The 126,792-nt window shown below is 41.3% G+C and overlaps 3 protein-coding genes across 3 annotated transcripts; 2 read left to right on the top strand and 1 right to left on the bottom strand.

The window, feature by feature from the left end:
• Positions 1 to 12,655: 12,655 nt before the first annotated feature.
• Positions 12,656 to 27,211, top strand: INTS12 (integrator complex subunit 12). Its single transcript, XM_054383172.1, has 6 exons — positions 12,656 to 12,811; positions 14,820 to 14,969; positions 15,509 to 15,696; positions 18,051 to 18,210; positions 19,363 to 19,515; positions 26,630 to 27,211. Exons 1-6 carry the CDS (start codon positions 12,656 to 12,658, stop codon positions 27,209 to 27,211), a joined length of 1,389 nt encoding a protein of 462 aa, XP_054239147.1.
• Positions 27,212 to 33,649: 6,438 nt separating this feature from the next.
• On the bottom strand, positions 33,650 to 70,988 carry ARHGEF38 (Rho guanine nucleotide exchange factor 38). The gene is made up of 14 exons (XM_054383216.1): positions 70,793 to 70,988; positions 60,620 to 60,810; positions 57,444 to 57,567; positions 52,558 to 52,705; positions 49,626 to 49,643; positions 45,134 to 45,333; positions 43,933 to 44,066; positions 42,084 to 42,188; positions 40,984 to 41,106; positions 37,970 to 38,290; positions 36,237 to 36,377; positions 34,986 to 35,184; positions 34,571 to 34,830; positions 33,650 to 33,835 (listed from the first exon to the last, which is right to left on the bottom strand). Exons 1-14 carry the CDS (start codon positions 70,986 to 70,988, stop codon positions 33,650 to 33,652), a joined length of 2,346 nt encoding a protein of 781 aa, XP_054239191.1.
• Positions 70,989 to 82,337: 11,349 nt separating this feature from the next.
• PPA2 (inorganic pyrophosphatase 2) lies at positions 82,338 to 118,576 on the top strand. The gene is made up of 13 exons (XM_054382964.1): positions 82,338 to 82,403; positions 82,717 to 82,912; positions 85,470 to 85,534; positions 87,198 to 87,242; positions 95,167 to 95,220; positions 97,266 to 97,385; positions 99,606 to 99,692; positions 100,956 to 101,082; positions 107,880 to 108,007; positions 109,969 to 110,054; positions 111,501 to 111,570; positions 117,384 to 117,423; positions 118,413 to 118,576. Exons 1-13 carry the CDS (start codon positions 82,338 to 82,340, stop codon positions 118,439 to 118,441), a joined length of 1,113 nt encoding a protein of 370 aa, XP_054238939.1. The 3' UTR covers positions 118,442 to 118,576.
• The last annotated feature ends 8,216 nt before the right edge of the window (positions 118,577 to 126,792 follow it).

Genomic DNA, 126,792 nt, shown 5'->3' with positions numbered 1-126,792 from the left:
AACTATTCCATATCAGTCTAATATAAAACAATGATAAAATATTTTCTGCTTGATCACTCAGTAAAGTTGTTCATTAACTTGTAATTCACAACTCATACTGAAAAGTTGAGGACACTAGATGGCACTCTTAAAACAACCATTATAGAAGAAAGCTTTATTATAGCAAGAGAAAGAAATCAGAATGCTGTTAAGAAAGGTCAGAATGTTTTTTTAATATATGTTTTTTATAGATAGATAGATAGATATGAAACACAAGTGGAACAGCATCAGTCTTTCAAATAACTGTCTAGATTAATAACGTCTCTGTACAGCTACATGAGTATGATGTAACAACTTCAAAAGGAAAAAAGGTTTTATTTATCTACATTATTGGATTTTTTTTTTCATGTAGAGTTGTACATCAAATTTCCTATTTTACATAAATCTATCACTGGACCAAATAAATTGTCCAAAAAGAAGCAGAGGAAGAATAAAACCAAGTCTACTTGATATTACAAACATAGTAACGATTGTTATAGTATTTTTAAACCATTATGTGACTTTATCTCAGAACAACAGTGGCTCAACACAGTCATACTGTTGTTTTTCTGCAGTTAATACACCTGCCACACAAAGAACAGTACAATAAATAATGAAATACCTACTTTCCTAAAAGCTATTTTATTTGGATGAATCTTGACAGCATGTAAGTTGAAACAAATTCAATACCATAAGTATAAATCTGTGGAAAAAATTCTATACTAAAGATACCATTGAGATATTGAGTCAAGAACAGTTAGCTTCACCTGCTAAACCTATAGTTAATAGCATTTAAACTCATATCCTCAACTACAGCACTTCGTTCAATATTAAATAGTAGCCTCACATGCATTTGGTTGATTTTATTTGCCCTGGGCATACAGCCCTATCTTTGCCTGGCCACTTTGGACACACAGACACATTCACCTTACAAATCACTTCACCAGTGAGTTTTTTCTTCTGATTCACCTTACTGGAGATGAGTAGCTTTTTTGGTCATTATGATGTATGCAGCTGCTAAATATTTTGGTAATTCTAAAGCGCTTTCTTTTTCCAAAGTATATCATTCTGTAGTTTCCAACTGTTCTTACAAATTTTTCCAAATCCATCACTCAGGACTGCACAAATATAACATTAATCTTTTTAGCACACAGGAATTCTTCATAAGTACACTGGCCCTTGCACATTTTCATCCAGAGCTGCAGCTCTGAAGCACTGTTTCCCCACAGAAGACAGTATCATTAGACTAAAAATAAAAATTAAATACTTAAAAGACGCCTAAACAGAGGTACTTAATCAGGCTACTGATTAAATATCCTGCTCTGAAAACTGGTAGATGAAAGGGTGAACACTGACAATGTCAATTCTCCTCCAATTCATTGAACAAAATTACTTCTATCCAGCAGCAATGAGTAACAGCAGCTATCAGTCAGTCCTAGAGACAATAACGGACTGGAAATAACTACTTGTTGACATTATCCAGTTAATCCACCTGTCACCTTGAAATTTGTCTGGTCAAATTCAAGTCCTCTTACCTTCAGGTCTACAACTATCACATACGAAAGTCATCCAAACCAGGTAAACCAAGATGAGGACCTTGCTGAAGCAGAACAGGCAGATGTTATCCAGAGCTACCTACTGCATCCCCTTAAACAAGAGTCAGGAAGTGGGAACATGCATGTAGAACATTTAATTTAATCCATAGTATTTTAACTTCAAGTCACTTCTCTGAAGCATTTTAGGTAAGGTTCTGGATTTTGCATTGAAGTAAAGGCACATTCAGGAAAAGTCTGTTCTTCTAAATGTCTCGATGAGAGAGCCTCCAGGAGACAGCTGGTCTTGAGAGTGATTAATCAATTCTTCAAAACAAGTTTTTGCAAACATACACAATAATTTACTACTACTCATCTGAGACATGGTGAGCTATGCCAGAGAGATTGAATTATTGAATTTCTGAACCTAAATGAACTTCTACGAAGAGAGAAAGAACACACTGACAGTGACATTCACAATATACCTATACAACAGTGTATACAATCAAAAGTTTGCAGAACTGATTGAGAACAAATTATTCTGGGGAAGTGAAGATGGAAGGTCCAAGATTTCCCTCTCAGCCAGAGCAGTAAATTAATGTCATTCAGCATGTAGTTGCAGCAACTGCAGGTGACATAGAGCTCAGTAAATTATTTTGACAGTGGCTGAGACCTAGATATAGTCTGGGTATCACACACTGGATCAGCAGAGTGCCCTGTAGTTCCAGGACTTCTCCAGAGTCAGTTCAGACTCCAACTTGGTTCTTTCTTGGATTTTCCTTCCTCAGGTAAAGCCACCTTGGTAGTATTCAATGTAAGCTTAGACAGCCTATGAGATTTCAGTTACTCAGTTACTGCCCAGTGCAGCACAAGTCATTGCACTCAGTGGCCAGCAGGTCTCCAGTAACCCTCCACAGAACTGTACAATTCAGCTCCCAGAAGCACAAGGAACCAGTGACCAGGTCTACAGAGCTAAACATAATGCTTAGTACAACTTGAAGTTTAGCTGCTCAGAGATAGCTATATTAACCCCAAAAAATAAAACCAGAGTTTTCATCATTAGCAAGATTTTCAGGGCTATTAGTGAAGCTGCAATACCTGCTGCTGAATTTTCTGACATATTAAAAAAAAAAAAGTAATATCTACATTTTCTTCTGGCTGAATAGGCAGTTAGTTATTTTTAGTATGTATTCCAATAGCTAGATTCTCCCTTAGCTAGGTTTTATGCACATGCTGAAGTTGCATTTATCCCAAACAGCAAAAAATTTTAAATAGTGCTTATTCATAAAACATGCATTAGCTACTCAGTTTTTTGTGGTGTTTTTTGGTTTTGTTTTTTTTTTTAAAGTACTCATACAAAAATTTAGAGAGAGAGGGGATAGAAGAAGGGCTAAGCTAAGGCAGCTGTTTCAGTCAATTAGACTCTCCCCATATAGGGCCAAATAAGTGCAAGTACTTCTGGTACCTGATCTGAAGGTCTTTGCAATATACTGTCCTCTTATTTACCAATACAGTCCTAAACTCTTCTCTTACACTGTACTATTCTATTCCTACCAAAATCCCTTTCTCTTATCGAATTTGTAGCACTACAACACTGAAGTTGGTTTCTCATAAACATACTCCCTGTTCTGCTACTGAAATGGTCAATTTAGATTTGTTAGTAAACTTACTGCATGAAGTGGAAGAAATTCCATTATTAACTGGAGTCCATTTGGGACAATAAGTTTGTTGTTTCTGCTGCTGCCCTTCAAGGGGTGAAAAGATGAGCTTCACTCATTAGGAAAACAAAAGAAATGTTGAAGTTCCTCTTTTCATCTCCCAGAACTGTCAGGGTTGGAAGGGACCTGAAGGATCATCTAGTTCCAACCCCCCTGCCATGGGCAAGGACACTTTCCACTAGATCAGGTTGCCCAGAGTCACATCCAACCTAGTCTTAAAAAAGACCTGGGATGAGGCTTCCACTACCTCTTCTAGCTGTTTCTCCCCACCTTTGCTATGTCCAGTGTGGGTCCAGGGATATGTTTCCCTTACAGTTGCCCAAACACTTGCATCTAAATTCCAAGGAAGTGCAAACAAATACTAAATTATATTTAAACTAATAAACTAATGGCAGTCTTAAATATCAAACTAAGTATATTTGAGGCTTTTAACTATTGATTTAATGAAGGTTAAGATTCACTTGTTAATTTGCTTCAGGTTTATTCCCTCCTTGTCCAAACTCACCTTTAATTCTTCACTTTCTTTCACCCAATTGAATATACAAATTCAGATCCTGAAACAGGAACAGATAAGCTTATTAGCGACATTTCTGTTGGTGAACAACAGTTAGGCAACTAACAGTGCTCACGTTAAAAATCAGCTACCAAGTGAATACCCTTAAGAGGTGAGCAGTAGAAGACATTTTTCAGAATTCTAAGGGAATGAAGGCCACTATTTTGGTTTCCACTTGGAAGTTACTTTTTTGAAGCTAGATTGGCTATACATTGTTTCTAAGTTAATTCTTACAGATTCACACATTACATCAAGTTGGAAGGGATTCTCAAAAGTCATCTTGTCCAACCCCCCTGCGGTCAACAGGCTACCCAGAGCCATGTCGAGTCTCATCTTGAATGTCTCCAGGGACAGGGCCTCAACCACATCCCTATGCAACCTGTTCCAGTATTTTACCTCTCTCATTGTGAGTAACTTCTTCCGTATGTCCAACCTAAATCTCCTCTGCTCCAGTTTAAAACCATTGCCCTTTGTCCTATCACTACAAGCCCTTCTAACAGTCTTTCCCCAAGCCTTCCGGTGGGTCCCCTTCAGATATTGAAATACAGCTCTAAGGTGTCCCCAAAGCCTTCTCTTCTCCAGGCTGAACAGCTCCAATTCTTTCATCCTGTCTTCATATGAGAGGTGCTCCAGCTCTGTGATCATCTCCATGGCCATCCTTTGGACCCACTCCCCCCGGTCCCTGTCCTTCTTATTTTGGGCACCCCAGATCTGGACACAATACTCCAGGTGAGGTCTGACTAGAGCAGAGTAGAGGGGCAAAATCACCTCTCTCAACCTGCTGGCCACAGAGGTGGCAACATACAAGATTCTCAAGGAGCAAACTACTTTTCTTTCTGTCCTCCCTTAAAAGTGTCAAAAGCTTACAGGCTTTTTTGGCAAAAACATAGCAACTGCAATATTGTAAGAAAATTCCTCCTTGTCTCTAAGCAAAGATATTTATTTATTGTTTCCTGTATTTTTTGTTTCTAAGATAGTTGTTTTCCTGCACTATTTTGGCTCTGCAGAGTACATCTTCCTTGTGGATTTATGCACACTCTTTCCTTTGAAAGACTTAACAGCCTACCTGGTTGCCCATTCTCACTGAGGTATTTTCACATAACTACTACCCTTCCATTAGACATGATACATTTACAAATCCCCTGGCAGCTTACCAAGTCAAAGGGAGCCATAGATATATATAATAAAACAAAGCATAAGCACAGAACCAACAAAACCTACAAGACATTACACGACTAATATTTTTCCTAGTACATTTTTCTCCCCTCAAATCAGACTGTAAATTCTGGGGGAAGAGCTGGGGTTTTCATTCTGTACTGGCCTTATTTACAATAGCCACTGCTGAAAGAGGATTTGCAGTATAACTTAAATAATGCTGCCTACCTTTGGTATAAAAAAATCACTTTGGCTATTTAAAAATAATAAACATTACCTATACTTTTCACTAATTGAACTATTTGTTACTATTTTCTTTTCCCTTTCAACATACACTAAACAGTTAAATTAGTTTCACCAAAAAATGTTTCACAATTAGTTTCACAAAAAAAAAAAAACAAGTGTTTCCCAGAAAAAATTAAAAGATTAAAAATAAAGACATAAATACCCTCCTCCTTTTATTTCCTGGCAAAGGCCTCATGTATTTGTTGATTACTACATGGTAAAGCAGAACTTTTGTGAAACATACTAACGTTGGAGAAAGGTTTAACTCAAGTAATTTACAAACATAGTTTTCCTCCAGGAAATACTGAATTTGGTGCTGTGTCGGTGTGAGCTGAAATTCCCCCCCCACCAACAATAACCAGGCTAGCTCAGTCTGGGAGCAAATGAAAAGCTGTATTTACAAGCAGAGTCTAAAATCTACAGTGAAATGCAATGAATATGTACAAATATACAAAATTCACAACATTCACAAATATATACAATCAACAGAAAAAGCACAATCGATCTCCCTTTGCTTCCCCCCAAGGGGACCCTCCCAAAGGGGCCTCCCTCTCCCAGGAGCTTCCCCCCAGACCCCCCTGGACAGAGAAGCAGAGTTTGTTAAGCAGAAAGTTGTTAACTTAGCTGCCAAGGTCAGTGTGTTATCTTCAGCCAGAAGAGAAGAAGAAACAGCAGCCAGACAGCCCAGCAACTGCCCCCACTGCCGAACGCAGAATGTGCAGAGTGCCTACTTTGTTTTGGGTAATAGTTCTTAAACATTTCTATCTATCCAATGGAAGTGTTTAGAACAATCGTTATTTTGCTTTCTTACACCCAATAGTGACTTATTTACATTCTTTCACTTTCTCTGTTCTGAATTTTGCAAGGAAAAATTAAAAAGACAGCTTCAAACCATCACAGGTGCACACTAATATTTGTGCTTTAAGGCACAAATACTTGGAGGGTGGAGTTATATTTGTATCTGGATGATGAATTTGCTGAGAGAGTTTAGGGCTACCATGGCACCCCCAAAGGAATCCAAAGAGAAGCATACCAGCTTCTCATCAAGTTCTTTAAGCCAGAATACCAGGCGAGTGTATCAACGAAATAAGAGTTGTTTATGGTTCAAAAAAGTTAAGACACAGGCTATGAAGAACAGAAGCCAAGCTTCAGAAAGACAGCACAGTAAAGCTCAGTTACTGCAGAAACAAAGTACCACTGATTTAAATGCTTTTTAAGACCTACTCCGTAAGGCCTTCACTCCAAGCTTCTCTCAGCAGTATTTCAGCCCAGAAAAATCAAACCTAGTGGTGACCACTGAAACCTTTTTTCTTATCCAAAAATCTTAGCCATAAAACACCCAGTGTCAGATAAACGACACGAAAGCTGTAAATATCTTTCCTGGCGTCGACTATTACCGGTCCTCACCGACAAACACCTCAACAAGGAGTTTCCAGCCAAGCCTCCTTCACAAAACGAGAACTGTGGACAAAGTGAAGCAGAGGCGACCTTTCCGGCTGGCTGATCGGGCGGGAAAGGAGCAGAGAGCTGGGACTCCCCAGGAACGCACAGAGGGCGCCTCGCACACGGAAGACCTCTAGGGCTAGCTCCTGAGCCGCCGTACACCCACCGGTAACGGCCACAGAGACCCTGTGCCCCTCAGCAGGAGCCACCCCATCCCCTTCGGCAAGACCCATCTCCGCCAGCGCCAACTGCGGCTTACCCCACCCCTCCCGCAGCACTCGCCCAGCTCCACTCACTTCTGCTAGGCTGTTCGCGCCCCGACTCTGCCTCTTCCGGCGCCCGGTCCCGCTCTAATCCGCACACTTCGTCCCGCCCATAGCACGGAACTGCTGTCTCAGAGTGCTGGTTGCACAGGGGAACCGTCGCGGTGGCGGGCTTGGCTCTGAGTGGTGAGGGGAAGCTGCTCACATCCCTTCGCACACGTTATTTATCCTTCTCCTCTTCTCTGGTAAGAGAGTGGAGAGTGGCTTGGTAGGGTTAGAGCCGGGCCGTGGGAAGAAGCGTTTTGAGAGGAAGTAGAAGAGAGTCCCCAGATACGCACACGCTCGGCGGACTTTGTCCCCTGTCCCAGGGTAAGGCGAGAGTTGAGTCGCCTTACGGTGCGGCTAGGGCCCGAGCACGGCGGGGAGGCGGCCGCCTTGGCCCTGTGGGTGCTGGCGACCCTCTGGAGGCCTAGTGCCGTGGCTTTGAGGAAATCAGGACAGTAACGGGCGGGGGAGAGTCTGTAGAGCCGTTTTGAGCTCTGTCAGAGCGGAGTCTGTGGCGCTTCAGGGCGGTGTGTCCGGCGGGTCTCACCTTGGGGCACTGAGCCCAGCCTGCTCTCGGCCGGGCGGCGCTGGGGTTTCGTGTTCCAGCTGGGTGCAGGCGGACTCGGTTGTTAGCGCTGGAATGAAGCGAAGAGGTTCAGCTCCTTCTTGGCCAGAGAAGCTGGTGTCGGGCGCGGTTCCGTAACGAAGGGGCAGCTGGCCCGCGGGTGAGCACAGTAATTGGGAAGAAACAGACCGAGTAAGTAGGGGTGATGTCTGCGTGATACAGCACGTAGAACTTTAAACCACAGTATAGGATATAGGTGGTGGCGGTTTATTCTCTAGAATATTTTATTTTAAAATACTTTCAGATGGGAGGCCCTTACCATATTCTTAAAGGAAATGCCAGGGAGACATTGGCAGTAAGTATGTTGCAAAGAATCAGGTTGTGGCTTTCATGTGACTAATTTAGGAGTTCAGCTTTAACTGACGTTTGGTTCTTACGCTAAGAAATCGCCAAGAGGATGATATCCAGGGAATTTATAAACCTGGTAAAGTTTGGTATGCATTGAATTAGGGAAAGGCAATAATAATGGCAATATATTAAATTTACCAGTGACCTAAGCCAGTGAGCAGTGTCGTCTGTTTAAACACCATCTGCAGGTCCATTTTTGTAAGATATTGAAGCTTGGTGATGGTAGAGATTAACAAATCTCTATTGCATAGTTACAACTGTTGCATTTACTTGAATGAATGTTTTCATAAAACTGATTTTTGTGGCAGCACAACTATGCATGAGATCAAAAACGTTCTGTAGAAAGGTAAGGCAGATATAACAGGAACTTAAAACAGAGCTCCAGTGGAGCCCTCCAGTGGAGAGACAGATTGAAAAAGAGGAATGTAAAAATAATGCCCAGTAAAGTGGGGATGGTGTTAGGAAAGCCAAAGCTAAGCTAGAATTGAAGCTACCAAGTGATGTCAGTGTAATGAGGTACTGTTTATCAGGAAAAGGATTTGCAAGGAAAATGTGGTGGTGCTGCTGGGTGGGACAAGTGTTTTAAGGACAGTGGGCACAAATAAGGATGATATGGTCAATGTCTTGCTTGCCTCAGACATAGGTCTACTAGGCCTTTTGCTGCAAGGCAGGGTTCAAGGAGAGGAGGAACTAGAAGTTGTGGAAGTGGACTGGACCAAGGACAGTTCACCTGACAAGTCCATGGGCTCAGGGACTGCTGTGTGCTGAGAGCTGACAGTGTCTTCACAAAGCTATTCTTTGTCATCTTTGAAAGACTATGGGATTGGAGGAGATGCCTGCGTACTGGAGAAAGGCAAATCATACGTTTCATCATTGGTAAATAAGCAAAGTCTGTCACTGATACTAGATTAGTCAGGAAGAGAGAAAATCCCAGGGAAGAGAAGAATCTGGGGGAAGGAAGGTGAATTGATTTTATGGCAGTAAATTAATTATCGGTGAACACAGTGCAGTGCATTGGAAGGAATTTTGTGCTACTCATTTGTGTTACTGGGTTTTAAGTTACCTACTAGAGATGTTGAAGGCAGCTGAGAAGGATGTTTTGAGTGAAACTCCTTTTAAACATCAGTGCCAATGAAAAAGTATTGCTGAGTTGAGAAAGAATGGTTTGATAATAGCATTGCAATATAAATAACCTTCAGTTGTACACCTGTCTCAGAAAATAATAGAAACGGGTTCAGAAGCAGCTGAAAACATTACTAAATCTGAAAATGTAATGTAAGTAGATTCATGTAACTGAAGGTGATGATGTGTAGGTGTGCAAAATAATAGGTGGCAAATAAATGAAAGGCAAGGGGCTCTTATACCCTGGAAATCTAATAAGTCTATTAAATTGAAAGACCACTTTCTGTGTAGTGCTCAATTTAGATTGTATGTCTTTGGCTGAAGACAATAGTTTGCTAATGAAATGAGAGATTCAAAGAATTCTTGGATGTTTTAAGAATACCAACTTGCTAATTAACTTTCCTCCCTCCCCACAGAATTAAACCACTTAAAATAGTCTATGTTAGGAGGTTATTCCATGATTGTTGGACTGGATGACTTTTGAAGATCCTTTCCAACCCAACGTATTCTCTCGATCATATGATTGTCCCTTGTATGATTTTTAATACTATCTCAGATACTTCAGAAAACTCAGAGTTTTGTTACCTTGGTCTTGTCTGTCTGTCGTCAGACAGTTGTTAGTAGTGAAGGTGTCAAACAGAGACCTAAACTGAGGAAGGCACTTTTAGGGTGAGGCTAATGGGTTAATGATTATTTGCAAGAAGGTGCTCTTTAGTTCCTGCCCCTGCTCCACAAATCATCTGCTTGTTCCCTTCAGTTACTGCTTTGTGCAAAACCAGTTCTGCTCTGTGTTCGAGACTATAACACAGCCTTCTAATCTTACAGCTGTGTTAGCAAACTGCTATGCAAAAGATGGTATTAGAGTCTCGTTTCCTATTTCTTTTTCCTAAACAACTTCTGAATTATTTTCTGTACAAAGATTCAGCTTCAACAAGCAAGTCAAGGAGTGCTCTTGTGCAGGAAAACCTATGACATCATCGTTAAAATGCCGCTGTTCTTGCTCTAAGGCTGTCAAGTTGTTACATGGTGAATTCATCACTAGAGGAGGAGTTTATGAATGAAACTATGAATTAATGTAGTTGCAGCTTGGGTTTATAAGTATCAAGCCACTGTTCTGATCTATAAACATCTGAAAAAGGCCACTAGCCACTACCAAAAGCAATAATTTGCCTTTTGGATCAGGCCAGTTGCTGGTAGTAGCCTGTTTGCCAGTTGCCAGTAAGGAGAGCATGCTTATCAATTTACTTTTTTCAGTTGATGCTGGATTTTATGACAGCTATTGATGTGTTTATCTTTCCATTAAATGAAGTTACCTTTTTTAATTGACAGATTTAAAACATTTGAAAATATATGCCTAAACTGAGCATACTTCATCTGTTTAATAAGCCTAGCTCCCTGCTTTCTCATGTGGTTTACTGTGATATGTTAGCTATACCTGCAGTAGCCTATGATGTTATGATTTACTAATGACAATAGATAAAGAATTGGTGCAGTTTCATATGCTAATAAAGGAATAAATGAAGAAATTTGGACTTCAACAGTTCCTTTACAATAGAGATCTTTAAAAAGCTAGAGTTAGAAATAAATCTGGGAAGTGTTACCTTCACAAAGACAAAACTGCAGCTGATGTGCTTACACATGCTCTCTAAATACTACAGGCATCCTGAACTGGCTGCTAATGACTGTTGAGGCTACCTGTTCATTATATACACAAGTTTGTATACCTAGAATAAGCCTCAGAAAAGAACTTAAAAGATTATCTTTAACAGGGAATTATTCCAAATTTCCAAAGTTAGTGTTTTAGTTCCAGTGCTTTCATTCAACAGAGTTTAGCGGAGTACTAATTTAAGATTGTATGATGGCACTGAAACTTGGAAGACACATTCACAGAAAAAAAGAAATAGGAGAATTAGCCTGCCCACAGACCTCAGGAGCAGCCTGAAAATGCATGAGGTAGATGCATAAAAAAGAGGGCATGTGGTTTCCGCATGCATTGAATTCACTTTCTGTAAACATCAGACAGAGACTGAATTGTCTGGAGGGGGCTTGCGCTGCAGTCTCTGTGTGATCAGTCAAAAAGCAGAGTAACTGGTGTGTAGTACTTACTTGCAGAAGTTCTGTGGCCACCAGAAAATTACTTGACAAGTAGCAAAGATTAAGGAAGAGAGAGAAGAGGCTCTTGAAGAGAATTGTTAACTCTCTGCTGGGTCCATTGATAAAATCCCTATGAAGTCTGCTGTGTGTCAAACTCCTTGATGATCTCAGTCAAGTCATTCTCTGGTGTCTTGTGAAAGCTCAGCATGAGATAAAGGTTCCTGGAGACTTCTAGGCAAGTTTTGAGGAAGCAGGCTGCCACTGCTGGTGTTTTGGCCAGAGAGGTAAAAGTTCACTGCCTTGACTATCAAAAGGGGATTCATCAGACAAAACCTTGGAAGCTCCAGCTGAAAAAGACATCTAGGCAGTGCGTTTGAGCAGAACTGATGAAAACCTTTTCAAGAGTGTCTTCTAGATTACTGTATGGAAAAAAAAGTATCCCAATGTGTTTAAAATGAGACTTGACAAGATCATTAACAGTAGCACTTCTCACAGACTTTTGGAAAAGAGCAGGAAGCTTTCCTTCTCATGTTTTTTTCTTAAATTGTAAATTACTGATCAAGTTATAGAGCTATCTGTCTTTGCAGGGAAAATTTTTGATGTAAATACTGTTAGAGCTTTTGTTAAAGAAATCAACAGAAGCCTCCAGAATGTAGGAATGTATTGCTATTAAGTAAACATAATTTTTTAATTTTTTATTCATTCTAATTTTTTCCTCACTTTATTCCATTTACATTGAATCTATGCACCTTGGAACTCTGGCTAGTCATTGCTTGACGCAAAAACCAAGGCTGTGACCAGGGGACTTGGATAAACCACAGTCTGAGTTATAAATTTTCTTACTGTCTCAGCTAATTTTAAAAATGGACAATAAATTTTATATATATATATATGTATGAAATAATGTTATTTGTTTATATCTCTTACATTGCATGTTGTGATAAGCTGTTCTTTTCAGAAGTTTCAAAAATTAATTTTTCTACAAGTAAGATTTTTTTTGTTGTTGTTGCTATTCTTAAATGAGCAATTAAACAGAAATTGCTGTGTGTGCAAATGATGTTAAGGACAAGGGCTGTGATTGCTTTCCTTGAAGTTTACAGTTACTTAGATTTTCAATGTATGGAATGTCAAGAATATGGAACATTTGTTTCATTCATGTATGATGAGTAGTTTCTGAATATCAGTTTGTGAAAGAACAAATTTTATACCATTTCAGGTGTTAAGCCAAATTTAAGTTCTGTAGCTCCAGGTTTCACAATCAGCCATCTTCTAATGGTGATAATGAATTCGTGTATCATCATTGCTGGGATTTAATACAATTTAATACAATTTCCTTTTACACAGAAGAATATTCTGTGCAGTAATTAGCCACATGCTCTTTGACGTATGCTCAATACCAATAAAGTTGTCATCAGTATTTTTTTTCCTTCTCCCCTTCCTCCAAAGAGTACACTATGGCTGCTACAGTGAATTTGGAACTTGACCCCATTTTTCTGAAAGCCTTGGGCTTCTTGCATTCGAAGAGTAAGGACTCAGCTGAAAAACTGAAAGCACTTCTGGATGAGTCTTTGGCCAGAGGAACTGACTCGAGCTACCGTCCATCTCAGAAGGTATTGATATTAGAGAGCATCAGTCCTTGATATGCCTTTTTGAAGCTCCTGCTATTCCTACTTTGTCTTTTATAGCTGAAAAGTAAAAAAGAGAATCAGAAATTGAGGGAAAAGTAATTAATAGAATGATCATATTCAATATTGCCCTTTTATGCAACATAATCTGTACAACAATTGAAGTTAGTGGGGTAAAAAAAAAAAAAAAATCTCTTTACCTTGTTGGTATACCAAGACCTGTAAAAGAGATACTCAACACTGTATTGCAAGTGTTTGGCTTTGTAATGGTACTTCCTGTATTCACTTTTACACTGGTTTTGGCATTTTTGTTTGTAAGGTGTCATACATGCTGTCTAAGGTGAGCCCAACATTATGTATTTCTCTAATTAGTCAGGTAAAAGATCTTTGAAACGCAGGTTATTTTTGCCACAGATAAAGTAAATATTGAACAAAAGAAGCTATTTATTGACAAAACTGGATCTCTTTTCTTGCAATTCTGTTGATGAAGTCATATGAGAATGAAAAGCACCAAATGTTTCAGTAGTTTGCAGGTTGAAACCATTGCCACCCAATGGACAACCTGGATTTTTCATCTGCTGAAAATCACTATACAGCTACTAGAGAGATTATTTGAATCTGAGATTAGCATATGGAAATGACTAACTGGGGACATCCTCATATTGCTGCATATTGCCATATGGATAATGAGGTAGTGTTCTCCTCTAGGATACATAGAAGTTGGTCCAGTATGTTCTGTTGATGATCTGTGTGACGGTACATTAGTAATACTGCATTTCTACATGCATATGGTTCTGAGTAACTAAAAGGCACTACTACAGCTGCAGCCTATGTCATGCTTGTACTGTGTGGTCTAACTCCTTTCTATTCAAATGGTTAACTCCCTGAAACATACACTGCAGTTCCCTCTAAGACAAGTCTCAAAAGTCTCAGGTGTACTCTCTGTCAAACCTCAAAGAAGTGTTAGTTTGTGGTTTAAAGAGGAAGCAAGGAGCTGAAGAGTAGTGCAGAGAGGCTTGGGAAGCTGGACAAGTAACAGCTTGATCAGTAGTCAACTGCCCTTGGGTGAGACTGAGGCTTAGGCCAGAGGAAGAAACTTTTTGTTCTCCTCTTTCCGGTGTGTCTCCAGTATCAGCTGGACTGCAAAGCTCAGAAATGGAAAGAAATAGAAGAATTCCTTTCCTTGCATTCTCAGGCTGCAGGATTAATTTGTGGTTGACCATGAAATCCAAGAACAGAGCAAGGAACATAGGATTACCAGAGTCAGGCAGATGAGGAAATCAGTTTCTGAGTGGATGCAATAGAAAATCAGCAAGCTTGTGGGGAGAGGGAGAAGCTCAGGGCTCAGGGTTGTCTGAGTTATACAGCATAGAATGACTCCCTTAGCAAACTGGGATGCATATTGGGGTGATTAATCACTCATTTACAGACTCACTTGCTTATTTTCTGTTGCTGACACGAATAGATCGTTAACAAGAACTATTGATTTCTGTTGATCTAAATGTATTAATTTGCTAGGTGAATATGGACTGAGTTTAAGTCACCATGTTCTTCTCCATGAGAGAATGAATTATTGATGTTTGGTGACCTCAGATGTCAACTTATGTTTTCAGCTTGCATTGAATTTTTTTCTCTTCTGAGAACCATCTGAAAATTTGTCCTCATTATCTCTTTGAATTTTAAAAGCAGAAAAGTTTTCTTGTTTTAATTAATGTTTCAAAGAGGATCTGACTTTGGAAAAGGAGCACCTTTTCCTCGGGTAGGTGAGTGATAAGGGGAGGTGTTGATAATTGACTGCAGTTTGTACACACTAACTTGAAAATGTGAAAATAAATTCTTTTAACAAAAAACGTGTGTGTATATAGATAGATGATCAATGTTGTATGACATGTTATTTGCCTATTAGTTGTATAACTAATTGCAAACTAGGAGGTAACTGAAGTTAGTAAATCAAGTGGGGATTGTCTTAAATTTTTGTTTCTTTTTTTTTTAGGAAGTAGAGCAACCAAAAGTATCTGTTACCAAACCAATTTCCAGTAAGCAAGAGCCTAAAGCTTCCTCAAGTTTGCCTTCTGGCAACAACAATGGCAAGCCCACTGCATCAGAAAAGGTGAAAAAGGAAACAGAAAAGAGGTCTGATAAAGTAAGTCTTTTTTGTTCTCTAATGAAATAACTGGGTTAAAAAATTTGATGATGTTCTTGGGTCTAGCCTCTGTAAGTCAACTCATCAGATGGTGCATAGCCTGTGAGCTGCGTTATCCGATCCTGTTGCCATTTAAGCAATCCAAGAAAAATCTTGTTGTAATTATTCTGTGACTGTTTTCCCTGCTCATTGCAGGGGAGTTGGACTAGATGACCTTTAAAGGTTACTTTCAGCCCAACCCATTATTTGAGTGTTTTAAATATCCTCATAGTAAGAAGTTACTCAAATGTGATAAGCTGAAATGTGTGATTTCCAAAGCTTTTTCAAGGATTTTGAGATGAAGCACAAAAAGTGGACTTGAACTTCTAGTTCATAAATATTTCAAAGAAAATCTGTATCTAAGGAAAAAATGTTGTGTGTATGCAAAGTGCACCTTCTAATGCTGCTAACCTAATTGTTCCAGCCATTTTCTCATTTTAATAATATCCATTAGCTTTCTGCATTTTCACATTCTCTGTGTCTGTGTGTGTGTGTAATAGATGAAAGGGGATACTGCTGAAGGAGCTGATACAACAAAGAAGCCCAGAGTAGAGAAGCAAGAGGCTCGATCCTCTCCTATTACAGTTCAGACAAGCAAGGATCTATCCATGCCTGATTTATCCAGCTTTGAGGAAACCAGTGCTGATGACTTTGCTATGGAAATGGGATTAGCCTGCGTTGTTTGCAGGTAAGTCAACATTGCTTTGTTGCAATTGTGTGGTCACCTTTCTTTTTGTGTCTTTTATTGAGTTAATGCTTCCCATAGTTTTTATTCTGGAAATCACTTAAGCACATACCCCAGGTTAATAATACATTTAAGCATCCTTCATGCATATGAATAGTTTCTTGAAAATGGAACCTGTAATGAGAAAACCAACTTTTCTTCTTCAGGAAAGGGCAGCAGAATAATAATGAAAGTAGATATGTTGCAAAACTTAAGACAAATACTGGTTTTTAATTGTCAGAAAACAAGTTAAAATATTAATGGCTAATGTTAAGTATTTCTTTAAAAATCAATTCTCTTCTGAAAACATTTTTAAGTGGCATTATCATGACTTCTGCATGTGTTGCTCTTCATAATCATTTGACATTGGGGTAGCTATCTTGAGCCAAAACAATAATATGCCAGTATATATAAAGTGTCAAAGCACTGGCTACTCTGTAAAGTAACTCAAATATGAATAGTGTTTACAAAATTACATCTTCTAATACCTCAAATCAATTATTCAGTCAATTGTGAATGAAAACTTTATATCCACTTGCAGAGTAGAAGGGATTTATAGCCAAAGGGTTTATGTTCTTACTGAAACTAATAAGAACCCAGCTGTGGATTCACAAACTGAGTATTAACTATTCCTCTTTTATAGATGCAAAACCTAAACCAGAGAGGTTAAATGTTTCTCTTAAGATTTGCCAAGTGTCAAATGTGTTTTGTAGTGATTAGGAATATTGAGCATTGATGCCTGTGGTGTTTTTTTCGTTGTTCCTTTTTAGTAAATTACGCATAAATAGAGTATTAAAATAACTTCATCCTCTCCAGTAGCTGCAGGTCGTACAAAACCAAGACTCGCCAGTTACATGTCTTTCAGTTATGGAGAAGAAACACTACATGCAGTTTACAGATGATAATGATGCAGTTTACAGATGATAATGAACTCTTTCTCTCAAAACAAAAAAAAATTAAAAACCTAGTTTTGAAAGAACAACCTGGTTTGTTTTTTTTTTTTTTGAGTACTTTGAAATTTGTTTTCTGAAGGCAAAAAATCACCAGGTTTGTTTTTCAGTTATATCATTTTAAAGTAACTGTTTTAACTTGTTTCTAAGCTTGAAGAGTTCATGTTTTTTTAATCAGTCTGGGATTGTTCTTTGTAATTTTGAAATAGGGTGAATCCTCTCCTTTGAGACATGGAATTGAGACATCACTGCATTGTTCTGACCCAGTTTATTTAGGAATAACAAACAAACAAAGCAGCTTTTTAAAAATCTTGCATCTGAAATAATGGGCCCTGGAATTTTAGAAAGATTTCTCCCTCTAATTTTAAATATCCAATTTAAAAGAAAAATATTCTTAGAAAATGTTCTGGTATCTTTATGGACAATACCTTCAGACCTCATTTTCCTGTTACATAAAGAAATACTACCTTTCCCCATCCATCTACAAATAGAGTTTCCATGGTTACATGGGTACCTGCTTCCTGGGGATATGAGCAAAAGCAGCTTAGCAATTAAATAGCCTGATTTGTCATCTGAAAGAAGAAATCATTAGGAAAATGGTATTTGGATAATTCAGACATCCTCCCAGTCATGTGTATATCACTAATTTGTCATTTATACAGTATGATTACTTTCACCAGAGGCCCACACATTAAGTCCTCATCACCAGCTTACATGTTTGCTTCAAGGCAGGACTGCACAGTTAATCCTTCCTATTCCATCTTTCAATGATTCTGGTATTATCTCAAATTCCAAGTGTCTGTTTGTGTAGTAGGGACCAAAACGACAGCTAGTAAAACATCTCTGAAGTAGTATGCAGCTTGGATGATGATGCTTTTAAATCTTGTAGCAGGAATCACTCTTTTGTCATTCAGAAGTTATTTGTTCTTGAACTGTATTGCTCTGCAGTTTACAGCAAAATTATCCAAATGTAGCCTAGGTATGCTAACATAATGGTGAAGTCCTAATTGATGCACACGGAGGTACCCATAACATGAAATGCCCAGGTGAAGCAAATCAGGTAACACTTGCTTTTCTAATATTAAAGTCAAAGAGGGAAATCAAGTGTCATATACACATGCTTAATAGCATAGAAGTTGTTGGGTTTTTTTTAAATAAATTGCCTTGAGAGAAAAAAATATGAACTCTCTGTTGGGGAGAGCATATACAGAAAGAAAAGGAATGGATTTCATGTGCTACAGGTAGGAAATATATGTGAAAGCGAAAAATATTTCTAGTTTTTATCTCAAGTCTTGCAAAATTTGCAACAATTGGATAATCCTTTCAATGCCTTCTCCCATAATCTGTTCTTAACGATTTGCTCTGCAGGCAAATGACAGTTATTTCTGGGAATCAGCTAGTGGAGTGTCAGGAGTGCCATAATCTCTACCACCAGGATTGCCATAAACCTCAGGTGACAGACAAGGAAGTGAATGATCCTCGGCTTGTGTGGTATTGTGCCCGCTGTACCAGGCAGATGAAGAGAATGGTAGGAGTCGGGTTTTTTGTCTTGTATGAGCACTGTTTGAATACAGCAGGCTATTGCTAATGCATGAGAGTATTTTGTGGGTTGCAGAAATCTCTGGAAGCATGTTGGAGAACTATTTTTCTCTGCTGTGCTTCCCTTGCTGCTGCATTCATTTATTGTTTTTTTCTAATGCAGCATGTCAAATAATATTCTAAAATGTGCTTCTTAAACAAAGCTTTTCAAAAAGCAGAAGCTGAGTGAAGAGGAGTTAAATAGGATTATATTCCTTCCTGGTAAGCATCAGTCACTTTTTTGTTTCAGGTGATACCCAGTTTTTCATACCAATAGCCCTACAGTTTTAGTTTTCTTCTCATGAATGGAGATTGGACATGAATGGAAAACTCCTGTAATAAGACAAGACTGCAAATTTCAGTTCAGATCTTAAGTGCCAAGTGTTCTCAGGCTTGACAATAAGCAGAGGGTAGCACATTCCAGGAAAAAAAAGATCTCTTTATTTTGATCAATCTGCACGTTAATTTCTTGACTAAACAGACTAATCATTCCTGATCCCACTCATCTTATTAAGAGAAACAAACATCAGAATAAGCAAGCATCTCAGGGTGCATTAAACATTAACCATTACTATTCAGAACTCTAGTTCAAAGCCTTTTATACAGCAGAAAATGTGTGATGTTTTTGAACTGTTCTGTACCTTAGCATGTTGTTATCTGTTGAAATGGCTCTGCTAAGATACAAGAAAAGAAGGCAATGTAAGATCCTGTAGCACAAATTCTACCATTTTACCTGCCACTTCCTAGCAGACTCTTGCAGCCTGCAGCCCAGTACTGCTAGATTGTGTCCCTGTCTACCTCAAGTTCACCTCTCCTTGCCATATTTCTGATGAGGCCTGGTGCCTTCCTGTTCCCCAAGTGGCAACACTTCTGCTCTTTCCAAGCTGACATAGCAAATCCTATTCAGCATGTGTTTTGGCTGGACCTTCTCCCCAGTACCATACTCAGCACTATCTCCACATCCCCCATAGGCAGCATTCCGCTTGGAATGATAAAGGCTACATTTGCAAACTGTTTGCTCAGGCTTTTTTTAATGGTCAGAATGATCAATGATATGTGACTCATAACTAATTTTGGGTTTTTTTCCCTTCCACATCTACAGGCTCAGAAAACACAAAAACCACCTCAAAAAACAGCTCCTGCAGTGGTTTCAGTTGTACCAGCTGTGAAGGATCCATTGGTCAAGAAGCCAGAAATTAAGTTAAAACCTGAGACCCCACCAACTTTTCTAGCATTCAAGAGAACAGAAGTCAAGGTAATGCAGCTCAAGGTTTTTCCAGAGGAAGAGTTTACATTTTCCTTCATAGATTTCCATTTTTCATTTAGAGCAATCTTCTCCCAAAAGAGCCACAAATGGAATAGGCTCCTCTGCTATGTATACTGAGGGCTGCCACAGCTTAGTGGTTTTTGCAGTAACCACTAAAAGGTTAGCAGAGGGGTTGGGGGAATTGATTCCACTGTAAGTCCTTAAACCATCCAATTCTTGACCATTGTTTTTATGTTGCAAGGGAGAGAACAGAATGTACTTTACAGATGTTTTTCAGTTATATTCTGAAATTCTCATAAATGTCCACTTGCAGGCTGTAAAGCCAGTTGCATCGTGGGCAGCATCAAAAGAAGCATGGCCAGCGGGTCAAGGGAGGTGGTCTTTCTCTGCTCTCATGAGACCCCCACCTGAAACTCTGTTCAGCTCAGGGGCCCTCAATATAAGAAGGACATGGACCTTCTTGAACAGGTCCACAGGAGAACCATGAAGATGATCAGGGGGCTGGAGCACCTGTCTTATAGAGACAGACTGAGAGAGATGGGATTATTTTGCCTGCAGAAGAGAAGGCTCCAGGAAGACCTTACAGTGACCTATAAGGAAAGACCTATAGGAAAGATGGGAGGGAGGGACTGTGTCAGGGAGTAGAGTGACAGGGTGTGGGGTAACAGTTTTAAACTGAAAGAGAGTAGATTTAGATTAGTTATTATTAAGAAATTCTTTACTGTGACAGTGATGGCACGCTGGAACAGGTTGCCCAGAGAAGTTGTGGATGCCCTCACTCTGGAAGGCATCAGGCCAAGTTGGATGGGGCTTTGAGCAACCTGATCTAGTGGAAGGTGTCCCTGCCCATGACAAGGGGATTGGAATTAGATAGTTACCATTCTGTAATTCTAGGAATTGTATAAAAGATAGGACTTGTGCACTGTGGTTAGGTAACATGCATATTTTGATAGAAGGCTTTTCCTTGTGGTGATAGTGGACTTGGCTGTGCTGGGTTAATAGTTGCACTCCATGATCTTGAGCATCTTTTGCAGCCTAGACAGTTCTGCGTAGCTCTGATTATATAGTAGGGAAACTTCAGCTGACTTCATGAGATCTAGTTTATGGTGCTGCTGCTTATACACATTGCTTCGTGTTTCTGTTTCTCAAAGGTATTTATAAATATTGCCACAAGTAGGAAGGATGGCCAAGGAATCCGGCCCAGCCAACATGGATTTAGGAAGGGCAGGTCCTGCCTCACCAACCTGATCTCCTTCTATGATCAGGTGACCAGCCTGGTGGACGTAGGAAAGGCTGTGGATGTAGTCTACCTGGACTTCAGCAAGGCCTTTGACACTGTCCCCCACAGCAAACTCCTGGCCAAGCTGTCAGCCCATGGCTTGGACAGCAGCACCCTGTGCTGGGTTAGGAACTGGCTGGAGGGCCGAGCCCAGAGAGTGGTGGTGAATGGTGCCACATCCAGCTGGCAGCCTGTCACTAGTGGTGTCCCCCAGGGATCAGTGCTGGGCCCCATCCTGTTCAATATCTTTATTGATGATCTGGATGAGGGGTGTGCTGGTTTGAGGCCAGCCAGAACATCTCTTGCCCCGAAAGGGACAAAGAATGACACACGCAAACGGATTGGAGAGTGATGGGAAAAGTTAAAATGGAAAAACGAATTGGTGAAGCTACAGAAAACTACAAACTACAAAGCATAGTGGAAAAGAACATCCTAAAGCATACAGAATCCCCTCACAGGATTCCCAAAAGCTTCCCAGTCCTCCCTTCCTCCCACCTGAGGGTCTACCCAACCCCTCAGGGCTCTTCCTTCCCCCCCCTCCTACTGCTAGGCAAGTCTCAGGCTGGCCAGGTCTGAGACTGCCTCCCCCTCCATTCTCCTCCTGGCATTAGGCCTAGACAGGCCTAAGAGGCCTTGAGGATACTCCCCCGGTATACATGCCCTCAGTAGAGCATGAGACTCTTAATCTCAGGGTCGTGGGTTCGTGCCCCACGTTGGGCGCCAAAAATAAAAAGTGTGTCGGTGTGAGCTGAAATTCCCCCCCCACCGACAATAACCAGGCTAGCTCAGTCTGGAAGCAAATGAAAAGCTGTATATACAAGCAAGCAAATGAAATGCAATGAATATGTACAAATATACAAAATTCACAACATTCACAAATATATACAATCAACAGAAAAGCACAACCGATCTCCCTTTGCTTCCCCCCAAGGGGACCCTCCCAAAGGGGGCCTCCCTCTCCCAGGAGCTTCCCCCCCAGACCCCCCTGGACAGAGAAGCAGAGTTTAGTTAGAGCAGAAAGTTGTTAACTTAGCTGCCAAGGTCAGTGTGTTATCTTCAGCCAGAAGAGAAGAAGAAACAGCAACCAGACAGCCCAGCAACTGCCCCCACTGCAGAACGCAGAATGTGCAGAGTGCCTACTTTGTTTTGGGTAATAGTTCTTAAACATTTCTATCTATCCAATGGAAGTGTTTAGAACAATCGTTATTTTGCTTTCTTACACCCAATAGTGACTTATTTACATTCTTTCACTTTCTCTGTTCTGAACTTTGCAAGGGAAAATTAAAAAGACAATTTCAAACCATCACAAGGGGATTGAGTCCATCATCAGTAAATTTGCAGATGACACCAAGCTGGGAGCAGGTGTTGATCTGTTAGAAGGTAGAAGGGCTCTGCAGAGGGACCTTGACAGGCTGGACAGATGGGCAGAGTCCAGCAGGATGGCATTCAACAAATCCAAGTGCCAGGTGCTGCACTTTGGCCACAACAACCCCATGCAGAGCTACAGGCTGGGGTCAGAGTGGCTGGAGAGCAGCCAGGTGGAAAGGGACCTGGGGGTACTGGTTGACAGCAGCCTGAACATGAGCCAGCAGTGTGCCCAGGTGGCCAAGAGAGCCAATGGCATCCTGGCCTGCATCAGGCATAGTGTGGCCAGCAGGAGCAGGGAGGTCATTGTACCCCTGTACACAGCACTGGTTAGGCCACACCTTGAGTACTGTGTCCAGTTCTGGTCCCCTCAGTTTAGGAAAGATGTTGAATTGCTGGAGCATGTCCAGAGAAGGGCAACGAGGCTGGGGAGAGGCCTTGAGCACAAGCCCTATGAGGAGAGGCTGAGGGAGCTGGGACTGTTTAGCCTGGAGAAGAGGAGGCTCAGGGGAGACCTCATTGCTGTCTACAACTACCTGAAGGGAGGTTGTAGCCAGGAGGGGTTTGGTCTCTTCTCCCAGGCAACCAGCACCAGAACAAGAGGACACAGTCTCAAGCTGTGCCAGAGGAGGTTTAGGCTGGAGGTGAGGAGAAAGTTCTTCCCAGAGAGAGTGGTTGGCCATTGGAATGGGCTGCCCAGGGAGGTGGTGGAGTCACCATCCCTGGAGGTGTTCAAGAGGGGATTGGACGTGGCACTTGGTGCCATGGTTTAGATAGTCATGAGGTTTAGGGTGACAGGTTGGACTCGATGATCTTTAAGGTCTCTTCCAGCCTTCTTGATTCTATGATTCTGTGATTCTATGAAAGGTGGTAAACCAGAAGCAGTATAGTAAATAACATAGTAGGCTAACAAAAGATGACCCTTATCTTGGAAAACACATCTTAAGTCAGAATCAAAGCAATTATCTGCGTGCTCAAAGTTAGGTTTGCCATTGCTCTGCCTGGATGCAAACCATCATGAATAATAATGATGGCTATTGCTCAAGCTGTTACACGTAAGGAATAGCTTTTTTCACCTCAGCAGTTATTTGTGTGCCTAAACAGGTTGTAACAGTGAGGTTCAATTTCATCAATCGTCTGTACTGTTTAGAAACTGCTCAGGTATATTATGGAAAAGGTATTACTTGAATAGAGACTTAATTTCTGTTCTGCCTCTTCCTTTGGGTATAGATCTGGTTTAATGATCTGGTGTGTGTATTAAACCCATCTGCAAACAGGATAGTATAGGATTAAGGTGTGGGAACTACAGCTAATGTATATAGCAGGAAGGGAGAACTTGGTTTGCAGGAGGTTTGTCTCTTGCAGTACTCAAATAGGAAGACTACAGGAAAGCAGAACAGTGACCTTTTTTCTTCTTCTTTTTCTCTTTTTTCTTCTTTTTCTCTTTTTTCTTCTTTTTCTCTTTTTTTTTCTTTTTCTCCCTTTTTCCTTCTTCTCTCTCTCCCTTTTTCCTTCTTCTCTCTCTCCCTTTTTCCTTCTTCTCTCTCTCCCTTTTTCCTTCTTCTCTCTCTCCCTTTTCCTTCTTCTTCTCTCCCTTTTCCTTCTTCTCTCTCTCCCTTTTCCTTCTTCTCTCTCCCTTTTCTTCTCTCTCTCCCTTTTCCTTCTTCTCTCTCTCCCTTTTCCCTTCTTCTTCTCTCCCTTTTCCTTCTTCTCTCTCTCCCTTTTCCTTCTTCTCTCTCCCTTTTCCTTCTTCTCTCTCTCCCTTTTCCTTCTTCTCTCTCTCCCTTTTCCTTCTTCTCTCTCTCCCTTTTCCCTTCTTCTCTCTCTCCTTTTCCCTTCTTCTCTCTCTCCTTTTCCCTTCTTCTCTCTCTCCTTTTCCTTCTTCTCTCTCTCCCTTTTCCCTTCTTCTCTCTCTCCCTTTTCCCTTCTTCTCTCTCTCCCTTTTCCCTTCTTCTCTCTCTCCCTTTTCCCTTCTTCTCTCTCTCCCTTTTTCCTTCTTCTCTCTCTCCCTTTTCCCTTCTTCTCTCTCTCCCTTTTCCCTTCTTCTCTCTCTCCCTTTTCCCTTCTTCTCTCTCTCCCTTTTCCTTCTTCTCTCTCTCCCTTTCCCTTCTTCTCTCTCTCCCTTTTCCTTCTTCTCTCTCTCCCTTTTCCCTTCTTCTCTCTCTCCCTTTTCCTTCTTCTCTCTCTCCCTTTCCCTTCTTCTCTCTCTCCTTTTCCCTTCTTCTCTCTCTCCCTTTTCCCTTCTTCTCTCTCTCCTTTCCCTTCTTCTCTCCTCCCTTTTCCTTCTTCTCTCCTCCCTTTTCCCTTCTTCTCTCCTCCCTTTTCCCTTCTTCTCTCCTCCTTTTCCCTTCTTCTCTCCTCCCTTTTCCCTTCTTCTCTCCTCCCTTTCCCTTCTTCTCTCCTCCCTTTCCCTTCTTCTCTCCCTCCCTTTTCCCTTCTTCTCTCCCTCCCTTTTCCTTCTTCTCTCCCTCCCTTTTCCCTTCTTCTCTCCTCCCTTTTCCTTCTCTCTCCCTCCCTTTTCCCTTCTTCTCTCCTCCTTTTCCTTCTTCTCTCTCCTTTCCCTTCTTCTCTCCTCCCTTTCCTTCTTCTCTCCTCCCTTTCCCTTCTTCTCTCCCTCCTTTTCCCTTCTTCTCTCCCTCCCTTTCCCTTCTTCTCTCCCTCCTTTCCCTTCTTCTCTCCCTCCCTTTCCTTCTTCTCTCCCTCCCTTTCCCTTCTTCTCTCCTCCCTTTCCCTTCTTCTCTCTCCTTTCCCTTCTTCTCTCCCTCCCTTTCCCTTCTTCTCTCTCCTTTCCCTTCTTCTCTCTCCCTTTCCTTCTCTCCCTCCCTTTCCCTTCTTCTCTCCCTCCTTTCCCTTCTTCTCTCCTCCTTTCCCCTTCTTCTCTCCCTCCCTTTCCCCTTCTTCTCTCCTCCCTTTCCCCTTCTTCTCTCCCTCCCTTTCCCTTCTTCTCTCCCTCCCTTTCCCCTTCTTCTCTCCCTCCCTTTCCCTTCTTCTCTCCCTCCCTTTCCCCTTCTTCTCTCCCTCCCTTTCCCCTTCTTCTCTCCCTCCCTTTCCCCTTCTTCTCTCCCTCCCTTTCCCCTTCTTCTCTCCCTCCCTTTCCCTTCTTCTCTCCCTTTCCCTTCTTCTCTCCTCCCTTTCCCTTCTTCTCTCCTCCCTTTCCCCTTCTTCCTCCCTCCTTTCCCTTCTTCTCTCCCTCCCTTTCCCCTTCTTCCTCCCTCCCTTTCCCTTCTTCTCTCCCTCCCTTTCCCCTTCTTCGCTCCCTCCCTTTCCCTTCTTCGCTCCCTCCCTTTCCCCTTCTTCTCTCCCTCCCTTTCCCCTTCTTCCTCCCTCCTTTCCCCTTCTTCTCTCCCTCCCTTTCCCCTTCTTCGCTCCCTCCCTTTCCCTTCTTCGCTCCCTCCCTTTCCCTTCTTCGCTCCCTCCCTTTCCCTTCTTCGCTCCCTCCCTTTCCCCTTCTTCGCTCCCTCCCTTTCCCCTTCTTCGCTCCCTCCCTTTCCCCTTCTTCGCTCCCTCCCTTTCCCCTTCTTCGCTCCCTCCCTTTCCCTTCTTCGCTCCCTCCCTTTCTCCTTCTTCTCTCCCTCCCTTTCCCCTTCTTCGCTCCCTCCCTTTCCCTTCTTCGCTCCCTCCCTTTCCCTTCTTCGCTCCCTCCCTTTCCCTTCTTCTCTCCCTCCCTTTCCCCTTCTTCTCTCCCTCCCTTTCTCCTTCTTCTCTCCCTCCCTTTCTCCTTCTTCTCTCCCTCCCTTTCTCCTTCTTCTCTCCCTCCCTTTCTCCTTCTTCTCTCCCTCCCTTTCCCTTCTTCTCTCCCTCCCTTTCCCCTTCTTCGCTCCCTCCCTTTCCCTTCTTCGCTCCCTCCCTTTCCCCTTCTTCGCTCCCTCCCTTTCTCCTTCTTCGCTCCCTCCCTTTCTCTTTTTAAATTCATATCTATGAACCAAGAGGTTCATAGCTAACCAAGCTAAGAACCAGGAGGAAGGAAGGAAGGAAGGAAAAAGTTTAGACACTGCTACTTTGACCAAAAGACTGCAATGAAATATTTACTTGTTCAGTGTCTGATGTCTGAGTGTCTGTCCTTGTGTTTAAAAAGTAGCATCAGTTAACTACAGTAAACAAAAGTGGTGCCTTGCCCCCCTTTTATTATGCTTCACAAATTTGAGCTATTTGTAGTTACTTCAATTAACCATCTTTCAGAGTTCACAATGCCATGTGGTAGCCTGCTATCTGTTCAGAAAAAATGGAAGAAAAGGTAATACTGTTTTTCTGTGGCCAGGAAACTAAGAGTTAGCTGTACCTCGTGTCCTTTCTTGTTAACATTTTCTTGTTCATACTTTTAGCTGTAGTGACTAGTGATAAAATACTGTCCACTGGGTGTTGCTGGAGAAAGCCCAGAACCCGGGGTTCAGTCTATTCCTGCTTTGCCGTGTTACACAAACAGATACTACTATAATAAGAATGCTTTATTTATTTTAGACTTCAGCAGCAATTTCGGGGAACTCAGCCAGTACAAGTGTTTCCTCTTCAGCAACCAGTGGCCTTACAGGATGGGCTGCTTTTGCAGCCAAAACCTCTTCTGCCAATCCATCGACTGCCAAACTGGGATCAGCAGCACAGAACGCCAGTGGGAAACCTGCAGCTTCTTCAAATAACCAGAAACCTGTGGGTTTGTCAGGGCTGGCAACTTCCAAAACAGGACTAGGATCTAAAATAGCTTCTGCCAACAACAGCACAAACCCTGTTCAGCTGAAGCCTCCTCCGCCTCTGACTCTGGGGAAGACTACTCTCAGCCGTTCAGTGAGCAGTGACAACGTCAGCAAAGTTGGGCTTCCTAGTCCCAGCAGCGCTGCCCCAAGCACCAGCAGCCAGGTGAGCAGTGGGAATGGCAACAGTGGGACTGCAGGTAGCACTGGGGGCAGCGCAAGCAAAACCACGTCAGATGCTGGTAATCAGTCAGCCTCCTTAAAAGGTCCAACTTCTCAGGAATCTCAGCTCAATGCCATGAAAAGGTTACAAATGGTCAAGAAGAAGGCTGCTCAAAAGAAGCTCAAGAAGTAGTATGGCTGCTTGCTAATTTTATTGGTTGTGTTCTGTGATACAGCAGCATTGGTGTTTTTCTTAAAGACAGTCCTCCAGTTACTGGACTAAAGCAGCCATTAAATCAGGGCAGCCCAAAACCTGTGTTACAGAGGAGGTCAACTTCTAATAATCTTAGCATTCCTTCAGACTTTGGAAATCTATCGATTGAATATGTTGGAAGAATTCACTATTACATGCTCCTGAATTTTAGCTCAAAGGACCGAAACTTGAAATTATAGAAGTTGGGTGTTTTGGAGTATATAAAACCCAACAGATTTATGTGGACACTTATAAATGGGAGTTACTGAAACTGTTGTTCTTAAATGTTATTAATAAAAATATTATGAATCTGGGAAATCATTGATGCTTTTCTTTTACCCCATTTTCCAATACTTAAAATGCTTTGGCTGTTTGGAGTTGTCTATATTGTGCAGAGGTAACAATTGTTTTCCTGTATTTATACAGTTCCTTAGGGAAAAAAAATATAAAAAAAATAGAAAAAATAACAGTTAAACAACACACTCTATTTGAAGTAAGAATTTTAGGTGGCCTATTTTGGTTTTAAGCAGTGAGAATGGATCATTTTGTTGTTGTAATTCTCTGAAGGAGAACGAAAAAGCATTGGCAGAAGATAAATTGCCCCTGGGGAACACTTTTAGATACAGGCCTCCAGTTAAGCTCTGCACCCCTGATCGCAACCTTCTGATCTCTGTTGTTCAGCCAGTTCTCAATCTACCTCATTGTCCACTCATCTAACTCACAGTTCCTTAAGCTTACCTTTTGAGAAGCGTGTGGAGAGACCGTCAAAAGCCTTGCTGAAGTTGAGTTAGACAGCACCCACTGCTCTCATCTGCACAGCCAGTCCTGCTGTTACAGAAGTCTATCGGATTAGTCGAGTGTGATTTCCTCTTTGTGAATCCATGCTAATTCATGCTGATGGTAAGATTGGCTGTCCTGTAATTTCCTGGGTCCTTGCCCTTTTTCAAGACTGGAGTGACACTGGCTTTCCTCCAGCTCTCAGGCACCTCTCCTGTTCTCTGTGACCTTTCAGAGATGAAGAGTGGCTTAGCAATAACATCAGCCAGCTCCCTCAGCACTTGTGGGTGCATCCCATCGGGGCCTGTGGATTTCTGGATGTCCAACTTGCCTATGACAACCAATCCTGCTTGACCAAGGGAGTCTTTCTTTCTCCAGGCCTTCTCTGAACTCTGGGGACGGGATTTTTGAGGACTGGTTTTAGCAGTGAAGACTGAAGCAAAGAAGGAATTCATTAACTTCCCCTTCTCTGTATTCTCCACTACCAGGGCATCCACCTCATTCAGCAGCAAGATGATGTTTTCCCTAGTCTTCCTTTTGCTACTGATGTACTTGAAGAACCCATTGCTGTGTTTGAAATCCTTTGCCAGGTGTCCTTGACCTTCTGTCTAAAGTGTTGACTCTAGTAAAACCTATTTCTGCAGGAAGGTTCAAGGTGCTAGCTGCCTCTGTCTTGCCTCTGAGTATACATCTAGTTTTGCTTTCAAGAGTTCAAGTACCACGTCTGGGGGTGAACAAAGGCAAGAAAAATTGACCTTTGTTTATAAATTGTGATAGTTTATAAATAATGCCACTTAAAGTACCTCTGAGACCTTATTCAAGTGTATCCTGATGTTTTTACATCCATAACTGGCATTGGCTGACTGTACGTTATTTCCTATTTGTTTAGATTAAGTGATGCAGTGCCAGTTGTTAGGCACATCTGTCTCTTTCCTTCAATAAGGCCAAGTCTAGCTGCATTTGCTGACATCACTGTGTTTGCAATATCTGAAATATAGCTACAATTTGTATTGTCACAACTATTCCACTGTAACTTTCCCAGCTTCCTAAATGAATTATAAAGTCTCCTTCTGTTGGTATAAAACTGTCAGTTAGGATTGTGATTCTTCCAAGTGTTATTTCAGGAAGGATTTATAGCATAGACCTGGTCTTTTAAATCAAGTGTTTAGCATGAATATGTAAGAGAGGCAGTGCTTTTCTGCTTTGAAGTTATGGTCAGGATGGAATTAACAATTGTGTTTTCAGGAGGGGAGTCTGTTCTACAGGATTGTTTGACTGGATTTGCATGTCAGGTTGGGGAATCTAGTGTGGGGCAGGAAGGAGGAAGGCCCTTGAATTTTGAGAAACATACCTCATATTTAGACAAAAATAACTGGAAAATAGTAGTGCTATGATTTTTTTTCCTATCCCCAAGCCAAATTGCTCTGCAACTTGCTATAAAAATAGCTACTTGACTTCCCTTATCCATTTCATAAACTGGTATGGGAACATTTTGCTTCCACTTAAATGTGATGTTATGTCAGAGATTCCCAACTTCTGATACCCTTAGTGAAGTGGAATTATAGGTTACTATGGTTCCAGGAGTGTTCTTTCTGGCCAGACTAGGGGACACTGATGATATCTGGGTCTTGAGAGGAAAGATCTGACACAGAGTTCTTTACTTTGTTTTAGTAACACAAGCTTTTATCTGTAACAACTCATGACAGACCTCTGACTGGACACAATAGTAATAATGCTCATGACCTCAGGAGCAACTAGAAAAGAACAGAAGTAAGATGACATTTGGTAACTTGGAAGTGTCATTTGAAAATTTTTCAGTATTTTTATAGCATGTGGTGAGTTCTGATATATTGATAGATAAAGTGGGATTCATACTGGGAATGCAGCGTGTTATCTGAAGCAACTGTTTGCTCTACTAATTCTGCAGTGATGCTTTCATTCACAGCAGAAGGTAGAGCTTGGATAGCCTATAAAGCTCTTTGCTTCATGAAAAAGTTGTTTGAAAGAAAAACATATTTGCAAAAGTAGATTTTTATTATTACAATAATTTAAAAGAATAATTTTTTTACAATTTCTGAACAAACAATATTGTAAGGAATTATCAGTAATCTACAGGCACAATGATTGTCATGGTTGTTTCCTATTGCAGGTGTTAGGTCTGCTTCATGTATCTGCATTTTTGTAAGCTATTTTAAAATGACAGCAAAAAGTACACTGTAGTGTTTGAAGGAGGCAATTACTCAGAGAAGCTTTCTAAGATGAAAAATAAAAAGGACTAATTCTTCAATCTGTTGACACTTGAAAGGTGAGTCTTTAAAGTGCACAAGCACAGGCAAGATAAGGAAGCATACTATCTGGCACAAGCCAGAGGTCAGAGCCAGAGACTTCATGTGCTCTGTGGCTTGGACATTTTTCTAGGTTCCAGGTTATCAATGGCAACCTTTAAAAATATTCCCTGAATGGAGAAACGCTTCAGTTTGAGTGGACCAAGTCTTGTAAATATTTGTACTGCTGTCACAAGGGTTCAGGTAAGTAAAATGCACATTAGAATAAATGCAAGATCAGTCCACTAAACTGCAGCTTGTCCCAGCTTCAATCAAAAGTAATTAGTTTTTTAATTAATCAGAATAAAAAAAATCTTAGAATACTGTAACTTTCTCTACATTAAAAAAAAAGCTGCAAAAATATTCTTAGGAATTTCTGGAGCCCTAACGTAGCTCAGTTTCAAGTATTTAAAGCACTGCCTTAACCAAGGTGTGTCTGAGCTAGCTTGAGTTGTTGTAAATCTCCTTAATGTAGGAAGACTTTGGATTCAAAAAGACTCTCTTAATTATTTGCTGTTGTAGTTTGTATTAATCTGTTCTAAAGAAAAATACAAGTTTGCACTGTATCTGTATTAGCAGATGCTAACAGCTAAAACTTCTGAGTTTCTGTAATAAGATCAACCAATCCACCTGGGTATACAGCACTTTATTAGGAATAAAGTACTTTTTCTATATCCCAAGTTATGAGCCTATAATAAAGTCATATAAATTATCCCACACTATGAAAGTTATTATGGGTCCTAACCATACACTGGGGTTTTGTATGGCCTCCTAGATGTCTTCAAGTCTTACAGAAGTTCAGTGACACTGAGGTGGCCAGCTCCAGTGTATTTGATCCTTCATTCCTTGTTACTTCAGGATACCTAGTGAATACTTTGGAGAGCAGCATGTGAGTACACTTTGAGACACCTTCACAGAGCCTATTTTTCATGGGAAATGTACCAAACACTCAAAATAGGAGCTCTCCCTACGTCTCAAGCTGAGTTCTCGGAAATTTTTTTTCCTGACACTTGCCCTGCGTTAATTTCACTCTCTGAAATAAAAAACACTTCATCATTGTGCTTACACGACTGCATTAAGTCTGTTAAGTACAATTCAGCCATTTCTAAAACTGTTTCAACTATTGCAAAATACAGATCGTCTACAGATGAAATATTCTAAATTGTAAGAGATGCTGAAAAGCTTCTTGAGTACTTCTTCCCTGTAATCTTAAAATATAAGCACCAAAGCAGTGCAGACTTAGTAAGGGAGAGTCTTCTGAGCTCCTACTCCCTCTCCAAATCTTTTTCTTCATTTAGTTAAAGTAAAAAATCCCATTAAAACATCTGCATCCATTAATAAGATGAATGAGAACTTTTTTTTTTTTGGCTTGCTATGGTAACAGCAAGATTTAAGTGCATGAGGTGATACACAGGCAAAACCTGTTCTCTCTTATTACTGCTCAGTTGGATTTCAGTAGTTCAGAGTTTCATGTACCAGTTTCTGGATGTCTGTCTCAGAGAACTTGAAAAGTTTCTCTGTCACGTGGCTTAATCCAGCACAAATTTCAGGTTCTCATCTCTGATCCACTGCATTCATCTTCAAAGCAAAACTGAGAACTTTCTTTACACTTACAGGAAAATAATATGAATATTTGGGACACAAAAGAAGATAAGAATAGGTTCATTAGTGTAGCAGAAACTATTGTTTGCATCAACTGTCCTAACTTTTGTCATCCTTTCTTTGCTGACAGGTTATTTCCTATTACATCTCAATATGGGTTTTGAATCATTTCATCTTCATACCCCACACTTCAACTGCAGGAAGTAGAAACTTACACAAAGGCTTTAGAACAATTTCTGTATACCCTTGATCAGCAACACACACACACTCTTAATTTTAAGACAATTGTCATTTTTAACTGTCAGTTAGTAATAAGCAATTCTACAGAAAATATCTCACAGTAATTTATCTTCAATTACTCTGTTTACTGTAGGCACAGTCACTTTTTTGTTTCGTTTTGCAGTGCTCAGCCCAAGGAGGTACTCACCACTTGAGGACCTAGTATTCAGTGAACCTAAAGAAGTACTACTTGACATTCAGATCCTTCCTTGGGATTTGTAGTTTTCTGTGCTCATTGAAGTTGCAATGTGAACTTATTAACTTGTTAAAATATCCTCAACTGTTCTGAACATAGTTTGGCAAAATACAGGGCTTTTGACTCTGAATTCTGTAGTGAAGCAGCTCATGGATACATTCGTCACTGTTCAATCTAAGAGCAGACAATTTTAGAATTATTTTTTATCCCCCCCCCCAGAAATTTTGGTGCTTATTCACTAGACATTATATGATCCCTGTATCTAACCTAAGTAATCAGATAGTAAATATTCATTGAAAGGCACTTCTTAAAAAATAACAATTTTAGAAGATAATAAATTTCACAATTCTAGTAACAAAGGTTTTGACTACACAGATCTTGTACTATGAAGCAGTTAGTGTAGAGACATATGTGGAACTTTGAACGTGGGACATTTTCATATTGCTACTGTTTCCTATCATATGAAGTAGTTGTGTAATACTTTTGAAAATCATAACCTTTTTGATTTCACAGTACCTGTTTCTTGTGCCTTGTCTTTCCCTCCCTCCACTTCCATACCTAACTAAACATGCCTTCTTCCCTGGGACCAACCACTGGTACCACTGCCTTTGGTGTGTTTGAAGTTGAAATGTTTCCTAAAACCAAAAAGAACCACTTTTTCTTTTCCCACCCCAGTAATCTCCACTGAGAAAAAAGGTTCATTACAAAAGTGACAGAAGATAAAAATAGATGACCAAAAAGCTCAAGTTTTAAGGTGTGTTTATGTTCATTGAGATAGCACTTTAGCCTGAACTACAGCATCTCTGAAGGCTGAAGTTGTCCTTTTCCAAGGCTAATTCTCTTCATCTTGAATATTATTTGCCAAATATCATGGAAGAAAAACATCGTTTTAGCTGTGATTTGTACTTGTAGGTTGACTAGATGTAGGACACTTTGACAGAAAAGAAAATTATAGGGTAATAGAAAAGCAAGCTCTTCAGGATGTTAATCAGAATCAGTCTTCCTGTTAAATGTTTCCTCTCTTAGGTCTTGACAAGGTGATGGCCTTTGCAGGATAGAGGTTCTCAGTATCATCTGTGTGCTGTACCAGATACCATGGCTTCTGTCAATCACTTCTGAGTTTGCCTGGCTTGCTGCAAACCACAATAGATGATTATTTTGTCTGCTTCAGAGGAACTGGCTCAATGGGCCTTTCTCTTCCTAGGCATATGTCATCTTCCCGAGATAATTAGATGGTACATATCCTTTCTGACCTTTTGCTTCTGCTAGCCACCATTCTTTATTGCCACTCAGGTCAGAAAAACGAAGTATCCTAACCCTCTGGTACTCCTGAAGACTGAGTTCCTGATCGTTTCTTGCTTGAAATGCGTAAACAGCATAGAAGGTCTGAAAGAGGAAAGCCACAAAAACCAAAATCTGAATTTAGAAATGCAGCCACGTCTTACCCTGTTATTGTGTTATTAGTATGAAGTTTGTATATGAAAGTATGTAGTAACTACATGGTCTGCAATCTCTAGACAGACTGCAATGAACAGGGTCCACAATGAAAAGTAAAATTGAAGGATCTGGGGAATTCCAGATGGGGAGGAACAAACCAGGCTCTGATACCTCATTGCCTTACTGGTAAAGTTTCCAGCTCACACCAAGTACCTGTCTCTGTCACATGGAGCAGCTTTGGGTTGGATGGAGAATTTTCCAACAAAGTTTCTTTGGGGAAAGAAGGGAAAATCACCTTTCTTAAAGCTGTATTCAAATGTGGCACACAGATCACTTCTGTGCCTTGCTGATTAGCATTGCCACCGCTTTCTTGTCGACAGTAAGTGGGAAAATCCCCCAAACTGAGCTATTTTGCTGGTTCCTGCTCCACAGGAGAACCCTGAGGTATTGTGTGGCGGGGTGGGCTTTCTGTGAGACGGGACTGAGATTGAGTTTAACTGATTATCTTTTCCTACCTCATAGCTATCTAAGAAAGGCAAAGAACTGAGGATAACGAATTCCTGTGTCATACCGACAGATTAGTGCCACTCTTTTGCAGTCTAAAAGGAAACCATACAAATTATAAGTGGTGTAATTCTAGATTTGAAATAGGAACAAGAGAGGCATAGTGTGTATCATACATACCTGGAGATCATCCATATCCTGAAAAGCATCAGTCCTTGTGCCATTAATTGTGGGATTTTCACAGAAGTCAAGGGATGAGCTGCTGCCAGTCTTCTTGTGCCCTGGACTTCTTGTGCTGCTGTCAGCAGAGGGCCGTGAAGAGACAAAGAGGCTGATGTTATCAAAATCATCATCACCAAAGCTATTTTCTGCTACATCCTTCTGTGCTTTGGCTGGATTGTAAGGCCTCAGGAAGGAGGAATACACATACCCTTTAAGGACTAGATACCAGAATAAAAAGAGAGAAAATACTGTTAAAGCCATTTCAAAACCAACCGTTTTGTGCACCTATGACAGAATCAGATGGGGCCAGAATGAAAATAAATCAATATCCCAACAGGAAGCTGTTATTGGGATGTTTGTGCAGAGAACTTACTTCCTGTGTCAACAAGCCATCTGCTTGTACTTCCAAAGGGGTCCTTTTGCTCCACAACAGCCACCAGTTCGCCTTCATATAAATCAATATCAAATTCCTGTGTGGCATTGCACTTGCGCTTAGCTTGGTATAGCAGCTCTGTGCTGTAGGTAGACAGCAGCTTGGAGCGGTGATCCTCTGTTTGACGGGGGGGTTCAACCTGAAAAGCAAAAACTTCATTCACTGGGAATAATGCTGAAGCCATTTCTAGAGCAGCACAGATGCATAAAGCCCAGTGTATGCTGCACATGGCAGCTGTTCTTACGTTTTTATATGCAGCTCAAGGAGTGAGTTACACAGCTGTATGTAACCAAATCTCCTTTGCATATGCAGCAAGGACCTGTCCAACTGCTATATTAATAGGTGAGCAATAAAGGGCACATTTTAAAGAAATGTAGGAATGTCACAAGTTAAAGATCTCTTACTCTGTCTTCTGTGCTCTAGGAGCCAGGGTTCTATATGTGAACTGTCATTTGCTTAATTGTTTTTTTTGTGGCAATGATCTTTGAATCCTTATGTAATATCTCAAAAACAGCATAATCTAAAACTCAGATGAGGTGTGCTAGGGTCACATAACAACTTTCCTGATAAGACATGAGGTGAAAGAATTAGTGGTACCCAAATGGTCCTCTTTTTGTGTGCCATTACCTCACTAAACGAGGGCAAGGTGCTATTAACTGCTGCAAGTATATTCACTCAGAGTGTGGTTAGAGGGCAGGGCTGCTGCACATCAGTGTGATCTTAACAAAGCACAGAAACAGGAGTACATGTGCCTTACTGATGCTAAAAGGAATCCTACAGCTTCCTCAGCATCTGGTAGATTTTCTGAATCTTCTGTGGGGAATGTGTGTGTGTGCATGTGTGTGTAAACACCAGTACACATAACCACAGCTGAGGATGAGGGGAAAAAACGTTCTGAATTAGAAGGCTAAGACACACTGATAGAATATTTAACAAAAGAAGTAATCAAAGTTTACGTATACAATCTTAGACTTAACATGTGCTTAAAGACTTAAGGGGTTCAAGTTAATAACATGAAAACAGTGAAAAATCTTAAGAAGCCCCTGTTCAATGGAGCAACTTCATTCCAAAAACCTGAATCAGACTCTGAATGAAGAGACTGAGCTCAAACCTCTAGATATAAAAATGGATTTGTTCCAAAAGTGATCAGAAGAGGATGCTTCATACATAATTGGGATGTATGGTACTCACGGGAGAAGGGACAGGTTTCTTTTTTTCCAAGCTCAATTTTCTCTCAATAAAGGTTGCACTGCTGTTCTCTTTTACAAAATTCAGCCTGTGAACCTCTTCCATCAATTGATTCTGCACTTCACAGATGCTTGAGGAAGACAGCTGTACACACAAAGGTGGGTTAGATTTCATGAACAAAACAGTAGGGAGACTCGTGAGAGTAGATTTGGTTTAAAGGGCTGAATGCTAGGAATCGGGAAATCTGAGAAGTTACTGTTATTTTCTGCAAAGCCCAGAGTGTCCTAGGTAGGAGATGAAAAGAAAGGTCTTTGTTTAAAGGAAGCTTCTAATGACTGCTGTTAGATTTAAAAGACACGCTAATTTTAGTTAAATCATTTAAAAATACTCTAAACAGTGATGAAAATGAACAGCCTTGCACTAACGCTACTGAGCCACCTGCTTTCAGATGCAAATGTGCATGTAAGCTGCTATCAAGAGTGGCCAGTGTGCTGTAAGGCTTGGAGTAATTTACAGCTGTGTGTTTGTACAACTGGGTGATGCTACCAGATTAAAAATCACTGGGTAGGCTGAAGCTCTGTCTGTAGCACTGGATAAGTGCTTTTGCTCTGTGCATAGCCCCAAATGTATTTGCTGATGTAAACAGGAAAAAAAGAAAAATAAGGTAATTTTGTAGACAGAGCCTCACAGAAAACAATGCTCAATACAATAGCTTTTAAAACATGAAATGGTCAAATTACAGGGATGCAATTTCTTCCTGTGGGAAAAGCATTCATTTTCCCATTATACAGCACAGCTCCTGACCTTGCTTTCTTCATTTTTTAGCTGGCCCTGACTATAAAGTGCTGTGCCTAAGCCTTGATGGAAAGGAATACTTCAGAACTGCCTCACTACAATGTGTTTCCTATCTAGAGTTTTGGTCCAGTTCAGGTGAGTGAATTGGGATGTGTGGAAGGCATTGTTGCATCTGTGTTTCTCAAGGGGATCAAGCACTCTAGGCAAAAGTACAAAAAACCTGAAACACTAGGATTTTTACACAAAATATTTTCTTAACTTTAATCTTCAAGTAATGATCACAGTGCCCAGAAATAGTAGAGTTGGATGGAGGTGCTGATGCCTTTCTGTGTAGCTCAGGCAACTTTGGTACTTCTGGCTACATCAGCAAAATGATTTGAACTTTCTGTAAGTACCAGCACAGACAAAGCTACTCCTTACTATCTAGAGATGTCTGCAGAAGCTTCTGCAGCATATTTGGGTTTAAAATCAACTTGCTTTTCATATAAATTATTTCATTAGATCTCCTAACCACAGGAGTTATCTGTGCAGTTATCTGTGGCTCTTCAGGCCTAGCAGCCACAGGAGCGCTCACGCATGTTCTTAGAATTTCTCTTCCTGTGTTTTCTGGGCTATTCAGGGTAGATGCTAAGAAACAAAGGCAGAGATGCTAGCAGCTGCTTTGTTTTTGCCTTACTGTAATGTTCTTGCCCCATTACTATCACTGTAGCAGCTGGAACAACTGCATTAGAATAATTCTCAATGAGAAGCCCAGGCCAGACAAAACTTAACCTTTGCTGAGCTTGTAAGGAAAAAGAAAAAGCCAAACCTGACTGTATTTAGCAGAACAAATGAAATCAGTGTAGCTTGTAGGTATGTATCCTACATAACTCTAGCCAAATCACACAGAAAGAAAGAAAAAGAAAGAAAGGCAGAGCTACACCTGTTTCCAATATACTCACTGGAACAGGCACCACCACAGCAGAATTCGATTGAAGTGCTGCAGATACAATCTTCCTGAGGAGGGTCATGAAGCAATGCAGGCAGTTCAACACAATCTTTTTGGCTGCTCTGTTGAAGACCTGAAGTTCTTCCACTAACTGTGCGTTTAGAGCCTCATAGTCTTTCTTTGCCAGGTCCAGCTCTTCACCTGTAGACTTCTGAAGGTAGCTGTTGTAGTCCAACAACTTGTCATAGCGCTTCTGAATGAGCTTCTGTGGGCCTGAAAACAAGGCTTGTAGTGCTGAGAGAGGACTCAAAACAAGCTTGTCCATCTGAGCCATCTGGAAGGGTATAAAACAGACCTGCTTACTACTTTATTCATACAGTCCTTCAGACTCAGTAACAGTTAAGCCTGATGGCAGCTTGTCAAGCAGTCTGTTAGTTACTCTTCACAAGGTGTTGCTGTCAAAGGCAGCTTCAAGCAGGTTCTAGCATGAGTTAGAATCTCCTATGTAACATTGCAAAGGAGAGGCAACAGCTCTGCAGCTTAAAGTGTCTGCTAATGGTAATGGTCCCTTGGAGCATGCAGCCTGCAGTAATGCCCTTAGTGTGATAACGCTGTGGGGAAACTGGGCAAGAATAGGTGAAGTAATCCAATACAACTGGAATATCCATAAATGAAAGGCCCATGCCAATATGCAGTCTAGAGGCAATGAGGTCTAGTTAAATGACAGGCTCAGTCTTGAACACCATCAAAGCTTTTTTCTTCCTTTTTTTTTCCTGGAAACAGCTGTAACTCAATTTCTGTTTAAGCAAACACATACAATCACTTGATTTGATTAAATTATGTTATGGTTGTTGGTTTTATCTCCAGTAATCAACAAAATTAGACACCTGGTAAAAAAAAACAAAGTCTTTCTCAGAATTTTTTGTTAGTCTCTAATCTTCTCAAGGGATTAATATTGCATGAAATAAAAATTTATTTTCTGTTAAGTCACTTGTTCAAATACAGCACAAGCTTGTAGTGAGGGAAATTCATCATCATATTAAAGCTCTTGGATGATCTACATGAATTAAGTTGTTGGGCTGAATGTGAGAATAAAAGAGCAGCTGTTCCTCTACCCTCCATAGCTAGTTTCTACTTTATTTCCACCTCAAAAGCTGTGAACCAATTTTTGATGCATCAAGGAAAAAAAATATCCAAACTGTTGGATCCAATTTCTGGAAGAGGCTATTATGGATTTCTGCCCTAAAACAGAATGAGAGAGGAAGATACTCATTCTTGACATATGCATGTATGAGAAAAACCTGAGGTCATTGCTTAGGTCTCAATACCCTTTTAGGAAACCATGCAAAGAACACTATGGGTTGTCCAGTGAGAACAGAGATTCATAGAATGCTTTGGGTTGGAAAGGACCTTGAAGATCATCTAGTTCCAGCCCCCCTGCCATGGGCAGGGACACTTTCCATTAGACCAGGTTGCCCAAGGCCTCATCTAGCCTGGCCTTGAACACCTCCAGGGAGCAGGCATCCATGACCTCCTTAGGCAACCTGTTCCAGTGTCTCACCACCCTCACTGCAAATAATTTCTTGCCAATCTCCAGTCTAAATCTGCCCTCCTCAAGTTTCAATCCATTCTTTCTTGTCCTGTCACAACAAGCCCTTGTAAAAAGTCCCTTCCCAGCTTTCTTGTAGGCCCCTTTCAGGTACTGGAAGGCTGCTCTAAGATCTCCCTTTTATCTTATATATAACATCCACTCATGAGGCAGTGTCAGAATAAAGGTGTTTTTAAACAAACCCTGACACACAGGATAGAGAATCCTTGTAACCTTAGAAATCCAAGACACAGAAATAAAAAGATATTAAGTAGAGATCACTATGGTTAATAGCAACATCCACAGATAGAATAACTAAGTTCAAGATTTTGATTTTTAAAATATTTTTTTTATTGCATATGCCTCCAGCATAGTAGGGTCATGAGCCAACAGGATTTACAAAATTTTTTCTGAAAAAAAGTTTTCTGTTCTATCTCTTGTGGAATTGCTTCTGCTTTACTTTGACGTTTCTGAAACTGGAGGCCTCTTCCATACCAGGCACACTCAGCACTGCAATGATAGAGGGGCAGTCGTCTGCACTTGATGCACTCATTCATTGTAAACACATTGAAAATATCCTTCTGATTGTTGAGATTAATTTTGGAGATTCTTTTCAAATGTGGGGACTTCAAAGCAAGGGAAATCAAACATCTTGCTTCCCTGTTATTATCTGGGAGGATGTGGTCTGTGTCAAAGATATTTCTTTCCCTCTTTTCAGTGTTTTTTGACTGAATGGCTTTATTTTAGTCAGAGCAAACCTAGGAAAGTATAAGAAAATTTCTACCTCTGAATTTTTCCAGCTTGTGCAGCTGTCTGAAGAAGCAGCCTGCACTACTTTGAAGAGATGTTTTAGTCTGTCTTAAGAGAGCCAGGCATTAGAGCTCATTTGAACCCTGAATGGAAGAGACTAGTTGAAAAGCTATTACCATTATTTTTCAATTGCTTGGGGTATATTCAGATTTTTCATGGTTTCCATACCTGGAGGATAGTAACTTACTTGAAAAGGTAATAAAGCTGTGATTTTCACAGATCTGTGATTCCAGGAGCTATAGTTCAATGGTGCAACAAAGATCACAAAAGTCACTCTGCAACTACAAGTATTGGTAGTAACAGTAGCAAAGCAAAGATCAGCTGCTCTTGCCTGAAGCTCAGTTTAGCAAGTTTAGCAGAAAGAGTTTAATTTAAACCCCGGGATTTAGCTCAAGAAGTTTTCTTTAACTCTTCTAGGCCAATCACAGTGTGCTTACATGGAATTTCATCTTAATTCTTACAGAAACCAAATGAAAAAAAACAAAAAACAAAAAACAAACACAAACCCCACCCATCTTTCCCAAGGAATTTCTAAGTTTTTTGCACTTTATGTCCTAGTCTTCCTCACATACTCCTGTTTTCTCGCACATAAAGGTAGCTATGTACCACTGGACACTGCATAAACTTACAAGGTCCTCATAGAGATTTGCAGTGTTGTTCTGTTTTTTCAAGCAGCCATTGATTTGGTCATCTTTGTCTTCCAAGATTTCCTGGAGTCCGGTTATATTCTGTGCAGCCAGGTGTATAGAATCCTAAATGAGAAGATGGCAGCAAGATGAAACTGTATTATGATCTGTTTTAATATACTGCATTCACTCGTGCAGATACTGCAATAAGACTGAAGGAATCAAATATTTTCCATCTCTGTGCAATTTCCAGCCATTGTGGGATGGTTTACTATCTATTTTCAATGTAAACTATTGAGGAATCAAGTGGTTAATGTCCAGCTGAAAAAATTATGCCCCAACCTCATGAATGTCCCAGTGGAAGTTAGCTACTCCTCAGCAAGAAGCCAGCTCAAGACCCAGGTACCCTAAAATGCCACTTTTGGAGTACTAGTAGGACTAGAGTGGTATTTTTCACTTACTCTGAATTTTAGTCTTAAGGAAATGTGCATCCATTTGGATAAGGAACTGTCAACACCATTCCAGGCAAGAGCCCTTGTCAGCTTAGCTCACTGACCTACTGGTTGCTGAACCAAATGTTTATAATAAGCTCTGGCCAGCTGGCTATTGATCTTACCTACCTTTCAGACAACCTTTGTGTCCAGTTTGGGCCCACTTACACTATGAAGGGCCTCATGCCATATACAGACTTGGCAAGTGGTCCATGAGAGGGAAGAGTTGATAAGTTACAAACGAACCCACATCTTTGGAGAGGAGGATTAAAGCAAAGACATTTACAGCACTTGAGCACTCTGTGCTAATGCTAGCCCTCAGCACAACCTAGCAACAGGATGAAGGAAGGAGTCCACACACCCAAAAGATGTATTTTTGGGACATTTTATTTAATGTGGCTGCAAATCAATTCTTCTATTTTTCATGAGAACCAGCTAGGGTTGCACTGCAGCAGAAGTGCATGACCCATATGACAGCTTCACAATGGTGACTTGAAGTCGTAACTGTGCCACCAGACAGCACCTTCTTTAGTGTTGCCTAACCAGTGGCAGAACTGCATGATAAACTCATTATGGTTTTCAGGCACAGATTTCAGAACAGCCTGTACCCACCTGTAGATGTTGTGAGGAGAGTGAAATGTTCTTAACACACAGTTTCACAGTCTTCTCTAAACTTCGAAACAACCTTTCTTCCTTATTAAAAGTTTGATCTTTCACCTAAAATAGATGTTTGCACTGTTATTTTGGCAGCCCAAAAGAGAAACATCCAGAGTGCTGCTGAAGAAATCCCATGCCTTCCCTGAACTCCTCTCTTTGAAAACAGAACAGGATGGCCTCTAATTCTTCCAAACTCCAGTTGTTCTTCAAGAAAAGGCAAAAGCAAAAGGCAACATGACAGAGAACTTAATTTTTAATCCTTGGGAAGCAGGGAGATGTTTTACTACAAGCACACCTATGCATGCTAATAAAACTTTTCGTTTTCTGCATAGGATTGCTGTACTTGAGGAAACAATAGTGGAAATTGTAGGATGTTTTCCTGTCCTGGCTGTACTTGCCTCGGTACTTAGGCAGTTGATGAGAAAGATTTTCCACAGGCAGGCTGTAGATGGAGCTGTTACCTCTAGAGCAATGCCAGCTCCTCAGCTAGGTCAGCAGCTGCAAATAGGCTTCTACTTATTTTTTATGCTAGATGAAAAAACAAAACCAAAAACAACCAACCCCACCTGAAAATACGTTTATTTCTGCCTACCTTTTACATGAGGAATTTAAGAAATCTCAAGTCTTATTTTCAGTGGTCTTGCTGTAAGGGTACCATGGTGTGGTTTAGAGATGTGAATGGGGAACTTTTTTAGTCTAATTAAGCAGGAGAGGGCTGAATCTTTTAACAGATGTATCCTAATTCTAAAATTCTTCCCAAACGTTTTAAGCATACTTAAAAACAAAACCAAGTAAACATAAAGCAGAAGCTTCTACAGAAAGAAAAAGAAAGAGAAAGAAAGAAAGAAGAGAGAAAGAGAGAAAGAAAAAGAAAGGAGAGAGAAAGAGAGAAAGAAAGAAAAAGAAAGAAAGAAAGAGAAAGAAAGAACATCTCATCTTAATCAATTAATTCCCTGTTCTCTGATTTTATAGCCTTGCTGGTCACCCATTCTGAATACAAAAATTTCCACAGTAAAAATAAGCAAACAGGAGAAATAAATGTGGGTAGTTTGCGTCAAAGAAAGGAGGAAACCACTGATAAAAAAACAAACCAGGAAAAAGTGTTAAGTCACATCTACAAAGGCAAGTGACCTTGTATAATCAACCATGTCATGCAGTGAGGTGCACTGGATACAATTTTCAAGGTCAGTTGTAATTGATTTTCTTTGAAGTTTAGATTTAAACTTTCCTGAAAATGTTTATCCTGCTAGGGTTTGAATTTGCAACCTCAAAATTATGAAGAACTGTTTTGCTTTTGGCCACCCAACACTCCCCATTGGATTTATCATAGAGGTCTTCGTCTCTAATAGTTTTGATGGTTTCAGGTCCTTGTACATCTATAGGTAAACCCCATGGCCTTTGCTAATCAAAAGTATTACTCATCTTCCTCAGTGGGTTCAGAACCTGTGGAGTGAGATGAACTGAACACGTTCTCAGCACCAATAATAGCTATTGTCAGTCTATCTGCAAAGTATCTCAGGCTGAGTGTCACAAAACTACCAGTCACTTCCTCTCTGATGAAGATCAGGAGCTGGAGGAACTCTTAGATAAAAAAGAAAAAGGTGGAGAGCATATTAAGTTGTTTTCTATTTCCATCACAAAGATCTTTCTTGTCTTCTCTAACAGTCAGGAAATGACTTAATAAATGATGCAGGAAAAAAAGAAACATCACAAACCTCATTTCCAGCATGCTTTTAAAAAAATGCCCAGTGCAAAAGTAGAACTGAAGCAGTCAATGCAAATCTGCAGTTGGATGAGTCAGTACCTGAGGCTCTCCCCCTGTCAGTATTTTCAGATGGCTGGTGACCCTCTTGGATTTCTTGCTAATGGAGTGGATATTCAGCCGGGAAAACTTTTCTTTAAGGGTTTCATCATCATCATTCCTCTTATACTTCAGCACTGCAGACAGAGAATATCATGAAACTAACAGTCTGTATTCACAGGGCTTTTCACAGGACTGGACACACAAATATGAAACCATTTGAGAGCAGACACTTTGATGTCACTTGCTATAATCTTGTGTGAAAATGCCTGGGGTGATGAAAACCCTGTGATGAGTGCCAGCCTCGGGAAGAGTCAAGGCAGACAATCTGTAAGAAATATTGCTATTACTGCATCTTAATTATTATCAATGCTCACAACTGAATCATGGACAATGAACACGGACATAACATGACTTCCTTCATCATTGATCAGATTGAGGGAGGTTCTCTTCCCCCCCTCTACTCTGCCCTAGTGAGGCCCCACCTAGAATATGGCATCCAGTTCTGGGCTCCCCAGCTGAAGAGGGACAGGGATCTATTTGAGAGAGTCCAATGGAGGGCTACAAGGAAGATTAAGGGACTGGAGCACTGCCTTATGAGAAAAGGCTGAGGGATCTGGGGCTCTTTAGTCTGGAGAGAAGATTGAGAGGGGATCTAATAAGTGTATATAAGTATCTGAGGGCTGGGTCAGGAAGGAAGGGGACAGCCTCTTCTCACTTGCGCCCTGTGATAGGACAAGGGGCAATGGATGTAGACTACAGCACAGGAAGTTCCACCTCAACATGAGAAAGAAGTTTACTGAAAGGGTCACAGAGCACTGGAACAGGCTGCCCAGAGAGGTGGTAAAGTCGCCTTCTCTGGAGACTTTCAAGACCTGTCCAGATGCATTCCTGTGCAACCTGCACTAGATTATATGGTCCTATTCTGGCAAGGGAGTTAGACTCAAAGATCTCCAGAGGTCCCTTTCAACCCCTAACATCCTGTGATCATTTTCATATTTCTGGAGTTATCACTTAGATAGCACAGCTGGCTGAGGACAAGTGACATTAAGGCATCTGTTACCCTCTTGAAATCCAGTGTATTATGCAACTTGGGTAGCACCAGCCAAAACTCCTTAAGTGATATGATTGGAGTTGAAACCTCTATTGTAATTTCCAGCCCAAACCTACAAAGATAGAAGAACTTACTGTGCCTTTTTCTTACCTAAATCTTTCCTTCTTTTAAGTTCATTGATGTTCATATTAATGTTTTTCATAGCAAAAAGGGCATCTTGTAGCACCTTGTGGTCAGAGTGAGAAGTAGGAGTTGAATTCAAGAGTTCACAGAGTAACAAGGGATATTTCATCACTCGTTGGACTGGTTTGATCATCAGGGATCCCATGTCTGTTAGATTTGGCTTTCCTCTATAATTTATGTCAAAAAAATTCCATCACAAAAGGAGAAACACCTTTAAAACTTCTTATTTTGGTCTAAGCATTGAAGCTGCTGCCTTTTATGTCCTTCACTTGAGCTTTCAACAATAGAAAATATCAAAACCAGAGCAGTGCTTTGCACTAACTCATAGAAGTGCAATTACCACTCAAGTCAAAAAATAAAATACATCTGTCAGGGAACAGGAGCCGTTGTAAATGAAACCCTCCTCTCACCCCCTCAGTGAGAAATGCACACCAGGACTGAGCTTTCTATAGTTTTAGCAACATACCAGACTATTGCTTAGACATTTCCCCTGAAACTGTCCCACTCAGTCTGGGGGTGCGTCTGGTACAACTTACACACCACAAGACCCAAGAAGGCAGATGTAGGTGGCAGAACAAATAACAGGAAGTTTGATAAATGCACATGAGCAGGGCTATCACATCCTGCTGAGGCCCCTCAGGCTTCAAATTGCCACATCTCCCTGCTGCATGCCCATTCAAGCTGCATCCCTTCTCACAACATCTGTCAATTCACCACAGTGACCCTTAAAGCTTCAATGTCTTTTACCCATGGTTTTTCTTTGCTGGCTGCCAGTAGGTTATTTCTAATGATGCCTGAGCCTCTGAGAGTACCAGATCTGCTCTGGCAAAATGCTGAACATACAAGATACTCACCCAGACTTGATCCAACCTGCTGGAAGTCACCTCCCACAAAGGTACAGCAGACAGCTGCCTAAGGTGGCAAAAGGGTGAGGGTGGGAAAGCTACAACTTCCAACAGAGCACAGAGATGCTCTGTAGCTCCAGGCTTGATTCTCATTGACTTGGCAGAGGCAGCAGAGCAGCTTCCCCAGGCACTCAAGTGGCTCAAGCCATCAGGGCCACCCAAGCTCTCCGCCCCCCATGCAGTGGGAATAACCATCCAGCTGATTTCATGCTCCAGCCCCATGCTGGACAAAAGGCTTTGCTCACACTTTCTAGAATTAAAAGGGAGAGAGGCTGTGCAGTTTGCAGGCCATGACAGCAGCCTAGGAGGAGACAGAGAAGGGCAGAAGAGCCATATGTGCCTTCATTGCTTTCCGTGTGGCTCGGAGAAACATGAGGTCTCCTCATTGTAGGTAACACAAGGTGGCCAAGGCCAGCCAGCCACTACTGAGGCTCCAGCAGCAGGGCAGACACATCTGTGGTCTCTCCTCATTACATGATGCTCCTGAACAAACCAGGCAATGCTCTAGCACCATTGCTGGCATGAACTACCTGTGACTCACAGACCTCCCCTTAGTGTGAGCTGTTGATAAGAGCATGAAGAGCACTAAAGCAGAGCAAGCTTTCCATTTCCAAGCCCAAAAAAGCTGCTTTGGAGGGGAAAAGGTTGTTTGACATTAACTATGCATGAGTTAATGCTAGGCAAAGGATTTCTGCATGTGGAAAGATGGAATAACACAATGTAGAAGGAAAGTACAAAACCCAGGGAACAGCCACTCAGTTTTGCAGGCTGACATCTATTGTTTTGTGCTGCAGCAAGAGTAAAAGAGAAAAAAAAAAAGCTTTCATTCCCACTTTTAGATGTATAAAAAGTACAAGAGCCAATCCCTATGCTGACTAATTAACTAACAATTTGAATGCCTTTGAGAAGAGACATCTGCATATTTAAACCATCTCTCTCACACAGGCATTATCTGTAAAAAAGTTCTGCATGAAAAAAAAAATTAACAGTAGATGCTTTTTAAGGCTTCTTGATGTCCTCAAACCTTCCCCTCATTTCCCCTGTATCCAACATTAAGTATAGAGAGCTGTTTTCCCTTCTTTCAACTGCTGGCAGCAATAATGAAAAAAAAAAAAAAGAGTCTTAAATTGTTATTGTTTTCTCTGAAAAGCCCCATGAATGCAAATCTATAAAAGCTGCCTCATGAATGGAAAAAATCTTCAAGTGTCTTCTCTTTATGTAGTTGCACTTTGGACAGCTGCCTGAGTGATAAACAGCCTCTGTTTGCCTATCTGCATGACACAGTCTTGCAATATGGTTTGAGAGATAGTAGGTTTGTTATAAGATAATGACTCCCTGGGGCACTAAATGCCACAAAGTTCAACTCATCTCATTCTCCCCAGCAAGATTAGCTGATGATAGCTACTCTCCCTGGACGAGTCCCATTTGCAGTGCACCCTGTAAGGACGCACCCGGCCGCTGGGCAGGACATGGCCTTGCTGCAACCAAAAGAGATGAGTAACGGCTTGTGACATCCATTGTGCAGAAAATTAAGTTGCTAATTCATTTGTGATGCTACTTCAGCCTTGCCCCCCACCTCAGTGTTATTGTGAATTTAGCAAGTATTCTGGGTCCGATGTAGCTGCACTAATCTCATTGCAAATGATTTCTGTAGGTCTGCAGTACATGCAGCTGGCAAACTACAGTGAGCTTCACAGCATACCGGGCCTCCCTCCCCCCACAGAACAGTCACAAATGCTGTTGTAAGAACACATGATGGTGAGCTATGCAAAGATAGGTGATTCAGGATTTAGTTCTGTTTGCTCTCATTACCCAGCAACGAGGTCCAGTGGCACACATCTATCAGCACAATACAGCAGGGCTGAGGCCAGTGTCTTACTCAGCTTGTCAGTTTAGAAATGGTGTGCACACATTGTAGGCTGCAGTGTGACTTCAGGGCTCAGGCTTCATGCTTTACTGTGCGTGAGTTCATTTTAGTACAAGACATGTAGGGCAAATAATTCACTGTGCCATAAGACTCTCATGCAAACCCAGGGAATTCACTGAGGCTGCACAGTTGTTAAGCCAAGCAGAATTTCACCTATCAAGCTGCTAGCAAAGGGCAGCACTGTCTGGTATTTATGTAATTGTTTTCCTGAACATGCTTGAATGAAAAGCAATCTGGGAGCAGCAACATCAGGAACCGTTTGGGGTGAGTTAACTCTGAATTTTCCGGTTCAATGTTAACCAGATTTTTGGGAGCAGTGCTGACCAGGGGCTGCTGCGACTGCAGTCTCTGTGCTGAGTTGCAGGTGATGGCATTTCTGAAGTGTTCTGCTGGCCAGCAAGGAATGTAAACACCATGGCGCTTTGAGAGGTAGCCAACCTCAGGGAGGGTCTGGCAGCTAAACGTGAGTCAACACACTCCACACAGCTTTAGAAAAGCTATTTTCAACCCAAAAAAGGAGCTGTATCCTCCACTGGAAACTGAAGGATAAAACTAAGTGTTCATTTCCGATAGGGCTATGCAAAGCAGAGCAGCCAGGCTTGTGCTATTTCTATATGTACTGCTGTCTCACATGATCTTAGTGTGACTCTCTTGAGTATTTCATTCCTCTTGAAGCCCCACTCCCTGGGAGGCAGAAGTAGACAAGAATGTCCCTTAAAAGAATATTATGCATAAAAACTACTTCCTTTCATAAATTAAAGCCTGAAACCGCCAACTGTAGAATTTCAACATGCAAATCCTTAAAAGTGTGTTTTACACCGACCTTATTTACGATGTGTGATTGACTGACTGATTAACAAACTCTCTGACTTTTACAGGTCGCCTTCTCCTACCAATATAGAGCACAATTACTCCTCTTTTCTCTATTAACATTTCTGTCAGGGCTTGTACTAATTTTCTTGAGTTCAGCTTCCTCTGACCTCTCCCTGCAGGTAACTTCAGGAGATGCTGCATTTCAATAACCCAAACCTGCTGGATGTCCAGAAACTGCAGCTGTGATAAACTCTCCTTTACAGCTTTTCAAAGACATCACATCTGGCACAGAAGTCCCTTCACCACAAGTTATTGGTGGCTGGGTGAGTAGCCTGGCCAAGTGCTGAAACAAGCTGGTTCTTTTCTGATTTTCTTCCAGTCACTGTCAAAAGGAAGGTCCTAAGGTAGATTTCTTATACAGGGCTACCACCTTAGAAATAGCTTTGCCTGTGAACCTAACGTGTAGTGGTCTGCAGAGTCCTATGCAGAATGATTTCAGTGGATTTCAATGACTGACACTATGTTGTTGACAAGCACTCTGGCAGATGAGAGAGTTCTCCAAGCACGTTTATAAGATTGTGAGGTGATAATAAAGGGCTTTGGTATTGGTAACCAAATTAAGCAGCTTCATAAACCACAAGTTTTGAAAGATACTGCAAAGCTAGGACAGTGGTAATTAGGAAAGTACACAGGCTTACAGAAATTAGAACTGAGTCTTTACATCCTTGTGTTCTTAACATTTCCAGTTTTAAGCATATTGAAGATAAAGATATTTTAAAGATGATTTTACATGTAAGAAAGGCATAATACTTACTCTTCCTCATATATCTTTCTGCAAAAGAGAAGAAAACAAAACATATATTAGATTCCTCCTAAAAGAATTTATACAGAGCAGAGGCCAGATTCTACGATACTCTTCAGTGACACAGAGCAGCTGTAACTGGCCAGTTAACTTAAGTTTATAGCTGCTATGTGTCAGCAGAACTGCACAAAATAGCCAGAGGGTACCTGTGAATCTGGCCCTATATCTTTTTGAAAGGACAGCCTCAAACAGAAAAGGACTGTCAGAAACCTGGATTTTGCTATAAAACCCAGGCTAGTCCTAACACTATTAGAGAAGGAAGTTGGGGTCTCTGGGCTGACAACAGTAACATCAAATTCTTAACACAAAAAGTAAAATTAAACATGAACTTCTTACACTTTACCTGCATTCCTGTCTACTCTCTTTCTGAATGAGAAAGAGTACATTTTAGCCTTTTAGGATATAGAATCAATGAAGCTGTTAAGTTTTTTGTAGGGTACACATCAAGTGAAACCTCTTCAGAATAGGGTAGTGTTGAAAGATATACTGAAAGCAGCAGGGGCACACAATTGTAGTTTGGAAACATAGAAACAAGCACATAGAGTATTCTCCTTATGGTTTGAGTTCACTGAAATGCAAGGGATCCAAAATGTCACTCCATCTGGGCGTTAGGCTTTCCTGAGATCACATCATTAGCCACTGCTTTTTGACTGCCTGCACCTTTATCTCCTTGCCCACCAGTGCCTAACTGAGCATCTGGAAGCTTTCATTACTTCTGCTCTGTCAGCACTTTGCATGCTTATGACATCCCTCTGCTCCTGTAATAGTTAGTTGACCAAGCTACTTCAGGCTGAAAGCAGATCAGGTAGTTGCCAGCATCCTTTCATTTTTACCAGCTGCATTTATTTGGCTAAGCTAGCAAACAACATCCTCAGTTTGCATAATCACTGCTGAAACACAGGACTCTACAGATGTAATTTGGATTTGCACATCTCTCCAAGGCAGATGCCTACATTTTGGGATGGAATTTCTCCTCGTTGCTCAACAGAAGGAACAGGAATTTCACCATGGCTAATCAAATCTGATTTGTCTGTACAGATGTGCAGAGTGCCACTCTCAAATTGCTCCTGATACAGAAGTTGTACTTCACAAGTATTACTCAGCTGAGTAACGTTAGACCATTTACGTTTCTGTTTTAATGGAACAATATTATTAGCAAGAAAAGAAAAAATTGTTTAAGAAGTAAACATTCTTCAAGAGTAGTTTTCACCAGCCCCCATATTTATTATGTATCACAATGGAAGACAGCCTATAACTTCTTTGGTAAAAATGCTGCATAAGTTTCTTCTTAGTAGTTACAGGTTTAGGTGACCACAACTCTGCATTTGAGTGTGAACTTTCAAGTCTTAATATTTGAATTGGCTGCAATCTTTAGGCACTGGGAAAAAAACAACATAGTATACACACACCAGTGCTTTTCTCACTGGCTCTTGTTTAAAGGCTAATCAGGAAAGAACAAGACAAAACAAGGCCTCATTGTGTGGAAGGCTTTGTCACTTCCTCCTAGCAAAGGCTACAATGGCTCAGCACAAAATATCCTTTCTCTACACAAATCACAGCTGTGATGTCGGAACAGGCGCTCCTCTTGCTGGCTCTGGAATTCAAGTGGCAGCATCCACCCCACATGTACATGGATGCTATCCTTTATTTCCTTCCCTGTCCCCTTGCTTCAGCAGCAGGGATGAATGAACAACAGTGTCAGCTTCTTTTAATTAGCCAGAAAAGAATATTGTAAGCATCAGCAACTAAAAAAAAACCTTAGGGGAGATAGCTGGCCATCCTTTAGCCCCAAAACCTGAGTCTTTCTCTTTCAACTTCCAGGGTAGCTAAAACCTAAGTACCCTACACATGTACTGTATTACATATTTAGTAACTGGACATGTTGCATCAAATAAGCCTTGTTTTCAGCATAACCTCTCTTCAAAGTGAATATCTGTCTTTTAATGTTGTTAATATTTTCCTTCACCACTCTTTCATCTTGATATACTTCCCATCTCCTAAGTCTCAACACAGACTGCAGACTAATCACTAAGTGGGGTGTTGTTGGAATATCTGAAGATCTGTTGCTGATGTGCACTCCATTACCTGTGATAGCTGTACAGCTCCCCAACAAGAATCTGGTAGGGGCCTTTCCCGCAGCTGGACCTAGACCTCTGACCTGAAGGCTATGGTGCGTTCTCTCCTGACAGCTCTGTGTGGTGCTTTGGGGAAAGTGAGGGTGCAGGGGCATTTTTAGGTGAGAAGAGAAGCGCTCTTCATGGAATAGATGAACTAGTTTCTGTGACTGGCTGCAGGAGGAAGGATGGATCCATTACTCTGTATAATTCTCAGTTCTCAATACATTTCCCTGAGGGATGGCACTGAAGCCAATGGCACAAAGCACCTTCCATTGGTGGGACCTGGCTTGCTCCAGTGCCGATGGTTCTTAAATACCGCCATAATGAGGGGTCCAGCACCACGGAGCCACTGCAGATCTCTGGGCCCTTGTGACAAGAGCCAAACACCAGTGCATGTAAATATCTCCATTACAGGCTATTGTAATTCAAGCACTAAGTTGCTGAAGAGAGGGCAGTGAGTCTCCTGGGAGCTGGGCAAGGTGTTTGCAATAGCTCTTGATGTGACACAGCATTTTTTTGCCAGTATGCGACACTGAAGCTAACGGAAGAGCAACCTTTCTTGCGCTATTTTTGGCCATCTTAGAGAGAAAGGAATCTAATCATGGCCTCTGGCTTGTCATCTTTTCATGAAAGCAGCATAAGCCAGAGCTCCCAGCAAGCCTCATAAAACTCCAGATTTACAGGGGACCTTTCATCTACATCCATTTAAAATGTTCCCTGCCAGGCAACTGAGTATGGAGGGAAATCATCATTTGAAAAGATCTTACTTTAAGGACTGTACACAGTGTCTTAAATGCTGCTTCAGTTCTTCATCCTTTTCATAGGATTCCAACATGGTGTGTGCATCGTCGTGGCGATAGCAGTAGATTTTATATGTGTCTTCTAGTGGGCCTTTAATCTGCAGGAACACTTCCCCTGTTAAGGAGAAAAACAAAGCATGTCAAGCCAGACAACAGCATCTCAGAAGGAGTTTTTATTATTCCACCACATTAGCCGTGAGCTAAAAATGCTGGCTTCCACTTTACTTCCCTTAGAAACGATCTTGCGTGTTTATGTGCATTATTTATTACATGTATTTCTCAGCTGCTCATCTTTGTCATAGCCAGGCACCATTATATCAGTGTTAATGCACAAAAATTCCCTCAGGAAAAGGCATGAAATCTCTACACCTCGCACCACTTCACCCCCTAATTCGCTGCCCCAGCTTAATGCCCCTTCAGCAGAAACACACAGGAGAGCTTAACTGTTCAGGGAGGATCATTTTTGTGTCGTGGGCTGGCAGGAGGGATGAATGTAAGCCTGTTAATTTTCCGTTTGACTTTTTTTTTCAACGGAATATGAACTTAAATGGGTTATAACAGGAATAATGACTCTATTTCCCATTAGCCATTTCATCTGTTTTGCAAAATCCTGAAATGGCAGCTGTTATGGCCTAGAACAGAGATTTTTCTTCACACAACAAAGGAATAACCTACAACTCTCCACTACTTAAGTAAAAGCATGTGGGTCACAGCCATTTTTATATAGTATCTTGGTTTATATACAAATGAAGGGGAAAAGTATTTCCAGTCCTCAGAACCGCCATTTTGCCTTAAAGAACAGTTGGGAATTTAGAGGCATTGAAGTAGTCCTGCACCCATTTCCCTTTTAATTATGATGCCTAATTCTCTCAGCCTAAAACTCCTGTGGTCCCTTTCTGCATAAGAAATATTATCCATGCAGAGAAGGCATGCTTCATCTCTTCTGCTGAGATACGCATCCTGTTCTCACACCCTTACATAGCAGCACCCTGATCAGCATCCTTGGAAATGCACATAATAAACAACAGCAACGGTGAAAACTCCTGTGTTGGGCATTTGCTGAAGATGACATCTGTGTGGCAACCGGTCCAATGTTTTATAAACGTTTCCCTCAAGTTATAGCAATGATTATTAAAGTTAAAAGCCAAACACTACATTAATTGAGAGCTCTCTATTCATTCACAGAGTGAGTGCCAAAGCTGTCAGGCATCCTGCATGTTTCATCCTGACCAGAGTGGGCTGTTTCATAACACATTGCACTGAACTGCTCCGTCTTAAGTGAAAAATGATTCTGTTTCCACAGTAACAAAGCTCTGGGGTTTTTCCCCTAGCAGGTGAAGGTTAACTGGGCTGTCTAATGTGTGTTGGTTTCAAGGTGCAAATATGGGAAAAACAATGATGGAGCTAAGACCATGCGAGTTCATGTTAGTTACTGTAAGGCCACAGTCAGGAAAGCACCAGCATCCTGTAGTTAAATGCTCTTTAGTTGTCTGTCTTCACTGTCTTGTGCTTAATGCTAATGCCAATGGCTATCAACATGCACTGCATCTGAACTTTTCCATCAACTCTCTGTACAGGCCTTCATTAGCCAACCATGTAAGGGAAGACCTTAACAAGCTTTCTCTTGATCCTCCTCCCATGACACCTGATTCCCAGAGATGCTGAGCTCTCGCAGTTTTCACTAACTTTCAGCAGAGCTCCAGGTGCAAGGCCCTTACCATGCTAAGGCCTCAACTGAGGTTATGTTTTCAGTACAAAAATAGACATACAGCTCATTTCAGAATATACTAGAGGCTGGATATTATCATTCTATTCTCCAGAATGAAAGAGATGAGCAAGATCTGTTCACTGATGCACTGTGGCACAATGACAGATACTTTCACTGATGCTCAATGATGAGAAAAATTATGTGCTGATTTCACAGAGAGGGACTTTTAAAAGCAGACAAATTTCTTAAGGCTAAAATCCTTCATGTTTTTGAGCCTTATAAACCGAATCAGATGAGCTTTGGGCATATCAGTGTGGGAGCTTGTTTTATGGACCAAACCCACAGTGTATTTGTGCACAGCTTTAGAAAGAGGGAATCATTTGCACACTGACAAATGCAGATCTGTCCCATGCCTCTCCTTGAGTGTGGTGGTCATTGGTTTCAAAGAGAAAGTCCTAGAAGGAAGGCTTGAGCAACAGAAAGTTTCTCCCTGTAGCTTTCAGCGGTGCTTCCTGTGTGGTCAGCAGGGGGAGAGGGAGAAGAGGTCTAACAGGTTAAGCCAGGGTAATGCTAAATCTTCATATTCCTTCATATGCAGCATCCAGAACAGCTCAGGCTAGGAGAGGGCTTTTGAAGACAATCTCTCAGTAGTCCTCATCTCCTATGCTTTATGGCGAAGCAGCCACACACACACAAACTGGATCACTTTTAGGATGATAATTACCAGAAGATGCACTGTGAGGGCACATCTTATGCAGTCCAACCATCTCTTAATCAACAGGAACAGGCTACAGCCAATCTGAAGTAAGACCTCTGGAAATGCGTAATATGGATACCACGTCCTTAGCAGCAACTGTTTCATTTTTTAAGTCTGCTCCTGTCAGACATTGCTACTTGTCAATGTGGACACAGCTTAAAGTGTGGAGAACATGGACTAAAATAAGACATGAAGATGAGCAGCTACATTGTTTTGTTTCAAACCACTGGATTAGCAATTCTCTTCAACATCACCATGACTGGGTTGCCTTCCAAAGTAAGATATTTCAATGCAAGATGTTTAAATACCATAAACATGATAGAATATCATGGGTGTGTTAAACATTCTCTGCGTGCTTTTTCTATAGACTGGCTTTACACTGATTATGAAGATTCTGAAAACAAAACCAGCACCTTGATGTACTTTCAGAGGATGACAAACTTACTAACTTATTGCTTATAGTGATGCAATTATTCTCCCTGACTTTGGAAGAACATCTCACATCCCTGCCCTGAGGTAGCCAACTTGGTGACCCACAATCTCATGCATTCCCATGGTTCTTTGATTCTGGAGAAACACACCCTAATAGATGGACAAAATCGTCTGTCTTCTGGATATGGCAGGGAAGGAAAAGAATGATTCTCTTGGCTGTGAGAGGGGCACTTCCTGCTAGAATAGAACATTGCTTATTAAGAATGTGACTCATCATGATGCACTTTTAGTGAAATATGGCCAGGCGACACAGTTGCATCCAGCTATGTTAAGCTGTTGCCTTGGCAAACTAGATTGAGACATGCTAGGATTAATACTTCTCCCAAGCCTCATATGCTTTAATATCATGTTTCTTAGTCAAAAGGCAACCAATATTTTTTTACCACATTATTTGCATGGAGTCCTTTCTATCATGTGTGGTATATAGTCAATTTAGAGAAGAAAGAACCCCTCTGACCTCTGCACCATGGCTGGAAGTTTTTTAAACTGAACTGGCTGACTTTGCACTGTAGCAAATTAAGAATTCTCACCTGATCCTTTCAGATAGACCACCTACTGCCTCTGCACTGAAAAAGCAGTTATAGGAGAGCTGATGAGTGGTAACTTACTAAATCTCTCCAGCTGTGCAAATACATCAAGCAAATAGATCACAGCCTTAACATTCATGGCCTGACCTGCAGAACCTGTGACTGCTGTGACGCATCCAGGGCCAACCTATTAGCTGGAAATACCCACGAGCCCTGCAGACATTCCTGACATGTTGCCACAAACTTATCGGTCACAGCTTTCCTGCATTTACTAACCATGTTCAGCAGGTCTAGGGAGGTTTTCCTCCCCCTCTATTCTGTCCTGGTGAGACCACACTTGGAATACTGTGTCCAGTTTTGGGCTTCCCAATGCAAGATAGACAGGGATCTGCTGGAAAGATTCCAACAGAGAGCTAAGAGGATGATTGTGGGACTTGAACATATCTCCTATGAAGAAAGACTGAGAGACCTGGGGCTGTTTAGTCTTGATAAGAGAAGGCTGGGGGGATCTTACTACCATCTATAAATATCTGAACAGTGGGTGTCAAGATGAAGGTGCAAATCACTTTTCGGTGGTGCCCAGTGATAGGACAAGGAACAACAGATACAAGCTGGAACACAGGAGGTCCCACCTCAACATGAGGAGACACTTCTTTATGGTGAGGGTGACTGATCACTGGAACAGGCTGCCCAGAGAGGTTGTGGAGTCTCCTTCTCTGGAGACTTTCAAACCCCTCCTGGATGCATTCATTCCTGTGCTTCCTGCCCTAGGTTTTCCTGCTTTGGCAGGGGGTTGGGTTTGATGATCTCTAGAGGTCCCTTCCCACCCCTAACATTCTGTGATTCTATGATTTTGTGTGACTCATTAAGAAAACTTAACCAACCTCTTACATGAATGGCATCGCCAGCAGATAAAGGTTTACAGGTCTAGCAGGGAGTGGTGTGTGTGTGACCTGCTTATTCCAGTTATTTTTAATGCTTTTCTTGGATGGTACCATTAAGAGTATGTAATGTAAGAGTTGGTGTAGGTGTGAGCAGAGTTAGGTAGGCAATATCAAGCTGGATGAAAAGGATACTATCAGTACATGGCATAACTCAGTACTGTAGTTTTCTCATGCTACACTCACTCTCTCCTTCCTTCCTCCTCCTCCATCCAGATGGATGGGAAAAGAGCACCATGATCACAGGAGCACAGTAGAGCAACTGGACAGGTTTCACATGTCATTTTTCCTGGGTCATTATGGACAGCTTGTAGCACATTAGCCTCTGGGAGTGGTACTAGTTAAGTCTGATGAAGGTAAAGAACAGGAGAGTGTTATGTTTATTCTTTCACATAGCTTTGTAGAACTCAAGAGGACAGTAAACATACCGATTATTTGCATGGGTGGTTCCACATCTGTCGTGGCTTCTTCCAACAACGACAGCAGTTTGGCTGATACTTGATGGACCAATTCAATGTTGCTAAACAAGCCATCCACGTCAAAGCGAGCAATCTAATGGAATATAAATATTAAGCAGCTACTGATGAAGGGTAAAGAAGGACAGTGAGTATTACAGACTTTCTCTTGCTATGCCCTGAGTGTTCAGCACTTCAGGAAGTACCACTTCTGCAAAACCTCATATAAACATCCTCCTTGGGACTTCAAAGACACACAAACAGTTTCCAGATTAGTATAATATGGTTGAGGGCATGTTATCAAGTGCTTTTAACCTTATTTTGAACTATTTCTAGTTGGAAGTGTTTACCTAGGAAGGAAATAAATATAATCATCTGAATAAAAAGAAGATCTTTAGCTGATTTTAAAATACTTGTTTACTTTCCCACTGGGGAGAAGAATAGTTGACAATGGGTTGGATTCTCTGATTACAATTGCTAACAGAGGCCATTACATAAACTGATACCTTGGCCCTTTGGTGCCAGCTACAAACAAATCCAGAGGGTGGTACCGTTTTGTTAGTTGTCTTATAAATCAAAAACCACAATCAAGATCACATAATTTCCACTGAAAAAAACACATTTACAATTTTTGGTATTAATATATCCTAAGGAACTTCCTACAGAGCCTGGGCACATAACATTGACTTCAGTTTACACCACAGAAAATTTGTGTCTGTGTCTGTACTTTAGAGCAAGTAAAAAAGTTCCAGGACATGTAACTTTCATGCAGTAATTACTTATTTCCTTTCACAGCAAAGCAAGAATTAATGTTTGGGGACAACTGGAGATAGCCAGTGGTAATGTGCAATGCTGAGAACAATGGCAAGACTGATTTTGGCATCTATATTGATACCCTCTGAACAGCATCTCTCCATTAGAAAGGGAATTGCTGACTTAGATAGCAGCTCACCAGATGCCAGGATCAAATTGCATGCTATTGTAATAGAATCAGAAATACACTTTCAGTACTAATGCTGTTAATTTCTTTATAAGAATTATAGGAGCTAGAACATGTTCTATCCATTTGGAAATATGAAACAGATTCATTGTTAGGCCAATTTTCCAAGTGCTGTCCTCATCTAAACACATTACAAACCTTCAGTATGGTACCTTGTCCAAGAACTAGCCTTAAAACCGTGTAAGATTCTTGTCAGCCTTTCAGAAATGCAGAGGTTGTTACATTAAGCCAGTTATAATCTCTAAATTACTTTTCCTGTGTACATCTAGCACAGGACTTCTGACCTCCCCTCCAGTACAGTGCCTCCATAATACTTGGAACTGTGCTGTGTATGGACACTGACATGTGTTAACACAGTGGCAAAGAACAGAATCAAAAGCTATGTTTCCAGCTGTCTGGAAAGGAGCGAAGGAATACAGCATGCTTGTCAAAAAGCTGAGCAAGTTCAACCACAGAATACCCTTGCTCAGTGCTGGCCAGGCCGCAGAAAGAGTCTAGTGGAGACTATTTCTAAGCGATGAACAGGTGAGGAGGACTAAGTCAAAAACTCCTTAAATTATGCCAGTAGATGCCAGCTCTTCTGCAAATAGGTTGGAACAAACTATGACAGAGTTCTAAGAAAGAAAAGAGGTCCTGCAGGAAGTTAAAACTGCACAGGCTTTAGCTGGCAGTGTTTCCCGAAGCAGCGCTAATGTCATCTGAGACACTTTGGCCTCTGCACCTTTATTTTGTGTGCTGGTTTGGGGCCAGACAGATCGTCTCTTGCCCCGAAAGGGACAAAAGAATGAGACTCACACAAACGGATTGGAGAGTGATGGAAAGTTTAAATGGAAAAGCAATTGGTGAAGCTACAGAGAACTACAAACTACAAAGCATAGTGACAAAGAGTATCCCAAAGCGTACAGAACCCCTCACAGAATTCCCAAAGCTTCCCAATCCTTCCCTTCTTCCCACCTGAGGGTAAACCCAAACCCCCCAGGGCTCTTTCTTCCCCCTCTCGCTGCTAGGCAAGTCTCAGGCTGACCAGGTCTGAGACTGCCCCCCCTCCATTCTCCTCCTGGCATTAGGCCTAGACAGGCCTAAGAGGCCTTGAGGATACTCCCCCAGCATTACCCGATAAGAGAGGACATCTCCCGTGGGAGCAGAGAGGGAAGAAAGAGGAAGAGAATGACTTTGCAGATGGCCTTATAGGGTGCAGGACTTATGGGTAGAAATACGCCATTTCCTGTGTCCACCTCTGTGGGTGGGCACCCAGGACACCAGAGGTGTATCTCATGCAGCAGTGGCAGGGGGCACCCAGCCTAAACTGCCACATTTTGTCATCAATTTAAAAAACACCTCTACATACAAAATACTTGGTTTAAAATTGTTTCTGTTCTGTATTAGCAGCAGATAACATTTGTGCAGCCTCTGTGAATGCTAGGTTGCAGGCCCCACGAATACCAATCTTTCTCCCGGACAACCTCTTCTACTCCCAGCCTTTGGCTGCACAATTTTTCTACAAATTGAAATAATGCTGAGGGAAAGGTGCTCTTTGAAGTCTAGCTGAAAAAGAAAATGGATAACATTGGCCTAATGAGATCATTTGCCTGAAAGATAGTTTACAAGCATTCCTTCTTAAATGCACCTTTTCTGTGTAGAATGCTAATTTCTGAAATGCTCACTGGTCCATCAGGAATGGTGGAGAAACTCCACCACAGCTGTCTGAAATTGAACTGAATTGAACCTCAGTGGGAAGTTCATACCATTCCAGGTTGTTATCATGGAAAATATTTGGGTTTATTTGGGTTCACTGCTTGTGGAGCTGCCCGTAAATGTCAGCCAGGGCATGTTTCAGGGTTTACAATTACAGAGGAGAGGTAGAAGCTACTATTGCAGCTCAAAAGAAGGGATATAGCATCCAAGCTGCTCTCTGGGTGTGCACCTTTCAGGCTTTATGCAAGGGCAGTGCAAGTGCCAGGAGTGACTTCCCACTCTCCTTGCTAGAGCCCTGGGCCATGCCTTCCCACAAAGCTAGCTCCAGACCCGCTCCCACCACCACGTCACTCTCATGCTGACACTTGTGCTTGCATTAAGATTGTTTGCAAGTAGAACGTGGGTGAGTTGAGATCTTGACGTCACTGCTTCATCCTCCACCCCCAGCACTTACCTGCTTGTTTCTCAGGGGCTGAATCACTTCCTTGATGCAGAGATCCAGGTCGCTGATATAATCTTTCTCTGTCTGCATGAGTTCTGCAATGATTTTCACCCTCTTGGCCATCATGAGTCTGTTGACCTGTTCTTCATTCTCCTGCAGTGAAGTGGCAGGGGTTGAGGACCCCAGCTGTGGAGCCATTTTTTCTGTTTAAAAGAAGGAGATATGTGAGGAGCTCACCCATCTTGCACTGCACAACCACAGGGAAACATAACTGGTGCCTGTTGGAAACTCCCAGGCAGGGGAGCAGGAAAAAAAAACCATAAGAAATAGCAAGTTCAGATCAGACAGAGGGTTGTCCCATCTCTAAAAGTGGACATGGGTTCAGTGAAAGAAAGTGTTCAATTGGCAGTAAGAGGATAACCTATCAGTGGGATCCTGGCTTTGATGGAGCACAGGAGAGTTTGGCTCTTGTCATATCAAAATTCAAGGATAGCTGATGGCCTTCTATCCTTTGAAAATATAGTCTTGGTCTGACATCTATTATGATTTGGAGGACTGGAGAAAATGTGTTCCTGCGAAGAAACAGGCTATGTTCACTATAAATAATCTTTACTAGAATAACCTCTGTAATGTTGAGTCTGCTCATGGAATGCTGAGGGCTGCAGGTACTGGAAGACAAACTTTCAAATTAAGACAATGTCACTAATGATGACAATGAAACCTGTAATTCCGTGTAAAACTATTTCTTTCAAAGAGGCAAAGGAATTACAGGAGAAAATGGGAAAGCCTTTAATGATCAATAACAAACATTTTATGGAACAACAGAGATCACTGGGTTCAGGACATTCTTAACTATTTTTCTGCACTTAGGACCTAGGATATCTGATTTGTTCCAGATACATGGACAGTTGAATTCAATGATCCTAGAGGCCTTTTCCAACCAAAGAAATTCTTTGATTCTATGAAATGTGAGTCTTCTACAATTAGGTAATTTATGTATGCTACAGGACCTTCACACAACCTATTTATTTGTAATGATGCTCATCCCTTTTGTGGGTTGATAAGCCAACCTGCAAACACCCATGTCAGCTGTACAAAGTGCACCAATTTTTATCTGACAGTCTGTATTTTTCTTTAGAAAAAATACACACACACACACACCAAGTAACAGTGAAAGATTTCAGAGGCTTTTCTGGTGTTTTCTTGCTAGCCACAAGATGGTGCAGAGTACCAACAAAGAGGGCTTAGCATTACCATACTCATCTCTGCATTACCCAGGTCATGCTTTGACAGCAGAGGCTTTTATTGCTCACTGGCAAAGGACATGAATGTCTGCTGAGGATCAGACTGCTGCACCTCTGTGTCAGATTCTGTACAGAACAGATCCTATAATGAGGCAATAACAAGCAGCCTCTGATGCTTTGTTTGCTGAAAGCCAATACTGAATATCTGGAAGTTCTCTGAACTGATTTTCAAGGGTGAGGTCATGAGTGGCTCAAGCAGCTCACCCCTACACCGGCCAAGGCCATGGATGATAACCTGGAGCTGGACTTGTGGTAATACCAACCAACTTTCACAAGAGAGGGCTTTGAGCTGTTTTCTGCTGAGAAATGCAAAATGCTGCAAGTGCAGTGTATCACCATCCACAAGCCCTGGCCACTGATATTCAGAAAGGGCACTTTCGTTATCAATGCTTCTCCCATCAGGTTTTCTAGTGAGACTGGTGTGACCACAGTTACTGCTTTACAGAGCTGCTTTGGGGATTGCACCTCTACCTCTGCACTCCCAGTTTTAAACAGTGAGGACAAGGAACCCAAACAAACCAGGGAAGGAATGCTGGTTTTTTCAGAGGTTGTTTTTTTTTTTTTTTTAGATGTCCTTTCTGCCTTTGTTTTTGGCTTTGAAATGTGTGTATAATACAGACAGGAACATTTTGTCCACAAGTTTGTATATGGACAATAAAAAGGAAACTTGAGGATGTCTCCTTTCTGCAAGGCTGGATCTATCAAAATAATTAAAAGCCAGATCTTGCACTAGTGGTTTCATGCTGGCAGGAGCACATGGCCTGCACAGGAGCTCACAGTGCTGCAGAGTTCATCCACCAAAGGTGCCAACCAAAGTCTCTGCTCAACTGCACAAAACGGACTCTGCCCTGTTTTAGTATCACTCCACAGCTCCCTCTGAATAATTTTCTGCTAGGGCTGCAGAATGAGACCACTTTGCTAAATGGGCAAGTGCTTTTCCTTTAAAAAATTAACAGTATTTAACCACACTTATAAATTCACCAGGAACACGTGAACAATCCATTTCCATTCCAGTTCTGCACCAAAATCTGCATTTTTCTTGAGACTGGGTGTGAAAATATTTGCATATGTGTGACTGTATGTGAGAGTTCAGGGCAATGCCTGAGAAAATGCAGAGGACCAGGCATACTGGAAGATCTCAAAGTGTCATTTTGTCTCAGATACAGCACTGTTATCATATCAGATGGAATTTGAAGGTAAACACAAGATGCTGTGCAAAAAGAACTTTCTAATCTTTTATACTGGTGGCAGGGGAGAGCATTATATGCGCAAAATAAAGCCACTGTATCCCACTTCAGGCTTGAAGCTGCAGTCCCTTGAGAGGCTGTTCTTTCAGTTTATGTCATTAGATCACCCTGATCAAATTTGATTCTTGAATTATGTCAGGGTTCATCTATTACCCTTATTGCATGATAGATAATAATGCCAAGAAAGAAAAACTGTTCTCAACAGGAAGAAATAACCATGAGAAATACCAAGTAGATTCCGTTGCCTTATGGAAAATATGTTTTTAATAAATGTAAGTGTTTGTTAAGAGCAATATAATTTTCCATTTTCACTCAATACCTTCAATTTATTTTTTTTTTTAATTTCAGGCATGTCTGTCTCTACAGAATGCAACAGCAAGATCCTGAAGTGATGATTACAGCCAAACCCTGTGATTTCATGTTTGGCTGATTGCTTTTGACCAGTTTGAGAACATCAGTAGCTTGCTGAAATCCTTGTGGAGTAAGTCAAAGTTTAATGAATGCACAAACAGCAAGTGCATCTCAGGAATATAAGCAGACTCCTTTCTACCTGGTAATGCATGCCAGCACCGGAACCATTCAAGAGAGAGGATTAGCAGGAAGAGACTCTGCTGAGGATTAACTGTTACAGCAAGAATGTGGCTCACTTGTCCTCAGAGATGCCAGGTTTGGAAAAAAGGAAAACTGTCTGTCGAGTGGTTTGTTAGACAGCTGTGTCTTATGACCAGTTTACCGTAGGCATAAAAATGTACAGTAAGAGGTAATGTTTGCAATTGTTGCTTTGTGATGTCCTTTATCTATAGGAGTCACCCCTCTGGAGGACTGTGCTTTGGAGAGGAAGGTGGTGACTTTGTTTTTCCAGCTGTGTATTGAACTACACAGCTTTCATTGCACAAAAGAAGAGGTTCACTATGTGATGACAGAGAAAGCGCACATGTCTTACAAAAGCAAGAGGGAAGTTTAAAAATATCCCCCAGATGGAGACATCCAGCAATGCAGTGAGAGCATGGAGGAATAGACCTTGAAATGTGGAAACACAGCAGCTCTCTTCTAGGCTCATGGGAGATATTGAGGAATCCACAGCAAATGAGCAGAGGAGCAGCCATAGCAGGTTTGCAAGATCGAGCACATGCAAATTTCCCTGGCTTTCCTTCTTGGAGAATGGAATGAGCAACTCCGAGAGGTCTGCTCTATCCATCCTTCTAGGTAAGATGCTTGGGTTGGATAGTCTGGTTGCCTTAGGGGATGGGATGGTCTTAGGGGTTTTTCCCTATCCACGGGTTTCCATCTGGAAATGAGGTACCAGCACAGAATATAGCAACAAGTATAGTGTTGACAGTGCATGGAGTGAGTCAAAAGCCTTTTCATTTAGAGAATGTCAGAGGAACTCAAATTCTGCACTCATGCTCTGCAAGTACGGGGACTTTGCCTGGCACAAGGGAGCAATGAAGGCAGAAGTTATCAAGGTATAACAAACAAATTGCAGCATTACTGTGTTTTCATGTGTGAAACCTGAGTCTCACACCACCCTGGAAAAAAATTGCTCTGCTGTGAAATCAAGCCCTCAGATAGTCTGTGCTCTCAGATAACCTAGCTATTACATACAGGAATGTACACCAGCTTTTATCAGCTGGATTTTGGGAATGAAACACAGGCAGCCAAGTTCAAAGACTGGCTGCTGTGGCAGCTTTCCTTTCCCCCATCACATCTTCCCTCCACCACAGCCCCAGCTCTGCCCATTATATGTCTGCTTCCACTGTAGGTGCCCAGCAAAGCTGTGGGGCACAAGGACACTGGGATGTTAGAAGTGAGGGATCCTGAAACAGGTGAGGGAGCAATGGGAAGGGATAGTCTCCTGCTGCACGCAGAAGTGCATCTCATGAACTAACACACAAGGAATTTCACTCCAGATCTCCCTCCACTTGTGAGGGACCACTACATAGATGTGTCATTATGGTTTTGCACCAGAGTTATTACAGTGCAACACTATGGTGCAAACGTGGTGCAAATTGGATCTGCTGAACTCCAGACTGGGCACCGAAATAGAAAAGGATTGGGAGAGGGTTGTGGAAAATGCTTTTTTTCTTTTACTTTCAGGCACACATCACAGCAGCACAGTTCAGGAACAGGTTTGTTGCACACAGCCTGTGAGCTACACATGGAAAAAGCCTCTTTTCTGAACACAGGAGAACACCGCAGGACCAGAATGACCTTGTACCAATCTTCCTGGGCAGCAGGTTTGCTTATAAAATCTTCATCAGAGATTTCCTTGCAATTAGGTCAGTCGATCTTTGATCATTTCTCTGTTCCATAAGGTACAGAAAATATTTACATTCAACAAGCAAGTTCTTTCTTCAATTTCTTGACAGCAGACCGCTTTAATTATATGTGTGCTGACAGGACTAGAGAGAGATCTCATGTGACCACAGGGGAAAGAAAGAAAGCTTATCATCAGGTGACAGAATAATGCCCTTATTGTTAGCACCAATACTCACAAATAAGCCTTTCTATTGTGTCATATACCAGTATAAATACACCACTCCTGTGGCATGGAGCTAATATGCTAATAAAGTAAGAACTAAGGGAGGGCTGCATCTGAAATGCTTCCCCTGGGACATATGCCTCCAGATTTGGCACAGATTAGCTGTAAGAACTGTGAGCTGTGTGGCCTACAGTGCAAAGTATCCCATTAATAAAGCATTTGCTAATAAGCTCAAAGGAGGGTCTGTAAACCTCCTTGGGTCCTAGTCTTCACTCCTTTACTCCACCCAGTTCCTGTTACTAGTTATGCTGCAGTAGATTCTAAGAGTCCACATGGCAGGACTTGATTGTGCTAAGTGCTGTGCAAACACAGCAGCACAAAATGGATTCTGCTCTGAAATGATGAGCTCGTTTCCCAGCCTGGCTGCTCCTGCAATAAGTTCAAGGAGTAACTCCAGCCTTATTGCAGTGCAAGTTAACAGAATTAGATCCTCTGAGCTTAAATTTGAATGAGAGAAAATAAAAGTATTTGTTACAATGTAATTTCTCATCACAGGACACAGAGGGGCTATTTTTACCAAGTTATCTCCTGCACTTAAGGAAGTAATGTGGACTTTCACTCCTTGCTGTACTTCAGCAAAGTAACCGCTCCGAAGATCAATGCATTTTGCAATGGAATAGGATATTGTCTGCATTGTAGTCCATGGAAAGTTAATCAGTAAGTGCAGTGCAAGGCAAATAAGGAACTGGGGAAAGGCACAGAGGATCTTTACTCCTGGCAGGAGCCTATGCAGGAAAAAGCAGTGTGTTCTGCAGGCAGGCAGGAGGATGGGATGGAGAAAGCTGCCCTGCTTGTGATGGAGTGAAGGGAGATGAGTTGCTTCTGCCTGGATTTTTGTATACTGACAGAGAGCAACTTTCCAGGCATTTGTATAATTTGGCAGGTTTCTGTGTTGTTTCTGGTGTTGGTTATTTCTCATTACTACATTAGACACAGAGAAAACATAAAATTTGGGGTTCAGATACGAGCTCTGAGGCAATATATTGTGTTAGCTGTGTGATTTGAGTCACTGTATCTATTCTGTCACTGATGTATTTTAAACTGAGGCACGTGCAAATCATTAAACAGTGCAGGCTGACCCACTCACAGCTAAAGGTGTGAGTTAACATGTAATAGATTTGTAAAGCAAGGAGTATTTTCAAAGCATGTGTTGTCTTGCTGAACACTGAAAATGTGATTCCTTCTGGAAACCGACCCTTTTCTATAGCTCATTTTTCACATCAAGCACAAGTTTGGTGTATTATTAACAAAACCCAACAATCTGTATAAAAACCTAAAAGACAGTGAACTATGTTTTAAATTCTTTTTCATGGTCTGCCCTTTTCAGCTGATAGCATCTATCCCCATGATATCTTGCATCTTAACCTGCCCGGATCTTGCAAGCATCTATGTGCCAGTAAGTACATCCTCTTGCCACAATACATAAGTACTCATAGAATGGTAGCTTTAAGTTAATTCAAAACTGATCCAAACATTAATGCAATACATGGGTATTTCATATAGCTACTTTTACAGGTGCTACTGATGACTTTTCACTGTACAGAAGAGACCAACTCCTACCCCCTAAACAGCTATGGATATTACATTTGGAAACAGAGGTGTAAGTATCATTTTGTGCCATTGCTTAAGGATAGCACCAAATTCTTCATTACTCTTGGAAGGTCCTATGTGCAGGATTTTCTAGTGAATGTAGAGCATAGCACCGTATAAAAATACCACAGGAGCTGTGTTTTAGCTCTTATAATGGCCCTTGATATCACTTCTGCATCCGCTACAAACATTAGTGGATGTATCTTCTTTAACTCCATTCTTTCCTCTATAGAAAAGTAACACTTCTGTCCAGTTGATGGAAAACTATGGGAGAAAAATATGGCTTGATCATGGTATTTCTAGACTCATCCAAGAATGCAGCTACAAACTGAGCTCTTGATGACTGTATGGTTGTACCATCACCTTAAAAATCAAGCCTTAAGATCCTGAGCTTGCATTCTTCATTACTAGATTCTGATGTCAGTATCATGAACCTGCCATTGATAGCAATCACCTTATTTTATTTACCTGCTCTGTTGGGTGGATTGATCTAGATGCCCTTCAGAGGTGCCTTTTGTAGTTTTCCCCTATCTAAAATGGGGCTATAGGTACTTTGTTATCTCACAGGATGAGATGAAATAGATGCACCAATGCTTGCCAAGCTCTGTGAGAATATAATGGTTACTTTGCATCTTATTTCCTTTTTAAAAAGAGTAAAGCCAGGAGGTGTTGCATGGCTATTCACACCAGATAAGGTATTGAATAGATGCATCTAGTATAATAATTAACCACAAAAATGCTTTATTGTGCTTTTAATGAATCCTTAATTTTAAAGTGAAAAACATTTACAGAAGTTTGCACCTTTGACAATGCTATTGTACTCATGTTTGTAGACTTTGGTTACCCAGGAGACCTGGGTGGCAGGCTCCCTTTCTCACTCCTTTTGGATTCTGTATAAACCACCAAAATTTAAGAGAAATCCAAGGGGAGAAAATGAATGCTCAGGAGTTTTTATGGTTGATTGCTTGTTCACTCGTTTGAGGGGTGTTTTGTTGGTTTTGGAATTTTTGTTGTTGTTTATAGGCTTTTATTCGGGGTCCTACATTTCTAGCTCACTAAATATATACTTTGAGTCTATACTTAAGATGTGATGGAAATGGCTGATGGGGGACAACAGCTTTCCTCTCAGGGAACAGCTTTCTTCTGAGGGCTGATGGACAACAATGTGTTTCTACTCAGGGAACCATTTAAAGTGTGCAGAGGGCTAGAAGGGCCCTTGAGAGATATCTTGCCCGTGCTTCACCTTGCTACAACACTCACATAGGCACTGGGTTGTAAAGAGACCTTGGTCCCCATGCTCTGCCTTGTTGGCTTGCCACAAGCAGAGATAGGGCCCCTGCAGCCTCTGACCTGCCCCACTCACAAGAGATTCCCCTCTGCAGGGTTAGCTCCTGTTGCATTTCCCCCATTTCCCCGTCTTACACATCCTTATCTGTGCTAATACCTACACCAGTTCTGAAGACTGTGTGTAGGAAACATATTAACAGGGGACTATTGAAGGGAGAAGCAACTAAACACAGAACTTTTCCTCCAGTTCATATAGGAATCAGGTGCAAATTACTTCCATTTGTATCTTTTTGCAAAGAATTTACTATTCCAAAGTGATCAGAGAGTCATGACTAGATAATACACAACAGACCATTTATGTCACCAACACAGCTGTTGGGTTCTCTTACAAAAACAGAGAATTTAAAAGCTTTGTGCCAGCAGAACCACTTCCCCCACCCTGGAGTAAGCTGCTTCACATCCACACACTAGGGAGAAAAACAGAGAACATGAAGGTGTACAATCACAGCACATCATCAGATTCAAGCACATCCAGCTCAACAAAATTTGATCCAGATCAGGCCTTGGCACACAATCACTTTTCTTTCTATTGCAACTGTAAATACACTCAACAGGAACTACTACTGACTTTGTATTTTTACTCTGAGGATAGGCAACTCCTAATCTAGTATAAAGCTTGCAGGTACCTTGCTAACCCATCACTTTTTTTTTTTTTTTTTTTTGCACAAACGTGAGCAAGCAGAGTGAGTCGATATTAAACTTGTGCTTTGCAATAGGTGGTCACAGCAGTCTCAGCTGGTGGCAGGAGCTGTAAAGCCAGATTTACTGTCACCTTGAATTGTTGCCATAAACATAACCTTATGCTCTGCTGTGACTACCTAGGCTTCCCCACCTCCTTTGCTCCAGATTTTAAACAGGAGACATTAGTGACGTGAACACACCTCACACAAGACAGAAAGACTTCCCACTTTCTGCTGGATACTGTTCTGATAACCTTGACCTCACCTCAGCAACCCTCTTCACAAATAAAAATCTGCTGTTCTGGGGAGATGTGTGCCAGAAGCTCACTTGCCCAGCCATAGTGATCCATGCTTGTACTCTGAAATAGCCCCACCATATCCCTGCAGCACGTGCCTGACAACTGAAATGTTTTCATCTTCTCATTGATCAGCTATCACGAGGAGGGAACAGCATAATCAATGAACTGCTCTGTGGTTCTCAACATATGCAGCCCCCAGAGAAATCCTATTATTTTGAGGTTTATGGTTTTATTTTCTGCTTTATTGTTTTCCTTAAGGAATGCTATTTCCTAATTAAGTGCATCAAAGCCGTAATACAGCAACCCAAAGTATTTTCCTATTTTATTTCCTCATAAAGGATTATTGTCACAAGAGTGACTGTCAGCAGGTAGTTATATCACTATTAATAGTACAATCTTACATTATAATAATACTCAAACCCTGCATTTGTAAGTGACCTTGTTGTTCAAGTCCCTGGAAGCCCACAGAAATTTATCAGTCTGTGTTCCAGAGCACTCCCAGAAATAGCTACAGATTTCTTCATTCTTTTCCTCAATTTGTGGAATTGCATTTAATTTTTTACTGGCAGGCCCAATACAGACATATGTTGCCAATTTCTGGTCTGGATGCAGTTTGGTTATTTGAAAAGAAACCCTCTCCATAATGGTATCATTTCAATCAGCATCTCCATCAAAACATGTATTTGGACATACTTCAGTTCAGGCTTGTACAATCTGAGCAACAGATACATGCATTATAGATCCTGGTGTTTTTAAATGAAAGAAAAAATGCCCTTGATGCTTCTAATTACTTAGCATATATTCCACTTGATACAACAGCCAAAGACAGGATGGAGCCATCGTATTTTCACATTACTGTTTGCCTTGCAAATGCATTCTCGTGACAGATGAGGAAGATCCTGGTCATATATGCGTTTTGTAGGGACATACCAAAGCTTTCAATCACATTTTGCATCCTGCCTACATGACTACTTAGAAATTTAGGGGAAACATTTCACACCCTGGAAGTGGCAGATAATGTTGAGAGAAGACAATTGCACACTCAGCTGTCAGCGCATGGGGGCAGAGACCACCATTCCCTTCTTCATCTCAAGGGTGCAGCTTAGAGAGCATTGAGACACGGCCCCAGCCCAGAGCATCCCTAGCAGCAGAGCACCAAGCAAGCTTCCCCAGTACCTTGTAATTTCTGGCTGTACTCTGTCCTGTCGGACTGACTCCTTCTCAAGGTGCTGTGGTCCCCGGCCCCGGCGGTGCTTTCCACCACCGGCTCTGTCTTCCTCCGCTCCCCTATGTACAGCTTGCTCCTCAGCAGGGCCAAATTCCTCTTCCTGACCCCCACGCCCTCCTTCCCTGGACAGTCCATGCTTGCCATGGCCAGCTTTACTTGGTGGGGGCAGGGAGGCAATAACTCAATTCTTAGGGAGGTGAACTCGCTGCCCAGGTAAAGGCTTTGGGGCTTGGTTTTGGAGCAGGGGCTCCCCGGGCTCCCCAGGCTGCGCAGGGCCCCGGACTCAGCCCTGCCACCTGTGCTGGAGCAGCTCCACCCCCGGGAAGCTGACGCCCCAGGCAGTGTTTGCATTCACCTGACTTACGTGCAAGCAGGCCTGGCGGGGCCTGTGTCAGAGCCAGCCCCAAAGCGCAGCCCTTCACCTTCCCTTATCCTGCTGCAGGGCATGCTCCGGGAGGCTCTGCTGGCACACACAGAGAGCTTTGTCCAGGCCACCCCTGCCGTGTCACGGCCCGGAGCAGCCCAAGTGCAACAGGGAACATCCATACTGCCCCCAGACACCTTCCCTCTGCACTGCTGGTTTAGATGGGAAGGGGAGGGCAGCCACCTCCTTGACCCATGCTCCTTCAAGCTTCCCCCAGGGCTAGTGCCCACCTGGCATCCTGGTCAGGACCCCAACTCCTCGCATAACACATTTCATCTGCCAGGCTCCCAACCCACTGAGAAGTGTAGCTTTCAGGCTGGACACTCCTGATCTGCAGGTCTGAAGGGAGATCAGTCCCCCAGGACAACGAAGAAAAGGGCTAAGGAGGAGATGAAAACCCCTCAGGGAGGGCAGAATTAATGTTGAGCTGCTGCTTGTCTCAAACCAGGCTGTGTGCTGCTTTACACTGCACACAGAAATGGCACAAAAATCTGCTAAGGACCTGTGGGGGCTGTCATAACAAATCACCATGCTCTAATGGTCGAGGAAGTGGACACCAAAACAGCTGCTCATAATACCTCTGGATCAGCCCCCGGAAGAGATCTTATTATCCTGTCTTTTAGCAGTGGCCTCTGGCACACATGCACTGTCTAGTGATCCTCCATAGCACTGGTCTAATCAAGCTCATGTTAAAACAGCAGGAGCTGCTGGCATATAAGCTTGGACTGGACTTATCCTGGGAAGAGCCCCAACAGCCATCAGTAGCAATCACTGCTGCTGCTGTGATATCCGCCCTCGCTGCCCTAGGAAACGCCTGGTGGGAGCCCCATGGTGCAGCCTAATCGGTGTCAGCCTCACGCACACACATTGCCACAGCATCTGCTGGGGGACACAACTAGCGTTCCTCTGACATACGCTGGCAGAGCATATTGCTTTAGCATTGCCACACTGTGTCCCTGTAGGACTGGAGTAGTAAAAAACAACTGCATAGTAAAAAACAACAAGCAAGGATGCAATGTAGTAGCGTAACCTCATTTTCAACTTCTATTTTTCTTTAAGAAGCTGGTCCTATGATGCAACCTGCTGATCAAAACCCCTCATATCTTCCCAGCAGTGAAAGGAGAAGGTTATGAAACTGTTAAGCAATTTACTACGTCAAATTGGAGCACTGTGCCAGCGCTGCACAAAGTGTCCAGACCTAACACAGCCTGGCAGAAGAATAAAGCAGGGAGGGGAATACTGGGAAGACTTTGTGCTCACACAGAGAACTCACATACTACGTAGGCAATTCATGTGTTACGTCTCATCTCCTCTTTGATACTCCCTAAGAAACCTTTTCTTTTACAAGTCAGACCTCAAAAGTTCCTTGAAAGGCAGAGCAGTGGTAAGAGCAGAGGTGCAAGCAGGCACCGACCAGCGACAAGTAAACAGATTAAGGTGGGAGCTGAGGGAGATCAACCATCCCATTTCCTGACACTGGGGACTTCCTGAGGTTTTTTTTTTTCTGCCCGAAGCAATGGCTTGGCATTCAGCGAGGGTGGTAAAACTGGTTTAAACATCCACCACCCTGACTGACCCCCTTCCCTGAGTAATTTGGTTCCCACTATTGCTGGAGGGTGTAAACATCCGCATTTGAAACGATGGAGAAACTGATCTGGCTGTAAAGTCACTCCCTCCCCCCCCACTTTCCCCATGGCTATTTTCCATCTGGATTTGTGCTCCTGTTCAGTTCACTACTCAGCTATCCAACAGTTGTGGCAGCATGAAGCAGGGCATGATGTAAGCAGCTACAGGTAGGGCTGAGGATTGCTTAAGCCAGCATTTCCCAGAGAAGGTATTTTCCCCAGCCAGGATTTTAAGATGTTGTGCTTTCCAGAAGACACATGTCCCATCATGTATATGATATTTCGTTATATTTACTTAAATTAAGGTGGTTCAGAGGATAATTAGAAAATATATTTTGTCTGTATGGAAGTGGAAGAATAACCTCTGTACAATTCTTGACTTTGTAGACTGCCACATACGCAGAGTTACAGCCAAGGTAGGAGAGCGTGAAGTTTGCTCAGGTGTTTGTTACGACAGAAATGTACGCACATGCAAAAGTTGTCTTCCTCTTCCTCCTCAGCTCACTCAGAAGGTATGAAAAGGTATGTGTTCGTTCAGCAAAGGAATAGTTGCAGGGAGAGCTGGCTGTGGTTTGTGCTTGCCTTTGTGCTTGCACTGGTTTATTTGGCATCAGCTGGTAACATTATTTCTGAGGCAGCCAGGAGCCCAGAGCTAGCTTACACTGCAGTTTGGGCATGTAGTACTTTCTGCAACCTCAAAGTCTCCCTTCTGTGCCATTCAGCATAGAAAAGGCTTAAAATTGCATGTCTTCCATAATACTCCAAGTGAGGGGGATGCATTCAGGACCAGTGGCTTCCCTGTCCCTTCTGGACAGAGGGAGCTGGGAGACACATCTTCATGTTAAATCCAATGATTGTTTCACGTTAGTGGGCTGTGCCAGTGCAGTCAGTGGGAGAAGTATGAAAAATCAATCCTGCATCTTTGAGCAAGATACCCCTGTCAATTGATTACTGTTCACTGTGCTTTATTCAGACTGAACCAAAATGCTACAAAAAGCATGGTCAGAACTGCATGTGAAGTACTTGACTTCAGCTGCCACGCGCAATAGTACAAGCAACCCTCTCTCAATTCCCAGATTGTATCTACTCCCTTCTGGCCCCAGTAACTGCTGATGGTCAAGCAATACCAAAGCCATTAATCTGTAAAACAAGAGGTAATAATCTGCCATCTATGCATACAAAATGCTCTTTTTACAATTAATGTGAAAATCTCTTTTAACCACTCTATGTTATGCTCATTTAACTCTACAAAGCAAACCGAATCCTGTTGATGTGAGCACTCACATAAGAGTCATTTGCACAGAAGCCACCCTGCTTAAGAGACAGAACAGGTGCTGATGTCAGCACAGAAAATATTGGCTTTGTGTTCCCAAGCAACTGTATGAGACACATATAACAGCTTATTGTTGTACGGTCAATGCTAACCTTTATCTTGGTCCTGAGCTATAAATGATCCCGGAGTGCCATCAAGACTTAGGGCCATTAAGTAAGCAAATACTTATTTGTTTTCTTGTAATACCTCACAGCTGTTACAGAGGATTTCTTTGTAACTTAGTATCCTGGAGCACAGATGAAAAATGTTGGTATGGGTTGCCTGCTGTACCTGTTCCCTTTGAGAGGAGGCACAGACCACTGCTGGAGTCCTGCAGTCGGAACACCAGACTGCCATTTTCAAGTCTGCTCACTGCAATGGCCAGCACAGCCACCAAGCAAAAAGAGATTCTCCATATGCAGAGTGACGTCACCAGCCAGCACAAATTTTGCCCAGGTAAGGCAACTACTCATGACATGCAGCACAGTATCACAGTATATCAGAGGCTGGAAGGGACCTCAAGAGATCATCAGGTCCAACCCCCCTGCCAAAGCAGGATCACCTAGGATAGTCCGCACAGGAATGCGTCCAGGTGGGTTGTGAAAATCTCCAGAGAAGGAGACTCCACTACCCCCCTGGGGAGCCTGTTCCAGTGGTCTGTCACCCTCACTGTAAAGAAGTTTCTCCTCATGTTGAGGTGAAATCTTCTATGTTCTAGTTTGAACCCATTGTTCCTTGTCCTATTACTGTGTACCACCCAAAAGAGCCTGGCCCCCTCCTCCTGATACCCACCCCTCACATATTTATAGACATTGATCAGATCCCCTCTCAGTCTTCTCTTCTCAAGACTAAACAGCCCAGGGATCTCAGTCTCTTTTCATTAGGGGAGATGCTCAAGTCCCCTAATCATCCTTGTGGCTCTCCATTGGATTCTTTCCAGCAGGTCTCTGTCTCTCTTGAACTGGGGAGCCCAAAACTGGACACAGTATTCCAGGTGTGGTCTCACCAAGGCAGAGTAGAGAGGTAGAAGAAACTTCCCTCGATCTGCTGGACACACGTTTCTTGATACATCCCAGGATCCCATTGGCTCTCTTGGCCACAAGAGCACATTCTTGTTCCATGGAGAACTTGCTGTCCACCAGCACTCCAAGGTCTTTCTCTATGGAGCTGCTTTCCAGCGGGGCAGCAGAGAAGCAGAAAGATACCATGGTACTGCTGTGGAAAGCTGTCCTTCCTTCCTTTCAGGTGGAGCACAGCAGCAAAGAGCACAGATGTCTCCAAAAAAGTAAGCCTGGGTGCATATAAAAGCAAGCTTCTATCTCTTGTCACTCTGTATGCATGAGTCATAGCAAAGATATCTTCAGAGGGACAAAAATTTGAGGCTTTGATAAGAGCAATCATGTGTAAGGCCCACCAAGGACTTTGAGCACTGGAAAGTCACCAGAATGCACACCCCACCTATTTGCAGCTATACTGGTAACATAAGAACAGAGTGACAGGTGAGAATAAAAGGGAAGGCTTAAGGACAGGTAAAACTGGAGTCTACACATTGATTTTTCACAATAAATGCATCAAAATTACTTTGAAATAGGAAGAAAAACTTCAAACACCTTTCAATAGTACAAGAAGAGAAAAAAGCCTGTCTTGTAGGTGAAAAGTTATTTAGTGTGGCAGTGTCACCTTCACTCCTACTGCTGATCTGGTGATTCCTGCAGAGAAACAGGTCTTTAGAAGTAAGTACACAGCAACAATTCCTTTTAGCCCTGTTTATAGTGTTTCTTGTCTAAATATTTGTAGGAGAAATTAGTAAAGCATATGCCTGCCTGGGCTCAGGCTAGGATGTAGGTATTTTTAAGAGGGGATGACTCAACCTCTCAGACTATGCAATCCATCTCCTCCAACTGTGCTGCTTCCTTACTCCAAACAAAGCCCATGTGCCAGATTATACAAACAAAAGGCTGACCCGTTTTCTGCCTACAGACGGGGACTTGTCTCTCAAGTGAAACACCTACCAGAGAGGAGAGGGAATGCTGAGAGAAGGATCAGCAGGGCATGAGTTGTCCTTGCAACACCAGTGTATCCATCACTGTCCAGCTATAGTTTTGTGTCAGGCTGTGAAACAGGCTGCACATCTAAGGGCAGTGCTGCTTTGAAAGGGCTAGGGGGTGTGGAGGAGAGAGGAACACATTGAGAAACCCAGCAGCCCTTTGATTTCTTCGGGGTTACAGCCACACAGTTATTTTCTAAGGAAAATAACCTGACTCTGTTGATCAAGTAGATGGCAGTGTGATATCAAAGCTAATGAGGAAAGGCAAGACAGCCAGTGAGGAACAGATAAAACGACAAGAAGATGAGTCTTCATTATTATGTTTAAAAGTAAAATAGGGGAGGTGTAGAAATTATCAAAGATGAAATTTTCTTCTGTGGGTTTCTTTGAGAACTTTATGTGTGCCAATTCAAAAATCAAGCAGGGAGTGGAGACCAAAGAAGAATATCACAAGTGATAGGCAGCGTTTTCCTTTTAGGTTCCTATTTTGAATGATTACAGATTTGCAGCTTCACCCTAAAACTTCGTATTTCCAGACAGTATTTTTACATTTGAATTGCAACCTTTTTTTTTTTCTTTTATCTTTTTGTGTGTGTGCTTGCATATGAAAGAACAAATGAAAGAATGAACAGAAAAGATTATTTAGTGGTTTCTGTTCTGTGATAGGGGGATTGCCGTGGAATAACAAATGTAAGAGTCTTAAAAAAAACCCACAACAGTTCGTACTCATAAGTAAGTTTTGGTGGGAGTTATGGTAGGCTGAAAATCTTTGTGTCATGGGTCTAAATGAACCCAATACAGATGCCCAGAAGGAAAGAAATGTGTATATCCTACGGACCTTGACTCAGCGACAGTGTCCTAGCCTCTTGACAGGCCAACCACTATCTAGGCAGAGGTACAGAGAAATTAACCTGGCAATACAATCCTAAGAGATGTTATGGGGAGCCTAAAAAAAAGCATGGTTAAAAACAAAACTAACTGTTCTATTCAGAAAAACAAACAAACAAACAAACAGGGTATAAACTTGACATCCTCCTGTACACAGTAGGAATAGTATGACTAAAAATGAATTTTGCATAAATACGAAAGATCAGTCTTTTAAAAGTAATAGAGTTAATGAAGAGAGTTCACCACTACAAAAAAAGAGTTCACAATCTGACCCAAGGTACTTAGTTTCTTTGGGATAGAAGAAACTCTCTGTCTTTACTCACATTGAGGTGGAAAGTAATATAACCTGACAAAACTAATTCTAGTTACTAAAATACATAATTTGTTCCTTTTAGTTCCATGAGGTAGTCTTTTGCTGCTGCCAAGTATATGTCTATATCTATATCTATATCTATATCTATATCTATATCTATATCTATATCTATATCTATATCTATATCTATATCTATCTATCTATATCATCTATATCATCATCTATATCTACTATATCTATATCTACATCTATATGTCTATTTCATCTATATCTATCTATCTGATATATATGCATTTTATATATATGCATTATATCGGACCATAAAACACAAATATATGTGTGAGCAGGATGGACATAGACACACTCCCCAAAATCCAGCTGTGTCACTGGTTAGTGGCTCCAACAACTCATTCTCCTTCTGCTGCAGACTGTCATTGCCAAGATCTGCAGGAGTTCATGCTTCTTAAGCTGCTTTGGCTGAAAAGCAGCCTGGCTAACTTAGCCCATGTTCCTAAACTACTGCAGCAAGCCTTTCTTGGCTTGATCTGAACTAGGGAGCACTGGTATGAGCTGATCCATCAGTGCACTGGTGAGATGGTGACAGCTGAATGAGTGAGCAATGGCAAGCCACTACTGGCAGGGACCTGTTCCACCCAGGCGGCAGGATGGGGAGGACACCTGCCCATGACTGTTGGCCTTTTGCAGTCAGGTAGCAGCAAAATAGAAAACTGTCAAGAATTGATTCCTTCAGATTTATAAGCCATAGAGGTAGAAGTTCTACTACAGCAAAATTTAATGATAATGATGTGATCACCAGTCAAGAGCAAACGCATTGAAATAGCATATAGTGGTATTAATGGAATTCTTCAAAGCCTTATTAGCTGAAAAGATTAAAATGATTTTCATTCAGGAGGAAAGGAAACTTTTTTTTTTTAATTATAATATAGATAATGTTTTCTGCATTTCGTTTGCACAGCGATTTCAAGGGCAAAACATTCATTTTATGCGTGTGTGTGTGTGTGTGTAAATATATATACAATAAATGTAAATGTACACTGCCGAGTATAAACTTTTAAAATAAGGGTGTCCTTCAGGCTTAGGTGATTATACTGCTGCTCAGTTTTTGCTCTACTCCAGTGGCATTCTGCTGGAATGAGATTCACCCCTGTGCAGAGGGCAAGCATAAAACCTAAGTACCATGTAAGTCCTACTTACGTCTTAAGGACCTGGTTCTAATTCCATTAAAATAAATAGCAATATTTTCATTGTCTTTCAGTGGGAGCTGTTTCAAGGTCAATAAATGGGATCAGTCCTATACATGCCTTTTGCTGGCCCAGTTGGAATGATACTTGAAGGAGATAGATGTAAAATGATTGGGAGTAAAAAGAGGTAAAAATAACACCTTGGTAATAAAAGCCTTGCCTAAGATAGATACGGGAACCAAAACATTAATTTATTTCAAAAATTCAAGAACATTAGGTAAATTTATTCTAACCAGAAAGCTGGTCTTACCCAAATCTGACTCGAGGAGTTCTGTGCATACTTTTGCCATACTCTGTGTAATATCTGTGTAATAACAGAATCATCCAATGGTTTGGATAAGAAGGAATCTTAAAGATCATCTAATTCCAATCCCCCTGTTATCAGTAAGGATCAGGTTGCTCAGAGCCTCATCCAACCTGTCCCAGTGTCCTACCATCCTCAGAGTAAATAATTTCTTTCTAATATCTAAACTAAACCTTTCCATTTAAAACAGTTATCCCTCATCTTATCACTACAGTCCCTGATAGAAAATCCCTCTGCATCTTCCTATAGCCTCCTTTTAAGTACTGGAAGGCTGCTAAAAGGTCTCCCTGGAGTCTTCCTCCAGGGTGAACAACTCCCAGATCTCTCAACCTGTCCTCACTGGCAGGAGCTGCAGCCCCCTGATTGTTTTTGTGGCTATCTTCTGGACCTGCTCAAGTAGGTCCATGTCTTTCTTGTGCTGAGGGCTCCAGAGCTGGATGCAGTTTTCCAGGTGGAGTCTCACTGAGAGCCAAGGAAAGGGGGAAAATCACCTCCTTCAGTCTGCTAGCCACAGAAGACAGAGGCAAAAAAGTCACTGAGTATCTCAACCTTCTCGATATACTGGGTAACCAGGCCTCCCATTACCTTTCAGAGAGGGCCTGCATTTTCCCTAGTCTTCCTTTGATCACTGATGTACCTACAGAAGCTTTTCTGGTCACCCTTGATGTCCCTGGCCAGATTTACTTCTATCAGGGCTTTGACTTTCCTAACTGGATCCCTTGGGCAGACAGTATCTCTGTATTCCTGCCAGGCTACCCTGGGGGGGTCCTTGCTTCCACCCTCTGTAAGGTTCCATTTTGTGTCTGAGTATGTGCAGGAGGTCAGTGTTCATCCATGCAAGCCTCCTGGTAGTTTTGCCTGACTTTGTCTTTGTTGGAATGCATCACTCCTGATCTTGGATGAGGTGATCGTTGAACATTAACCAGCTTTCTTGGGCTCCCTCTTCTCTCCAGGACCTTATCCCTGGATACTCTACCAAGCAGGATCCTCAAAAGGACAAAGTCTGCTCTCCTGAAGTCCAAGGTAGTGAGCACCTTCCTCGCTGCCTTAAGCATCTTGAACCCCACCATTTCATGGTCACTGCAATCAAGGCTGCCATTGAGCTTCACATTTCCCAGCAGCCCCTCCTTGTTGGTGAGAACAAGGTTCAGCATAGCTTCTCTCCTTGTTGGCTCCTCTTTTACTTGGAGAAGGAAGTTATCTTCAATGAATGCCAGGAACCTGCTAGACTGCTTATGCCCTGCCGTATTGTCCCTCCAACAAATATTGGGGGTGGTTGAAGTACCCCATGAGGGCTAGGGCTTGTGAATATGAGGCTGCTCCTGTCTATGGAGGTCTGAAAGGTCTACATGGCCTATAGCAGAGTCCCAATATAATGGGAGTCTGCCCCTGCCCTCCCTTTAATCCTAATCCATAAATCTCAATCAGATCCTCATTCACACCCAGGCAGAGCTGGTAAGTAGCAGCCCCAGCTGGTCATTGACACAAAGAGCAACATCCATTCCTCATCTCTCCTGTCTGCCCTTCCTATCCTTCCATTCATAGGAGCCATCCCTCCACATCTCTGTAATGCCAATCAGATCACAGCCCTGCAGGCTTGTGCACAGCTCTAATTCCTCTTGCTTATTCCCCATGCTACATGTGTTTGCACAGGGTCATTTAAATTTGTCCCCCTGTGAAGCTGACTTACTGGCTGGAATGAGTGCACACACTTTGTGCTGCCCTTGAGGTGCTCTCCTGTTGACCTGTGATCCCTCTCCAGGCTCTGGGCATCTGACACTGGCACCAAACTGTTAGGAGTGGGATGGATTGAGGCCCCCTCCCATGGCAAATTTAGTTTAATATAATGCATGATGCTGAGAAATGCAGCCAAATCTACTTAAAGCTTTATTATTTCTACAGTGCTAAGAGAATTTTGGATACCTTAGAGTACTGAAACATCATGTTCTCTGTTATGGCAACAATAACAGCATTTCTGTGTGTTTTTCTGCTGCATGATTTACCTTTGCTAGACAACACAGCGGCATCTCTTTATGCACCTAAAAGGTGCCTGCACAGAAACTTCTTTATATCTCATAAATTCCTAGTGTTTCACAGCTGATTTCCCATTATGGATGGAAAGCTTTAGATAAGATCATGCTGACAACACCAGGCAACAGAGAACTCTGTGCTCAGACTTTGTGCATCTTATAGGGACTCCTGGCCACAGCAGTGTACTTCACTTCCAAGCTTGTATAAGGAAATAAATATAATCTTAACTCCTTCTAGGGTAACCTTACATCCAACTGCCAGCTTTGCAAGAGTAAAACTACTGTGTGTGTGCTCAGCAAGTGATTTTCAAAGGCAAAGGCTCTGGCCTTCTATAAATGAAATCTAGATTCCTCAGAACTATGCTGAAGTAGATAGCTAGGCCTAGGGTAGATGTTAGGTTTTAACCTTCCCTTTCAGCAGCAGGACAACTCAAAGAAAGTGCAGACTACCCTTTTTTTTTTTTTCTTTTTGAGTAGAAAAAGTTCTCTGCTTTAAAAAAAAAACAGATGACATGCCCCCTTGGCAAACTTAAACAACGGAAGAACTTCAAACAGAGACTGTACATGAAGAATTTCACATGTTCAGTTGAGGAGGCTACTCCTGAAAACCTTGTGTTTGATGAATTTAGTGAAGAAAGCTCGTGGTGAAACGCCAACTACTGTTTTGTAGCTTCTGTTGAGATGCATCATGGGCCTGCAAAAAAGCCTCTTTGCCCTCCTAGAGGTAAATTTTGGAGCAAATATAGCAAGCAGTGGTACAAATCAGAGGATGCAATAGCTTTATTTTACCCAGAGCCTTCACTGTCATCCACACACTCGAATACAGCTCCCTCCAAGATCCACAGCAGCAACTAACACATTTCAGAGGAGTTCACTACTCTAAGACCTACTACCCATATTGACAGATGAAACTGATTTGAAACCCTCCTCAACGATCACTGAAAAGAGAATCCAAAGGAGTCAGGCCATATGTAGGGATAATAAACTTCAAAACCAGCACAACCTGAATACAGATGAGAATCTAATTGAATTGTCAGCAGCGTTCAATATAAAAATGCATCTACCATTGGGAATCCATGCACAGAACCCAGTTACAAGTGGTGAGGTACAAGCTAGCTTGGGTGACATAAAACTGCTTGTGTCAAGAAGAAATGAACACTTTCCTCCATAAGGAGCAGTAGAGTAAAGTCTTCACAGTGATGTGGACCTCAGGTAATGAGAACAACCTTTCCAGTGTCACTCCTAACTACATTCACACTTTTGGCAGTGATGGTAGCCTGGAAACATCATGATGTGGGTACACCTGGGGTATCCACCTGCCCAGGCTCCTACTGGAGGATACCTGCCACCTCAAGTGAGTTTTTTGGGTTGTTATAAACTCGGGTGGCGCTGCCCCTTGAGGCTGAGCTAGTCTCTCTTCCTCTGAGATGCTGACCCTGCTGTTAGCCCGGTAGCAGCTACAGCTGCAGGAAAAGCCTCCTCCACACACAGGCATTTAAACCCCATGCAGGTCGTTGCCGCCATTTTGGGCCTCTGGGGACTAACGGTAGCTCCCTCCCTCAGGTGGTGTGCGGCGGCGGTTCTCCTTTCCCGACAGGTCGCCCGGCGGGGGGCAGGCGGGGCGGGGGGCCGGCGGCTGGCACGGAACTGAGCTGAGCTAAGTTGAGCGGCGCAGGCCCGGCGGCCGCGCAGGAAGGGGAGGGAAGGCGGTGATCGCCATCATGCGCGCGCCGCCGGGGCTAGTGCGGCTGCTGGCGGCGCCAGGCTGGGGGCGGCCGCTGCGCCGCTGCCTCGGCGCCATGGCCCGCTACGGCACGGAGCAGCGGGGGCGGCCCAACTCTCCCGATTACCGCCTCTACTTTAGTAAGTAGCAGTCCCCGGGGTCGAGAAACCCCTTTCTCGCGGCGTGCACGGTGGGGAGAGGTGGCGGTGGCTCCCCGCTTCTGCCGAGGCCCCTTAGTCTGGCCCTGAGCCTCGCTTTCCCTCCACCCTCCCCATCCCCAACTCCTGAGGCTGCAGCTGTTGTTGAGAGCGAGACTCTCCGGACAGATGCGCTTTTGCAGGGGGTGCAGGCGGAGCGTGCTCAGTTCTGGCCGCTGGCGTGTGTGTGTCCAGCCGCGCCTGTGCCCAGCCCTGCGAAGGGCCTTGCGGCGTGAAGAGGTGCCGTGAGGCCGGGGCCGAAGCACTGCCGTGCTGCGGTGTTGCGGCCACACTGGGCCCAAAGGCCACGGGGCGCACTGGGACGCAGTGGACAACCTTAGCTATCGGGGCTTTGCCTTGCCTCACCTCTGACAGCCTCTGTGACCATGCTATGCTCAGAAAACGTCACGAGGAGGGAAGGCTGGCATACAGAACGGGACTTGAGCCCCAGGGGGTTTGTGGGGCCAGCAGCAGTGAGTGGTACCGAGGAGGGCAAAGGCAGAGCTCTGTGGGGCCTCTCAAAACCCAGTGAAGGCTCCTGTTGTGCAGTTTTAGGCTTATACGTTTTAGTAACAATGTTGTCTTGTTCGTGTACTACTTCTGTAGCCCTAGTCTTGTGCGTTTTTGGTCTGTTGACTCAAAAGAAATTAATTCTGACGTGCGCTGGTGTGACGAGAAGCGGAGGCGTCATGTACCGGCAGTTCTCTGCCAGCAGTATCCGGCGAGAACTCCCTTGTGCTCAGTCCCCAGAGAGATGCCAGTGAAAGGAGCTCATGTAGAGAAAGTCATTTTAGTTAATGGGAATGAGCAGCCTACTACTAAACTTTACTTGGGAGGAGCGTCTGTGAAGCTTCCAGGAGTTGCAAAAGCAACAAATGTTTATTACTTTTTTGCTGATGCGGTCAAAGTACAGTCCAAAGCTAAATGAAGTCCGTTGGCTGCTTTTTCCCTTTTTCTGTGAATAAGAGTGCTAGCAGAGGAGAAATTCCTTGGGATTTATGTTAGCACTGCATATTGCTTATATTTCTGTTTTGGACTTTCAGTATATTGACAGGTTTGAGTAGCTTGAAAAGCTTCAGCAACCACTCCAGTGAATTTTGTTCCTTTGTACAGTGTAAGGCTAAAGTGCAGATTGGGCCCCATTAAGTTAATGTTAATTTCTGCTCTTTTGGAGGCTGACATTGCATGTCAAGGGCCTGAGCAGTTGTCCCACCCCTCATTTATTTTTTTGGCCAGAATTTGACCTATTGTTTTAGGGGATTTTCTCTTCGTGATCATGAAACTCAATTTATTGGAGAGACATTGAAGTCCCGAGGGCTTAATTCATGGAGCACCCATGGAAATGAGGTTCTCTTAGTGGTTTGGTGGTGATTTGTTTGGGTTTTTTTTGTTGTTTGGGTTTTTTGTTTGTTTGGGGGGTTTTGTTTGTTTGTTTGTTTGTTTTGTGGTCCTATTAATGGCTCTTCCAGTAAGGAGAAGAGAGAATGAAAGGATTTTGCCATTTTTACATAGCTTGTGTTGCCACAACCCCATGCAGCACCGCAGGCTGGGGTCAGAGTGGCTGGAGAGCAGCCAGGTGGAAAGGGACCTGGGGATACTGGTTGGCAGGTGGCTGAACATGAGCCAGCAGTGTGCCCAGGTGGCAAAGAGAGCCAATGGCATCCTGGCCTGTATCAGGAATAGGGTGGCTGGCAGGACCAGGAAAGTCATTCTTGCCCTGTACTCGGCACTGGTTAGGCTGCACCTTGAGTACTGTGTCCTGTTCTGGGCCCCTCAGTTTAAGAAAGATGTTGAGATGCTTGAATATATCCAGAGAAGGGCAACAAGGCTGGTGAGGGGTCTGGAGCACAAGGCCTATGACGAGAGGCTGAGGGAGCTGGGGTTGTTTAGCCTGGAGAATAGGAGGCTCAGGGGAGACCTTATGGCTCTCTACAACTATCTGAAGGGAGGCTGTAGCCAGGTGAGGGTTGGTCTCTTCTCCCAGGCAACCAGTGACAGAACTAGAGGGCACAGTCTCAAACTGCGCCAGGGCAGGTTTAGGCTGGATTTTTAGGAAGAAATTCTTCACAGAAAAGAGTGATTTGCCGTTGGAATGGGCTGCCCAGGGAGGTGATAAAGTGACTGTCCCAGGAAGTGTTGAAAAAAAAATTGGATGAGGCATTCAGTGCAATAGTTTAGTTGATTAGAAGGTAGTGGGTAATAGGTTGGGCTCGATGATCTCAAAGGTCTTTTCCAACCTGGTTGATTCTGTGATTCTGTAGTCAGAAGAATAGTATTGAATACTAAAGCAAGAGTTTTTATTCTAATAATTCATTGTCATGCAGTCAGATTCCTTTTCTGGCATGCATGTTGTGTTTTTAAGTCCTTGAAATTAAACTTCAGAAAAAGTTTTAACTGCTGCATAACTGTGGCATATCATACAGTTCTGTAAGTTAGCAACACTGGCGTTTTATGGCATAGCTTTAGGTGTATAATGCTACTTTTTTGGATTGTTTTTCAGAGAATGCAGATGGTAAATATATTTCGCCATTCCATGATATTCCACTCTTTGCTGCATCTAAAGAGGTATGTGTTTATGCCTTGAAATTTATTTCAAAGTGATGACAATTTTGTTGGTATTCTTTGGGTAAAAACGCAGTTTTAAAAAGCATTTTTTGTTTTTTAGCAATTAATATTATTGCAATTAAATGTATAGTGCCAGACAGGACCGCTTTAACCTAGGCTGGTTCCTTGTTAATACAGGCACAAAAACTTCACCAAATTTCTCTGCTGAGTTCAGTAGCTTGCAGCAAAACAACGATGACTGTGTAGAAAGTCTCCTAGTGATTGAGTGCAGGGGAACTCTCACTATATCTTGTGTTAATTCTCCTCTTCTGTTATGGGTTTCTATGCACTTCAATTAATTTTCTACTGTTACTCTTTTTCAATTGGCTTTGCTCTTTTTTTTTTCCCAATCAGCAATTCCAGTGTACGTTTCCTTGCAGTGGGAGATGTACTACATGTGCTTACGTAACTTAGGGTGTATTCCTTTAATTCCCCAAAGGAACATTGTAATTGGGAGCCAACAATAATGATAAATCCCAAGAGAGAATTGGTAATCATGCCTCTGGAGAATTACAAGGCATGAGGTGCAGCTGAGCACTTTCACATCTTGTTAGCCCCACTCCCTGGAGTTTCATTATAGCAATAATGAAACGCTTGGTTTGTGTGCCACTGGTAGGAACTGCCAGTCTCTGGTTTAGACTTCGGTTTGCTTATTATGGTATGCTTGTTACACAAACAAATGGGAGGGTTTCAGACATTTTCTTGATTCGTTGGTGGGTCTGTATGGATGATAGGAAGTGAGAAAGGTCATCACTTACCATGTGTTCAGATCGAGACTTCTGAACTAATGAACTAATCTCTTGAATTATTTAAAGTGAGAGACTAAAAATATGCATGTGACCTTTCTGATCAGCGCACCCTAAGCGTGCTAGTCAATGGAAGAGGTGAGTCTCATTCAGAGAGCCTTTACTAATATGGTCTGTTCAATGAGTGCTACTGCTGTAAAAGCAATAGGCATTTTCAGCACACGTTCCCCGGGGCCTTGCTGTCCCTGCATCTAGAGTTTAAGGTTTGACAGGGCAGATTATAGGCTGTGATTTTTCTGTAGATTAAATTGTAGTACAGCAGTGTCTGATCACTGTGGTGAGGCCTTCATTTTGGTGTATGAGTAAGGAAGGAACACAGAGTATAGGGGCCTGAGCAGGGAGCAAGAAAATGAGTCATTGTGAAGGTCTCTGTTAGAGGAGGACTTAAGGAACTGCCTATTACATGCTCTTCCTACTGTGGTCTAAGCTTTGAGGACTTTATTTTATGATGGATAACTCCAGCCTTATTTAATACATTGGTTTTATTTGTTTTGTTTTTTATATTTTTGAACTGAATGGAGGATGACTGTGTTTGTAATCAGTTGAGAGGCTTAAATTGCTGCTTAAATTTTTTATTAGTTGGGAGAAAGTGGATGTGTCCTTGTACGTTTTTATCTTCACCTCTTAACATCGGGTAGGTTATAGTTTCACAATGAAACAGAACTGAATATGTAGCCTAAAAAGTTATAGTTTAGGCTTTTGCACTCATAAAAGAAGTTTCAATTGCATAAAAAAAGACTGTTGTCTGTGTTTATTTGACTACAGTATTGCTCTCTCATGTTGTTTATACACTTCTTTACTTCACTCTTTCCTGATAGGAAAAAGAGATTCCTGCAAAGAGGTCAAAGACTACTGGAACAGAGGTACATCTAAGCTTTTTTTTTAAACTATTCCCCCTATTGCCTTTCCAGCACTGCTATTCTGCAACGTGAACTTGCTCTCACTGAATATAGTTGACATACCTTCAAATGCACATCTTTTAGGAGGAGGAGGAGGCTTAAAGGGATTTAATATTCTCTTCTTTGAATGGGCCAGAAATATCAGCATTCTTTTATTCATTGAGATATTCTCAAAGGCAAACACATTTATGCCAGTCTTTGAAAGGTTCATCATGACTATTGCGGAGTAAACCTGTTACCTTTTTTACTATTGTGTTCAGAAACATTTGCAATAGAACCTTCGTTAATGAAATGTTCATTATGCTCTGTTTGTGGGTAATCTTTGTTATGTACACAAAACTTCAGAACCCCCACATATCTTAGGGCAGACTTAGCATCTGCTCTTTAGAACTGAGGATGTCTTGTTTTTCTGTACTCATCTATGAAGCCTAAAGAGAGAAAAATCACATCTGCTAGTGGTTCTGCATTAACCAGCACTGAAGTTGAGCCTAACAAAAGAAAAAAGAAATAACATGGAAGGTCTACTCAGGCTTTTTCTATAGTACCAGATTTGTTTATGCAAGTGTCTTTTGCAAACTGGAGCACTTTTTTTAGCAGTGCTTTCGCCTGCAAAGGGACTTTGTTCTGTAGCAGAACAAAGTGAAATTAAAAAATGAAACAAATTGTGCTTTAAAGCTGTGAAGTTTGGGTGTATGTCCCAGCCTTTATCTTCTGGTATGTTTGGCCAGTCATAAGACAAAACTGTAACTAACCATGTGATGTGGAAAAAACTGTCCTAACTACAGAAAGAGTTAGATAATGGTGATTTGATAATCTTAAAGGTCTTTTCCAACTGGAATGATTCTGTGATTCCATGAACATCAGCAAAGGCAAATGTACATTCCAGTCTTTGTGGGCTTCTGATGCAAGTAGGGAGACAAATGTGCAGGCATCCCAGAAGTGCTTGGTCTTAGAGGGTAAAAAGTGTGGATGCAAATTGTTTAGGAATCTGTTTCTCATCATGTTCCTTGGGAGTTGTGGGAAAGAGAGAAAATAGAGGGATCTTTGCATTCAGGAAAGCAGCTTCTTCTATACACTGGGCTCTTCAGCAGCAATCTTCGCCTTGGCCTGCTGAGAAATGGAATCCTGTGAGCTTGTATATAGGGAAAGCATATCTTACATCAGGGGATAAAGGGAAAATGAGAAATTTAATGCCATGTCCTGATTTCTGAAGACCTTTGAAGCACTGTACTCATTACTGTAGTCCAGGGACACAAAGGCTACTACTGATACCTCGTGTTAAGATGATTCTTGCACTGAATTTGGCCTGGAAACACAGCCGCATCTTTAAAACTTGTCCTTTATAGTGGCAGTTACTTGTTACTTTCAAGAAGGGCAAGCCCTCTTAAGAGTGTGTGTTAAATTATGCTGAACTCAGGCTCATCAGATGGCAGTTTAGCCATGGAAAATGAAGGTAATTCTACTGAGTTGCTTCAGTCTGTCTAACGTTCTTTAAATTGTTCTTGGCATTCATGATACCAGTAAAGAAGGTAAAGAGGAGTTTGTTTTCAACATTCATGGGATAGGGGATTGCACATTGTGCAGGTCTCTGTTTTGCAGCCTCAGCTTGTAGTTCTAAGGGCAACACTGTGGTGTTTCTGTAGAACTGTTCTTAATAGTGCAGTCATTTCTTAGAACATTTTGGACCTTACTGAATTTCAGTGAAATTTTGCTTTGCAGCCACTCTTGATATCTGATCCTTATGCTTTTACAGATGTTTTTCAGCTGTTGAAGACTAGAGAGCAGTTATTTTGAGGGTGAAAGTCTGCTGAAAGAAATCATTCTCTTTCAGTCACAAAATTAGGAGCTTGCAGTCTGAACCACTGCCTTGTCTTAAACATTGCACTTGAAATCCATTCCTACCCAAGTAAATATCTGTGAAAGGTACCAAAAGTTTCACATCTCTGTCTCGAAGAGTAGTTCCCATTATGGTTACAGTCAAAACTGTCAAGAGGCTGATTGTTGAATATGGTCTTCCATATCTAGTAGGAAGAAGGTTTGAAGAGGTCATCGTTATCTTAAGACAAATGTGACCTGTTGCTTCCCTGCTGTGGTGGAAGAGTCTTTGACGTACTCACATGCCATCTCATTCAGAGGACTCCAGTGTTCTTGAATACAAAATATTATTTAAAGTGTTGGCCTTTGTAAGGAATCTGTCCAAGCCTGTAGAGATTATAGTCCTCTGACTTGCAGACGCCCACAGGAGCATTTGGAGGGGTGGCGGGTGTGGGGGGAAAACACCACCACCACCACCAGAAAAAAAGACAGGAGACAGCTTTTGGTTTATTGTATTCTGTAGGTGGCATGGTGCTGAAATGCCCCTGTGGACTTCAGTTGAATTGGTTCTCCCAGGCAAAAACTTCTGATAATTTAGCTGGTTAGGTGAGGTATAAGGGATCATGAAAGTGGTCTGACACAGGTGATCTGATAGAAGGCCTCATGCTTGGGACAGTGTTCAAAACTGGTGTCAGAGTTGTCTTATGATAAAATTGGTATGTTTCATAGGAAGGGAAGAGTTGTCATCGTTTCCCACACAGCACAGGTGCAGACTTTGTACTGACTTTGTCTTCTGTCTTAGCTACAGCTTCACTGACTTCTTTGCTCATGGTAGATGTTTTTGCAGTATACGTAACCTGGGCCATAGCATGTCCATTTCATGTGTTCCAAATTTTAGGTTATCAATGAAGGTTTCATCCTGATGCTTGAGCTTGCCCAGCCTTTTGGTATGGATGTGTCCAATAGCTGCAAGTCTCACTTTGTGTTGATATAGATTAATAAAACTGAGTAAAAGAAACCTTCATTCATCAGTCCAGTTAAAATCTACTGACACAGAGATGCTTTACAGAGTAAGTTGCAGCAATGATTTGATCAAGCTTAAAATAAATGATTCCTTAAACTGGACAAAGCCAATGTTTCATGTTCATTCAGGTCATGGCTGTACACTGAGCAGTTTTACAGGTGAATGTGTCCAGTAACTAGTTTATCAGAGACTATGCCTGACACCACGTTGGAGATACTGTGGGCAAAATTTACATAGTGTTTGTGATCTGCTTTTCACTGTAACATTAGGGAATTATACTCTGAATAGGCAGCAGGCACTTTGCGTTTATGCTGGGCATTGCATTTCTTCTTTGCTATGTGGCATGTTCATTTGTATTGGAAAAGTCCCATTGACTTCTCATTTAGATACAGTATGCTTGGTCTCCAGATGTTGTTGGCATCTGGTTTGTTGGGTTTTTTTGGCAAATACCTTGTAGCTAGTGTTAACATGGGGAATGTCTATAACATTTGTACTCGTTTTCTAAACAAGCTTCTCCACTTATTTCTGGGTTTATTTCATGACAGTCCTTATTTTCTTTCTCCTTTTTTTTTTTCTTATTTTTTCCCCTTTTCTTTTTTCTTTTTAAACATCATTGTTTGTTCATACTGCTGCTGGACTGAAGCTCATCTTTTTCATTCTCCTTAATCCTCAAATGCTTGCTGCCATGTTCAGGTGATGGCTGATGAGAATCCCTACATAACTGCAAATGAGCAGAGAGAAAAGAAATGGAAATCACAGCTGCTTTTTCTTTCCTCTGTCTTGTGAGCTCAGAGCTTCTCAATAAGGATGGGTCAGTAGCCCCCAAATGCTGCCTCTAATGCTTTCAGGGGTGGGTTGCTGGTTTTTTTTTTGTTTTCTTTATTGTTGTTGTTGCTGTTTGGTTGGTTGGTTTGGTTTTTAACTTAGTCATTCTACTATAAAGATGACTAAAGCAATTGTAACCATTGGCATATCTCTTCTCCCTGTCATGCAGAGGTGATAGTGAATGGCAGTCAGGCCTGGAAAAGTGGTGATGTTTGTCATTTTATGGAATTATACTGGGTTTCTGTTCCTCTCTTTATCTCTCTTATCACTTTCCTTCCTCCGCATAGGTTGCTCTACTTCTTCAAATGAGCTGAACTTTTGGAGCTCAGCATTAAGTATTTCAGCTGTTGGGCAAAACCATACCTGTTAAACCCCTCACTTCAAATGCACCAACTAAGGAAACTGGGAAAACTGGGAAAGGCAATAATTGAACAAGAAAGGGAAAGTTAGGTAAGGAAGAATTGTTTCTGGGAAGGGTGTATTGGAGTCCAAAAGGGGCAGACTGTAAAGATAAGTGTCAGAAATTCACTTAATGGTTGGTTTGTTTGCTTGTTTTCTTATTCTTTTTGTGATATTGAGGTTTGTAATAACAAACCCTGATCAAAATGAGCTGCCTTCTGTAAGAATCTGTAGTGTCAGAGCTAACAGTTATTTTTGGCCATCAGTTTTAGTGGGGAGAATGCTGACTCACAGTTTACCTGGGTGCAACAGTCTGTATTTTTCTTGCTTTTCTCAACACTTGCTGTATGGATATGTTTAAGTATAGTTGTATCTCTTTTTATCTTCCTATGGTTTTCATCTCTCAAAAACTCAAACCCTGTTCCTCCTCTGTGTGAAGGTGACATTTTTGCTTGTCTGTGCAAAAATGGTATAGTGATACATTACAAATGATGTTCAGCTGAAATGGAGTGCTGTGTTAAAGACAACACCCTGACAAAGCAAACATGTCCTACAAGAATTCCTATGTAGTATGCTTAGAGTGTAGTCTTTAGGAAATAAAGGATATCCTGTAGACGTACTGGGGATTCCTTGTGATGTCATTTTTCTGCTGGTTTTCCTGTGCAGTGCTAGGAATTAGAAAATACACTTTTGACTTCTGTGTTGAGCAAATGGCTTGTTATTTATTTTAATTTCCATCACCACTTCAAGGTATCATGGAGCATAAGTACAAGTGTCTGTCTAATGTTCTCTTGAACCCAAGCAAGCTATGTAATACCCTGGGTTGAAAGTCCCTTTGGGCTGTCAGGTCACTTCCACTAGCAGATGGGTTCTGTCCCTTTTATCTGGATCTAGGAAACTCCTCTTTCCTTGCATGCTCCAGGAGACTGTCTTTCTGAAGAAACATCAGCTGGCAGTTGGCATGAGGCTAGCCTGTAAGGAACTAGTCCATCTGACCTGTTGTATGGTCTGCTGTCATGAGGTGGAGTCCCTTCTACATTAGACACTTGTAGAGTTGGATTAAATCTGGACTGTGGCAAGCAGCAGTCTCACAGTCAGACAGCTGACTGCTGTTGTAGGACAGCAATTAAATAGTAAACTTTTCAAAGCAATAGTTTTCATTTCATGAGAGATCCTTTTTCTGTTGGCTGTTGAAACAGTCTTACTATTTCTTGAGGGCATAGAACTGCTCAGTTTAGGCTTTGGTGAGGTAGAATTTTTTTGTTAGGCCCATTGAAAGTAAAGATGAAAATACCCATTAGCAGATGCATTCACCATCCAAAACTAACCACTGAATGGCATATGCAGATGGTAATCTGTGAACGCAGGTGGTGTCTGACACTTGCATTTCTGTTTGCAGCTGAGGCAGGGACGGTTTTGCAGCAAGAGATAGGGGGAAAACATTCAAGTAATTGGAAAGAATAGGTACTTGATCTGGGAAGACAAGAGTGATTGAAAAAAAGAGGGAAACAAGATAGAAAAGAGGAGAAAAACCTCCCAAAAAAAACATGGAAGTATACTTCTTTCTATCTATCAATCTAGTAGTATGTGCTGTCTTCTCCATTCCAGTGAATTCTGTCTCATCACTGTGAAATTGTGATTGCCCTATAAATAAAACTTTTTATTTTTAAGTGTGAGCACTGCATGAAGTTATTAATCTCTCATAAATGCTTGTGGCAGCTTAGCATTAGAGAGAGTACTTGAGGGGATTTTTCTGCATACAAATTAATCTGTCAGGCTGTCACATGTAAGACTCTTGACAATTCACAGTTGACTGATACTGCAAATTATGAAGGCCTGATCTTAAAACTGAATTAAATCCAAGTGATGGGTTTTTGGTTTTGGGAAGAGTATTGTATTCATTTCAGTCCAGTTGTCCAGCTCCAAGAATGTTTGGGTGAAGATTTGGACTCTCTTCACCGGTTAAATCTGAAAAACAGGATTTACAGGTTGTTGAAGCCATTGTATTAGATATGGTCAGGAAAAGACAAAGTGGCATCTAAAGAACAAAACCACAGGATTGTGGTGGAGAGGAACAACATCACATATAATTCCAGGAGTAGTCTGTACATTTTCTACCTGTAGCTACCAGTCAGAACAATTCATTGACCTGCTTGGCAGTTTAAGAGTTTCTTGTCAGTGCTGGCTTTCATACTGTGCATTTCTTTTTTTCAAGTGTTTCCCAGGTGGATGTGCAGACTATATTTGGCTTTCTTCCAACCCTTCCTTTACTTGCTGCTACATGTATGCATGTATGTTGCTTTGTTCTCTCTGCTTCCTTAGTTTTGACATCTTTGAGCTCTCTTTCCGATAACTTCTCTGTTTCAGCTTTTCATATATACATAGGATGTACTTTATGAAACTGACCTGAAGCACCTTTCTCCTTTTTCTTTTTTCTCTTCTTGTTTTATTTGTTCAATGCCTGATTAGGAAAAGTAATTCTATCTGACATGCCACTGATTGCGGTATGGGTTCGGTACTAACGTCTGGCAAATTTAATTCAAACTTACTCAGAATTTGTTGTCAGAATTGTGCATAGGTTGTGATCTCATGGGAGAAATGCTTAATGGCAGCTGGGATTTTCATTTGCTTTTTCTTGCTTTCCAAATTTCAGGTTTGTTTGGGAGGAGAAGATCATAGAACCATTGGGATTACTGGAATTAAACTGTGGTGTTGACCCTGGTAGTGTTGTTCGTTACAGCTGCAGGACCCAAACAGCAAAAATAAAAATATGTAAGAGTCTGATGGAGCCTTAAGTGCAGTGTAGCTAAAGAATCTGTGCAAGACTTCAGTTGATTGGACTTCTTAAGAACTTCTGCAATAGTACATTTCGTCCTCCTTGAACTGTTGTTTTTAACATCAATGAGAATTTTCTTTGTGAAGAGATATCCCAGGCAATGTGGTATTTAGGGGTTATTTTAGTAACCTAGAAGAACATAGATTGCAGACATTGCTGGGTGGTTTGCTCTAGTTACCTGTTGTGAGGTACTGTACTTCCCAAGAAGTACCTAACTCAGCTTCAGGAGAAACCTTACTGCAGTTACACAGAGTTGTTTTTCTCTTTAGAAAACATCACTTCAGCTTCTTCAGTAAGAAGGGTACAGACTACTTACTCTTCTTCTAAAAACATGGGTTTACACGTTTTAGGTTTATTATTCCCTACACCCCCCCATTTTAAAACAACTTTCACTTCATTTCCATTAGGAAGAAGGCAAACACAAACATCAAATGTCTGTGTCCGTATCTTTCCCCCACCATTACTTTTGGATTTATTTTGCTCTTCAACCAGATCTGACAGAGAATCAGAAATGTTAGTAGTTATTGTATTTGTATAGGTTTTTAGAAAATGAATGATGCTGAAGAAGAGAAGGCCTTGAAGAAATAAATCCTCAGGGGAAAACCCAAAATTCTTGTCTTTTCTAGTGCTTGGGGAAAGGCATCTTTGTCCTTTGTCCATCCCTCTTCAACAAGTAGAGTAAACCACTGCCTTGTGGTAAACCACTCCAGGGACTTTCTGAACATTTTGTGAAGGGTAGTACTGACATGGGAATAAAACATACCATGTGAATCTGCGCTAATTGTTGTTCATATTCCCAAAGGCATGGGGTGGGGAAAGGATGAACCATGTCATTATGTGTAACCAAATGAGTTGTACTTAATGTAAAAGCAGCTGGAACAGAGAGATGTGATTAATGTATGAATAAAGAGGAAAGAATTTGTCTTAGCATAAAATACTAATTACCAAGTGGGTTTTATTTTCACTTCTGTCATTGTTCTTTGGTTTAGGTCCTGTTTAATATGATTGTAGAGGTACCTCGTTGGACAAATGCAAAAATGGAGGTAATTAAGAAAAATACTTTGATTATATAGGTATTTATGAAAGTCACAACAATGCAGTGGCTTCAAACAGTCAGTTTAACCAGAGTGTGGTTTCCTCTTGACAAACAACATTTTGTCTATTAAAAAGTAATTAGAAATTGTGTGTACTGATATGTCCCATGTGATTATAAAATATACTTCCCATGTGATTATAAAATATTTCTGATTTGGTTTTCCTTTCTCAGGTGAGTGCTGCTTCTTGACAGCCTTTTGACTGCAGAATGTAGCACACCTGCAACAGAGTCCTAGAAAACTGGTTTGCAGAGCATTGGCCAACAATTAGTCTTACCCTTGCCTGCTCGTGGAGCATTCCACTTGAAGGATTTGATTCCTCTCATTTCCCCTCTGTAGTGTGCTATGCCAAATAAGGCCATTGGAGTGCAAATGAAAAAGCATTTCCTTGTCATCGAACAAAATACTTGGGCACTTCAGTGATAGAAAGTATCTGTTCCTGCAGGGAGGTATTTTAAAAGTGGAGCCCAGTGTCTTGTTCCTCAACAGTTACAATATACAACTTCATCTGTAGTGTTCATGAAGTGATATGTCCTATCTTCCTAAACATTTTTATTAATTATAGGGATGCTCCCCAGGTGCTTCCAAGAAAATTTGTGGTTGAGCTGTTAAGTAGTTTGATATGAAACAACACCAAAAAACCTTCCTGGCCTGTTCTTTCAGAATTTGGCTTTCTCCTTTCCCTGGTGTGGGAAAATCACCTAAACTAGGTTTACCATGACAATTGCCATGACAGTCCTTCAACCCAGGCTGTGGTGAGGTGCTAATACCAGGTCTTGTCTGCATCTCTGTGCTGAGATTGCCTCATGTGGAATGGAGACTGTAGGAAATTAAACCTTGCTTTAGAACAAATGCTCTCCGCTATTACATCACTGGTATCAGACTTCCTGCTTACCAGTTTCTTGTATTTCTGTTGTTCTTCCCTTGATTTTACTGAAGGTGCTTTTCATGAGACTTCTGTCGGATGTTATCAGTTAGCCCTCTTTGTGCTGATTTGGATCAAGAAAAGCATTGCTGGGCTCTGCTTCTGTCAGAGTTCCAGGTGACATATTTGAGGTATTCTCTGCTAAGCTATAACCAGAAGGAGGTATAATCAATTGTGAAAGCAAAAATGTGTGGAACTTGGAGGGTTTACTTGTGGAATAAATTCATGCTCTGAACAGTTTGGCGTGATTCAATTCTTTTGGGATGAATTTTGGTGGTGCTTCAGGTAAATTACAAGGGTGCTGTAAAATGAGTATGGACTAAGGGCTGTGGCACTCATGCTTGCAAGCAGTGTATCACCTGAGCCAATCTAACCACTTGGGCCTGTAGCAAATGTGATGCCCTTCACGTGAGTGTTTGCAAGCAAGAGCCAAGGTAATGTGGATTGAATTGTGGTGTGGAGTGTTAAAAGGATGGTTATGGTGATTTTTGGGGAGGATGATGACAATTCTAAACTGTTCAGCTTCAATTAGTCAATCCTTCTATGAGTGCTTTCAGAATGCTGCTTTCTGATGCTACCTTAACTTATTCCAAATCTGTGTGAATTTGGCTTTTGGTGGCTATGAAGAGCTTTTGCTCACTAAATAGCATTTCTATGCTGAGAGGTGATGGAGAGAAGGGATGTATGCAACAGGAGAGAAATGAACAGAGGGGGAGAAAATGGAACACTTTACCTGTTGCTGTCAAAGTTCCTGTTGTCAGAAGAACTTGTGCCAGCATTTGTATGTCTGTTGGCCTTGTACTCTAAAGTGCAAGAGCTTCTAAGTTCCTTTCAGTATTTATGCATAACCATGACAGTTTCCATGTAAATTAATGACTTTTCTAGATTTTTGCATGCTTCATGACATTATTTAAAACCTTTTTTAAATATGACCCTTGAGATTTAGTGAGGCCATCCTACTTGTAATACTTAAACAGCAGCTTCTGAAATCTTTGATTGGACACTGAATTGCTTTCCATTTTACCATTCTCTCTCTCTCTTTCCCTCTTTCTTTTCCATGATTGCTTAGATTGCCACTGAGGAACCACTGAATCCCATTAAACAAGACACAAAGAAAGGCAAGCTTCGATATGTGGCCAATATCTTTCCTCACAAGGGTTATATATGGAATTATGGTGCCCTCCCACAGGTAACGTTTTTGTTACAACGCTGAAAGTTTTCTGTCTTCTCTGTAAATTGCCTTGTAAATCTTGGGTACTGTCTGAATGTAAATCAGTTCCAAGAGGGATGTTTCTCTTTGATACATTTGTAAATTAGGGTTTTTTTATATTTGCATTTTATAGTGTCCATAAATTTGGAGTATGGGTGTAAGTATGTGCAGTGTTTCAGGAAGGAGTTAAGTGATCTAGAAATCTGAAGTATTTAGTCTGCATCTCTGTGTTGCAGTGGCAGGACTAGCAACTGTCATAGTCTGCTATTTACAAATACTTTGTTGAGTAGCCCTTTTCTGATAAAAAAAGCACTTAAACCCTCAAAACTTCAGTATTTTTATGTATTGCAGCATACATTTTAATTGAGATCTCTTAATATATTTAGCAAAAAGGAAGAGCAGGGCTGTTCTTTTTAGATTAAACCTCAAGTGCTTTAGTTAGCTTTTCTCTGAACTATGAATTGCTACTGATCTTGATGCATTCAAAACTTTGAGCTTTGAGGAAGCCCAACTAATGGCTGGGACTTTGAGCATAATGAAAAGTTTTAAGCTTTTTTTCATTTCTGTGAATAACACGTTGGACTTAAATTAGTACTGAAGAACATGATGTCATTGTTTTTCTTTACACTTTACTGCATAAACAATGAAAGTTGTTGATCCCTTAAGAAGAGAGTACCAGGCAGGTGTTGGAGTGTAGCAGTGAAGCTCTTAGCCAGCCAGCAGTTTCAGTAGACAAAGTATCCAAGTAGGTATAATTGGGAGCCAGCAATTCCTTCTAATGTTTTGAAATTCATGTGTGCCTTAGTACAATGCCAAAATGAAACATGTGACCATTTTTCTACAAAAAGTGTATTATTTTGGACTATGATGCTTTACCTAGGAGAAATGTTAAGCTCTCCTTGTTAATTTGTGAGTCAGAGAGAGCTAGAGGTAATTGTAAATTTTATTTTCTGTAATAACTTCAAAACCAGTTGGATCATTAAAATTTTCATCATTTAACTCTAGATGATACTGCAGATTTCCACAAACAGCGATAATAAACAAAATCCAATTCAGTGTCGTTGTTATCACAAGAGGACTTTTCATCAAGATCAGCAGTTGCCAGGATCAGAAGTTCAACCCTAGTATACAGATTAAAGATAGGTCTTCGTAGCTGCTGTTTTATGATGTGGAGTAGAGAAGAACAAAGTGACAGCAGACCTATCATTAGTGTAGAAGGTGCCATACTATCCAGAGAACAATATCATTCCTAGCAAGCTTTCCTCCTGACCTGTAGGTGGAGGGGTGCAGCTGGGCAGGGGAATAGTACTTCGGAAGTTTTGAGTTGAAATTTTCTCTTGAGCGATTTTTCTTTTTGCTGGTTTGCCTTTTAGTATCAGTTGAATTTTCAAGAACAGGTTTGAGGTGGAGGCATACCATGGGCAACAGGAGCAAACAGTATAGCTCCCGGGCAAGGGGGAGGGGGTGGAAAAAGTTTTCTGTGCTTTTCAAAACAACTTTATTTGCCTCAAAACTCTGACCAGGAAAACTTCTCAACTTCAGAATCAGTTGCCAGTAAGGAAACTAGTGCTGGTCTAGTAATTAAGTCAGTGTGACATGCCTATGATTCCTTGCTTGTACAGAGCTCAGAGCAGGGATTTGAACTTGTCTCCTGGAGAAGCTTCTTTGGTCTTAAGCCGTTGGCTGTTGCTGTGCTGATGTACACATCTCAAAATACTCAGAAATATTTCATACCTAAATCTAAAAACTTAAAAATCTAATTGGGTGCTGATGTATCCATATCTAGGAGCTTGATTAGGTCAAAGTCTAGATGTTTTTGAAAGGAACTCATATTAATGCCATGGTATTCAAAGAGTACACCAATATGATTGCAGGATGTCCTAGCTTACTCCCACAGCCACATGTAACTAAAGCCTCATGTATTTAGGGTCCTCTGATGTCTTAGTCATTGCAGTTTGGTAAAGTGCATGTGTTCAGTCGTAGAGGCAGGTAACTTTTTCATAGTGTGACTTCAGTAATCTTCATATTAACTTGTTCTGAGGATGAGTTACTCCATGTCAGTTCATTGGCTGTTTGTTTTTTCTTTTCCCATTGAGCAAGCCTGTGTTCAGAAAGCTGACATTTTTATTAATCATACTAGTTAGATGAAATGCAATTCCAGATCAGCTGGTAACTGATAATTCTCTTTTCCTTTGACAGACCTGGGAAGATCCAAGCCATAGAGATAACTTCACAGGATGTTGTGGGGATAATGATCCTATTGATGTTTGTGAAATAGGTTCAAAGGTTTGTCTTTATGATGATTAATTTATAAATATTAATTTAACAATTTGGTAACACCTGGAAGAGAAGAGCAGATGAAAAACAAGAAAAGATGGTAATAGTCTTAAGGCTGACCAAAGTGTGAATAGAGGATCTGAGGAGGGAATAGGTGAAGAAGTGGTGGATAGTTAAAAAGGAGAGAAAAAGCATAATTTGGTAAAATCTGTGTACTGGATAAAAGGGAAAATAAGAGAATGTCGCTCTGAAGTTCTGTGGCTGGACAGGGAGTTTCAGGTGATGGAGGAGAGGGTTAAGATTTTGGGGAAAGAAAAAGGTTTTTTTGTTTTTTTGGGGTTTTTTTTCCCCCTATTAGCAATACTGGAGCTAGGAATAGGTGTCTGAAAGAGGAGGAGATAGGGCAGCATCATGTGCATAAACTTACAAGGCCAGACTCACAAAAGAGGTAGGTTTATTGTGGGTACAAACAGAAGTAAATCCCTCTTTTGAGGAGACAGGAAGCTGTTGAGACTTACGAGATACAGAGTGAATGGAATACAAAAAATAAGGTGCAGGAAATGCCATTAGTAGGTAAAGGGAAAGGCTCAGGTCATAGAAAATTCTACGTAACTGTGGAGGCAGCAGAGAGTGGAGCAGTCATCTGTGGTGGAGTTATGAAATTAATGAGTTTGGGAGAATGCCGTTTTGGGATAGTTTAGGCAAGGGGAAATTCAATTAGTGACCTCAGCAAAGGTGGCTTCATTTGAGGAACAGAATCTAAAGCTGAATTTTAAGGGATCCAGAAAGTTTTAAAGGGAATATTAGCTGGTAGGGAGAAGTTTCCCAAGAAAATGCAAAAAAAGAGTTGTGCTGATATTTCTGGGGATAAGGTGTGTGTTTATATGTTTGTATTGGACTCTAGAGGAAGGAACAGCAAGAGATAATTAAGACTTAAGAGGTGAGAGAAAGTCAAAAGGCAGGAATAAGTGAAAAAATTAGTATGAGATAACTTTAACTTGCAGGTTGGTGTGAAGAGTAAGAAGGTGTTGAGGGTAAGTGGGGTAGAAGAGAAGTGGTCATCTGCTTAAATGCTGACTGGAGAATTGAGGATTGATGAATAGCAGTGAAAAAGGCTGGTAACATTAAGTAGATGTTTGCTGGGTTTATAGATCTGCTTTGCAGTTCTGTTAGCTGCTGGTCAAAAAATGTAGAAGTAGTATTTTGTCTAAAATAACAGGGAAATGTTATGTGGTGTTTTCCAAATCTTTGTGAGGTTATCTTCTATTTCAGATTCGTTCTTCTGGTGAGATTGTTCAGGTGAAGGTCTTGGGTGTTTTAGCTCTTGTTGATGAAGGAGAGACAGATTGGAAGATAATTGCTATTGGTGTGGATGATCCAGATGCTCAGAAGATCCATGGCAAGTATTTTTCTTTCATAATGCAAGCTCTGTCAGCTACTTGCACAGTAGAATGATACCTGAGTTTAGGCCACGCAGGACTGAAGAGGCAGAGAGAAGAAAGGCAAAACTTTGTTTTATTGTTTAAATTAGGTGCTTCCTTCAAGGGAATGCATGTGTGCTTTGACACTAAGCTTTTGAACAGTTCTCTTGGATTTTCAGGAGGACCTGTCATGCTTAAAGCTTCAACTTCTGAAACACAACTGCCTTAGAAAGCGACCTCTTAAACTTACAGGCTTCTCTCTGATATAATTGTGCACATTTATCTGCTCAGATGATGTATCTCACTACTGTTTTCCCTGTTTGTTGCCTTTATATTTGCAAGCATTTTGTTCCATTCTGAAAAGGGCTGTACGTTTCCAGTGGTTTTGTCACTTGGAGCTGGGTTACTTCCAGAATTTGTTGACTATGAACAATTACATTTTGCCTTTTAGCTTGAAAATTTGCAAACTAAACTGCTAGTGCAGCTCAGCCTAATGCCAGCCTTAATGGTGACTGAGAAGGGGGAAATACCCTAAACTTGTTCTCCTTGTCACATTGCTTCTGGTATCCAAATGGAATTCACGTAGCAAACTTATCTATCTGGAGCAGCACAAGGTGCAATTCTGCTCACAGACTGTTCAATGAGAAGATGATACAGATGTGTTAAAACTGCAAGGAGTTAGATTTTTACAGCATGAGCAACGTGAGTGGTTAAATGGGTGTTCACTTCCTCAAATGCAAGGTTATTTAGAATCATGAGAATTAAAGGAGGAGGTTTGCCTAAAAGGTAGTGATTGTTATGAGACCAAAACCCATGTGTAGCATCAGCTCTGTAGAGTCAGAGCCTGCCCTTTCTGTAAGAATAGGGCTACCCAATAGCTTTTTAAGGAATTAAGTTTCTCAGCCATTGAGGTTTCTTGGTTTTTGAATCTAAAGAAAGTGTATCACTGGACTGGCTCTTGAAGGGTGCTTTCACATGGAGAATGCTTGGCTTGTGTGAAGGAGAACAGAAAATGAGGAAAAGGCAACTCTTGGGTTGATGCTGATTAAAATTGTTGAGCAGATGAATTATTAGATTGTGTTTATGACTCTTTAACCTCTTTGGCAGTTAGAGGTTAGGGAGTTCACCATAAGAAAATACTAATAGTTTGATGTTAATGTTAGAATCAGTTCAAACCACTTTATAATGTGCGGTGAAATGTGTCAGTAGTTAAAAGACACATAAGAAGCACTTCGTTTCTCAGCACTGTGCTGTTTAACTCTCTCCTTTTTTCCATGGAAATCTGAGAGAGTTTCATCAGAAAAGTGGATATGAGAATTTAAAAGGAGCCCACCAATGGGGCAGAACTCAATTAATGCTACTAGTTAAATAGCTCAATATGAAAGCCCTCTGTTTTGTTTGTTTTTCAGGTAATAACTGATTTGTGTCAGTTGTTACAGCTTTGGTTTGTGAGGGGACTAAAAGTTTTAGTCTAGTTTGAAGGAAAAAAAAAAAAGTGGGGGGAAAGGGATGGGATGAGCAAAACAGTGCCTGCAGTTGATTCCTTTGTTCATCCTTTCTTATCAGAGAATGGGTGCAAAACTTCATGAAGAAAACTGTCCTTCTGAGGATCAGAGAAGTGCAGAAGTGTTTATCCCGTTTAATGTTGTTTCCCTTTGAGATTGGAGCTGCTGTCCAGGATTTACAAAAGGGGGGGTAGAAGAGAAAAAAAAAAAAAGCCCTCATCTGCTTTCACGGAACATGACTGGCTTGCAATGTTTTAATAGCAATCCTTTTTCAGTCTGAAAACAAATCTGTTGAAGTAGGCAGTAAAATATATCCTTTTATATCTGTTTTACCCCCTTCCAAAAGACGTTGATTATTTCACATAAAGGGATAGCAGCTACAGATAAACTGGTATCTCCCTCAGTAATTGACATGCTGCTGTGTTACAGTGGTGGCCTCCTAGGGAAAGATGAGGCTAAGTGTTGCCTTCTAAGTCTGTCCAGTCATTTTTATATAATTTCAAATTGGACTGAGAATCATCACATTTGCTTTCAGCTCAGTATGTGCACAGCCCCCAGTGAACATTTGGAAAAGATAATTCTGCAAACCCCATCCTGAGCCCGCGCAGTGTGTTAACTCCTCTCGCTGCTTTAAGCACACCCCAGGTACTCTGTATATTCTCTTTCTGGGATTGTGATCATTCTTGTAAGTGCAATTGATTTTTCTGAGACTTCACAGAACTTAAAACTGAGCAGTCCCAAGTTCTGAGCAGTTCTCATTGTTTATTTATAGCACTCCACTGTACTGTGTCCTGCAGGCATTTATTGATAAATATTGGTTTAAATTGGAAACTCTGCCTAGAACTCTCTTTCACACAGAGCAATGAGGAACTCTTAGTTTATAGTGACAATACCTGGGGATGAAAAGCAGTGCTTAGCACCTGTTCAAGTGGGAACTGTCAATGAGAATAGCAGTGAGAATAGTACCTTTTAGGACTGACTTTGAAAGGTAATTTGTTGGAAATTATAGCAGTTAATACTGGTGGGCATGAGGACAGCCTGACTTTGAGTACAAGGTGCAAGTTAGAGGCAGGTATCTGTATAAGAAAGTTTCTTTTAAACCTGAAAAAGGCCAGTTTTAGTCTCTCTGTGTCAGGATGACCTGTGGCTATCTGAAAAAACAATCCGCTGTCTTTTTGCTCAGACAGTTGCTAAACACCCAAAGCACTTCAGACCAAACAAGTCTGGGAAAGGGCCTAAAAGCTCCTGGCACACTGAAACACTAAATCTTGGTGTGCTAGGGCTTGGCTGTTTGTGGTTTTGTTGTTGTTGTCATTGCTTTTTTGTTTGGTTGATTTCTTTGGGTTTTTTTTACTTATTTGTTAGTGTAAAACACTATCTGGGAGAAGCAGCAAATTCTTGGAGTGGGAAGACTGCTTGTTTATGTCATCATTTGGATCTAATTTAATATATTGGAATTCACATACTTACCTGATGTGCTTTACAAGGTTGGGCTCAGGTATTTTCGTGTGGTAATTTGGTCTGTATAGCATCTTTATGTTGGATGGGAGGTTTTGGAAATAGCTGGCAGTTGAAGCAAGAAGTCTGAAGCAGTTTATGAAAAGTCTGACTCTCAAAAGGTCATCTTACCTTCCCTGAGCAAAATGGACAAATCATTTTTGCTGGATGGCCATTTGATGTAATTTACTGGCCTGGAATCTTAGCATCCATTTTTTGCTATTGCTCACTTGGAAAGATCAACAGGAGTTGGTGATGTCTGCTGGCTTTGTTCCACTACCATTTGCTGGCACTGGGATAGTTAATTGTGCTGTGCTGCCTTGCTGCTTTTCCAGCATACAGATCAGGATTGACTTTACAAGTTAAGTGATCAAAACCTAAATGGCAGTAACAAAGCATATTGCATATTTTATGCTGTCATATATTGTTATAGACCCTTGCATGTGAGTGTATTTATATGCAGAGAAGCAGCAGAGGCCCTGAAAACCTTTATTGTGGATTTTTGTAAGCATTCAATATATAAAAAAAATTAATTATCTGTACTGAGTCTCCCCTCCTACCCCCTCACATCGTGCTGCACAAAATACACCAAATGCCTTTATATGGAATGAGATGCTGTTTCCTGTAAATGTTTATAAGATGTTATTAAAAACATATGTCCTCTCTTCCCACAGACCTTGTTTAAAAAGCTTGCTTTGAGCATGTTGTTTTAGCTTTCTTTGCAAGAAGCAGCATCTGTTGTACTAAAAATGGTAGTTTTGTGCAAGTGCTTTTGTTGCTCTTTTTTGTAAAGCCAGATAGAATAGATTCTATAGAATTGGGATCTGCATTTGCACTGGCTCACTCCCTTCACAGAGAGCTAGCAGCAGTTGTCTGTGCCAACATCTATAGAGATTGTCCTTATCGACACTAAACTGCAACCCACCATAATGTGGTTAGCCATTTATTTTTAACTTTGGTGTCTAAAAGAATGGGGCCTGTGGTTGTATGTAGCCAGTATAAAGAAATGACCACCTAGAGCCCAGTGGCTATGTGCTGACAATGTACCTGCAAGAACCTGACCTTTCTGCTCTGTCACTCTGACCAGGCTGTGCTTGCAGAGGTAAAACCACATTAGGTCAAGTACTGGGTTACTACTGTACTTGTGCAGCTCTTTTGACATCAGTGTGAGTGTGTAGCTCCAAGGGAAGGTAAGCCGACAGGAAAAAAAAAAAAACATCTAACAGTGTCAACTGCAGAAAAGACATGTAAGCTTGTGGGGGGGTTTGCTGGTTTTTTGTTGTGGGTTTTTTCTTTTTTCTTAAATTATTTAGGCTCCATTTGATGCTTAGTAGCTGTCCTTCATAATAAAGAATAGTGAGGGGAAGTATGGGCGTGATGGAGAATAACTTGCGAGCAACTAAGGAAACAAAAGCAAGCACTGTCGTTCCCCCCCCTTTAAGTCTCCAAAACTCAAATATACAGCTGGTATTTCAGGGGCCGCACAAAGCTGTAGCATTATTCTATGTAGTTATTTTGCCTACACAAGGTATTTTCCAGAGTGTGAAATGATGATGAGATGATTCTGTCCATGGAGATGGTCATGCCTATCTTCAGGAGGTAATAAAAACCTGCCCCAAAGCCTAGTCTAATATTTGAGTCATCTAATGAAATATAACCAGGTGAGGAAGGGCCAAGTTAGTAGAGAGTCAAGCACTTTTGCTAAGCAGGTGTTGTGGGAGTAAGAGGCAAGTAGGAGGATTTGAGGTACAGAATTAAGAGGAGGTTTGGACCAGGAACCAGAAAAAAGTGTTGTATCTGGAGATACAAATCTGGAGTTCATCCACTGCTAGGAGCCAAGGAAATTGTTTTACAGATTTGAGAAGAACAGCATGGTAGACTGGTGCCCAGAAACCCATTTGAATGGGAGCTGCAGTTTTGTTAGTGTCCAGTTTTAGCTGCAATTTTATTAGCCTTCCTCCAACCAAGACCCTGACCTTTTCTAAATAATTTCTCTTGGTTGGTCTCATTCACCCACTCCAGTGTAAGGGTTCTTGTGCTCTTAAACATGTGTCCCAGCTAGGAGACCTGCCTCTAGCACAGCCTTGTGTGTCCTCACTTTGTTCTGGGATTGTGCCAGTGAAATCTTCTACAGGCAGATGGCCAGCAGCCAAGTTCAAAATGTGTTTTACTCCAAGTCCCTACATAGGGTTCTTCAAAGTTTTATGGTTTGTTCTTTGGGTAGTGTGTGATCCAGTGGACTTCGGGAGTAGTGTCTATCAGATGCTTGTGAACGCTCAACCTCTTCTCACATAGGTTTCATTTTACAGTTCAGTCCACATGCCATCTCACTTGGTGGTCTACAGAGAATTGAATGATTTGTAGCACAAGACTTTGTCCATGTTCACAGACTAACTTTTAAAAAGACACTTTAGGATGGAAAGCACTCGACTAGATGTCAGTTCCACAGACTGAGCAACTCTGAAAATCCATCTGGGATCAGTGCCAACCATCATATGCCAATGAGTGGGGCATATCTGGGGGAGAAGAGAATGAAGTAGCCAAGCAGCATGGAGAGAGAGTAAGGAGTTAAGACATGAGAAATGAGCAAGTGACTTGCAAAACGCTGGAGGAGGAGACTAACAGCATGGAAGGTAGCCTGGGCAGTGTGAGGTTATGAAATAGATGGAAGACCACAAGAAGAAGTTAGTTCCCATTTCTGCCAGAAGTGAATGTAGGAGGGAAATAGAGAAGAATTACACCAGCTACAAAAAGTATTTGGCTTTCAGAAAGGACAAAAACGTTCGTTGTATCAGAATCAATTAAAATTGTATTGAAGGCTTTTCCATATGAACATATTTCCAGAAGGTTAATTTGCCAAGGGGATGATAGGCACCACCTCTCTGCAAGTGACAGGAGTGATGGTCGTCTCATGGGGACAACCCAGTGAAGTCTGACATGCAGAGCAGAAGTAAGCTTTTAAGCTCATGAGCTGTATCTTTGCTGTAGCTGCTTTGCTCTGCTGCTTGAGCAGAATTACAGTGTGACTGTTTAAATCTTTCTGTACCCGCTGTCCCAAGGGTGCCTGGCAAATGGCATACATTCCTCTGTGTCCTGTTGAGTCTTTGTGTGGCAGGATTATAGAAGTAAAGGTAGAGGTGGCTCATCGTTGTGAGCGTGTGTACTTATCATGGGGTTATCAGTAGAGTTAGTGTTCAGTGCTCCTGGCATGTATCTGTTTGGTATCTAATGGGCTGAATTTGGAAGTAATGTGAGCAAAGGGATGCCTTTAATATAACTTTTGAGAAGTCAAGCTTGTATTTTGTTGTGAGGTGCTGGTTTAAAAATCCATGTGTTGAAATTTGGCTTACTAGCTATTCTTCCATTATCAAAAAACGCTTGTAGTCCCTGCGGTTGCTGGGGAAAAACATTTACCTTACTGAATAATCTAGTATTGCGAGAGGTGCCTACTGAGATGAAAGCCTATAAATACGGAATTTTCTTCCTCTTCTGTCACAAATATGGTCCTTATATTCATTGTCCCTTTGGGTCTTAATTAGTGAAGGGTGGGAGGCAACTGGTTTACCTGTTTAGTGTGGTTGTGAAATCATAAGACACCAACTACAGGCAGCTAATGTAATAAAGTGAAGTTCCCCAGTGATTTTGAAACTGCTCAGTGAAATCAAACTGCTTGCAGACCCCTTATGAGGCTTTAAAAAAGAATGTTAGAAAAACTATGAGTAAAAATGACCAGTCCTCTTTTATTTTGTTTTCCTCCCTTTTTTAACCTACAGGTATTGATGATGTCAGGAAGCACAAACCTGGTTACCTTGAGGCTACGCTTGACTGGTTCCAATTATATAAAATCCCCGATGGTAAACCAGAAAATCACTTTGCTTTCAATGGAGAATTTAAAGACAAGGTGAAAATAATCCAAAATTAAAGATGCATTGTTTTGTCATGTGTACAGGGGAAGCTTTAAAAAAAAAAAAAAAATTATATTGAGAGACCTTTAAGCACAATTTATTAGACTAGGAATAAATTATGTTTGCTGCCTTCCATTTTATTCAGGGAAATGCATAAGTTAGTAAAGGAAGTCTGCAAAAGAACATTCACTCCTAATCCTGACAAGACTTACACGCTCATCTATATGTTTGTAGGGTTTTCTCACAGCATTTTCACTCTCCCTGGCAGAGGAAGAGTGCAACCCAGATAGTCTTTTTTTTTTTTTTTTTTTTTTTTTAAGCCTGTGCATTTTAAGCAGGCAAGAGGTTGCAGATTTTCTGATGCTTGGTATTTGCTGAAGGTATACTCTTTTCTGGTAATTCTGTGTAAAAGCATTTGAACTGGTTTTGATTTCAAAGCTGAAAAAAACTTGTTCCTTCTTTTAGGAAAAAAAATGAATGGCTTTTTGAACTATTTGCAGTAAAAATGGGCAGTGTTTGAAAGGAGAGTGGACCTTGCTGAAGAAAATACCATGATTTTTCCAGAGGAAATTGGGTGTGATTTGAGTAAAAATCCTTTGCACACTCTGCAGGCTTTTTTTTTTTTTTTTTTTTTTGGCAAAGAATCACAGGTCCCTAATGAATGATGTCAATATGTCAGTTAGTTCAGCCTTGCAGCATGCTATCAAAGTTATAAAATGCCTTCTAAGCACCACGGGCAACTTGACATGTTTTGTCTTGTTGAAGAGATGCTGTGCTCCCCTCTGCACTGAATCTGACTTTTAAATCAATCAAATGTAGAGTTGTAAGGCTTGATAACCTGATCTCTCTCCTGTCCTCCCAGGACCTGCTCTCGGATTTTCCTGCTCTGTAAAGCTGAGTGTTGCTCTGCAGCAACAGTTTAACAGTGTCAGGCCATTGGAGTTGAGACTTGAGGCATGAAGTGCCCCAGGGTAGCTGGTTTGGAGCACTTGGGTAATTCTCAAGCATTTTTAGAGACCCAGGATGTAGTGAAGCAACCATGGCTATGCTCCAGCAGCCCTGGTGGAGTTCATAATGTTCCAGTGGCATTTGGCCAAGTCACTTCTTGGTAGGAAATGTGAATGTTCTGTTGGCAGCTTTTTGAAAGCCGGTCTAGATATCACCATCTGGACACTGAGGCCATGTTTTACGTTACTGTTTTGAAGCTTCTTTGTCCCTGCCCTCAATATTATTTTTGTTTTCAACAAACAGAAACAATTAAGCAATTGACATCTTAATGTTACTGCAAATGCTTAAATGTATGATTGGGCAATTAATGAAGTAAATGCAACTTTTGCCACTAGAGGGGAAACCTCAACTCTGCACGTGTAACAGAACAGAAGAGTCAAGAGTTCACACAATTTGTCCCATTTAGGACATGGTACAGATTCCTACAGCTGTAGGTGTCTGCTTAGCATCTAGTGCTGATACCATATTTTTAATGGAATTGGAGAATTGTTAGGGTTGGAAGGGACTTCAAAGATCATCTAGTTCCAACCCCCCTGCCATGGGCAGGGACACCTCAGACACTAGATCAGGTTGCTCAGAGCCACATCCAGCCTGGCCTTAAAAACCTCCAGGGCTAAGGCGTCTACCACCTCCCTGGGCAACCTGTTTCAGGTCCAGAGATCATCCTCGTGGCCCTTCTCTGGACATATAGAGAAGGCGTTTTTGTGTGCAGCCTTCATGTTTTCCGGCTGCAAACTGAGGGAAAGTCCTGAATGCATTGCCAGTGTATTTGATACAGTCAAGTGTGTTTCTTTTCATAAAAAAGGTGTTATGTTTTCCAGAAATTTAATGAGGCCTCAAAGGAGGCCCCTGAAAATAACACATGAAGCAGTATGCTTTAGTACTCTAGTTCTGTGGCTTGTGGTTTTTTTTATTAATTCATAAAACTTTTTTCATTGGTGTGAACTAGGATTTTGCTGTTGAAATTATTAAATCCACCCATGAATATTGGAAAGCTTTAATTCACAAAAAAGCTGATGGAGGTGATATTAAGTGGTAAGTATGCAGTTGCATCTTTTCTTCTTTGTATCATGCTATACTAATGGCGTTCAACATGTGGCAGCTATGCATGAACTACTTAAGATTATTTTACTTTGAGATGACAGGAATAGTCATGGCTTTGATGATTAGTTGATAATAGACTATGAATATCTAATTGCAGATTTGTGATGATGATGATTTACTGACAAGTGGTTCCAAAAATACACTGAATATATAAAAGTGACCTAGATTAGTTCAGCTTTGGCGAATCGGGCCCACAGTGTCTCATTAGGATGATTTTGGGAGAATGATGGCATCCATGCAAATGTCACTGTTATTCCATCCTTCAGTGCTGTATTACTCTGTTGCAAAATTCTATTGGAGCTTAGCTTTCCATAGTTTTATAGTTGTTCTCTGGAATGAGAGAACCGAGTTACTGTTCTTTACTAGCCTTTGTCCTGATCTTAATTAAACTGGACTTTATTAAGCTCTCTGGACTGGTTTACATCGGCTATTCTTGCACCAGAGGCCCTGAGGAACAGGCAGGTACCTTTGCTTTGTGGTTTCCAAGGGCTGTGTGTTGCTGTTAGCTAAACCAGAAGCTAAAGGCTGTGGGGAAGGTTGTGCTCTGGTAGTCACTGTCACCTTGTAATTTATTGGGAATATGTGATGTTCTGTCTTGGAGATAATTGAACAACTTAGCGGTTGGACAGGTACTTCTACTTCAGCCTGGCAAGAATACTTAATGTTTGGCCTTGGTAATTTCAGAAAAACTTCAAGCTTCATGTTGATGAAATGAAAAAATATTGAAGATTTCAGTTCTGCTTTGAAGAATTGAACCTCTTGCTGTTTTCTGTGTAGGACCTTAAAAACCAAAGTCACTTTTGATGTGAAAGGATATGTATTAGTGTGGAAACATTGCTGCTAAGTTTTTGGTCCCAGAGTTTGTCTGCTCTCTGGAAGCAGTACAGGGATGTGCTGCTTTATGTAGGAGCAGAATTTTCACCCATTTTCCCTCCTCCTTGTTAAATGCTGCAGGCAGGTTACTACAAATCAAGGGCGGTCCACCACAGAATCTGTCCATCCTGTAAGGCACAAGAGATGCCTTCTGTGCTAGCCATGTAGGTGTTCTGGAACTCCCCAAGAAGTACCAGTTTGTCTTTGCTGACTTCCAGGGGCATTTAGTTTCTTAACTGTGATGCTCTGAACTGTATCCAAGTGAACTGCCAGAATGACTGAGTATGGCTTGCATTAATATAGAATATATTGTCTAAAAGGCTTCTAAGCCCCAAAGAAACAAAAAACAGCCATTAACACACCTGCTCCCTTCCCGCTTTACTGGCTGCTTTGTGGTTTTGACTTACTCATTTCTTGCAGATACACATTTCTGAGCTCTTTATGTGAAGGTATCTTTTTTCCTACTGCTAAATAAAACATGGTGGTTTTTTTTTTTCATTTCAGCACAAATGTTCTGGTGAGTGGCAGCCCGTTTTGTTGCAGTGAGGAGGATGCCCGATCGATCGTGCAGTCGGTAAGGATAATATTTACTTTAGGTTTTTCCCCTCCACCCGTGTGTTTTTAAGAATGATTAATAGGAAAAGAAGATTCAGAGCTGAAAACTGGAAGAAAAAACAAGTAACTGAAATGGTCCTTAAAAATTCAAGGCATGTTCAAAATTCAAAAGGAAAAATGCAAAGGTTGTGGGGGAAATGTACAAACCTTTCATTGCAGTGGTCCAATTGTGCTTTCTGGCAGGTTCATTACTGTTCTGGTGGGGGTTTTTTGTTTTGTTTTCGTTTTTCTCCCTCTCCAGTGCTGTTTCATCTGATCCTGAATAGCAAGATGGACTGCTATTTGTGTCTAGCCTGCTGTCTTCTCTGTCTCCCCTGTTGCCATGAGTTACCACCCAGTGTTAGAACTCATTGACTAGCTGACTGTAGTCCCTAATCACTAAAGAGATCCTTTGTTTGTCTACTTGCATAATTAAATACATTGCTGTAGGAGAGGGGATGTTTTTTTTCAGTGTTCCTTAAAGAACGCCTGTCATATTCAGAAAATTAACATAAAATTAAAACATGCAGATTTCCTGTTAGGCAAGAAAAATGTCCTGCAGGTCTGATGCTTTCATGTGCAAATGCTGGTGGAGGAGAATTTCTTTCATTTAAAATACACTAGTTTGGATGTCAGAAATTAAGCAAAGGTAACAGAAATTACATGGAGAAAAGTATCTTTAAGTATTGCCTGGTTTGTGTTTTGTTTTGGTTCTTTTAACATCTGCCTTGACTGAGCCTGTGCTGATGACCACATGAGTGTGGCAGGTATTTTGTACACATGCATGGCTATCTGGGCAGCCAGTGCTTTGCCTCAGTAGTCACAGTACTTGTGCAAATTCAGGTGTCAGAGGAGGCAGTATTTACTGTCTGTGCAGCTAGCATTCCAATAGCATTTCTGGTAAGAATGCATTGTGCCAAAACACCACCCAGGACAAGCAAATAAGATTGCCAGTTGATAGGAAGAGTCTTAAAGAAGTGTCAAACCTCACTGCTTTTCCTATTCAGATCTCGTGCTTTCAGCATTTCTTTAAAAGTACCTCTGTGGTTGCATTTGTGAATGTTGATTAATGAGATTGTAAGTTTTAAATAAAAAATCATTTTGGTTTTCAGATATGTTTTTAGGAATGTCAGTCACAGCTATCTGCAAAAATCTACTTCCCCTATATTTGGAAATTTACAATAACTTTTAGTGAGTGTTTAAATGCAACTAAAATTTCAAATTCAGATGTATTTGTGTGGTACCAAACCTGCAAAGATACTTTGTTTTGCATTTTGTGCTGTTTGTGCTTTGAAGCATGTGTGGTAACTATTGGTTAAAATCAGCAGTATCTGTTAGTTTGTCTATTTTCCCTGGTTTTTGTGGGGGAAGGCTAGTAAAACCAGCTTACAAATTAGGTACCTTGTATCAAACTAGGATGTCTTTTACTATAAGCTGCTTCCCTTCTTATCAATTTTTATAACTTCTTGGCTTTTCCGTGCCTCACATTTTCTTTTAAATGATACTGGTTGTGTGAAGTTGTCATCACATACTTTCCATTGTTCTGTTTCAGTTCAGTATTTTAATGTGTCTTTGTAGGGTACTGTCTCTTGGTATTTTTCAGACAGGGAAAAAATGCAGTGCCCTTTAAAATACTGCTTATACTGCACATGATTTCCAGTCTAAGAAAACTAAAAAAAAGTAAAATGCTCTTGAAACATGAATGGTGGACAGTCAAACTCTAAATATAATCATGGAGGTTGACTTGCACATTTTAAGCAGATATCTTTTTGTCTAGTACATTACACTGCCCACTTTGGTTGTCAGACATCTCTTTCAAACTGAAGTGAAGTACGTGTGAGCTGGCTGCAGAATTTTAATGGCTCTGGTAATTTTAAATGAAAGCTGCCTGTGTCTGTCTGGGAATTTTGTTTGGGTTTTTTGTTTGACTTTTTTGTTGTTGTTGTTTGTTTTTTAACTAAAGGCAGATAAATTTTCTTCTAATTAATGTTAATCTATAAACTTTTGAATAAAAACAGAAGAATGAAAGCTGAGGTAGAGGTTTTTGTATGCAAGTGCAGTGAGAAACATCTTTCAGTTACTACAAAATTTCTGAGGTACTTGTGCAGGAGAGTTAGTTCCCTGCAATTCTGTTTCCTGAGTCAGACTCCAATTATGGAATTCTGGAGTGGGTACTAACTGTCATCAGTCAGGTATACTGAGGTATCAAAACAAAACCAAAAAACTCAAAAAAAAACCCCAAACCACACAAAACCCCCAAAGGCCAACACTCAGTATTGTTCTAAATATTTTTTCTTTTATGATAAGCAAGGGAACTATTATCTAAGAACCAAATGGAATACAAACAAGTTCTTACTAAATTGTGCAGTAATCACAACCTCATATAGATTTGGATTGAGTAGGTCTCAAGATAGTCCTATTGATTTCAGTAGGATTTATTTACTATTTATCCTTTCATTAGGGACTAGAATGGCTTGTCTGTATTGGGAAATTTTCACTTCAAGTTAGTTTCCAGATGGTGGGCCCTGTGTACTGTCATCTGTGGTGGCAAACTAGGAATGATTCTACATCTGGTGAAGATGACATATCTATATAGTCCTAAAGAAACAAGATAATTATTGCCTGTAGGAACACATACTGAACATCTGAACCAGCCAAAATTGCACCAGCCCCTTGCAACTACAAACCCAGTTGAATTTTAACACTAGGTGGTGAAAACTTTTAGTGTTCTCTAGCCTCTGAAAATTATTTCATCTCTTTCTTGGCTCCACTCTTTAGTGTATGCTGAAAATTCAACCCAGGAGGAATAGAGCTGTGTAGCTGAATGTGTTACTGCTAAGATGTACTGCTTATTTCAGGCTTTTAAGTGTTGCCATCTGTAAAACTGAACAGGACAGCCAAGCCTTTGTTTAACATTAATCCTGAGAACTGCTTGCTCCTTTGCTCACTTGCTCTGTGAAGAAGCTGCTGGGGACTTTTCAAGTTGGAAAATGTCCAAGACAATCTATATATAGTTAGTAGAGCAGTGTTTTGCAGACTGGTCACATAATTCTCCCCTTATGAGAAAGTGAACTTTGAGAGATGAAGTCACTTTTTGATAAAATGCAGAACAGTGTCCTGTAGGGGAAAAATTTTGGCTTTTCTTGATAATTTAGAAAACCTCCTATAAAATTTGAATCTATGTATTTGCTAATGTGTTTTGAATAAATCAGTCCTAAGCAGGAAACTCTGTTAGCTGCCCTTCTCCCTGTGTGTTTCTGAGAGGATATTTCCATTTGGAACTTAACCAAAGCAAGTTTGGTGGGTTTTTTACTCTGACTTATTTTGGTTAGTTGGGTTTTGGTTTGGTTTCTTGGTTGTTTGGGGGTTGGTGGTTTTGTTTGTTTGTTTAGTGTGTGTGTGTGTGTTCTTTGTTTTTAATTGCTCTGGTTTTTTATTTGTGGGCTTTTAAAAACCATGTTCCAAATGAAAGGGTTGTGTAGCGAAGAGATTCCTCGTTCAGTGAGATGAGTTTTTGATCTGTTCCTGGCAGGAAGGTGTTGAGTCTTTACCTTACATTTTTTTAACCAATTATCCCAGAAGTGTCAGACACCTGCTTATACATGGTGACTACTAGTTCTCACTGCATTATGAAATAAAATTGTGATTTTATTGGGAAGAGAGGCGATGGTCTGGTGTTAAGGTCTGGAAGATGCTTTATCTGGAGCACAAGAATTCTCCACCATGTGTAAGAAATCAGGAAAGGAAGGAAAGAGACCAGCATGGCAGAGTCAGACCTGCTGGTCAAAATAGAGGGCAAGAAGAAAATGCACAGAAATAGGAAGCAGGAGCAGGTATCCTGGGAAGAGTGTAGGGATGTTGTTCAGTTGTGTAGTGATGCAGTCAGGAAGGCTGATGCTGAACTTGACAAGGGCCACAACAAATAATAAGGGCTTCTACAGGTATGTCAGCCAGAAAAGGAAGGTTGAAGAAAGCATACTCCTTGCCCCCACCAATGAACATATCTGGCAAACTGTTAACAGTGGTTGAAGAGAAGGCTGAGGTACTCATCTTTTTTTAACTCTGTCGTCATTGGCCGGCCTTCTTCCCACACCTCTTGAGTGGATGGACCTCAAAGCAGGGACCGTGGGAGCAAAATGGCTCCTGCTGTAAGAGATCAGGTTTATGACCACTCAAGGAACTTGAACATCCATGTGTTGGGGACCTGAGGAGATGAATCCCAGAGTCCTGAGGGAATTGACTGTTGTAGCTGCCAAGACACTTCATATATTATATGAAAAGTCCTGGCAGTCAGGTGAAGTCCCTGATGACTGGCAAAAGGGAAACATTGCGCCCATTTTTTAGAAATGGTCAAAAATGGTCAAGCTCACCTCTGCCTGGGAAGATCATGGGACAGGTTGTCCTAGGTGCTACGCTAAAGCATAGCAGGACAGGATTTGACAGCCAGCATGGCTTCATGGAGGGCAAGTCCTGCTTGACCAACCTGATGGTCTTCTATAATGGAGTGACTATATCAGTGGACAAGGGAAGAACAATGAATGTCCTCTGTCTGGACTTCTGTAAGGCCTTTGACACCATCCCCCATGGCATCCTTCTATCTGAAGTGGAGAGATAGGGATTTGTTGGGTGGACTGTTTGGCAGATGAGGAATTGGTTGGATGGTCACATCTAGAGCAGTGGTCAACCTCTGTACTGTCTTAAGCCTGTCTCTGGCTTCTGGATCAGCCTGCCTGCCTGCAGGGTACTGCTGCATTTGCATTAATGTCTTCATGTGTCGTTCAGTGGTGGCAGGAAATTTCACCAGGTGCTCGCTGTGCAACTTTGTCCTTCTGAAGCTTCAAATGGCTATAAACCCTGCCTTGGAGGTGGTTTCTTTTTTGCATAGTTCACCAAGCTGGGTTTAATTATCTCCTTGGGTAAGTGAAGTTGGGAGTGGTCTTATGCCCTGGTCAAGGCCAACATCCACATGATTTTTGCACTCGATTTGTGTGTGCGAGTGAGCATGGCAGGATTTCTTGTGCTGAGATGCTCTCTTCTATCCCATCAGTTATTGGCAGTTGGACAACTCAGCTCTTGGTGAAGAGCTGATAGGTGGTGGAGGGAGGGTTGTTGCTACACAAGTAACTAGCATCCTTGTGGTGAGGCAGGTTGCTTCTAGCTAGTTTTAAAACTGGCTTTAATTTTGACCTTGAAGTAGTAGTAAGACAAGATATGCCACTGCCACTGCATAGTGGTGAGTCCAGCTTTGGAATGGACCTGGACTTACAAACCTCCATTTTAAAGTATTTGTCACTTTCCACAGAACTGAATCATATTGCATCGAAATGTGGTTGTAAAATAGCTTAACTGCACATTTATTTGAAAAATATATGCCTATATGTAATTGTGGGTGTGTATGAATATAATTGCATGTATGCCTTTATGCTGAGAGGGATAGTAGTGGATTTGGGAAGGGAATTTTACTCTTTATTATGTAAATGGCAAGTCCTGTAATCCTCAAAGAAAAAACATAGGAAAATTCCTTTTACCTTAGGTAAGGTGTTAATCTATCACTCATTACTAGTGTGTTTCTTTTGTCATTTATGAGCAACCAAAAAAATGTGTACAGTAGTGTGGGGAGGGGGAGGAAGAGAAAATCTGTGCAGTAGATCATTGTGTGGGGGCAACAGAATGTTCTATTTATTAACATCTCTTGACCCTAGCAGTATCAAAATATCTTTGTGCTTTGGTGCTACCTGTGAAACTTCAACTCAACATTGATATGTTGGTTTCTGTTTGTTGTGGCTTTTCTAGGCACCAGTGCCCGTGACTGGAGATTCCCTTCCCCCAGAAGGTATGCTTTTGCCCAAATGCCATGTGATTTCTTTAAATTGTTTGCTTCAAAAATTGACATAAGAACTGTTGTGTTGCCAAAAGGTGGGTTTATACACATGAGAATCATAATCCTTATATTCTGTCAGACTGTAATGCTTGGCTGCTAGTAAGTATGACATGGGCAGAAATTCATGAAAGGTTTGTGGGAGGTTGCTTGTGAGTGTGAGTCAAAGTGTAGTTCAGAAAAAAAGATGAAGACAATTTTTCTGTCACTGATTGTGGAAGGCAAATGTATCCTTTTTAAAGAAGAAAGGTTGCTTTGCCTTAGTGTTTCTCATTCTTCACAGTAGCTCACTAATCAAATAAACAACCCCTTCCCTAAAAGTGACATAACCGTGCTTAAGTTTCAAAGGTAAGTTCTGAAAAATAAATTCTCTTTCACCGTTAGGACTGTTCTTCATGTTAACAGAATGTTTGTTTTTCATCAGGAAATAAGCATGCATCCTACATTTTCGTTACCTGCTTGAAAAAAAGGAGAGGTTTTTTTCCAACTGTGGAGAAGACATACATGCTTTTTTGAGATGGGAGGGGTTACAGAAACCCTAAGAAACTTAGTCATGAGTTGAGTTGCAGATGGTTTGCAAAGTAACATCTGTGTAGCCCATGTCATGGGAAAGCAAGTTGCATTCCTTTTGCCCTTATATGGTATGCCAATAAATAGCATTTATTTACTGAAGTATGGCATCTCAGACCTCTGACAGACAACTGAACATGATCTGCCTGATCTTTGGTGTATTCTAGGGATGGTCACTTTGCTGTTTTAAGTTGTTGCAGGACTGTTTCAGCCAAACTGAACAGATCCTTTTTTGAGGTTGTGCTTTACACAGGCTGGGGATAGAGTTCACCCAGGAGCATGGTTATAGGAGAGGAGGTTGTTGCTTCTTCGTTTGTCTGGCTAGTTGCTTAGAACTAATGTGGTTCCTGATGTCTTTTGTTTGTTTGTTTTAGTTGATTCCTGGTACTTTTTTCCGAAGTGATGGCCACAGTATTATGAAGCTGCATCATCAAATCTTAAATTCATCCTTTTTTTGAAGACAGGCAAAAGCACCAATTGTTGGATTCCTGTTGAAACAACTTTTCAGCTTGTGTAAGCCTTCTCTCATGTAAATAAACACTGATATTGTAAAATGAATGTTTCCTTTTTGTGTATTCCTTTGTGAAGGGTGGAGCAGAGGGAAGGGGAGGACTGGCTTGCTTGTTTGTTTCTGAATCTCAGAACTTCAGAATTGCTCCTGTCCACTCACAAAGTATGGCATCAAATGAGATGGGAGATAAGGTGTCTTCAACCTTGTTCTCCAGATTTTGGAATAATTCTGCCATCAGGTGCTTAGAAGACTCTTAATTCGTGTCTTATGACTTGTCTGGACACCCTGACTGTAATCCTTTCCAAGCAGATAATTATCGTTATGTAATAAGCTTAAAAGTTTACTGTCGTCTTTAGTATGTGACTTGTTCCTTCAGTTGTATTCACTTTTGTGCCCAGTTGTCTTTGCTTCATGAAGTTATGAGCAGAGCACGTTTGCTTAGAAAAAACAAAAGCAACTCCACTCTAAAGAGTAATTCAACTAGGAAGGGCTAATGCCATACAACTGAAGGATGCATGTGTACTCTCTACTACATCCTGTTTGGATAACTTGTGTGTTTCATCACACAGGAAGGACGTTCCTTATGGAAAACTTCCATTTTTAGAATTGTTTATGCCTGAAGGCTTTAGATAGTGTCTCATGAAGTGAGACAAGGTTAATAGAATGCATAGAACTGAGCTTTGTGTTTTCATGGTAAAAATACCTGCCTTTTTTCTACTTCAGGGTAATATCCGGTCTGTCTGTACCCAGAGTGTTCGTTAAAAACAAAATCAAAAAAGCCAGCTGTTAAGTGGAAAGGGAGGAAATGATAATATAGACAGTCAGCTGTATCCAGCTTGTTACTGAGACCAAAAAGTGAGCATAGCCTGCGTTGAATGACAACTGAATCAAAAGGTTAATGTTGCTGACACATGATGGAAGTGGAAGAACTGAAGAAGTTATGTTGTGGCATGCCATAGAGAACTAACTCTCTGACAAAGAGTAAGTTACAGGTAAGAAGGCTGTCACCTGTGGGAATGTTGCTTTGATTTTAGGAGATTATTTTCCTGATCTAGAGATTTACTCCTAGAATACTGTCTGGTGTATAAGCACCAGTCACTCAAAGTCAGTTTTTAGTCAAGAGATGTGTTACATGAAACATACATTCGCGCTTTTTTATCCTTTAGCATTCTAAGTACATGCAGCATTATACCTAAAGATAAACTGGTCTTTTGTTAGAAGTAGATTAAGTCTCCCTCGTGTCTTGGGTTCATGTGCATCCAGCGCCGCAGTATGAGATTACTCTGATTAGAGGTGAGTGCTTGGAGAGTGCAGAACAGCTGCTTGATTTGCCTGTGTGCCGGCACATCTAGGAGGCTTGATGTTCTGTAAAGTGCTTAGGTACAGCTGGGCAACGAAGGGTGCTGTGTGAAATCAAATTATTTTCCCTATACAGTGGTCACTGCTGTCCTTTTTGGATTTATTTGGTTTGGGTTTTTAGAATCATAGAACGAAGAGCCTTGTGCATATGAAAAAACAAGTATTGATTGCAAACATACCCGTGCTGAACTATCAAGAGTTGGGCAGATGTTACTTCAATTTTATTTTAAATAATTTATAACTGCATCAGTGGCATGTGGTTAGGAATTCAGAAGGAGAAACAAATTTCTAGGTCAGAAAATCACGTACTTGGGAAAGCTAAAAATTGAAGTGGTTGGAAATGCGTAATACAGTCATAAATTTGAAAATATGAAACAGCTCTTACCTATATGTATATAAACAGGTGATGCTTTAGGTTTTAGCCTGCTTTCAACAGATGTTTATGTACATTTTCTAAAGGTTTTTCCCAAGTGGGATAAAAAGATACATGGTGGTGTGTAGCCTTGCTGCTAAAATGTGCTGAATGCCACTGATGTGGATTTCAGAAATGAGGTGTAAGGAAATAACTGCAGAGAGAATGACTGCTCCTAAGAGGGTTAGCGGGGTGGGACAGAGAAACTAGACTATATTTTTTTCAGATCCCCTCAAGAAAACAAGTCTGCAGTAAACACATTTTTTTAATTTTTCTTTTGGCTTTATTTGCATGCTGGGTCTTGTTTGTATTTATATGTCTATATTGTTGTATTTAAATTTGATTTTGTTACAGTGAGAAGCTTAGTGTAGCAGTATTTACTTCCTAGTTTTATGAAAAAACTTTTAATTTTTTTGTGCCTGATAATAATATTTCCTAGAAAGATGTCTCAAAGAGGAAATAAAACTCTTTTTCCTTTTCTCAGGAAATTAATCTATCTTAAATGTATTTTCTGTGTTGAACATATAATACCCTTCTATGTATATGTCTTTCAAGGATGACTTTGCATCTGAACTTCCTCTGTTTTAGAGAGAAAGGAGAGGTACTGGTTGGTTGGTTTGGTGGTGGTTTTTTGGTTTTTGGTTTTTTTTTTTTTTGTTGTTGTTGTTGTTGTTTTTTTTCCTTTCTTCTCTCACTGTTGTGATAGTGAAGATTTTTACACATGTAAATCATCTGCTGTTCAAAATAGTAACTTTTACTGGCTGGAATTCACACTTCAGTTCCCTCAGTCGAAAATGAGGTTTTAGTTATGTGGAAATCATGTTCATTATTCCTTAAAGTGTGAAAATAAAATAATGGTGAAAACAGTATACTGTTGTCACTGTTAAAACATTATTTTCATGCTGTCATCAGCAATGGACATCCTCTGAAAATCCCCAGAAAAGAAAAAAATTCCAAAGTGTGTTTTGGGAGAACTGTTGATAGATACTATGCAAAGAGCACTTTAGTCTGTGGTTGGCATTTTTGTTAACACTTGAGCACAAAGCAGCCCTAAACTAACCAAGGTATTATTTCATGCTTCTCTTGGCTTTTACTGGGATTGACTCTCTTTACTGCGTTGTAGTTCAGTTTTAGTCCAGTTAAAAGGCAAATCCAGTATTAAGTCAATAGGGTACACATTTTTTAGTGTTTTTTTTTTTTTCTTTCTGTGAATCTTAAGGTGATTTCTTACCAGGTTTGATAAGCTGGAGTTTACCCCCTGAGGACAAGAGATCTGGGATTTTGAGAACAAAGAGTTGAAAAGTTAGCTGGAAGAGAACAGAAAGAATGGAAGACAAATCTGGGAGGCTCGGGTAAATAGAGAGTCACAGAAATTCCTTACAAGAGTTTTGCCGTAGATATTGCAGCAATACATAACACCACTGATTTTGTGTGACTGGAGAGATCAACAGGATGCATTTACCAAGGAAGCAGAACATCTGCCTACCACACAGAAGTGGGAATTGCATCCCCTTAGTGCCTGGAAATAGTTTTCAATTTTTGTCTCCTGGAAAGCAGCCATTGTGTTTATTGTTGAGTTGACTTTGTGGAGGTATTTTATGTTGTGTACAGGTGACCTGGGTGCTCAGCAGTGTTGACTGACTTAGCGACACAGAGTCTTTGGTTTCTTGCAACTTACTGCTCTGTGCAACAGGATGCTGGATGTATCCAATGTTGTCTCCTTGAATCTATGGACGAGGTCTAGAGGGTAGACCAAAAAACACCAGGTTTTTCCAGGCATGAAGATCTGGGTTTGTGTGCAGTGTTCAGTGCCAATAGGTTACTGCATGGTCCTGTAAGCTTCTTGCTTAGAAGTCACTTTATAGTTGTTAGCAGCATTATGCTCTTTTTTTGTGCATGTATCAGGACACGGGTGTTGGAATGTTATGAAACTCTGTTGTCTGCTCTGTGTATTTTTAAATGTGCTGAAGAGTAAGCATCTACCTGGTATCAAAATCCTGGGGTTGGAATACAAAGAAATAACTCTAAATTCTGCTTTTCCATAAATTCTTACCTTGTGAGCTTGGGCAGACCATGTAACCTTTATGCTACCTGTAAAATGGGTGGGAATGTTTTTTTTTCTGTGAGTAGTCCATTTTCTATCAGTCAGAGACCTGACAATTCCTCAACACTGAGAGGGGAACTCCTTCCAGTGACCAGGAAAACACGGGATATATTCAGTTTTGCTTACAGTCAGAAGGTTAACTATACTGACTTAGGATTTGACTGAAGATGCAGGCTTTGCTAGTCAGACTGATCTACCCAAAGGTTGTATGGTAACCTAATTATCTTAAGAGTGAAAAGTCAATGGTGGTGAAAGTTCAAGGTGCAAACTGTCATGTTCATCCTGATGAATTCTGCAGGCACCTAAGCTCAATTCTTGAGCAGCTCATAAAAGTCCCTTAATGGCTTGTGTATGTTGTTTCTGGGGTGCAGAAAAGCCAGTTCCGAAGTGTAACTCATGACCACTTGGGAGTTCTCAGTATTTTAACTCTGTATCACAGGAATAAAGCTAGTTTAGATTCAAAATGAAAGCACCCTGCTAGTTTCTGCTATTTAGAAGATCTACTATGTGGTAAAAAATCGTGTCTAGCTGAGCAGCATTTGGCAGCTTGCTCTCCGTGGAGAGCTGGGATGAGGGAAGGCACAGTCAGGTGAGGACAAAATTCCCCTGAGAGTTGTTCACTGCAATTTCCTTCTTGTTTCATTGTTCTCTTGCTTTAACTGGGTTATTTATGTGCTGCTTTGGGAGTCAAGAATTTCAGAATTCCTACTCCTTTACTTGCACAGTTTTCTGATGTGATAAACCACATAGACTTCACTCTTTCCTTTTTATTTCTATAAATAGGGACAGTATCTGCTTATGTTAACAGTGGTGGTGTGGGCATTAGTTACTTAAAAATATCAAGGAAACCTCATTCCTAACAGATGTCCTTCCAGCCCTATAGTTTGCTAGCACGATGCTTCTGAATGTTCAGGCAGGAGAAGTCTTGGAATCCTGCCCAAGAAAGTTTCTATAGGTCTGTGTGTGTGGAAGGGAAGTATTTCTGCAAGAGGAGTCAGGATAAGAGCAGGGCAGCTGAGCCAGAGTCATTGTGAAGTGTGTATGAAAAGAAGGTTGTAGCTTGTTGCTTGTCAAGCAAACTGGAAAAACTGGAGAATGAGGGGATTCCAAATGGGGGGAAAGAAAATGGCATTGCCTGTCCTCATACAAGAAGAGATTTGAGATTCATGTTTCTGAGGACCTAAGTGTCACCAGAACGTGTTTGTCGTCTACAAATCATGCGAAGGTGTTGCTCCCTGATGATGATAATCTTTGTAACAGTGCCTCTCTGATTCACTTAAGCTTGCTTTCTTGAGCTGGAATAGTTTTATGGGAGCTCTGAGTGAAATGTAAATTAGCCTTAGATGTCTCTTTTCAATTCACACTTCTTGGAGGAACTGACACAGTTCTTGAAAATATGATAATGATGTTTCTGTGACGTGCAAGCTCTGTCACATGCACTCTGTAGCTGCTCTGAATCATACCCATATGCTTATAGTTGGCCTGAAAGTCTAATGTATGCAAGTGGCACAGCGTGGGATATTTTTCACTGACTGCATGGTCTGGTGATCTCATGTGAAAACAAAAGTTGTGTTTTCAGAGAAGAGAGAAAAGGTAGGGTGGGGGAAGAGTGCCCTTTGCCAGGAAGGGACCAAGCAAAACGGCAGTTAATGAACATACACACACCAGCTCCTGAAACTTCAGAATCTTTTTAACCTAAAATCCTAAGCCCTTCCTAAATATAGGTTTATTAAAATAAATGTAGCAAAAATGTTTTTTTTCATGATGATTAGTTGAAAAGTGAATAGAGGGAGCTGACTCATTCCCGGGCCTTTTCTGTAATAACCAGGTTTTGCTTTCTGAATCCTCAAACTGTAAATTTTCCTGTTTAAAAAAATGACTGGTTTAAAATTCTTCATTTTGAAACAGTGCAATGGAAATCTTCTGACCTATCAAATGATGCAGAGTATCCACAGTGTAACAGCTGAGAAAACTTCTTTTTTCTGATTTTAAAGATGCTGGTTTTTTCGTAATAATGAAAACTCACTTTGCAGCCACAACTATTTTCTGCATTTGTTAGAACTTCTTGTAATCCTGACCAGAGAGCAGCATTGTAGTAAGTACATCCAAGTATACACAGCACTTCAGAGAGCTCTAAGGAGAAAAAAAAACAGGTAAGAGATGGGAGAAAAATTAGATATTCTTCCTGTTCTGCTGTTGAGAGAACTTGAGAAGTGGATTACTTGGGACAGTAGCTGATAGATGAAGTAGGTGAACTCTACAGACACTTTCCTGACCCCCTCCACATCTAATGTGATATGATGGTGTGATTGTTTGACAGTTACATGTTATATGGAGCAATGGAGGCTGCTTGTAACCTGAAACAGTAAGGGAAGCGGGACTGAAGTTTGCGTGACGAATAAATAGTAAACATGGTATATCATGGCCTTAAATCCTCCCTGCTGTATCTTAAGGTCTTGCTAGTTTACATAGCACATGTTGCTGAGGCTCAGAAAAGGAAACCTTGTGTTCACGAGGGACGTAAGGTGAGTCACACTTTGTTTACTTTTGAGGAAATACTTTTCCCTGGACTAGAACCTATCAATTGTTCTTCTGTCAGCTGAATCACAGAGCTTCCATGAATGACACTAATCAACATGTGTTTCTATAGTGTGGAACCAAACTGTGAAGAGTTTACTGCCCTCTAGAAGTTAAGGTAGAGTCACTTGAATTGTCTTCACAAACCTTTTGAGCTGCCATTTGAGGTTACTGACCTATACTATTATCACTGTGAAGCACTTCCACAGCATTGAGAGTACTGTCAGCTTGTACTTGATGCCAGGGGTATGAGGTTAAAGTCCTTTATAACATGAAGAAACTGCTGCATTGAATGCAGACCTGCTGAAGTCTCATCTTTATTACTTCTAATCTTACCACATTAATGAAAGTGTTAGCTAGAGGCAATTCCTTTGGCAAAGTGACTGAAGTTATTTGTGTAATGAGACTGTAGCTATTAAAGTCAAGCTATTAATACAGTCTCATACTTAACTATATTTATTAGTAGCTTTCTATTAATAAGACATTCTGATGTAGGAGGTTTGTGTATTTGGCTTTTTATTTGAGCTGATGATGTTTGTTTCAGTAGAAGTGTGGTGTTTTGACCACATGTATAAATGTTAACGTGCTTACTGCCAGCAGCAGAATATTTACACTAAGCCAAGTTAAACTCCATTTCAACTTTAACTGGATTACTACATTATCAGCAAAACCCAGCTGTGATAATCATTTGGGTGATCTCTTGGTTTTTCCCTCTTTAATTTTCCAAACAAGCTGAGGCAAATCTGCCCTTGTTGGGAGTTGTGCTCTAATTACTGTCTTAAGTCCTAATGCAGCAGGGCAAAGGGGGTTCCAAGAGGCATTCTGCTTCAACATGAAACCCTTGAGAGGGAGGGGTGAGAGGGTAAGTATATCCAGGGTTTTATTCCACACTCCCTCATATCAGGGGACTAGAAAATGTTACAAGCTTGCTTCTGACAATTTAGCTACGTTATGTGAAGCAGTAGTTCTGGTAGAGAGGTGTTACAGGTAAGACTGAGGCGGTTGAGTAGATTGTCCCAAGAAGGTGGTTGATGCACAATATCTAACTGTAGTAAATGTCTTATGAGGTTTCTACCTCTCAGATCAGACTGTGTAACTGAACCAAGGTTATTTTGGTACAAATGGCCAACAGAAGCACAAGCAGACTAAACAAGTCAGCAGATCTGAGGAAGTGGTTGACTGAGCAAGGCATGGCATGAGTGGTTAGCAATGGACATCTCTTCTGCTCTGTTGCAGCAAGGGGGGGATGGTCTGTTCTTAGATAGTGTAATAAGGGACTACAATGCAGGAATAAAAATCTCTGTGCTTTGTTAATGAACAGGTTGTTGCCTAGTGCAGTGACAGCTAGTGGTAGGATGATATGGCCATGAAGCTCAGAATTTGAATAAGCATAGAGTCTTCAAAAAAACAGCCCGCTAACAACAACCTCAAACCCTGGATGTTCATGCCAGTTTGGAAAGAGAATGAGAGAAGTCTGTTTTTACAGTTCCCCTTTCCATCTGAAAAAGAGAACCATCTGAGGAGCACAGAAAGGAGAAGTTCAACGACATTTTTATGGTTTGCTAGCAAATACAAGGCTATTTTTCCCCCCCTCCCCTTCACCTTCTAAGTTTTTAATTCTAGTTAGGGCCATTCCAGATGATCTTGGAGAGGGTAGACAGGTAGCCAGCATCATAGTATGATCCAGCCACCAGCGATTTCTGCAGAAGATGGACCTTTGGTATTCCGTGTGCAATATGGCTGCCCTCAGAGGAGTTCTGCCTTTTCATTGAGACAAGAAGGCAGCAGAAG

Source organism: Indicator indicator, chromosome 8 (assembly GCF_027791375.1).
Source record: "Indicator indicator isolate 239-I01 chromosome 8, UM_Iind_1.1, whole genome shotgun sequence".
NCBI classification, from domain to species: Eukaryota; Metazoa; Chordata; class Aves; order Piciformes; family Indicatoridae; genus Indicator; species Indicator indicator.
Note: the sequence above shows the minus strand (reverse complement) of the source record. Positions and strands in the feature narration are given on the sequence as shown.

What these genes read in the sequence shown, in the direction of transcription:
- PPA2 (XM_054382964.1), top strand. Translation starts at nt 82,338, where the DNA reads ATGATGTGGGTACACCTGGGGTATCCACCTGCCCAGGCTCCTACTGGA. An exon ending in GGACAAATGCAAAAATGGAG is followed by an intron (nt 95,221 to 97,265) that starts GTAATTAAGAAA and finishes ATGATTGCTTAG; the next exon opens with ATTGCCACTGAGGAACCACT. An exon ending in GATGGAGGTGATATTAAGTG is followed by an intron (nt 110,055 to 111,500) that starts GTAAGTATGCAG and finishes TTTTCATTTCAG; the next exon opens with CACAAATGTTCTGGTGAGTG.
- ARHGEF38 (XM_054383216.1), bottom strand. Translation starts at nt 70,988, where the DNA reads ATGGCAAGCATGGACTGTCCAGGGAAGGAGGGCGTGGGGGTCAGGAAG. An exon ending in TCTCCTCACAACATCTACAG is followed by an intron (nt 41,107 to 42,083) that starts GTGGGTACAGGC and finishes CTTCTCATTTAG; the next exon opens with GATTCTATACACCTGGCTGC. An exon ending in CTGTGGTGGTGCCTGTTCCA is followed by an intron (nt 36,378 to 37,969) that starts GTGAGTATATTG and finishes TTGTGTGTACAG; the next exon opens with CTGTCTTCCTCAAGCATCTG.
- INTS12 (XM_054383172.1), top strand. Translation starts at nt 12,656, where the DNA reads ATGGCTGCTACAGTGAATTTGGAACTTGACCCCATTTTTCTGAAAGCC. An exon ending in GCTACCGTCCATCTCAGAAG is followed by an intron (nt 12,812 to 14,819) that starts GTATTGATATTA and finishes TTTTTTTTTTAG; the next exon opens with GAAGTAGAGCAACCAAAAGT. An exon ending in TTAGCCTGCGTTGTTTGCAG is followed by an intron (nt 15,697 to 18,050) that starts GTAAGTCAACAT and finishes TTTGCTCTGCAG; the next exon opens with GCAAATGACAGTTATTTCTG.